We start from the raw sequence: 144,179 nt of genomic DNA on the forward strand, positions 1-144,179 counted from the left end.
TATTAAAGAGAAAGAGATATTTTCCCCTCCCCAAAGACTGAATATACAAACAAACAACATACGTTAGAAATAAAAAAAGAACTCTGACCCACAGTCTCTGCAGCAATCAGCACAAAATGGCTGTAAGTTGATAATTACTGTCAGCTTTCCTAATTTTTACCCCCGTTCCAACTCAGGACCAACCAGAGAAAGTTAACTATTCTCCCCAAACCAATCATATAAACTAGCTCCCTTCCAGTTAGTTCATTTCCAGCTTCCCCATGGCAACAACTTGCAATCACGGCATTCTTGAAGCCTTCCATTCATTTCACTATAAAGCTTTCCCACTCCCCTGCTTGCCCTAGAGTCGGCCAAACACAAGCACTGCTAGCTGACTCCACTGTTACAGCAGGCTCTGAAATGAATTGTCTCTGCTTGTTCTCAGTTGAGTGCTCCTCACTTCCGCACTCTCAAACATGTGCAAAGAATATGAACAGGCAATTAAAAACCAAGAAAGAAAAAAAAAAGAATAAAAGAAAAAGTCAGAAGTATATGTAAATACGTTTGATCTCACTAATATTCAGATAAATGCAAACCAAATTCATTTATCAGATTGGTAGAGTTAAATGAATGATAATGATTTGTGAAGAGTATGGAATAAGGGTCATTGTTGGTGAGTTTACCTTTATGTTGAAACTGGGATAGTTTGGCAATATGTATTGTGGGGCCGTTAGGGACTTTCCACCCCCTCACTTGTTCCCGTAAACCAATTCTTCTCCCTATCGTGCGCCACTCCTTCTCCCTATCGAAACCAATTCTTGGAGTTTTTCAGTTGACGGGGACTTGCCAGACAGCGGGTAATTTTCCAGTTGCCCGTAACAGGTATACGCCCTAACCGCCACAATGAACAGACAACTATAACGGCCAGAAGGTGGGACAAAAGTTCCTAAGCCAATGAATTCAAAAGTCACCACATTTACCCAATCATTGTGAGAATATACCCGCCCTATGAATAAATAAACCTATAAAAAGTATGTGATTCCGCTTTTAGGGGTTCCCCATCGGCCTCCTGCGTGAGGTTCAGGGAACCCCGGTGCATCGGCTCCTAATAAACCTCTTGCGTGTTGCAACGGCTCTCGACTCTTGGCGGTTCTTGGGCGAGTTGGAATCCCTCGTAGACCGCTTGGGTCTAACATTTGGGGGCTCGTCCGGGATCCCCACTCGCCCCCGGGTCACAAGAACATCGGGAGTCGGAGGTATCAGGTAGGCTCGAGCCCAATTGTCTGTTTGTTTGTCGTTTGTTTGTTGCTAGCCGCCATTAGGAAAAAGCCGTGTGAACCGGCTTGCTGTGGAATCTGTATTGGACTCCTGGCTAGGCAGACGTGCCGAAAGCTGGTGTCCACGGGCCCCGGGGGACGCCCTGGTGGTCCATCTGGAAGGAGAAACAAATTTTGTCTCCCCTTCATCTGGTTCTGGCAGGTTATATAAGCTGCCATCTGAATTTGAGTTGGTTTCGGGTTTAAGTTCGCGGCGGCTGGTTCTGGCAGGTTATATAAGCTGCCATCTGAATTTGAGTTGGTTTCGGGTTTAAGTTCGCGGCGGCTGGTTCTGGCAGGTTATATAAGCTGCCATCTGAATTTGAGTTGGTTTCGGGTTTAAGTTCGCGGCGGCAATATCAATGTGTGTCTTTTGAAATTTTATTGTTTTTCTGTACTATTATCTTTCTTTTGACGGACGACAATGGGACAAACTATGACGACTCCTCTTTCTCTTACCCTAAGCCACTGGACCGAAGTTAGGGCTAGGGCCCACAACCTTTCGGTAGAAGTAAGGAAAGGAAAATGGCAAACGCTGTGTACCTCTGAGTGGCCTACATTTCAGACAGGGTGGCCACCCGAAGGATCTTTTTTGTTAGATAAGGTTGGGCTAGTCAAGTCTAGGGTCTTTAACACAGGACCCCACGGACACCCAGACCAGATACCATATATCTTGGTCTGGGAAGATCTAGTTCTCTCCCCGCCTCCGTGGGTCCGGCCCTTTGTTTCCTCAACAGGCACGTCTGCATGCGCTCCAGCACAATCGGAGATATTGGCCCTGAAGAAAACCCCAGACACGGAAAAGTCATCTGCTGCCCCGGACCCGCCAAAGGCGATATATCCTGACCTGCAGTCTGATTTGCTTCTTCTAGATTCCCCACCTCCTTATCCTCCGGCCCTAAATCCCATGTCGCCCCTAGGACCCCCAGCTTCACAACCCTCCACACCAGTAGGGCCACCTGTTATGGCGGAAAGGGGGGGTCCCTCGGCGGGCACCAGAAGCCGGAGGGCTGTTTCCCCGGATTCTACTGCTTTACCCCTTAGAGAATATGGCCCCCCCGATAACCACGGGAATAGACCCCTTCAATACTGGCCCTTTTCCTCTGCAGATCTTTATAATTGGAAGATGCATAACCCTACTTTCTCTGAAAACCCACAGGCTCTTACTGCTCTAATAGAGTCTCTTGTCTTCTCCCACCAACCCACCTGGGATGATTGTCAACAGCTCCTCCAGACTCTCCTCACAACTGAGGAGAGGCAACGGGTTCTCCTGGAGGCTAGAAAGAATGTGTTAGGCGCCAATGGACAACCTACCCAGTTGCCTAATGAGATTGATGCCGGTTTTCCACTCGTCAGGCCGAATTGGGACTTTAATACCCTGGAAGGTAAGGAGCACCTGAAAATGTATCGCCAGGCTCTGGTGGCGGGTCTCCATGGAGCGGCCAGGCGCCCCACGAATTTGGCTAAGGTAAGAGAGGTAACTCAGGGGCCCCAGGAATCGCCAACCGTGTTCCTAGAACGCTTAATGGAGGCTTTTAGACGATTCACTCCTTATGATCCAACCTCTGAGGAACATAAGGCCACCATAGCAATGGCCTTTATTGACCAGGCGGCCCCTGATATTAGAAAGAAGTTACAAAGGCTGGATGGCCTACAAGGTTTCTCCCTTCAGGACTTAGTAAAAGAGGCAGATAAGGTATATAATAAGAGGGAGACAGAGGAAGAAAGGGAAGAAAGAAAGCAGAAGGAACAAGAGGCTCGTGAGGTAAGACGAGATAAGAGGCAAGAAAGACATTTGAGTAAGATACTGGCCACTGTAGTCAGAGGAGGAAACAGTAGAGACAGAAATAGACAGGAAGGGCGAACAACGGATAGAAGGCGGCCATTAGACAAGGACCAATGTGCCTACTGTAAAGAAAAAGGTCATTGGGCAAGAGAATGCCCTAAAAAAAGGAACGGGGGAAGGCCAACCAGAGATAAAATCTTAACATTGGAAGAGGAAGATTAGGGAAGTCAGGGCTCGGACCCTCTCCCCGAGCCCAGGGTAACTCTTAAAGTGGAGGGGGAACCCGTCCAGTTCTTGGTGGACACCGGAGCCCAGCACTCAGTCCTCCTTCATTCAAAGGGCCCCCTTTCAACTAAAAGGTCATGGGTCCAGGGGGCCACTGGAAATAAGCAGTACTCATGGACCACCCGAAGGACAGTAGATCTTGGGGTGGGACGAGTAACCCACTCATTCTTGGTCATACCTGAGTGCCCATACCCTCTGCTAGGTAGAGACTTACTCTCTAAGGTGGGGGCCCAAATCCACTTTCAACCAGAAGGGCCCACCATAACTGACAACCAAGGGAGATTACTCCAAATCTTGACCATGAAACTGGAAGATGAACACAGGATATATGAAACACCCTCGCCTCCACAAGCTGACATGCAGGATTGGATGACTAGGTTTCCACAGGCTTGGGCAGAAACTGCCGGTATGGGAATGGCAAAATATCGGCCCCCTGTGGTGGTAGAACTTAAAACAACCGCCACCCCAGTAACGGTCCGCCAATACCCCATGAGTAAAGAAGCCCGAGATGGCATCCGTCCTCAAATACAAAGGTTACTGGAATTAGGGATCCTGGTAAGGTGCCAATCTGCATGGAATACCCCTCTTTTGCCAGTTAAAAAGCCAGGAACTAATAATTACCGACCGGTACAAGACCTACGAGAGGTAAATAAGCGGGTGATGGACCTCCACCCCACGGTACCCAACCCCTACAATCTCTTAAGTACTCTTCCACCTCAGCACACTTGGTACACTGTTTTGGATCTTAAAGATGCTTTCTTCTGCCTGAGACTTTCTTCTCTCAGTCAGCCTTACTTTGCCTTCGAGTGGAAGGATCCAGCCTCTGGGATGTCAGGCCAGCTGACATGGACTCGCCTGCCACAAGGATTCAAGAACTCCCCCACCATTTTTGATGAGGCTCTCCACCAGGATTTGGCATCTTATAGAGAATCCAATCCCCAGGTAACTCTACTTCAATATGTCGATGATATTCTTTTAGCTGCTGAAACCCAAGAAGACTGCATCAAGGGAACCGAGAGGCTGTTAACAGAACTGGGAACATTGGGATATCGGGCTTCAGCAAAGAAAGCACAAATATGTCAACGACAGGTTAGTTACCTGGGGTACTTGTTAAAAGGAGGACAGAGATGGCTTTCGGAAAGCAGGAAAGACACTGTTGCCCGGATACCGGCCCCCAAGAGTCCCAAACAAGTTAGGGAATTTTTGGGGACGGCCGGATTTTGTAGGCTATGGATTCCGGGGTTTGCTGAATTAGCAGCCCCTTTATATCCCCTGACCAAAAATGGCATCCCTTTTGCTTGGGGTGATAAAGAACAACGGGCTTTTGACCGAATTAAACGAGCCCTACTATCAGCCCCGGCTCTGGGGCTACCAGATGTTACTAAGCCTTTTCATCTGTACGTGGCCGAGAATAAAGGCATCGCAAAGGGAGTACTAACTCAGAAACTGGGCCCCTGGAATCGCCCGGTTGCGTACCTATCAAAGAAATTGGATCCTGTGGCAGCAGGATGGCCCGCCTGTTTAAAAATAATCGCCGCGGTGGCCGCTTTGGTCAAAGATGCTGACAAACTGACTTTGGGGCAGAACCTAACGATAACAGCCCCCCATGCATTAGAAAATGTAATTCGCCAGCCACCCGACAGATGGCTAACAAATGCCAGGATGACTCATTACCAAGCCCTGCTGTTAAACTCAGATCGTATTAAGTTTACCTCAGCCACAGGACTCAACCCGGCCACCTTGCTACCCGACCCTGACCTGGAAAGCACTACCGTCATCCGTGATTGTCAGGAAGTACTGGCTGCAGCACACGGTAGCAGACCAGACTTGATGGATCAGCCCCTCCCCAACGCCGACGTTACCTGGTTTACTGACGGAAGCAGTTTCCTAGAGGAAGGTAAGCGTCGGGCGGGAGCTGCCGTGGTAGACGGGAAAGAGGTCATCTGGGCAGCCACATTACCGCAAGGGACATCGGCCCAACGGGCTGAACTAATCGCCATGACTAGAGCATTGGAACTAGCAGAAAACAAAAAGGTAAACATCTATACGGACAGTAGATACGCATTTGCTACCGCCCAGGTCCATGGGGCCATTTACCAACAAAGAGGGTTGCTCACCTCGGCGGGCAAAGAAATTAAAAACAAAGAAGAAATAGTGGCACTGCTAGCTGCCCTCATGCTCCCCACTAAAGTCAGCATCATTCATTGCCCCGGACACCAGAAGGACAATACCCCGGTGACAAGAGGCAACAACATGGCAGATAGGGTGGCACGAGAAGTGGCTCTACGGGAAATCATACTAGAACTATCAGATGAGAGTCCTGGGAAACCAAATGATAGGGGAACAATTACCCCAGCCATAACTAAAGGAACATTATCTCCTCAACAAGCAAAATCCATGCTACAACAAATTCACAGATGGACACACTTGGGAACCAAAAAGATGGTGTCCCTACTACACAAGACAGGTTATGATACCCCTGGACTAACTAAATTAGCTGAGCAGATTGCACGAGAGTGCATTCCATGCCAACAGGTAAACTCCCATAAAGGAAAACTTGAGGTCGGAAAAAGGCTCAGAGGAGACCGCCCAGGAGCCTATTGGGAGGTCGACTTCACTGAAATACGCCCTGGAAGGTACGGTAACAGGTATCTTCTAGTTTTTATAGATACCTTCTCAGGATGGGTAGAAGCTTTCCCGACGAAGAAAGAGACAGCTACTGTGGTGGCCAAAAAGATCTTAGAAGAAATTTTCCCCCGGTTCGGGGCACCAAAGGTAATAGGATCAGATAATGGTCCCGCCTTCGTCGCCCAGGTAAGTCAGGGTGTGGCCAAATACCTGGGGACTGATTGGAAATTACATTGTGCCTATAGACCCCAGAGTTCAGGACAGGTAGAGAGAATGAATAGAACTCTAAAAGAGACCCTAACTAAATTGTCCATAGAGACTGGCGGTACAGATTGGACGGTGCTCCTTCCCTTAGCCCTGTTCCGGGCTAGAAATACCCCCTCCCGCTATTATCTTACTCCATTTGAAATACTATACGGGGCCCCACCTCCTCTTTTTACGCTAAGGGAGAAATTAAGTCCTGACTGCCAGAATAACACTGACTTATATGCTAGGCTGTTGGGACTCCAGTTGGTCCAAAAGGAGGTGTGGTCCCAGCTGGCAGAGGCTTACCGACCAGGAACACCAGCAGAGGCTCATCCCTTCCAAGTCGGAGATTCCGTGTACGTCCGTCGGCACCGAACCCAGACTCTAGAGCCTCGGTGGAAAGGACCATACATCGTCCTGCTCACCACCCCCACGGCTATAAAGGTAGACGGCATCGCTGCGTGGATCCACGCTTCACACGTGAAGGCCGCACCAGCATCTGCAACATCGGAATGGCGAGCCCAAAAGACCAGCAACCCGCTCAAGCTCAAGCTTCTGCGATCATCAGATTTATAACTTTAACTTTGTTACCCCTACTGACTGTGAGTAATTTTAGTCCTCACCTGCCCCAGCGTTTAACCTGGCAGGTAATTTCCCAAACTGGAGATGTAATATGTCTGTTAGCAATATCGCTCCCCAATGGACCTGGTGGCCAAACCTTTTTCCTGATGTTTGTAAACTGGCCATAGGGGCTCCCGGTTGGGATTTAGAAGACTATTATGATCAACATAATGTTCCAAAAATTTTATCAACTAGAGCTGATTCCTCCGGAAAGGGTTGCAAAAACGGGATTCGGAGGACTGGGCTCAGAGCTCCTGCTTTCTACATATGCCCCGGGTTCCATCGCCACAGGTCCCTTAATTATAAATATGGAGGAACTGAAAACTTTTATTGCAAAAGCTGGGGATATGAAACCACAGGAGACACCTATTGGAAGCCCACCTCTGGCTGGGACTTTATTAAGGTGACAGCCAATTATACACACCCAACCAACCCCTTAACTTATAGGCCTGAATGTACTAAATGGTGCCATCCCCTTAAGATCTCTTTTAGTGAACCAGGAAAAAAAGATAAAAAACTGGATAAATGGCCATTCATGGGGAATCAGGTTTTATAAAGAAGGATATGATGATGGATTACTAATGACCATCAAACTAAAAATTGAAACCCCTACTCCAGTTCCTATAGGCCCCAACCCTGAGATAGGGCACTCTTTGCTACCTTTGGCCCCTCCCACAGCGTTACCAGAGATAAGAAACCAAACTTTTGAGCCAAAAGAAATGACAATCAAGCCCAAGACCCCCCGGGACCGAATGCTCTCATTGGTCCAGGCGGCTTTTGAGGTTTTAAATGCCACAAACCCGGAGGCTACCAAATCATGTTGGCTTTGCTATGCTGCTCCTCCCCCTTATTATGATGCTATAGGATATAATTCTAATTATAATAATGTTAACACTCCAGATCAATGTCGATGGAAACAAGAAGAAAATAGTAAATTGACCCTGGCCTCAGTATTAGGAAACGGTACATGTGTAGGAACGCCCCCCTCGTCCCACCGACATCTTTGTGCCAATTTAAGCCTCCCACAGGGCTCAGGGTATCTCCTCCCTCCTCCGGATGGATGGTGGGCATGTAACACAGGATTGACCCCCTGCATTTCTTTAGAGGTCCTTAAAGCTTCAACCGATTTTTGTGTGTTAGTTCAGCTAGTCCCCAGACTCATTTATCATTCAGATTCATCCTTTCTAGATGAATATGAGGGCAGAAGAAGGTTTAAGAGGAAACCCATAACACTCACCCTGGCTGTACTCCTAGGACTAGGAATGGCAGCCGGGGTAAGAACAGGTGCAACAGCCCTCATTCAACAACCCCACTATTATGATGCCTTAAGACAAGCTGTAGATGTTGACCTCCGGGCGTTAGAAAGTTCCATAACTCAGTTAAAAGAATCCCTCACCTCGCTTTCAGAGGTGGTAATGCAAAACAGGAGGGGATTAGATCTGCTGTTCCTTAAGGAGGGCGAACTATGTGCTGCACTAAAAGAAGAGTGCTGTTTTTATATTGATCATTCTGGGGCTATTACCAAAACTATGGACAAACTTAGGGAGCGCCTGGACAAAAGACAACAGGAAAGGAAAAATCAAAAAGGATGGTTTCAATCGTGGTTTGATAAATCTCCCTGGCTTACTACTTTAGTTTCCACCTTGTTAGAGCCCCTCATTATTTTATTGTTGCTCTTAACTTTTGGACCATGCATTCTGAATCGCCTGATAGCCTTTATTAGAGAACGCATTAGTACGGTACAAGTTTTAATGCTAAGGCAACAATACCAAAACTCGCAAAAAGAAACTGAAATTCCATGATTGAAATTAGTTACAAAAAAAAAGGGGGGGAATGTGGGGCCTTTAGGGACTTTCCACCCCCTCACTTGTTCCCGTAAACCAATTCTTCTCCCTATCGTGCGCCACTCCTTCTCCCTATCGAAACCAATTCTTCTCCCTATCGTGCGCCACTCCTTCTCCCTATCGAAACCAATTCTTGGAGTTTTTCAGTTGACGGGGACTTGCCAGACAGCGGGTAATTTTCCAGTTGCCCGTAACAGGTATACGCCCTAACCGCCACAATGAACAGACAACTATAACGGCCAGAAGGTGGGACAAAAGTTCCTAAGCCAATGAATTCAAAAGTCACCACATTTACCCAATCATTGTGAGAATATACCCGCCCTATGAATAAATAAACCTATAAAAAGTATGTGATTCCGCTTTTAGGGGTTCCCCATCGGCCTCCTGCGTGAGGTTCAGGGAACCCCGGTGCATCGGCTCCTAATAAACCTCTTGCGTGTTGCAACGGCTCTCGACTCTTGGCGGTTCTTGGGCGAGTTGGAATCCCTCGTAGACCGCTTGGGTCTAACAGTATCTAAATCTTTAAAAATGTTCACATTTTGACCCTGAAATCCCACTTTTATTAATTTAATCTGCCAAAACTGTCTGACCTGTGTAGATACCTGACAAAGATATCTTTTCATTGTTAATAAAAAGGAAACATGAGAAGCTATCGATGTATCAACATGGGGAATTAGCAGTATTGGAAAACAATTATAATAGGCTGTGATGCAGTCATGAAACAATGTTCATGTTTGCAATTGTGTAATTTTTTGAAAGATCATACAATGTATTTCCCTTCTTGGTAAAGTATACCTCCTGCCCCCTTGCCATGCAGTTTTTTTTGACATGAACACTTGGTCCTGAGTCTGAGGCTTCTGGCCCCAGGAGAGGGGAGGACTGATAAAGCTTAGAACATAGAAGTCATAGCTCAGCTTTGAGCATTTTAAAGTCCCTATCAAGAGAAAAAACATAAAAACAGGGCTTTAGGAAAGAAAAATAATAATTTTCTAGAAAATTCCAAAATTTTTCACAAATCAAGGATCAATCCTCGGACCATGAAAAAATGTAGGTTATGATAGAAGGAACATTCTTGTCACACAAGCACAAAAGCCCTTGTGGAGTCAGGGGTAGGAGAAGCTAAGAAAGAGATAGAAGGAGGGAAATATTTTAGTTTTAGTGTGGGTTTTGTGGCCTAGTTCTGTGTGCTGCTAGATCCTTGTTAGATCTCTGGGATTCCCTGACAGAGGTATGGGAATCCCAGAGCGAAGGGGAGTCATAGCATGCTTCCCATCCGAGCTTCTGGTTGAGCATCTCTGTGTCTGTCCCATGGCTATATGGGGTGGGCATAATAGAAATGCCAGCATGGTGGACTTAGGTGGAGAGAGGGTCTGAGACAGGGTCCCATGATTCCCCACAGCCTGGGCACGATGTTGAGGAGAGCTAGATATTCCAGTGGGCCCCAGTCTGGCGATGAGGGTGGTGGTGTGGAGTGGGGAATGCACAGCAGATAGCTGACTGTTGAGAGCCAGTGGACCTGTGAGGCTATCACCATGGCACAAGGCAATGAGTGACCAGTGAGGTACAATAAGATTTTGTAACAGAGGTAGTTGGATAGTCTCATAGCAGTTTATAGACAGGGCTTGAGCCTGAACTTCTAAAGTTACCTGGGAGCCTACTTTAAAGCATAACTTGAATTTTCTAGAATCTAAGCTGTAATGGGACAACAGTTACCAGTTAGATTAGGAGCAAAATATCACAGGGAGATATGCAGGATCGTAAAGGAGAGAACATGGGAGAAAATTGCACTGAAGCGGGGGCAGGTTTAGAATTGATAAACAGCCTCTGAAATGAGCCTTACAGTCACCAGTGCATGGGTATGGCTCAATTTTATGGAGAAGTGGGCATGGGTATATGAATGTTTGGAGCTGCCTGAAAGACAAGGTGTCAAATCACTTTCAAGGTTGATTGGCTCCTGACATAGAAATATCTGGGTCAAGCGAAAGAGATACCTTGGGACCTGTCACGGGATGGGAGGAGGGCTGGAGGAGTCCCAGATGAGAGTTACACATTCCAAGGTTGAGCACAGTTCTCTGCTGAGCAAATCTCTTCTGTGAGAAAAACTGATGAATTTGAAAGGATGGGGGCTGGAGAAAAGAAGGGGCGTTTTTAGGCTTTTATTTTTAAATTATATTTGCTAATCAAAACGTCTGTAGGCTGCAATTTAGCCCTGAGGAAAGTGCCCATTGAAAATTGTGTTGAATAGCAGACCTCAAATCTCATTATGTGAGTAATGGTCTAACAAAGCCTGCCTATTCTTTACCACCCACTTGAGCTTGCACGAGGGAAACAACCCCTAAGGCAAGAAGAGGAGTCTAATGCAAACGCTGTTTTTCTACAGATGCCTTATTGTTCCTTTGCCAAATATATCACTGAAGACTAGTTTGTTTGTGATGTAGGAAAATCATTTGGCTGCTGTGAGCTAGAAAATTGGTGTGGAAAGAGTTGTCATGGACAAATTAAGTGGCCTATGTTTTACTTTGACAGTGCTATTTGGAGTGAAAAGCAGGTTTCCATACTAAATTGGGATAATGCCTTCTTTATAAGGATTAATTATATAAGAGTTTAAAATTTTCATTATTAATAGATTGCTCTCTTGTGAGCAGTGACCGTATACCTTGTTTGAGGTACTAAAGGTTAACAGTGGGTCAAATATTCTGGATAGTAGTCGTTTTCTGGGGCAACTCATGAAAATTGTTCTGCTAAATATAAAGTGACCTTGCTGTTTATGATAAAGAGAAAAGAAAGGAAGGGAAGGGAAGGGAAGGGAAGGGAAGGGAAAGGAAGGGAAGGGAGGGGGAAGGGAAGGGAAGGGAGGGGGAAGGGAAGGGAAGGGAAGGAAAGGGAAGGGAAGGGAAGGGAAGGAAAGGGAAGGGAAGGGAAGGGAAGGGAAGGGAAGGAATCTGACATTTCTGAGTGTTGCTCAAACTGCCATGATAGGTCCTGGCAGGTCTGCCTGCTTCCTTTCGCTCCCCCTGAGTCAATAACCCACAAGATAGCCAGACTAATCTTCTTAGTATGTTTTGCATCCTGTCACTATCCTACTTCAAACCCTTTGATGGCTTTTCATTACATTCAAAACAAAATTCAGAAAGATCCTACCATGGCTCGAGACCCTTCTGACCTGGTCCCTGCTTCTCCCTCCTGGACTGGCTCCAACCTTACTTTCTCTCTGTCCCCTAAACAGCGCAAATTCATTCCCAGCCAAGGTGGTGTACTGGCTGTTGCCTCCCTGGAAACACTGCCTCAGGTGTTCATGATTACTTTGTTTTTATTTATTTATTTTGCTTGCTACCTTTTTCACACTTCATTGAGTTATAATTTACATACAGTTAAAGTGAACAATTTAATGGTTGTTAGTATATTCACAGAATTGTGCAACCATCACCATAATTTCAGAATATTTTCGTCACCCCAAAAGAAATTTTGTTCGCGTTGGCAGTCACTTTCATTCCCCTCCCCTGCCACCTCATTCTCCAGCTCTAGGCAACCACTAATCTACGTTCTGTCTCTATAGATTTGACAATTCTGGACATTTTATATATACAAGATCATATTGTAAAATATATGGTCTCTTGTGACTGGCTCCTTTCACTTAGCGTGATGTTTTGGAGGTTTATCCTTGTTGCAGCATGTATCAGTACTTCATTCTCATATTGTTTTATTGATTGATTACATAAATGCACTTATTTGAAATTTCATTGTTTCTGCATATTTGTTTTCTAGTCCACTGTCTATTTAAAGGGCACATACTCCCACTCAAGAAGTCCTTTCATTTGATGTATATAGATAAACATACTCAGCAATCCCAGGGGGGTGAGTAGGTGGAGAAGTGAAAATCTGACAAATAATTTATCTCTTTGGAGGACTCAGGCATATGTGAGCAAGCTCAGATGAGAATCCTTCCCCACCTCCTCCACTATTGTATCTAGGGAAAAAACCTGAAGGTTAGGGAAAAAAAAAACACTTGGATAGGGTGCCCCTTGTTTGTAGTTGTTAGGAGCTTCTTTGTCATGCAAGGGGGGGGGGGCGTTGCTCACCCAACCCAGGTGAGGGTCATTTGACTCTTTGGTAGAAAGTACATAGAAAGTATGTTTGTTGGACTTATATCGACTAGGGCCATGGGATTTAACAACTCTCTACAGTTAGATGTAAGTTTATCAGAATCTGATAAAATACGAATTATTTTATATCCAATAACAAATTCAAATAATATTTATCCAGTAGAGGGACTTCCCTGGTGGTCCAGTGGTTAAGACTTTGCCTTCCAATGCAGTGGGTGGAGGTTCAATCCCTGGTCGGGGAGCTAAGATCCCACATGCCTCGGGGCCAAAAAACCAAAACATAAAGCAGGAGCAATATTGTAAGAAATTCAATAAACACTTTAAAAATGGTCCACATCAAAAAAAAAATTTATCTAGTAGAGAAAATAACCCCCCCAAATATGATTTATTGCTCTGTAAGACATTACCAATCTTTTACTTAAAGTAGAAATTTTATCAAGTATTTATTTGTCTTACACTCATTATATAAACAAACCTTTCTCACGTTACTATTTATTGTTTTTTGTTTCTTTTGGCTGCACTGGGTGGCATGCGGGATCTTAGTTCCCGGACCAGGTATCGAACCCACACCCCCTGCAGTGGAAGCACGGATTCTTAACCACTGGACCACCAGGGAAATCCGCGTGTTATCCTTTAAATAAACTGTCATCTTCCTAGTTCCCTCCTTAATGAGTACAACAAAACATCAACAAATTTTCATTATGTATTTGAATGTAATGTCTTTTTTCTATAATCTTTTGGGAAATGACACACTTCACACAATTAACTTAAGACTAGTTTGTATGGATACATTTGATTGCACTAAGAGAAAATCAAGTTTGGCATACAGACCTGATTTTGTTCGTTGGAAGGACACTAACTGCTTTTTAAAGTACGGTTATTAAGGTATAATTTACATACAGTAAATTCACCATTGTATGGTGTGAAATTCTATAATTTTTGACAAATACATTGTCATATTCCGTCACTACAAGTCAAGATAATAGAACATTTCCATCACCCCCAAATTCCCCACTTAGCCCTTTTGGTAGTCAATGCCCAGCTTTCAATCTAGCCCCTGATAACCACTGGTCAGTTTTCTCTCCCTATAGTTTTGCCTTTTCTATAATGTTATATGACTGGAGTCATAAGAGTATATAACTTTTTCAGTCTGGCTTCTTTCAGAAGCATAATGTGTTTGAGATTCACTCATGTTCCTTTTTATCGCTGAGTGATATTCCATTGTATATATTTATAGTAATTTGCTTTTCCATTTACCGACTGATGGACATTTGGCTTTTTTTTTCTAGTTTTGAGAGATTATTAATAAAGCTGCTATAAACATTAATGTGTAGGCTTTTGTTTGTATATTTGTTTTCATTTCTCTTGGGTAAATACCTAAAAGTAGTAATTTCTGGGTTGTATCATAAGTGTATGTTCAAAAAACTGCTACACTGTTTTCAAAGTGGCTGTACTAGTTTGCATTCCCATCAGGAATGCGTGAGATTTTCAGTCGCTCTGCATCCTTTCCAGTACTTGGTAGAGTCAGTTTATTATTAGTATCATTGTTATTATTATTAACACCATCCTAATAGGTGTGTTGTAGTATGTCATGTGGTTTTAATTTTTTCATTGCAGTTTGAATTTGTCTTTCTTAATACTTTTTAAAATGTGCTTATTTGCATTCATGTTATTTTACTGAGGTATCTGTCTAAATATTACGTCTTTTTGAAAAATTAGGCTGTTTGTTTTCTTATTATTGAGTGATGACAGTGCTTTATATATTCTGGATGCCAGTTCTTTATCAGATATGTGTTTTCTAAGTATTTTCTCCCAGTCTATGGCATGTCTTTTCATTTTCTTTCTTTTTCTTCTTATTCCTCTTATTTTTATTTGTTTATTTTAAAATTTTATTCTGGTTGGGTGCTAGTATTATTCTTTTTTAAAAAATAAACTTTATTTTTAAGAAACATTTTAGATTTATAGAAAAATTGTGAAGATAGTACAGAAAGTTCCTATATGCCAGAACCCAGTTTCCCCTATTATTAACAGCTTACGTTAGCATGGTATATTTCTTAAAATTAATGAACCAATGTTGGTACATGATTATTAACTGAAGTCCATACTTTATTCAAATTTCCTTAATGTTTACCTGATGTTCCTTTTCTGTTCCAGCATCTCATCCAGTATATCATGTTTACACAGTCATCATATTTCCATAGGCTCCTTTTGGCTGTGATAGTTTCTGAGACTTTGTTTTGATATTCTTGACAGTTTTGAGAAACATACATACATTTTGTAGAATCTCCTTAAACTAGCATTTTTCTCATGTTTTCCTCATGATTAGATTGGGGTTATAGGTGGAAGGAAGACCACAGAAGTAAACTGTCATTTCCATCACATCATTTAAGGCTATACAATACCAACTTGCCTTATCACTGTTGAAGTTGATCTTGATCACTTGGCTGGGGCAGAGTTTGTCCGGTTTTTCCACTGTAGAGTTATGTATTTTCCCTCCTTTCTGTACTGTGCTATTTGGAAAGGTTTTATTATGCACAGTCCGTACTTGAGCATGGGGGAATTACAGTCCACTTCTTTGAGGATGGAGTATCTACAGACATTATTTGAAACTCTTCTACATGGGAGATTTGTCTCTTCTCCCCATGTACTTACATTTTAATCATCCACTTATATCAATGAGGACTCATGGAAATTAAGTTCATACCTTGAATAATAGTCCAAGATGACTTTATTTTGTTGCTTAAATCGTTCCATCTTTTGCCATTGAGAGCTCTTACACTTGGCTCCTGTGTCCCTTTGACATAATCCCTACTGGATTGTTTTTGAACTTCCTTTCTGGCATTACAAGTTAAGCTAGACTAAGCTTGTATATTTCCTACCCCAGTCCTAGAATCAGCCATTTTTCCAAGAAGTCCTATTTTCTTTTATTTGAGGGTGATGTTAGAAACTAAGGTCTAAGTGCTAGGTGTGATTGATGCTACTGCAGTGTCCTTACTTCTAAGTCTGTTCAGCTGATAGTGCAAGAAAATATGTATATTTTCATGTACATTTGTAAGGTATATTAATTGGTAGTTTTTCTTTTGCAATATCTTTTTAAAATTTTGATATCAGGTTATAAAGTCAATACATAAACATTAATAGCCTTCAATATATATAAACAAAAATAATTTTTCTCCCAAGCTCTGTCACAGGGAGACATTCCTGTCTCTCCTTGGGGTGAGGTGGGAGGTTCTCTCTCCTCAAATTTCAAGTTACTTGGTTGCCCTGTGATCTCAGCTGTATGATAGATTTACAAGAATTATGATTTTTATCTAGATTTCCTCATTGTTCATTAAGAGTACTCCAACTTTATACAGTCTAAGAAGAAAGGGATCTCTCAAAAGTTAATCTATAATGTAGTTAGTTATTTTTGAATTCAGACATTTCATAAGGAAAATGAGTTACAAGCCAGAGAATAAATTCCTCCACATCCCATTCTCTACTGCATCCACAAGACTAGAGCAGAGGTCTGCAGGATTTGGGGGAACACCAGGGTACAGGTCAAGACTGAATAATGCAGACTTGGAGGGGAGAGAGGATCCTTAGGTGATATCAACATCTGTAAGTAAGATATGTGATTTCTTGAAAAAAGGTACTGCAAATTCTCATGAAGAAGGTTTGAATGAGGCTCTGCGTGAGAAAAAATCAAAGCCTGTGGGCAGGTGGGCAAGGATACCACCTGGAAGGCATCCAATGAAGGGACCTTCTAAGAAGTGCCTAACTTATGAGGTGCTTCTCCTTTGGGCTAGAAGAAAAGTTAAATTCAGCATGCATGTTATAATTATTTTCCTACAAATATAATTCTCTATAGATTACTTATATTAGTAGTTCTCGACCCTGTGTACCTATTAAAATTACTTGAAGCACTTTTATAAAATTCCAGTGCCCAGGCCCCATCCTATACCAATTATATAAAAATTTTTGTGGGGACTTCTCTGGCAGTCCAGTGGTTAAGACTCTGCACTTCCACTGTAGGGGATGCATGTTCGATCCCTGGTCAGGGAACTAAGATCCCACATGCTGAGTGGTGTGACCAAAAAAAAAAAAAAAAAAAATTCTGTGTTTTTTCCTAGGCAATGGCAACTTTTTGAAAATTCTTAGGTTATTTTAATGGGCCTCCAGATTTGAGAATCACTGACCTAGATGATTTACTATAATCTGAAAATCTCATACAGGCATGGGATTCAAAAGTAAAGGAAACCTGTCCATACGAAATCCTGATTCATAGGAGGCCCTTGGGAGAAGTAGCTTTACAATAAGGTAATGAATTCCATGTGCTGGTGAAGCAAGCAGGGGCTTGGGGTGGAGGAGAAATCTTTGAGGGGGATTATATAATTTGGATCCAGGTTTGTGATTCTCCAACCAAGAGGCAACTCCTCTAATTTAAAAGGAGATGTAGCCCTGAAGTAAGAGGAAGAACACTGTACTTGGGTTGCATTAAAGACTTGCCTCGTTGTCCTAATATTTTTTTCTCAATTTCCCCGCTGTCTGGTACAAATGATGATCCCAGGCCCAGAAACCCTGCTGTTAATAGGGAATTTTTGAAAAGTATAAATAAATAACATAGACAGGTTGTTAGCTATATGTTTTTTCCTCCCCAAACCAAAAATTCCTTGATGGATTAGACCGTGTCTCATCTTTGTTTATCTAATGTTTATTAGTATTGATATATTGATTAGTTAATTAGCTAATCAACTTTCTTGTCTATTCACTCATCAACTTCTTTTATGAACTGATATCACGCCAGGCAGTGTTTTAGACCTGGAGATAGGATATGGAAAGGTGACAGACAAGTCTCTTCCTTATGAAGCTTACATTCTAATAAGGGAGATAGCCACTAAACAAATAAAGTAATAAAAATCCAGGTAATAAATGCCATGAAGAAAACAAAGAGGATAAGTGGATAGAGAATATACAGAGATGTGTGTAGGAAGCTCTATTTTGGATAGGGTTGTCATGGGAAACCTTTCTGTAGAGTTTGCATTTGAACAGAGATTTAAAAGAGAAGGCACCAGCCATATGAATATCTGGGGAAAGTGGACTAGCAAATGCAAAGGGGGAACAGCAAGGGAAATGCCCTTGAAGTGAGAATGACCTTAATGTGTTCAGGAATTAGCAAAAAGATCCATGAAGTTGGATCATAGTGAGAGAGGCAGAGAGTGGTATGAAATGAGGTCATAAAGGTCTGCAGGGCTGGGTCATGTAGAGCTTTGTATATATTGGTAAGGAGTTAGGGATTTAATTATAAATATACTGAAAGCTGTTGGAGATTCTTATGCAGAGAAGCAATCCATCTGATTTATGTTTTTAAAAGACAATTCTGGTTATTGGGTGGTAAGTGGATAACTTCAAGAAGGAATTAGATATTATTATGATGTTCCATTATGAGAAGAAATGTCTTGGTTAGGTGAGGTAAATTGAGTGTTCCAAGACCCAGAATGGAAAAATATTCCATTCAACTGTAGCTCTGGGATACCATCATGATCTAAAAGGACTCAATTAGTCTCTTTGAAAGGAAAAGTTCCTTTGAGAGACAATTCCTGTTGGATGATGTCCCATGTTATTGGCAAGAGTTTATAAAACATCTTTCCTTCAAACCATCTCAGACATGGTAATCCAGGAGGATTCAGGTACTGCATCTTAATTGATGTCATCATAAACAGTTGCATCTGGTTGCTGCAGAGGCAGACACATGAGTCTGTGTTCCGTACCTATGGTAACTGGAACATCATTTTCTATTATGTTCTATTTTGTTCTGACAGACAAATGATTAATTAGCACAATCAGCATCTCTCCTTGAAAAGGGCCATGGATCAGCGTGTTCCCCTCCATCATGTAATTGAATCAGGGCCCACACACCTGTTTCCACTTCCTTTAAACAAACACCTGTCCAATAACCAACACAAAGCAATATTAAATCTCAACCTGCCTTGTGTATAGGTACATCTTTCAACTTGACCTAATCAATGCTGAAAGCTAGGAAAACATGGGTCTCAGAGAAGACTGTTGCCTGATCCTCACATGTAACCAGAGCACCTGCAGCTCTGGCCCCACTCATAACTACTTTGCGGAGTGATTCTGGAATCAGACCAGCTTAGGATCATAGCTGCTTTTCCAGTTGTGTGACACTGAGCGATTCAGTTAACCCCTGTTAAGTCTCTATTTCCTCATCTTTAAAATGGGGTTAATGATGTTTATCACAAATGTTTGTCGTTTTTCTATACGTAAGTCATGCAAGTAAAAGGTTTAGCACAGTATTTAGCACATAGTAAGCAAGTGTTAGCATTTTTTACTATAATAAGATAATAGTAAAAGAAATTAGGTTGAAAATTTTCAGTTCTGGTTAAGATAGGGTAAATGCATGCCACCTTCTCTTTTCCACTGATTACAACTAAAAGTCCTGGACAGAATATATGAAGCAACTATCTGAGGACTCTGAAAAGTATACAACAGCAAGTTAACTGGGGAGGAGAAAAAAGCCACAAAGAGCAACAGCTATGAAGATGAGTTCCTGCTTTTTCTTTCCTCCCATACTTCCAGGCATAGATTCAAGGACTGCTTGAATCTTGAGACTGTACAACAGGTACTAACAGAAAAAGTTGCATGAAAAGTCCTCTCTCTTGGGCCAGAGGGCTGGGAATGGGGCCCATGGGAAAGAAAGATTTTTTACCTCTGTAAGCCCTACTTCAGTAATGAGGTGGCATTCCCATGGCAGTGGGAATTGCAGCAGCAGTGGAGGTGGCATCATGGGTAGCAGCTACAGCAGCAGGATTTCTGCAGGCTCCTTTCTCTTGCTACTTTGCCCTGAGGTAGATCCAGTTTCAGGAAGTTCATTATAGTACATGGATGCTAAAACCATGGTTTTCTAGGCAGAGCCATGAAAAGGAGTCCATAGGAGTCAGAGAATGTGGGGGGCATTCATAAGGAGGAGGTAGTAGGAGAAAGGAATCCTTTAAATCTGTGTATAACGTTTGGGCTCATCATGAGTTGTGCATGTATAGAACTTGATCATAAGCAACACAGCAAAGTCTTTGAGAACTGAACTACAGTGTAGACCACCACCCTGGTCTCAGACTGAACCTGGATGGTGCGTGCACGGGTAGGCCGGATAGTACAGAAAGGCTATGAAAACTGAATTCACAATAGAGCTACAGCCTGCAGGTGGATCAGGACTGTGGTCTGAACCTAACTTTAGAAGGTTAATTGCCTACTAAAGAAAACAAACAAAAAAATAACACTCCTCAGAAATTTTTTACCATATCCTATATTCTCATAGCATAATATTAAAATGTCCAGGATACAGTCCAAAATTATTTGACATACAAAGCACCAGGAAAATGTTAACAATCTTCAAGGGAAAAAGTGATCAACAAATGCAAACTCCAAAATGACCCAGATGTAGGAATTATTGAATATTTCAAAACACCTCTTATAGTGAAGGTTCATACAGTAAGGGTGAACATTCTCAAAATGAACAAAAAGAAATAGAAGGTATGCCAAAGAACCAAGTGGAAACTTTTGAACTGATAGATACAATAACAGAACTAGAAAGTCCACTGGAGCACCTCAAAAGCAGAACAGAGATGAGAAAAAAAAGAACCAATGAGCTTGAAGTTCGATCAAAAAAAATTATCCAATCTGGAAAACACAGAAGGAAAAAAAATGTTTGATAAAAAATGAACGGATCCTCAAAGAACTGTGGTACGATATCATAAGTTCTTATATACTGTGATTACAATCCTGGAAGGAGAGGAGAAATAAATTGGTGCAGAAACATATGTGAAGAAATAATGGCTAAAAAATTTCCAAATTTGGTAAAGGCCATATATTTGCAGATGCAAGTTCAGCAAACTTCAAAAAGAATAAACTCAAAGAAAACCTGCTCTTACTCGTCATAATCAAAGGGCAAAAAACCAAAACAAAGCAAGAAATCTTAAAAAGACCATAGAAAAACAATAATTAAAAAGGGATCAGTGACCCAAATGATGGCAGATTTCTCATCAGAAACCATGGAGGCAAAACAAAAAACAGTAACAAAACACCAGAGGAATAACATTTTTCAAGTGCTGAAAGAAAAATACTGTCAATGCAGATTTTCATGCCCAGTGCAAACAGCACTCAGTAATTTTGGTCTGAGAACAGGTCTGGTACTTAAAATAATTTTTTTTCACCAAATGTTCCTACTATGTTCTAGGTATAGTGCTCAGTACAAGTGATTCCAGAAAGATCAACACTCAGCTACGCCATCAAGAAACTTACTCTGAAGTCCAAGATAAGGTGGAAATGTGAGCAGTTAAGTGCCACGTAAACACTGGAGTTAAGGATGAAGTCCATATAAAGTACTCTGGTGACACAAAGGAGGAGGTAGTTGTTTCTATTCAGGTAAAAAGAAGGAAACAGGGGCTTCCCTGGTGGCGCAGTGGTTGAGAGTCCGCCTGCCGATGCAGGGGACACGGGTTCGTGCCCCGGTCCGGGAGGATCCCACATGCCGTGGAGCAGCTGGGCCCGTGAGCCATGGCCGCTGAGCCTGCGCATCCAGAGCCTGTGCTCCGCAGCGGGAGAGGCCATAACAGTGAGAGGCCCGCGTACCACACACACACACACACACACACACACACACACACACACAATAATAATAATAAAAAGAAGGAACCAGGCATAGTTTCCAGAGGAGATTATGTTTGACTTGAATATTCAAAGGTATATCCCAATGGGTAGAGAAATTAGCGCAGTATAGTAGGTGCTCTGTAACAGGGAGAAACATGAATACACCCGGCAGTGGTTTGTTGGTATATGTGGGCAACTTTAAGTTTTTTAGTTATTATAGCACATATACCTCTGAACACTTATTTTTCACTTTCACCGAATTTCCACCTTCCAGTTCCTACAGCACGTTGATTGAGGGCTGGATCCAATTCTTCTTGCACACAGAGCAATCTGATTATACTGGGGAATTAATTAATGCTCCAGGGGCAGCTTTCAACCAATGACTGATGGGAGTTGATGAATAAATACCCCAGCTCCCATATCCCTTGGACAGGATAACTCTGAAGTACTGGGGTCTCAGATTTCCCAGTGGAATTTAGTCCTGTTTGCCCACTCTTGTTAACTTGCTTGGCAATGCATACATTATTGATTTTCATCCATTCCCTCTCCTACTTCCCCACTTGCCTTAGTAGTGTTTTTAGGGATAACTTCTCAAAGAAACTCTTTGAACTTGTATCCTTGTTTCGGGATCTAACTCTGAGATAACTCAAAATAAAAGAGTTTCACAGATTAGGTTTCCAAGGAAGCAGATTCTGAAATGGAGATTTAGAATTTATTAAGAGGCACTCTTGTAATTAATATCTGTGAGATAAGAAAGCAGGATTGGACAGAGGGAGGAGTTGGGCTGTAGTTACAACAAAAGTCTCAAGTAACCCCATGGAGAGCTCTGAAGCTGGAGTGACTCTTGAGAGTTTTCCCAAGTTGAGGTGAGGGGGCTTGGCTTACATTCCTTCATTTCAACCGGTCATGAGATGCACGTTTAACCTTAATTACCTCCTGTAACATCCTATCTCCAAATACAGTCACACTGCAGGTTAGGGCTTCAAGATATGAATTTTGGGGGATACAATTCATCTTATAATGTGTGTCTTTATGAAGAGAGTGTTATATGATGTAGCGGACTGTGACTTTACATAGACATATGTATAAGTATGTCTCACCTTGAGCATAAGTGAAGAGAAATCCCTAAACCTTGTTTTATACAAAGCAAGGCAGTGTTCCTTAATTTATTTCAATAAGCATTTATAGAGAAGTGACTATGAGCAAGACACTGTTATCAGATGTGAAAGATACAAAAGTGAATAAGATTACGTTAGAAGTTCTTACTGTAATTTTAAATGACTTGAATATTTTACAAAAGGACACCAAAAATATTCTTGCAAACTAAAGCTTTTCAGAAAGCAGACCACTCAACCAGAAGAAAGGGAACCTATTACCTTTCTAAATTTCAAAGAGCATCCCTATTTAAATAAAGAGTTTTCAGGGGAAGCAAATGTATGATTCATTGCTCTACAGTTATTCAGATTAAATGAATAGTAGAGAGTTGTTTTCTGAAACAAAATACATACACATAAAGTGACCAAATGCCAGACAGGTATCCTACTCTACCACTTGTATACCCAGCTCTGGAGCCTCCACTGTGGACTGAAGAAGCAACAGAGGGGTTGGTGGAGGTTGAGGCTGTAGAGAACAGATAAGTGGTAAGATTGGGCAGGAATGAGAGTTGAACAGGGCAGGGAACCTCCCCCTGTAACGCATCAATGTTATGCACTCATTAAAGCAATGGGAAGTTCGTAAGATTCAACAGTTTTCAACAGTTCAAGAAAACTGTGTCAGTGGATAATAAAAAATAAAAGTAAATTTTATTTTATTCATAGGAATTGCTAACAGAGCAATGCAGTTGACAAATGCCTACCCATTTCCATAGAAGAATACAGATGGTCCAAAGCAGAAACATGTAACTTTTTTTGAATGGGTAAACACTTGGCTTTTGGGAAAGAAGATGCTGGACACCTATTATATTCCTTAAGTCTTAGAAATTATATACTTATAAAATATCCCAAAATATTTATTTTAAAAAAGAAAAATATAGGTGTTCTATGACTCTGGTACACTGTCATTAGCAAATAAGCAATTATTGAGTGATAATGGGAATGAAGAGAATGTAGTGCATGTATAGGAAGTAGGTGATTTCTTTCACTTCTATTTTCCTGGTGAATGAATTTGGAGAAGGACTGGCTCTGACTGTTAGAGTGGATTACCAACATCGGATAGCACTGAACTCTTGAAGTACCCAAATGGGAAAAGTCTTCAATTTGATTCTGATGATCAGAAATCATTCGCGACATGGAAGTCTCTTTCTTTACATAATTAGGTTGACTCAGAGAGGGAGCATCTCATACTAAACTTCTGGTCTACTAATGTTTGAAAATTAGACTATTAGAACCTGAGTCTTGGGTTAGAGAAAGGTGCTACCAATATTTTGGCTTCTGTTCACATTCTCTCATTTTCAAGAAAGACAATTTGACATCATTTCAAATAATCTACAGTCCCTACAAATTATGGCTGTTCTTTGTTGTTCAAATTAAAATTTGAAATTAGAGATGCAAGCCACCATCGCACAATTAAACATTTTGAAACTTTTCTTCTCAAAAAACTTTTATCCTTTAATCTCTGCACAAATGTCCTATTTTATGACCTCTGTTATACCACAGAAATTATTTCTCAACAAGAAGAAACAGTTATATTAGACCAGATTTTCAAGTCATTAGAACATATTGTGACTTTATTTCTTCTACTTTAGCAAAATTATTTTCTTTTGAAGAAAAGATGACTCTGGACCTGCAGACAAAAATGCATATATAAGGGAATAACTGTTAAACAAAATCTAATGGGATTTTGTGGAAATGTTTTCCCGTGGACTGAAAGATGGATATCCTTATATAAATCTACATAGCCTATGCATATGCTGTGGTTCAGAGCAACCTTCAAGGATTTATCCTTTTGTCTCCATCGTGAGTGAAACCTGGCTCTTCACTCACGCATAACGAAACCAAGGAAAATATATAACCCGAATTTCCAAGTGTTGTTTCTCAACTCAGTTTTCTCTATTCACACCTTTGGCTTTGAATATTGAAATGAAATCTGGATGGAACAAAATTAGCACAGGAAGGGACCCCTGCCCTTTGATGTAAAAGAGGTTAAATTGTTCCCTTGCCAACTTCTAAATTTGAAAATGATCAGGTGGTGTGATTTTTATTTTTTTTCTTCTTTTTCATTGAAATGGAATGACTCTTACCCCGAGCTGGGTTTCACAATTAAAAGGTTTTCTATGTTATTAACTTTGTACAAATATTTTTTGCAATGATCCCTGATTTCAGATATGTAGTCTGGATTTTCCTGAATAAAGTCAACTTGGATAGGTTAACTTTGAAAAAAAGAGAATGCAGGATCTTGGAACTTGAAGATAGAACTGTGAGATTCCCCAGAAAATCATTCAGGGACTGCAGAGGAACTCTTGCCATTATTCTTGGGCAATGGGACAAGCAGGAGTAAGCTAAGAGTTGCTAGGATGGTAGGTTCCTGAGGACTCTTTGCGGAAGAAGTCATCTCTTTACATGAAAGCGACTCAGAACCTGCCTTCGACTGCAAGAGTCATTTGTCATTAACATAGTACACTGCTTTCCAAACTTTTATATAGAGTGAGATTTTTTTAAAGGAAAATCTCTGCTAAAGCTAAATAGATAATGCAGACAGAAGCAGGGTTACTTTGGTTGATTCGGACCTACCAGTGGGCTCCACATAAGCCCCAAGGCTTGGCAGAGCCATAATGGTGAACCACTGGCAAAACGTGGAATCAGAGAGTCAACTCAATCCCTTGCTAGTTGTTGGAACTTAGACAATTTATAGTCTTTTTGAGCATGTGTGTGCACATGCATGTGTGCGTGTGTGTGTACTGATTTTTGCCTCTCAGGATTGTTGTGAAGATAAGTGATAATACACACAAAGTGCTTAGCCCAGTACCTTGCATGTAAGTAGATATTCAAAAATTGCCACTACTCTTATTACCATCGTTATCTTAATCATAATGAGCTGTACTCCATATGGAATCATACAGGAACCACGTTCCAGGCTTGCTCTAAAGGGCTATATATGCATGAACCCTTGTAATGTACAGATGATGACACTGAGGCTTAGAAAGGTCAAGTAGTTTATCCAACACAGATGGTGGAGTTGGATTTAAGCTTCTGGATTTAACTCTAGAGCTTGAGTCCTTAACTCCACTGTACAGTTGCTTCTCATTAATAATACAGCACAGGACTCAGTGTCTACCTGTGGAGATCATTCTCTCCATCTTAGCTTCCTCCTTTTCAAATGGGGAATACTTCCCTTAGCACTGAGAGGCTCAAATGAGGGAAAGTCTGTCATGTCACACGCAAAAGACTTCTATTTTTATATGGCAACTTATATGGTCAGTTCTTTTTATGCAGTTTGATTATATGAAATAACAACCATCAAATCTTCATTTGCATCTGTTTTGTGTGGAAGCAACTCAGGTCAAAAACAGGTCTGAACTTTATCAACACTCCAAACTCCAAAATGGAACTTATTTGGCTTTAAGCTAGGTTCTCAGGGAAAAAAAAGTTTTCCATGTCTAATGAACAGTTTTGCTGTGGGCTGCTTTTGAGAATAAGAGATTGTCATGTAAGTACTTGGCATGCGGCATTGCGTATCACACAGAAATAAAAAGATAGATACTGAGTGAGATTTGGAAGCAAGTCTTCCAGCTGAAACTATCTTGTGGAGAGTAGAAAATGCTGGACGGGAATTCTGGAGAGAGCTGGGAACTGGGCTTCTAGAGTGAGTGTGTATATTGAGAAAGATGGTGTGGAGAGAGAAAAAGAAGAGAATTGAGGACAGAAGAGGGATGTCCACACTCCAAGGAAGTATAGTCAACAGAGGGAACTGCAGGGTGGTCTGAAGGGTAGGAGGGCTCCCATGAAGCCAAAGGGTTTCCGAAAAGCAAGGAGGATGAAGAACGGAAATAGGCTATGAGATGGGTTCTAGTAATGGGTAGCTTCAAAAGAAATAGCTTCTTAGTTTCCTTGCTGGAAAGTAACCACCACTGGCCCATCTTACATAAATTATGCACTTTCCTCAAGGAGTTACTTTTCCATGAAGTTTTTCTGACTGTTCCATTCTTCATGCATCCCCCGCTCCTGAGAATTCCTGTAGCACTTAGAGACCGCCAGTGCACTCAGCCCTGGTGTACACCACCCTGCATTTCACTGGCAAAGCGGGGTGGAGGGCTCACAAGCCTCCCCAGCTGGATGGAAGCAACTTGACAGTATTGCTTCTCCCTTCAGGGATTACACCAGCTGCCTTCTAACGGGAGCTCCTGCACAGCTGTCAGTCCCCAGTGGTACCTTTTCCACAAGGCAGTCAGCATGACTTTTAAATGTAAAGCAGATCACAGGACAACCCTGCTTAAAACCTACAATGGCTTTCCATCACACTTGGGAAAAACTCAGACTCTCAGACTCCAGCCTACAGTTATCCCGAAGCCCCACCTCTCAGACTTCCACTCCCTCCACTCCCCTATCACTCACCCACTCAGCAATGCTGGCTGTTTCTGTCTCAGAGCCTTTAAACTTCCCATTCCTTCTGCTTTATTTTCATTTTATTTAATTTTCTTTTAGAGAAGGGCTCTTTTTAAAAAATAATTAATTAATTAATTAATTTTTGGCTGTGTTGGGTCTTCGTTACTGTGTGCAGGCTTTCTTTAGTTACGGTGAGCAGGGTCTGCTCTTCGTTGCAGTGCGCAGGCTTCTCATTGTCGTGGCTTCTCTTGTTGTGGAGCACGGACTCTAGGCATGCAGGCTTCAGTAGTTGTGGCACGTGGGCTCAGTAGTTGTGGCTTGCGGGCTCTAGAGTGCAGGCTCGGTAGTTGTGGCGCACAGGCTTAGTTGCTCCGTGGCATGTGGGATCTTCCCAGGCCAGGGCTCAAACCCGTGTCCCTTGCGTTGGCAGGCGGGTTCTTAACCACTGCACCACCAGGGAAGCCCCCTTCTGCTTTAAATGGCCACGGTGAGGAACTGACGTGATCTTATATACTTGTTTGTTGGTGCGGTGGTTGTTTCTCACTCTTCGTCCGATGCTTTGTTGAGTAGGAGCTCTGTCTCATTCACAGCTCTGTCTCCAGCACGAGTGGAGCTGCTGACACCTAGTGAGTGCTTCTTCAATAAGTCTGGCTTGCTGACCAACTCAAGGCTTTTGGACAGTCTGCTACCTCTCAGGCCTGGATCTTCCTTCCTCCTTCTGTTACTCCTTCAACCAGGCCCTTCTGGTACCCTGACCTAAATCAGCCTCCCTGTTATTCTCTCTTTCATAAAACCCTGTTATTTCCTTCAAAGCCCTTTCACAGTTTTCAAATTCATACCTATTTATGTGTTTACATTCTGTCTCCCCCAACAGACTGTAAGTTTCAGCAGGGCAAAGACTGTACACCATATATACCTTGAGGGATATATATTATATACATCTTGGCCACTGCACCCTATGCCTGGCACATAGTAGGTGCTCACTTATTCTGTATCAAATGAGTATTAAACTATTCCTCCCAGGTTTAACCATAGCGTAGAATATTAAAAAAACAGCTGAGGAAGGATTGATACACACTTCTCCTTGGGGAAAATTTAGATATTCTTGTTTTTTTTTTTTTTTTTTTTTTTTTGCTGTACTCACGGTTGTGGCCTCTCCCATTGTGGAGCACAGGCTCCGGACGCGCAGGCTCAGCGGTCATGGCTCACGGGCCCAGCCGCTCCGCAGCATGTGGGATCCTCCCGGACCGGGGCACGAACCCGTGTCCCCTGCATCGGCAGGTGGACTCTCAACCACTGTGCCACCAGGGAAGTCCTAGATAGTCTTGCTCTGGCTAGAATGTGCTTTTACATTTTGTAGAAAGGTCAACAAACCTCCCCTGATCTAGAGGAAGACATCTGTATCCTTTTCTCCAACAGGACAATTTGACAGAGAGGCCGGATCTGATTCTGCCAAAACTGGAGGAGACGTCCTGGTGCTTCTCCCCAAGGTGGATGGAGGAAAGGCAGCTAAATGGGTCACACTGCAGCATGGAGCCCGCTGGCCATCACTGGGAGGAAAGGCAGCCCCAGGGGCCATGGAGGGGTGGATCTTAGCACATGAAGTCTGGCCATTCTTTTCTTCGGTCCACTTATACTGATGCAGTAGTGTTCAGGTGGTTTCCCTGTGAGAAGCTCAAGCTACTAAAAGGAAAACAGGAACAAAAAGTGTGGACAACTTTCCATATTTACGCCAAGCAGCTAACTCAGACTGGTGGGAAAGACACTGATGGGTGTGAATTATCCAGACTGGGCTCTGTGCGATGGCAACAGATCCTGGCAGTGCCTTAGCCCATATTAGGTCAAAAGCCATATTTCTTGTCCTCATTTGGAAAATGGGCTACTAATACTTATCTCTTGTTTACAGGGCAGAGGAAAAGATTGGCATGAGGGTGAGGTGACCCAAGTTCTAGTCCTGAATCACCATCAGCTAGCTGTGTAGCCTTGAGCAAACCAATGTGCTTTTCTGGGCTTCAATTTCTTTATACTTAAAATGAACGTGTTGGCACCTAATCTTAGAATCTGGAATGACTGTACAATCAGGTTTCTCACTTAACGCACCCCTGCTATGATGGGCAGGATCTAGTGAAACCCCATACCCCATCGCCAGTACCGATTGCATCCCTTCTTGAATTTGCTGAGCCTGGTCTCCCAGTTGAAACTCTAGCTCCTCCAACTACTGCTGCGGGGCTTCGAGTAAAGTTTGCAGTTGTTCAGCCTCCTCCCTGCAGGTAAATAATAGAAAACAACCAAATTTCACAAGCACCTCCAGGTGCAATCTTCCATTGTCCCTCTCAAAATGTAGGTCACTCCTTTGACAGGTCTTAAAAGAGACAGTCACCATCTTTATTTGTATCAGTTGCAGGCCTACGTTTATTAGGAGGGCAGGTTTCCTTTTTTCTTTTTTTTAAACAACTCTGTTGCAGAATAATTTACATACCATAAAGTTTACCTATTCTAAGAGTACAATTCAATGATTGTTAGTAAATCTGCCAAGTGTGTAACTACCACCACCATTCAATTTTGGAACACTTCCATCTCACCAGTAAGAAACCTTGTACTCCTTTAGAAATTAATCCCTATTCCTACTCCCAGCCCCAGGCAATGACTAATCCACTTTTGGGACAAATACTTTTAATCTATGTGAAAATAGTGCAGATTTCCAAAACTCTAACAACCGCCAATATTCGTATTTGCGTGAGCCCCGTTCACGTTGATTAAAGATGCCCTGCTGGCTAGCCCCCTCTTCCCAGCTGCTGCCTATTTTCTGACCTCAAATAGCCCTGGCCTTGAAGAGTTAAAGTGTTGCTATCCTGCAAATGGCTCTCACAGACTCCCACTGAGAAAGTAAGAATGGGAACAGGAAAGCAAAGGGAAAGCTGGTCAATTTCTCGTTAGCCCTGCTCGGTGGTGCTCGTCTGTCCTGCCCTGAATACCTTTTCTTGCTCCAGATGTGTGGGCTGGTACTTACTTTATGGCTCCCTTAGATAATTATCTTTTCTCCTCTGACATGCCCCTGGAAAAGAGTGCCTGTTGTTCTCTAAGTTGCTGCTCAATTTCTTCTAAATGCTTCCGGAAACTCTGGCACACCGTCCTCATTGTTTCCATCTCAGGGACTGTGCACTGAGAACAATTAGAAAGAGCTGAGAAGGAAGGTCTTTCTGAATCACTGCAAGAGTTCACCACAGTGGCACCTGCCTTCCCACCTGGGCTTACCTGTTCGCGACGAAGCCCTGCTGCTAATGTGTCAGAAAGAGACTAGGGAAAGCCCAGCCTTTGGCTTCGTCAAGCAAGTAGAGGCAGTATGTGGCTGGGACAGGAGGGCAGCCATTGTTGGATGGCCCTTGGAGACATTATGTCCCAGAGACAAGAAGGCGCTCTGGAAGACTAGCGGGAGGTAGGGTGCAAGGATGTAGACAGGAGAGGAGGAGGGAAGGGCCAGAATAGTGCGAGCCTGTGCTTAGAATTGTTGAGTTTTGTTTAATCTTGTTTCACTTTGGTGCTGAGTACTGCCTCACTCTGAATCTCAGTAACACTGAACATGTTTGTTCGGATGGTACGTATTTGATTAGAGAAAGTCTGCTTAGAATAAGTTTTATTAGCCTTAGCTTTGCTTAACCACAGTCTCTGGTGGTTGAAATCTGTAGGATCAGCCCCACCCAGCCGACAAGCCCATTCAGAGTGAGGTAGGCATAGATTAGGCATCCCATCCTCCATGGACTGGAGTCGAAAATTGAACTCTGTCCTTCCAATCCTGCGCCCCATTGTTCCTGATGTGAATCCATCTTTAAATCTTACTTTCTCTGTATGATGATGCTGTTGCCTTGGTTTCCTTATTTAAATATCTTCTTGCAGCCACCAACTCTGCTGATTTGCTGAGTTCTTACCAGCTATCCTCTTTGTTTTCTAGCCCTGGTTGGATCATGCTTTGAATAGATCCATGATCCAGAACCCCAGAATCTCTACCCATCTGACTTTGAGTAATATTAATGCTAGCTGGACCCTAATGCTAGATCTACCAGGTCCTCCATTTTAAACTCCTCCCTGATTAGTGTGTAGTGTCTGGTCGTTGCCTACTCACCATCTCTCCCTCCTGTATTCATAATTACGGAATTCTAATATCTTAGGGGCACTGAGCATCTAACTAAAAACCTACATTTTCCAGTATCCCTTGCAGATAGGATGGCAATGAGATGGAAGTGGAGATGGTGGAGTGGGGCTTCTGGGAAACTCTTTTTTTTAAGGAAAAATTTCAATGGCAGGCCGCTTTTAACCTTTTCTTCTTCTTCCTCCTTCAGTGGAGACCAGCCTTTCAGCTATGTTAATTCCTCCCACCCCTTTTTCTAGGAAGTCCCAGATTTCTTACCTTTCACCCCCAAACCACATGGCCATGCTCTTGGCAACCAGGTGGCTATTTTTACTGGTATTGTCATAATGGAAATACTGTCCTGAGTGATATTTTGATATTGAAACTCTCCATCATTTTGCTTTGAGAGTTCGGTTTTGATTCTATCCTCATTTTTATACATGAACAACATTTTACAGAGCAAAACTCTCCAATTATTGTTGCTTTGGTGTGAGTGCATTTGAGCCCGTTAGAGGAGTATTTGAAGGTTATTGATGTCGGCAAGAGTGCTTGAAAGGTGACTACAGTTATGGTTCTTAAAACTAGAAAAGGGCTTCCCTGGTGGCGCAGTGGTTGAGAATCCTCCTGCCGATGCAGGGGACGTGGGTTCGTGCCCTGGTCCGGGAAGATCCCACATGCCGCGGAGCGGCTGGGCCCGTGAGCCATGGCCGCTGAGCCTGCGCGTCCGGAGCCTGTGCTCCGCAACGGGAGAGGCCACAGCAGTGAGAGGCCCGCGTACCGCAAAAAAAAAAAAAAAAAAAACTAGAAAAGATCATACAGACCATGGAGGACTTCTTTTAATAGATAAGCGTTCTGACACAAAGAGTTAACTAACTTGTCCCAGGTCAAAACATGGTAGATTTCAAACCCAACTCTCCTGATTCATTTCTTTTCTTCTCAAGGTCTAGCTGAGTCACAGCAGGGACTACAGTGTAGCTAGTCATACGGAGAAGTTATTTGTCCCTAAGGAATGAGCCGATTGGTCTTAGTAGATTCTTACAAGGTGACCAAGTTCTAGGGACTGTGAGGCCAGGGCCATGGAAATATGGTGCTCAAGTAGGCTGAACGTTATAAACGTTGAAATTTATGCTTCATCTAGCTATTTTGGGATAACCCTTTGTGATTGGAAGGCATGAGGGCTGGGATTTAGGAATAACTGACGGTGTATAGCTCCCTGTGAAGGGAGCGATGTGGAAGATTCTGAAATGCTGCCATCTCCCGGTCACTTGGAAACACTGAAACTATCAATACATTTCTGCTTTAGAACAGATACAGAAGTTTCAGAAAAAAGGAGACCTTAGGCAAGCAAACAAAAAAAGAGGCTGTTTTGAACTCTTTTTTTTCCAATATAAGGGCTAGGTTATAACTCAAATACAATGCAAGGTCTACTCTACTGACCCAACCTGGGCCTTAAAACAAACTTTATCTTCAATAGTAAGAGCAACAATATTGACCCTTCACTTTTTTTTTTTTTTTTTTGTGGTACATGGGCCTCTAACTGTTGTGGCCTCTCCCATTGTGGAGCACAGGCTCCGGACACGCAGGCTCAGCGGTCATGGCTCACGGGCCCAGCCGCTCCGCAGCATGTGGGATCCTCCCGGACCGGGGCACGAACCCGTGTCCCCTGCGTCGACAGGCGGACTCTCAACCACTGCGCCACCAGGGAAGCCCGGCTCATATTACTTTTTAAAATTTGTATGATTTTCTTTTTCTTTAAATCTAAATAATAAACATTATAGATGGATCTTCTAATATCCAAAACTCTTATTTCATATACAACTCATTTTCTTTTCTGGAAAGATTTTATTTCGAATTAACAAATTATTGTGAAGAAATCACTTATTTATAAGAAATTAATCATATCAGCAAACCATTATCATAGATAACCCACGAGAGCACACCCTCTCTGTGACTTTCTTCTGAAGTTTTAAACACAGTTTTGGTTTTTTATATTTTATTATTTTAAACAAAATATAAAACCAACTATGGTTTAATTTATATTTCCTTATGAAATTTATCTTAAAAATGTAAATTAGAAAAATAATATTTTTCCAGGATATGTTAGATCAATAATCTGGTTTTCATCATGGAAACTGGAGTACCTAACTGTAGGATTTAATATTTTTCCCCTTATAGCCTCTTAAGATGTCACCTTCTCCAGCTGTCTTTCATCCCTAACATTTGCCTTCATGAACTATATGGTCAAGTAGATGTTTATTCCCTTAGAGCTGAGTTTTTCAACGTTGACATTGTTGACATTTTAGGTCAGATAATCCTTTGTTGTGAGGGATGTCCTATGTATTGTAGGATGTTTAGCACCATCCCTGACGTCCACCCACTAAATGCCAATAGCACCTACCCCAGTTATGAGAACCGAACATGTCTCCAAACATTGCCAAATGTCGCCATGGCTGGGGTAAAATTACCCCCAATTGAAAACCACTGCATTTACAATCTCTCAACTAACATCAATGATGATGATGACTCCTACCATTCTCCAGGATTTGAACCTCGGTCTTTTTACTCCAAAGGACCCCAGCTATATGTTAGCTTTTATTCTTTTCTCTCACTGAAACTTAGCATAATATTATACCTAGAATTGATCTCAACACCTTCTTTTACTAGTTCAACCCTTATTTTATCTTTCATATAATCACTTTCTATATTTATATTACATTTGTATAGATTTCTATATCTTGAAGGACCATGCAGTAATTTGCCTTATCTTTCAAATAATCACTTTCTCATGTTACTATTACACTTACATAGATTTAGATATCTTAAAGTTGGACACATCTTTGGAGTGGATTGGCCAAGGATTTGGTGTCAGCTAAGCTTGAATGTGACTCTGGACTTAGGAGTTGTGAGAAGTTGGAAAATTAAACTCTCTCAGTTCTTGTTTCCTCATCTGTGAAAGAGGGAGGACTTGGCACATTTATGGCATGGATGAAAATGGGGGTTATTTGACACAGCATAAATAAAGTGCTTGGTATAGCACTCAGTAAATATTTGTGGAATTAACAGAATGGGAAGGTAACACAGAAGGCACCAAATAGTAGGCACCCAGGAGATCGTAGTTGCCTTTCATTCTCCTTTGAACAGCTATAGTCCTACGTTATATGTGCTACCTTGTTTTTCCACCCTGTCTATACACGTAGTTTCATGTTTGATACTCTTTAATTTTTTAAATCAATGGCTAGCCTTGATAGCCTAGATTATTTCTGACCTTGAGAACTGCTGAAGAGGGTTCATTGGAAGGACTCACTAAATGCTTGTTGATTTACCAGGAGCTGAACAGGGTTGGGGGTCCTTCAGTCCTCAGTAACCTCAATGTTCACTTTTAAACAAGCTCAGCAAAGGAAGACCAAATGTTCCTCTATTTGACATGAGAAGTTCTATATTTAAGACCTGAACAATAATAAAATAGTAACAAAAATCGGTAACCACCGATTCTCTCATTTAATCCGAAAACGATCCTGCATCGATGACATGAATAGTCTCCCTATTTTACAAAGCAGGAACTAGGCTCAGAGAGATGAAATGGCTTGTGCAAGATATACAGCTAAGTGAATATGAGACAGAATTTTCAGTTAGACTGAACTGAAGGGAGGTACAGACGCATTGATGCTTAGAACCTTACATATGAATGTACTGTTCTATACCCCTCTGTAAAATGGGGGTGGATAATAAAATTTGCCTTCCTTCCTTCATAAGGTGATTGGAAGTATCAAATACGAAGAAATTTGTGAGAATGTATTTTAAATAATAAAACAGTCTACAAATATTAGTCATGATTTGAAATGGAAAGGTACGTCCCGAGAGCTCACATTCGGAAGGGAAGGCTGAACTTTATCCCTGAGGTATTTATCGTTGCTGCGTCTGCTTCTCCATCTTTGCAGAGGTAAATACTGACAGAATACAGCTCCCTCACTGTGGTGTCCTGAAGGACGTTCAAAGCCTTCCTGAACTGGACTTCCAGATGGTTATGTGAGTATGAACAGGGCCTACAGGCTGAAGACACAAAGCTGGGGCTTTGCCTCGCCACGTGGCAGGGGAGATGGCAGTGACAGCAGCCAACACAGTGGGCAGGCACAGCTTGGCAGGTGCCCCCTGGGTAGATACCAGGGAAACATGTGTCTGCAGAGACAGATTTGGTGAGGGGCTGGGCCTTGTTACTTGGAGCTGAACAGCAATGCCAGGGCCTAGGCTCAGGTGTGTTAAGTCTGAACAGAAACATCATTGAACTGTCTTGCTTCTGTTCCCAGTCCTGGTTCTGCTGTGGTAATAGGGTCACACGTAGTGCATTCTAAAGTTGCTTCTCTAGAATCCATTCCCAAGACCACAGCACTCTGAGCAGCTGATGCCAGTTTGCAGAACATCTGGATGGTCACAGACTTGGAGCATTTACGTTAGCATCTGGAGGAAGGTTTCCCATCTCAGATTCTGCCCTAGGTGGTATTTGACCCGAAGCACTACACCTTGGCCCCACTTGGGAGTATCGCCAGCCACGTAATCTAGATGGGGAATGGACCTTCCAGATGTTTGGACAAGGTCGCCTGTATAGGGCATGGCTTCACTGGGCTTGGGGACGTGCTGTGGGACACTTTTTTTGCATCAGTAAGGCGTTGTTAATATCAGGACAGTTTACCGCCTTCTGTTCCTATTGGGAACAGCCCCAGCTCGCTCAGGCCTCAGGAACCCATCCTTCACTTCTGTGATGTGCATCACCATAAGACCCAGAGGGCAATCAGTGTAAAATTGAGTCACTGGTTTCCTGTTACAAGGAGTAAAATTGAGTCACTGGTTTCCTGTTACAAGGAGTAAAATTGAGTCACTGGTTTCCTGTTACAAGGAGTAAAATTGAGTCACTGGTTTCCTGTTACAAGGAATAAAACATGAAACAAAGGAAGGGGAATGAACATCTCTTAAAACGAAATAACAATCTGATTGTGAGATGCATCTTCACTAAGGGGAAGAAAATCCAGAAGGGAATGCATATGCCTTAAATGCCACACTAAGAAAACAATAAACACCACAATTTATACATCTGTGTATATGTACTGCAATGGACAGAATGTTACATTCCCCTTCCACCATGCTATGTAAACATTAGGAGACCCAAAGATTCAACAGAAGGGTTGAAACTCGCTGAAGATGGACAAAACAGACTTCGCAACCTCTCACTTTTTCTATATTTGTTTTGGTGCAAGATTTGTGTCACAAGCTGTGAAGGACTCCCAGTACATCATTATTCTTTACAATTTCCAGATAATGTCTAAGCAATTACTATTCTGGAATGTAAGCTTCATATAAAATGGTTGCTATTCCCTTTCTTATAACTCTGGAATGAAATTATACATTAGAGCACTAGAACAAAATTATCAGTTAAAGCCCATTTATTCGTATGCTGGTAGGTTCAAGTCAGTCTGGTCCAAATGAAAATAAAAAACCACCAACATAAAGGGTCCCTAAAAAGTAGAGAGAGTGATTTCCTCTAAAAGGGATATAGTTATATTATAACTGTTACCTTTAGTTAACTGTACTTTGTAAAGCACAAAGAAACCAAAAATAAACAAAAATAACCTCTGAAACTCATTTAAGTGAATTTGTGAAGAAACCAGATTATGAAAACTTCTCTTTGATGGTGAGATCAAATGGTGGAATTGGGCATATTTCTCTCAGGAGTAGAGCCTTATTTATCTTGTGTTTTAGAAGCCAAATACATGCATCGGAATCATTTTGAGCAAGTCGCCAGGAAAATGTGGTTCAATTTACAGATGGTTTCATTTCTTCAGGAGGCTAAAAATCTTTCCTGCCTATAAACCACCTTTTTGACAACTCGATAATAAACTCTCAAAATTGAGTTTGCAAATTCTCTTTTTAAAATAATTAATTAATTTTGGGCTGTGCTGGGTCTTCGTTACTGTGCGCAGGCTTTCTCTAGTTGCGGTGAGCAGGGGCTGCTTTTCTTTGCGGTGCACAGACTTATTGTGGTGGCTTCTCTTGTTTCGGAGCACGGGCTCTAGAGCTCAGGCTCAGTAGTTGTGGCACACGGGCTTAGTTGCTCCGTAGTATGTGGGATCTTCCCAGACCAGGGCTCGAATCCGTGTCCCCTGCATTGGCAGGCAGATTCTTAATCACTGCGCCACCAGGGAAGTCCCGGGTTTGCAAATTCTAACCATTCTCTTAGGGTTGTAGGAATTACATGATACAAAGGATGAGAAATTGCCTAGTCCAGGATGGCTATGATAGATGATTAAGCAAATAGACAAATACAAATGTGCATCGTTTAGCACTCCCACACCCTCACACCTAATATGTAATATGAAGGTTGGCATGACTTAGGGGAAGATGATATGGCCTCTGGCAAGAGTAATGGACTTAGTACCTGCACCCCCAGGCCAACCCAACCCAGTTCCTGAAACTATTGGGGCCAAGACAGGTAGAACTTCAGAAGCCTCGTCACCTCCAATGGGATTTTCCCTATGCACTTAATATGCACAAGGAGCCATAGCTCTTCCTTACTCCACTAGATTGGGGCCTTGGCTTACCCCTACCTTACCCCTTACCCCTACCAGTCCCTTTCCCCTAGCTATATCTTATTATTCAAACCCTTGCCTACTGGGTGGATCCTGGACCAAACCACCACGAATCCCCTCGTGAGTTTGTCATGACCCTTAGACTGCTGATTCCCTCATTCTGCCAATCCTGTAGCTCGGGGTGGGGGGTTAATCTCTCTATAATGTATGCTACTAAGATCCAGTTTGCTCCCATAGCTGAGTCATCTAGAAAATCTGGAGCCAAGTCTACTGGGTTAAGATTCTGACGCTCCTACTTTTTTTTTTTTTTTTTTTTTTTTTGCGGTACGCGGGCCTCTCACTGTTGTGGCCTCTCCCTTTGCGGAGCACAGGCTCCGGACGCGCAGGCTCAGCGGCCATGGCTCACGGGCCCAGCCGCTCCGCGGCATGTGGGATCCTCCCGGACCGGGGCACGAACCCATGTCCCCTGCATCAGCAGGCGGACTCTCAACCACTGCGCCACCAGGGAAGCCCCCTGATGCTCCTACTTACTAGTTGTGTGGTCTTGGGCATGCCACTTACACTCTCTGTATCTGTTTCCTCATGGGGAAAAGAATAAATATGCCGATGATATTGTTTGTGGGGTTGCGAAGAGGATAATATCCAATAATACATACGTGAAGAATTTATGTACGTGGAAAAGATGATGTAATTGTATATACATTTTTACTGCAGAACATCATCTTAATATTATATTATCTTTCAGAATTCAATCATTACTAATGTTATTAAATATCATTAATGAGTGTCATTATTAATATTAATATTTACTAGAAATTACCTTTCCTAGCACAGGACTGTCCTCACAGAGTTAAGATTTTACCCTCCCAATTAGGTAGACCCTGCCCCGGGAAGGTTTGCTTCACCATCTCACGGGTGTGAAACATTTCTGCCTGGGAGGAGTGATGCTGCAGGCACTTCGTCCAAACAGTCACCAGGTGGCAGCATTACACCAACCACAGCACAGAGGAGGCAGGGCTCTGACAAGTCTCTGGAATGGCTGAAAGCAGTAAGAGAAGTCAACCTGAAGGGTTGCTCTTCTGAGCTGAGTTAGTGATAAAAGCTCTGAATCCTAAGTGGAAAGTTTTTACTTAATGTAGTCTGAGTTCCTAGAGGCTCAGGAAAAAAAAAAAGCCTGTGGAATGGAAACGTAAATGAGGGGAGGGAGAAAAAGAAAAGGAACCTTTAAGGGTGTGATGTATGCTGGAGTTGCGCAGAACAAAAGAAATGGTTCAACCTTAGGCTGTTTGGGGTTCCCATCTTCCCTGAGCTATTCTACTCTACCTCTTTGCCAAGTTCTTCTCTCTTCCATCCTCCAATGGCAGAAAATTCTGTGACAGCTCCGTGGTGAAGTTACATCTCAGGGGCAAATTATCTTCGAATTGGACTGGACATTACAGATTATGCCAACTCGAATGCCTTTAGGAGCTGGGCAGGCCGCATAGATATGTGAAGCAGCGAGATTCAAGACGATAGGGAGCCATGTGAATAGTTTGGACTCCAGAGTGTGTGTTCCCCTAAAGGCATTTAAAAAAAATTCATTTGTAGGGCTTCCCTGGTGGCTCAGTGGTTCAGAGTCTGTCTGCCGATGCAGGGGACACGGCGGGTTCGTGCCCCGGTCAGGGAAGATCCCACATGCCGTGGAGCGGCCGGGCCCGTGTGCCGTGGCCGCTGAGGCTGTGCGTCCGGAGCCTGTGCTCCGCAACGGGAGAGGCCACAACAGTGAGAGGCCCGCGTACTGCAAAAAAAAAAAAAAAAAAAAAAATCATTTGTAGAACAAATAAAACCTCTCTATGGGCCAGTCAGTCCCCCATGTTGGAAGCCTGCATGGTGCATCCTACCATCCAGTGCAGGAGTACCTTCTAGAACATTCCTTATAGATGGTCATCTAGCTGGTGCTTGCCCCCTTGTGGTGACAGAGACCTACTCTTGTGTACTCAGAGGGTATCATACCTTTTAGAAAATGCCTTTTCATATTGAGCCAAATCTACTTCAGTACTTTCCATCTGTTGCTCACACTTCACTCCGTGGAGTAATACTGGATGTGTCTAACCCATTTTCCCCCGGAAAGCTCTCTTGTACTCTCCAGGCCTTTTCTCCTCACCTTAAATCTCCCCAGATCCCCTTAAATCAGCCCTCAGAGGGCAGGGTCTCCAGGCCGTTTGTGTTTTATATTTTGGAATAAGCACTTAATAATGTTTACTGTAAAACTGGGCGCCCAGAATTTGATTCCGTGACTGGGACATGGTCTGACCAGCATGGAGTGGAGCAGGACTGCCTTCTTCCTTCTTCTCTGTATTTCTCTTCTGTACACACAGCCTAAGTTTAGTCTAGTCAGAGGCTGTGTTTGCAGTGTTGGGTTGTACTGAGATCAGTCTCTATTTTGTATTCTCACAAGATTGACCTAGCTAGCTTGGGACCATGTTTTCATCCAGTCAGGGATGATTTTGACCTCCATTCTGAAAGCTATTTGTGTTATCTATGGCTTTGAAACACATTCTTGCTGTGGGCCAAGTCACAGTTCATATTCTGAAGAGAACAGGCCATGAGACAGAGCTGGGCAGGGTGCTCTACTGCAAACCCCCCTTCTTCCATTGAACGCATGTTCACTGGCCTTGCAGGGCCCTGCACTGCTCCAGAAACTCCATGGACACAGCAACAAAAGTACCTGGGCTCACACAGCTTATATTTTATCTTGACTGGATTCTAGAACTCAAGAAAGGCTGACAATATTCGTGATTGTGGCGGGTACACCTGAAGAGATTTAATTTTTCCTTCTATGCCAGCAGGCTGGAAGCAGAGGAGTTTCTATCCCATAAAGATTTCTACATAAGAATTTGATAACTTCCATTAGCACCCTGCTGACATTTTTGTTCAATCTCTTTCTTACAACCTGGGAATCCTTACTTTTCCTTTTTCCTCCTACTCCCCTCCCTCTCCCTCACCCCCTCCCTCTTTTTTTTTTGTTTTTTAGTCCAGGTTTAGCAATTTCTCCTTTGTTCTTTAGTCAGAATAATCTTCCTTCATCATTACAAAAAAAATAGCTGCATCTCTAAAATCAGCTTCTTTTTGGCTTAATACCATTAGTTATTTTTTAGCATTATAGAAGTAATACATAGCAGTGAAAAAAATTTGCAAAGTGAAAAAACATAAAAAAGAAAATAAAAATTACGTATAATCTAACCATACAGGAAAGTTACTATAATATATATCTACTTCAATCCAGTACATTTTCTTTGTGCACATGTATATGTATGTTTTATAAAATAATCATCCTAACATACACAATATATATTCTGCTTCTTTTCACAAAATATATTGTGAATTTTTCTCTATCAAAAATTCCTTATAATTTGTGTGTGTGTTCATATGTGTGTATTTGTAAGCACATGAATTTCTTTTTCAGATTTTGATATAATGATCGTGCTACTTGTATAGAAAAATAAGTAGATAGGTTTCTCTTTTTTTTCCTATGCTCTCAAGCAGTGTAGAAAACTTAGCTAGTATCACGTCCTTAAACTTTTTTTTTTTAAGAAGATGTTGGAAGTAGGAGTTTGTTAATTAATTTATTTATTTTGCTGTGTTGAGTCTTCGTTTTTGTGCGAGGGCTTTCTCTAGTTGTGGCAAGTGGGGGCCACTCTTCATCACGGTGCGCGGGCCTGTCACTATCGCGGCCTCTCTTGTTGCAGAGCACAGGCTCCAGACGCGCAGGCTCAGCAGCTGTGGCTCACGGGCCCAGTTGTTCCGCGGCCTGTGGTATCCTCCCAGACCAGGGCTCGAACCCGTGTCCCCTGCATTAGCAGGCAGACTCTCAACCACTGCGCCACCAGGGAAGCCTGTCCTTGAACTTTTTAAAGTGCTCAGCCATAAAACCACTGATTGTGGTGCATCTTAAAAGATGAAATTCTTTGACAACTTTTAATTTCTACAATAGTTATTGACATTTTTGGATTCCTACTTCTTGAATTAATGGGAATACTTTCTTTTTCTTACTTATTTTCTAATGTTGTCAGTCAAATAAATCATTTTTTTTTTTCATTCTATAGTCTCTAAAAAGAACAAAGACTAAGTTTCTGCCTCTTGTCATAGCTTTGGCTTGATTTCATAAATTTTTTTTTTTTTTTTTGCGGTACGCGGGCCTCTCACTGTTGTGGCCTCCCGCTATTGTGGCCTCTCGCGTTGCGGAGGACAGGCTCCGGACGCGCAGGCTCAGCGGCCATGGCCCACGGGCCCACGGGCCCAGCCGCTCCGCGGCATGTGGGATCATCCCAGACCGGGGCACGAACCCGCGTCCCCTGCACGGCAGGCGGACTCCCAATCACTGCGCCACCAGGGAAGCCCCATAAATTTTTGTATGTACTTTTTTTTCTTGAATTCTACTCTATCTAATAATAATAACATTGGAATTCCTGTTTTCTTTTTGTTTACTTTAGCATACTTTTTGGTATATTTTGCCCGTTCATTTTTCTTTTAACTTTTCTGTGATTCTTTATTTTAAATATTTTAAAATATTTTAAAAGGTTTTATTTAAAACCTTTGAGTCTTTTACTTTGTTAGATCCATTTATTATATCTATAACCATTTTCATAAAATATGATCTTGGTCTTATTGTTCGTAATTTTATGTTATCTACTTTTATAATTGTGATTGATGTAGTAAGCATATGGCATACTTGATGCAAATCTTCTCTCTCTCTTTTTTTTTTTTTCACGGTACGCGGGCCTCTCCCTGATGTGGCCTCTCCCGTTGCGGAGCACAGGCTCTGGACGTGCAGGCTCAGTGGCCATGGCTCACGGGCCCAGCCGCTTTGTGGCACGTGGGATCTTCCCAGACCGGGGCATGAACCAGTGTCCCCTGCATCGGCAGGTGGACTCCCAACCACTGTGCCACCAGGGAAGCCCTCTTTTTTAAAAAATAGGCATCACTAATAGTCCATGCTGGTCTTTTCTGCTGAGCTGGGATTCAGCCTCAGAATATTTATCAGTTCAACATTACCAAAGGCTAATACTAATCAGTGAGAATTGGGACATAAGTTATAATCTATTTGCTATTCTTATTGTATTAATAAAGACCATAACTTCACAGTTAAGCTGACCTGATTTCGGACTGCATCATAAATAACTATCTCAGACTTAATCGAGGATTAAAGGAGATAATGTAAAACACTTAGCCTAGTGCCTGGCACTCAATATTTGTTAGTATCATTAGTATGATTAATTTTCAATGATTATTCTTTTGCCAGGTGGACTCTATTTTCTTAGGTTGCTTTTTTCCTCTGGTAATTCATAAGGCATATAGTGTGTTTTTAAATTTAATTAGTGGTAACTTAAAAGTTCAAACATATTTTCGCACTGCGATTTTCAACATCAAGAATTATACATGTCTATTGACTGCCCAATTAATCAGTATTTGTTGATAATTTTATTTTCTTCTGCATTCAGCTTTCTTTGATATGATCTAGGATTTTAGATCTAGAATGTTGTTGTTAAATTATTTTTTTCATGTGCCTTCTTTTTAAGAATTTTCATGACATTTGGATTATGTCTGTATAATTTACACTTCCTTCTACTTTGCCTTGCTCATCCTCTTAAACAGGATTTCCTCATTCAGTAGACTGGTGTACATCTTTGAGAAAGAAAATGTGAGTGCTCTACTTCCTGAGAGTTTGCTTATCTGAAATGTTGCTTCACAATTATATGACAACCTAAAAAGGTATAAAATTCTTGAGTTGCAAAATATCTACTTTAAAATGAAACTGATGTGCTCTTATCCTCTGGTTTCTGCTGAGAGGTGAGTGTGAAAAACCTTCTCTATTGGTCTCATGGTCTGACCATATTTTAAAATACACATAATTCACATGGCTTTTTCTGGCATCTTTTCATACCATTTTTTTTTTAGAAGCTGTCATGTAACACACTACCTAAACAATAGTTGAAAAGGACATTTTAGAGTAATCAGAGGGAGTGACTTATGTTTCTGTGCTCCCTCTTCCCCCCACAAGCTATGTTTCTACCCATAAGGAGAAGAGGCCAGTGTGCCTGGAGCTAAGTGGCATAAAGTAATCAGGGGATTGATCATGAAGAATCTTGGAATGAAACAAGGTAATTTTAATCAATTAAATTATTTCTGAAACAGAACACTTATATGAATCTATAAAGATTATATTGTTTCAATACACATATCTTCTTTGTCTACACAGATACTTGTTTATTAGATATTCTTGAGAAAAAAAGAGGGGGCACAGAGCCAATTTTGAATTGTAAACCTGCATTCATCATTCGGCAAGAATGTAATGAAAATTTTTCATTCGGAACCGGTGCTTTTCTCATATTTGAAAATAGGAGAATAGAAGTTTCCAGGGCTAAATGAACAACGTCGCCATGACCATTTGAGGCAATAGGTGGATTACAAATTCTGTGATACCAATTTATATGAAGCTTTTAATTTCTGTACTGATTCAACTACCATAGTTGTGAAGACCACCGGTCCAAATGTTTTTTCTCTTGCGAAGCTGTCTGGGAGCAACATTATCCTTGCTTGATTTAACCAGCTGATGGGCAGCTGATGATGCCAACTGCTCAGACAGCAAGAGGCAACAGTCCGTTTACACGGTAGCCTACTTCATCAAAAGTAACAATTTAAGTATCCAAACTGCATCTATTTTTCTTACAATTATATGTAAAAACTGTTTATTAAAAATACAATTCTTAAAAATGTAATAATCCAGGATGAAAAAGGAAAAAAAGTTTGGAGACACCAAGCTGGAGAACTAAAATTTTCATCAAGAATCAGGCTTATGATTTTCATCTACTTACATCCTAGGGGACAGATGTAGGAGTGGTGGCTACATCGGGGGCAAAGGGGAAGCTCTCTGGGAAGCCACTTGTGTGTTGGTTAGTCTCCATTTGCCCTTCCTTACTTTCACTGCCGCTACTCCAGTCATTTTTTGCCCTGTCTTTCCTCCAGGTTTTCACTTGTGTTCAGTCAATGGGAGGAACCGGTAGAGATTGAAGGGCAGGAGAAAGAACACTGAGTACTTACTTACCGCCACCTCCTTCGGGGTACTATTTGAAAATAGCTGCACTCCTTTACGGAGAGATCTCCAGGTAAAGTGTTTTCCTTCTAAAGCTTCCACTTTTACCAGGCTCCATTAACATGATTCTTTCCCACTGTTTTTTCAGACCTAGGAGTGGTAATGGCTTTCTGCTCTTCCTAGCCTAGGGGTGCTTCCCCATCTCTTATTGGTTCCTTGAATTCGGCCCACCTCAGTAAATAGTTCCTTTTCAAACGTCTCTTCAGTTAAACATTTTTGAATATGCTATTGCTTTTCTGAGTGAAACATCCAGGACAATCACCCAGATAACTAAAAATGCTTTGCCATGGCTAATCTAGTATTCTCATAGCATTGCATCTTTTTATTTTATTTAAAATTTAAAAAAAATTATTTATATATTTATCTGGCCATACTGTGTGTGCGATCTTAGTTCCCTGACCAGATATCAAACCTGGGCCCTCGGCAGTGAGAGCACAGAGCTCTAACCACTGGGCCACCAGGGAATTCCCAGTATCTTTAAATTTTAATCCTAATTAATCTTTTTTTTTTTTTTTTTTTTTTTTTTAAAAAGAAGGTTTGGGTTTTTAGGGACCTTAACCCACTGAAGCTTGTTGGAAAGATGGACAGAGGATTGAGACCCTGCCCTCCGTATCTGTCACATTTAATCCCTTTCACCTCTTTGCCTTGCTCATTTTGATTTTTCTCTAAAGAATGTCTTTCACGTCGCTCTTTTTTTTTTGCACTACCAATGTTATTTTTTACTACTTCAAAATCATTTTAAATTCTGGTAAAAATTATTTTATATATTCTCATTCATTTACTTGACAACTGTATTACTAGTTGGCTACTCTGTGCCAGGCATTGGATGAATAATGGAGAGACCTGAAAGACACAGACCAGGCTTTGAGGAACTTGTCTAGTCGACAAGGCACAGATTATGGGCAAAATAGATGGTAAAGAAAAATGCTAAAAGTGCCTTTTAATTTAATTTGATAGCAATAAAAAATACCCCCAGAAGATCTTTTTCAACATATGTTTCAGAAACACATAATTTATAAGACGTGCCTCCTAAGCAATGAAATAAAATAATTTTTTTTTTTTTTTTTTTTTTTGCGATACGCGGGCCTCTCACTGCTGCAGCCTCTCCCGTTGTGGAGCACAGGCTCCGGACGCGCAGGCCCAGCGGCCACGGCTCACGAGCCCAGCCGCTCCGCGGCACGCGGGATCCTCCCGGACCAGGGAACGAACCCGTGTCCCCTGCATCGGCAGGCAGACTCCCAACCACTGTGCCACCAGGGAAGCCCTAAATAAAATAATTTTAAAGCTGATGACTAGCCACCGTCTAGAAAAAAGCTTGCTATATTTATTTATTCATTTCCAGAAATATTTATCTATTGAGTGCTCACTGTGAGTTAGGCAGTGTTCTAGATTCAGGGGATACAGTGGTGAATAAGACTGTGTCTCTCCTCGGCAGAAGTTCAGTCAAATGTTCTGAGAATGAACTCTGAGGCTGTTGGTAGCCCTTACGAAGAGTAAAATAGCCTTATAACAGAGTCTTTGTACACTTTAAAAACTAGGTCCTTTTATCTGGGGCTCCAGCAGCACTGGCTCCTCTTTAAAGCATGGTTTCACTGACATAGGTAAATTATTTGGATTCAAATGCTAAAAACTATTCAGAAGAGAAATCCTGAATACCTACTACAGGGGGAAAAATCAAGTGAAGATGCTGTATGCAGTTTTCTGATATTCATGATAGCAAAGGGAAGCATGATAACAAATGGGAAATATAATCACGGATCTATAAATAGTGAAATGCAAACACAAGTATATTAGAAAAACTTATTTCTACCTAGTAGCACCAGATAAGTGATGGCAACTGAAGTATGATTAATGGTAGTGCTCAGAACGAGGTTACAGACCCAAACTTAAAGCGTGATTGTGGTCACAAGGTGGCCTATTTCAAATTCACTTTTCAAAAGGAATTATATATCTGGCTTAATTTCAAACAAGCAATTTTAATATCTTTTGTCACACAAAGTATATTCCACTGCTTTATGTGATGTTATCATTCTTTTTTCTGGTCTTTGCTCTTACAAAAGGAAAACCAGAAGACGCACAGCAGTAACAGATTTTGAGGCTGAATTCTTTTTTTCTTAGAAGGACATGTTTTTGCCAAGTTTGCAACCCACTTGAACTTCTGTTTGTTCTCTGATTTTAGAATAAACTTGGGTTCCTTTTAACACTGGGAAAATTACAGATTTTGCCATAGATAAAGAAGTCTAACAAAGTTTACTCAAGATTTTTATCATCACCAAGTATCTGTAAGTAAAGAACCTTCTTAATATAATCATTGTAGCTGAATCTGAAATACAGTGTCTTAATTTAAGGTGAAACCATTTTATTTTCAATTAAGCATTCATAAAATAACTTTGTAAAGGAAATATTTTTTTAAAAGACATTCTAAGAAAAGCTTACTCTAATTTTTAACTGTTTGAAGAAGAGCTTGCTTTATTTAAAAAACTACTTGATCATTTGTTTCCCCAGCAAACATGAGTGTTTGCTCTGTGCTAGGCACTGAGGTAAATTCTGGGGATTGAAAAGAAATCAGACATTATTCATGCCATCAAAATGCTATTACCTGAAAAAAAAAAATGCTATTACCTGCTTAAATTTACCTTTACACATATCGTTTAAAAAAAGAATAATTTGGGAACATGTTACACAGAGAACTGGTTAATCATAAAATAATCAGAATTGAAGATTCAGAACTGAGAGTCTTGGGTCTGGATTTGTCACTAGTCATCACTGGCATCGGAACAAGTCACTAACCTGTGGGCCTTTCTTTCCTCATATGTAAAGTATGAGGGTTGGCCTAGAAATGGAGTCATTAAGCCTTCCATTTTATAATGAAAACAATTTGATTGCCTGAAATAACCATAACCTCATGCCCACCCCTAAATGTCTGAGCATGCATATTGGCTCAATACGGTCCACCAAAGCCTACCAAGACATGGAGAGGGTAACTTGCATGTATTTATAGACAAAGAAAAGGAGGGAAGACTAAATCTATTTTTAAAAATAAATAAGTTATTATGGTTAATATATACAGATTACAGGTAACATGGGCATATTTTAGAAATTATAAGACGAAGGTGAACAGGGAGTCAGAGAGGAGAGCAGAGAGGATTTCCTGTCTCAGACATACTACAAGGTGGTGAGCAATCAGGTTTCACAGAGTGAATCCTGAAAGGCTTTGTGTTACCCACTCCCTTATGACACATGTGATAAAACATTTTATCTGCTTTGGCTTCTAATGAAATGCAATCTGCACCAGCAAAACTCATTTTATAATAAAGTTACATCCCAATAGGTTATTTGCAGCACAGAATTTGGGCAGGGCATTCCAACTGGAGTCAGAGAAATCTGGGTTTCGTCCTGATGCCAACACTTGCCAGTTGGGTGAACTTGAGCAAGTTACTTAACTTTTATGGGTCTTGGTTTCCTCATTCACAAATTAGAAATAATTGTAGGTAAGTCTTTATACTCAACTATAATTATGGGGTACTACGTTGTAACCAAATTAAGGAAGGGAAGTTTCTGAAATCTGCCTTTGGCCTTTCTTGATTCCCTTTTACTTTCTTGCCTCAAAGCCTTTTCTAACATCATCTCTACCATCTCCAAGGAAAAAGGAGGACCCCACTTAGAAGCATTTTGTCTTGGAATTAGGCTATGGATCAGCGAAGAAACAAATATTCGTGAAACTTGGGTACCAAGAGTTGGCAAGACCCAGATGCCTCTAGCAGTGCTGTGCATCAGAAGCAAAGGGCATGAGAGGGATCCCCCATAGAATAATGTAAACTTGCCTTCTTTCCATTTCCCCATAAACGGCCCTATTATTTGTTATGGGATACTGGTCATACTGGGGAGAGGGGCAAATTGGGTGGTGATTGGAGAGACACACATAAAACAGAAAAGTTCTTACGTTTGAGGAAATGGTTACACCTTTGGTCTGGATACAGACTTCAGAGTCCTTGCTCCCATAACACTAATGGGTACCAAAAAGGCGTATGAGTCCTAAGGGTCTGCGAGCCGGATGTCTTCTGTCTTCTCCAGGCTTCCTTAGGATCCCAGGGAGGCCACAAGTACCAGGAACTGTCAGAAGAGCGTGTACAATTTCTCTAACAACAGTAAATATGGTGTTTCTGAAATTATTTCCCCACCATTTCCCTTGCTACAAATAGAAAAGGAACTTTATTTTCTTTGCCTACAGTGGTTTGTGTTAGAAATAAATGTAAGCACCTTTCTTCTGAAGTTAAATATTCTTTTCTGAAATTCAAATATTTTATCTTCACTCTGTCAACCAAGTTTACTGAATTTATTTTAAGTCCCTAAAGTACTGTGGGAGCAGGAATAGGGCACAAACATAAACCAGAAAATTACAAGAGAATATGGTGATTGTTTTCCTTAGAAGATGGGACATTGAATTATTTGTAAGGTAAGGGACTTGTCTAAAGAGTGACTGTTAATGGAGACCAATCAGAATGTTTCCTCTGAAATAAGTTTGTCTAAACTCTGTTCTTTCCACTTACAGTGAAGTTTTCTTCACAAAAGCAAGACGATTTTGACTTTATACTGATACACATCTTCTTTTAAGTAAACTGTTGGAGATATTTGGTTATATCTCAATGCCCCTCTTGTGTAACTTAGAAATGCTTAATATTGCATGGAGGTATGATACCTTGGCACGCTGAAACTTAAGGCTAATTTTATTATAGGTTATCAATGAAATACTTGCTATTGAGAAACTCCGTTACGTAAATCATCCTCTCTGCACAGGTCTGTCACTTTTTAATTGTTAGTGTTGTCTCCATTCTAATTAGAGCAGTGCTTCAAATCTACTGAGGTTATAGGAGTAATAATAGGATTTTCCCTTCTCTAGGTTCTTCTTCCTGAGGATGCCAAGTGCTTTAAAAATTGAATAAGTTGATAGACAAATTATACTGGGATGAGCACACCTACCAAGGATGTGCAACCATCTCCAGGGTAGCTCCCTGTAGCTGTTTACTACCTCACAGGGGTGCCTAGGAGCAGTTGATTAAAAAGGAAAGAAGAATGCCACTTGGAATATAAGCAACAGGGGGTTTGAGGGAGAGCAAATTTAATTATCCAGATTGGAATGTGACCAGGACAACCACACCATATATGCAAACTACTAAGATTAAAATAATTCCTTTTATTGATGGAGTAATCAGATTTGGAAAGGCAAAAAGTAGGCAGGAGAGGTCTGGGAGTCCGACAGTTGTTTGAAAGACAAGCTAGTGTTTTTACACTGCCAACATATGCATTTTAGAAACCTTTTTGGTCTTGTGTTTTTTGTCTTATTCACTTGTACTAATCCTCATGCTGTTTCTTGCTTTGGGCACAGAGGAAATCAGAAAAAAAATCCATTGAAAACTACTCTCCCAGCTATCTAGGGAATCTACTATGTGATTTAAGGCACTAGCTATTTTCAAAGCTAAAATAACAGATAGTGCCTGTGGAATCAGAGAAGCTGAAAAATTGGACCTTTGTCAGTGTGTGGAAGGGGTATGTTAAAAAGTGTATTACCTCCTTCAGTTCCTAGACCCACTCCACATTCCCCTGCTGTTTTTCCTTGGAACACTTCCTAATAAATCACTTTAACACGAACCTTTTACCAAGGACTGTTTTCTGGGGAACACAGTCTAAGATAAATGGTAGGGATGATTCATAAATGAACTCTAGAACATAATGTTAAAAAAATCTAATTATTGAAAGTCCAATATATGTAAATATTCATCACAGGCCCTGAAGGGCTTATCATAAATAGAATAAATGAAAAAGAAGTAAATTAACAATAATTTACATTAAAAAACCCAAGAAAGAGCCACAATTGAAAACCATGATCGATTCAAGGTAATGTTACTAATATGTTGATAACAGACCATAATTCTTGAAAATTATAAAAATTCCAAAAATTTACATGTTTGTATGTACAGTAGGCATCTTATAACGTTGTCAAAGCATTGTGTAGCATCCAGGCCTCTTTCTAGAAAACTGAATTAGAATTCTCAGTAAACTCTAATGTACCACTTGTATGAGCCCTTAATTAGTCACTTAGTATGTTACTAGTAATAGTCTGGATCATATCTGAAAATGAAAGTCTGTGTAATTACACAGACTTTCCTTTTAAGAATCAAAGAAAAGACTTCCATTTTTTAATCAGTTAATGTCTCATTTTTCTTAAGAGAGTACTAAGGACTATCTATTGATAATCACTTATCATGTCTTCATATCTTTCCATAGAAATGACAGAAGAGGATTGAGAAATGACTTTCAAGATGAATCCACAGTAATAACTACAGTACTAATAGCCACTATTTATTGCTCACCACTACTGTCTGTGATATTCTGTACACATTATTTCTGATCCTTACAACTGCCCAGTTGGGTAGATTTCATCAGGCCCATCATAAAAATGGAAACATTGGGGTTTGCGGGCCTCAAATAACTTACCATAGGTCACACAAACAATGTGACCTGACCTTATGGTCATGCTTTTTCCATTAAAGCACACATATCAAATCTTTGGTATTTCACCAGTCAGTCCTGTATCCATGTCCAAAGAAGAAAGGAGAAAATATTGGCATTTATTTTCTAAGGGCTAAATTCTGGATTATGGTGATTTCTAGAGTTTTGCTAATCAATATATACTTTCCAGAAGCCACTCTTATGCTCCTTAAGGAAATTAATATAAAATTAAGCTGAACTAAGTAACATTCTCAAGCTTACAGCTTAGAGTTTAAAAAGAAATAGCTGTTTAGTCTCTTGGCTGATGGTGATACAAAACGTCAGCAGTGGACCTGAAGTGAGGTCCAGTGTTTATTCCTGCCATTCTACTTCAGGGAATAAGAAACGACATTCCAGGGTTCCTTGTGATTTGAAAGTATAGATGGAATTTCTGAGTCAGGAGTTTTCTCAGTGGTTGTTTCTGAAATAGGTTTCAAAAAAAATGAGCAATGAATATTCTAAAATCAGATGACAAGGGTGTCCAATCCCTTCTCCTCAGAGAATATTTCCTAACCATCTAATAAAATATAACTCCCTGTGCCAGGACGTTTTATACTCCATTACTCCATTTTATTTTTTCATAACCTTTAAAAACATCTAAGATTACCTTATTAGTTAATTAATTAATTATATAAATGTATATTTATTGAACACCCATTATGTATCAGGATCTGGGTATGTCCTAAGGAACTGGGCATACAGTATTGTACAAAACAGAGAAAATAACTCTATCCATGAGATGTGTACACCTATTAATTGTATGTCATCTCTTCCTTTTGTGGAGACTTTGTTACTTATAGCTCTGGACACACAATAGGTACTCAATAAATATTTGTTAAATTACTAGAAAAAGTATAAATCTGCAAACTTGCATGCAGTTATTTTTTAAAATAAGCTATTGAGCTAAAGTTGAGTCTCTCTTCCCTTCCATACCCTGCTCCCCACCAAAAACAAAGATAACTAGCCCTGATCGTCTCTTATAAAGCATAATTTTATTGGAAATATTTTTGAACTGACCTCTCCATCCCCCTTACTTTAGATGCTTAAGAAAATATTGGAGGTTATGTAGGTATTTTAAGCATTGGATGGTTTGGACTAAATAACAATCTGAAAGTCCGTGGTACCTGGAGTCGAGGACACTGGATGGTTATAACGAAGAGGTCTCTAAATTTTAATACAGATGACCTGAATTCAACTTCCAACCTTGGTGCATACTAATTGGTTGTTTTGTGGCAAATCACTTAACTCCTCTGAGCCAAAGTTTAGCATCTGAAAAATGGGGATAAGCCTGACTGCTTAAACTACTATACTGGTGACTGTAAGGAAAAAACTTATGAGCTAGAAAAATATGAAGCTCTTATTAATGGCAAGAATAACACAAATGTAACTTAATGTCATGAGAAGCCATCTCTCGAGTTCAGGAAGGTTGAGAATGCTGTCGGGTGTACAACATAAATATAAACATAACCACTGAATCTAGCTTTACACGGAAACAAAACAGACTGCTGATCATATGGGGATTTAAAAGAAGGATGGTCTTAACCAAGAATATCTTTCCTTCTGGTGTGTCTTACTACCTGATATTCTACTGGTAGAAATGTTTCAATCCATTGTTACTGAATAATAAAACAAAGGTAGACTCTGGACTAAAATGGTAGAATGAACACATATAATTTTTTTCTTTGCAAATATCTTGCTAAAACTGTAGTGAAGAAATTTGTTCATATAGTAGCATCTTGGACATGGAATTGTTAAACCATCTTTGAGAAATGTACACCAGGACTTGTTCATTAGGTTGGCAGCAGAGGGGCAGAAGGAAGTATAAAAGGGAGGGAAGTATGTGGATGTGTTCCTATTTATAAATATATATATATATTTTTAAATGTTGAGCCTTCTTTTAATTTATTTATTTTATTTTTGTCTGTGTTGGGTCTTTGTTTCTGTGCGAGGGTTTTCTCTAGTTGTGGCAAGCGGGGGCCACTCTTCATCACGGTGTGCGGGCCTCTCACTGTCGCGGCCTCTCTTGTTGCCGAGCACAGGCTCCAGACACGCAGGTTCAGTAGTTGTGGCTCACGGGCCTAGTTGCTCTGCGCCATGTTGGGATCCTCCCAGACCAGGGCTCGAACCCGTGTCCCCTGCATTAGCAGGCAGATTCTCAACCACTGTGCCACCAGGGAAGCCCCCTATTTATATTTCGATGATAACCATTGATGTGTGTGCATCTCTTAGCTGTACTATAGGAATATATTGTTAAGTAATTCAAGGGAAACATACCTCCTTGCTAATACTTTAATAGTTTAGATCAGATAATGAATCCTCTTAAAAAAAAAGAAATCTGTTTTATTACAAAGACATAAAAGGAGAGAAGTACTTCTGGAATAATGGAAAAATAGCCTGCCAAACCCCATTTCTACATAAAAGCAACAAGAACACTGGCAAAAATTGTCAATATTAACTTTTTCAGAACTCTAGAAATTAACTCAAGGCTTGCAACAACCTAAGGAGCATTTATTCAAGGAAAAAAAAAAAGCTGGATATAAATAAGAACAGTGAACTTCGTGGCATTTTAACTTACCCTAATCCCATCATCCTTTCCCCAGCTCTGCATAAGCCTTGAAACCCAGCAGCCTTGGAACAACAATAGCTGTGAAAATCAGAAGACTTAGCGGTGAGTGGTGGAAGCAGAAAAAGGGTGAACCTCCCAGAAAAGCCCATCCCTGGAGAACTGTCACTAGTTGACCTGGCTGGCAGCTCTCTGACAAAACCCCATTCACTAAGCTTGTCTTTATTTGATTTGACTCACAGGTCCTTAAGTGAGGAAAGCCACATCTGACAGGGCATTTGTCAAAAACAACCAAAGATAATTGTTTAACCTTGCAGCTACCTGAGATGGCGATACCACTTGGGGCAAACATGAAGCTGACTAATGCCCACAGAAGACTTTGAAAAGCTCCAATATATTCCTATGGATCTAGAAGGTTGTACACATGTGCAAGGTTGTGTGCATGACAGGAAAGATCTGAGGAGACCCCAGTCTTTCACCTCAGGCTGACCTTCAGGCTCTGAACAAGGAGGAAGTGAAGACTAGGCTGAGTTGTATATAGTTGGAGCATTGAAGCTGTGCTCCCAACATACGCACAGAAACCATCAGCAGTGTGTGGGAGATTTATTTGTTCAAGGCACTTAAAAAAAAATCTGCCCAATCATTAACTGACCACCAAGCTATCTGGGTAGAGACTTCAGTGACTGCACATGACAAAGAAGACAGACTTCACAGAATTAATCCAGGGAAGTCACTTTAAAACAAACCAACCAACCAGAAACAACAACAAACTATCATAACAATAAACCATAGGGAAACTCAATAAGATTAACAGTTAACTTCCCATCAGAGACCATGAAGACCAGAGGCTGTGGGATGACATTGCAAAACACTGAAAGAGAAAAGAATGCCAACCGAGAAATTCTATATTCAGCAAAACTGTCCTTCAAAAATAAAAGACAGTTTAAGACATTCCCAGATAAACAAAATTGAGAGAATTTATCACTAGCAGACTGCCCAATGAAAAAAACTAATGGAAGTCCTTCAAGTTGAAGTGAAAAGACACTAGAGGGTTGGTGATGCTAAGATATCCTAAAGTGACAACTGTGCATCAGGCATTAAGCACCACCATCTTGTTGATTAGAAAGGCACACTAAGAACAGAGTTTTGTTTTCTGATTATATATCTTTTTAATCTAATGAAATCACTGGAGGATGTTCTCTGAAGAAAAAAGGGGGTACCCAAAGAAATAAATGAGTTCTAGGAAAAGGATAATCCAACCCAAAAAGATGTAGGAAAAAGAAGGTGAAGGAAAATCCCTGAGGATGACAGTTTCATAGCAGGCTTAGAAATCATTCTATCTAGAGAAAAAAAAAGGATGGAAATTACCATAAGAGTAGATGCCAAGAGTAAATTTAAATTATTAGATTTGTTAGTTTACCTGGCGTAAAAATTTATTTTATGAAAAAATATATTGAGAAGGTATTGGAAAGTGTAGGAAGAGCTGGTAATGTACATAAAAGAAAATAAACAAAAATGCCTTGCCCAAAATATCTTGGTCCATTCTTCTATTCAATATCTCCATGTAAACTTTCAATTTCTCTGATAAAATCCCAGTTGATATATTATTTGATATTAATACTTGAAAATAATAGTCTGATGGGCATAAAATTTTTTTATTCTTCTAAATTCAAAGCTTTTTATCATTATCAAGTCAACAGAAGTCCAAAAATTCATTTAAGTGACATTGATTTTATTTAAGCCTTTAGAGCCTGGCCATGATAAGTTTCTCCATCTTTCTCTGTCTCTAGCTCTCTCTTTCTCTCTCATATCATTGCTCCATGAAAACATTTAGATAGGGGCTTGATTTTGCCTTTTTATCAAAGGCAGGGATACAGCTCCTGAGAAATCTTTGTTGTCTCATTCATCCATTGAAGAAATACTTTCTGAGCTTCGAATAGGTGTCAGATCCCCCACTAGATTACCAAGGTATGCATGTCAGTGTCTTTGGACTGCTAGGAAATCACAATTTATTCACGTTATCATTAACAAAGAGCAAATACTGGTTTTTGAAATAGTCATATTTTTCAGGAGGCAAGAATTTATACTAATAATATTGCCTATTAATACAATAGGAACAATAATGATAGAAACAGAACTTTGAATTTCCCTGTAGACTGCATATTTTTAAAAGAAAGTCATTTAATGAAAACAGAATATTTACAAGTTCATATCATGTTATACTTTATTAAATAAATTTTAAATCCTATTGGTTAGTGCATCAGACCATGACCAAGGTGAAACCTGTGCAATTGTCATGCAGGTGGGCAAACTGCACCTGCTGAAGGAAACAGACCAAGTCAGATATCATCCTTGAAGTCTGTGTGGGCACCAGAAGCAGACTACAGTTGGCAGCAGAAGAAACCAATCAAATTCTCAGCTGCTCTAGCTCTGAGCCACTCTCTAACCTCTCTTCCCAGGGAGAAGCACCAGCCTCACCTCTGGTTTCAACTTTCCCAGGGAAGACTAAGAGGGGGAGATGCCAACTCTCTTTCCAAAGTGAGGAGAGCAGCCAGAATAAGATCAGATATGGAAGGAAAAGCCCTAATATTCAAAGCCTCTTCTAGTAACAGTTTCCTTCTCATTTGCTCAAACTTTTCTAGAGCCTTGTGCTTACCACACAGGATAATGTTTGCTACACAAGACAAGTACTGGGATCTTTCTTCCAACAGATTCCTGAAAAGAAGGTGGGAAGCTATGATTTTCCCCTTGCACTCCCCTAAGCCATCGATCTTCACATCGATTTCATACTACCTGGGACTTTTGGCAAAACACAAACTCCCTTATGAATGGCCTAGTTTATTGATGCAATATTCACCTTGAATGGTTTTATACTAGCACTTGGCCAGTAATTAAAGGAACCTAGAAAGGAGTGGGGGAAAAGTGGTGGGGCTGAGCTGGGGCAAGAATAGGGGATAAACCGTATGATAAAAAACATCTGAAACACGTCCTCTTTACCTTCCCTTTCTTCCTCTTTTTTTTTTCTTTTTTTGCGGTACGCTGGCCTCTCACTGTTGTGGCCTCTCCCGTTGTGGAGCACAGGCTCTGGACGCGCAGGCTCAGCGGCCATGGCTCATGGGCCCAGCCGCTCCGTGACAGGTGGGATCTTTCCAGACCAGGGCACGAACCCGTGTTCCCTGCATCGGCAGGCGGACTCTCAACCACTGCGCCACCAGGGAAGACCCCCTTTCTTTCTCTTTGGTGGCTTCTATCAACCACCCTTGGCTACACCCTTCATTCCTTCCATAATCAACTCTCCAGGCTCAAAAAAGGGCCTGTGAGAGACTGATTTTCTAATCCTCTTCCAAAACAACCTGTTAGGCTAAAACAAAATAAAGGATTCCTGATTTCATATCTGATATAAGCTATCCTCTGAACAAACCCTGAAACGCATCTCGTTAAACAAAATATTAATTTTTATAAGGGGCATAGAAGAGCATGCTCTTATTTTCATCTAGCATAGTTCTGTGGGGATTTATATAATAATAATAATAGCTGTTATTATTATTAAGCCTGAATTTAAATAAACTGAGCCCCTAGTTAAATCATAAACTTTGGTTTGCTCTCCTTTTTTTGGTGTGGTTCATTTCAACCATATTAATATACTTTGATTTTAATATTCCCTTAGAAGTACAACAGTGTTTTCTCTGTTGAATTATAAATCTAATTCTACCTACATTTTAACATTAGGGTGGTATCTTGACTATTCTAACATAACATTAAAATTTTTGTAAGGGAAATAGAGGAATGTTTTGGCAAGAATAAAAGTTTTTGCATCAGAGAGATCTGTGAATCCTAACTCAGTCACTCAATAGCTGGGTTACCTGGATCCAATTAGTTATCCTCTCTCAGCCTCAGTTTCCTCTTCTGTAAAATGGGGGTAAAATCCACTAATTCCTGGGGTTGTTTTAAGGATGAGTTAAGAATGTAAAGTGCTGTGTGTGATGCCTGGCCTACAGAATACTCAGTACAGGTTTATCCCCATTCTTTAAGCCCATTTTCCATGCTAAGTGCTCCACGGATGTGATGCCAACCCCTAATCAAGACATGGCTACAAAGACGTATGCAAAAAATCTGTAAAAGAAATACCAATTTAGTTAGAGACATATGTTTTGCACCAGCTAATTATAATTCAAGGCAAACTGTGTTCAGGCCTATAGTAAAGGCATATCAAAATTTATGGGAGCACTGAAGAAAGGGTACTCCAGGGAAGAGGGTTCTTGGAGGAGATGATAGAAGAGGCAATAGCTGAACTGAGACCTTGAGGATGGATGACTTTTGGCATGTAGAAAAAGAAATTGGAAGTGGATTCCATGAAAAGGCAGCAAGGCAACTACAAAGATGTAAAAGTGGGAAGTGCTGAGGGATGCAAAGCAACCCAAATACATGCAGTTTGGGCTGTGGGAAAGGAAGTGAGACCAGAACGGGAAAGACCTTGAATTCAATCCTAAGGATATATCCAAGTATAGACAATTAGGAGAAATGAAATTCAGAAAACAATCATGAACGAACAGTAGAGCATTCTTATGGAAGTAAAAGCTCCCAAACAAGTGTAGGGTTGTAGCTATAGAACTTAGCATCAAGCAACTGCCCCTTTTATTCGATAGTGGATAATACCAGCCTTCATGCTATTGGAACATACTCAGTCAATTAAGAAAAGTACTGATTGCCGGCTGCAAAATATCCCCATGGTGCCAAAATGTCTGTGGAGTGGGTGGGGAGGGGGAGGGAAGGTGTGATAATTAAAAGAATTGTTACTTGCAATGTCACAGGAGCCAATGTGTTAACTCTGCATGCTGGAAGCTAGACTGCTCCCAGCTGCCACGGGGAGGGAGGATGGGGTTTGATCCCTGGCACCACTCCTTGGGACAAGATGAATCACAAATGTGTTAATAGTGAGGTTCCATGTCATAATGTGCCAGATGGAGGCGGTTACATCTCTGATTGATTGCCTCCTGGCCAAGACAGGGGTTCTCCAGAAGGTGAACGTCTCCAAATTGGTGTTGGAGCTCTAGGGATCAGCAGGTCTTTATTTTGGTCAACGTGGACCTGACATTCTTGACTTTATGAAGTGTGGCTTCCCCAAGACACAGGCAGCCAGAAACAGTACGTGGATGAGGAAAGATGTGATGAGGGTGTGATATATGGAAGAAAGTTTTGCGCTGGACTAAGCGTGGCTGTTAGTGAATCTATGTATGCACTGGAAATAAGGGGGTGGCGTGGGGGTGAGGAGATGCACTAGACACCCCTCCCGTGAACGAATTAAATAACTAGAGAGAGGAAAGGAAAGAAAAAGAAGAGAAAGAACAGGGAGGAAATGCTTCCCAGCCCCAGACACCAAATCCCCACAGCAGATGAACCCGGATGCCAGGCTGAGGCCACCAGGCCGAACTACAGAGCAGAGCAATGCTGGGTGACCTTCCCGCCTGTTCCGTTCCTTTCCATTCACCCCAACTATAACCACCCGGCCCTTTGTTGTTGTTGATTTTTCTCCCCAACGCAAGCTTCCGACTATAAACAGCCAACTACAAGGGCAGTAACTGTGGCATCCTACTGGGAGCTAACGCAGCCTCTCGTGCAGGCGCTGGGTCCTAATACAGGACAGTGAATAAAGCTTCATTACAGAACAATGGAGTGAGCTGCCAGGGCCTACAGATTTGAATAAACAACAAATAAGCAACATCTGCTCCAGCATATGTGTATGGTAAAAAAAAAAGTCACAAAATAAAAGAATTTGTAAATGCCAAAAGCAACATGAAACTGGCAGTGCTACTGTAGAGTGAATTTTTAATTGCACGTGCAAAGAGGCAGGCTGTGGGTATTAGTCTCACATATGTCTTGTTGCTGCCAACCTGGGAGTATAGATGAATTTAATTAAATAAGGATTATCCCTTCTCCCCAGTACAATTACTTATTTATAACAATGATAAAATTGCCTAATAAAAATTGTAATATTTCAAAAACAAGCCTGGAAAACACCCTGCTTTCTGTAAGTCGTTCAGGGCTGTTTGAGTTTGAGTGTGTCTTTTAAAATGAAGTCTTGGCCTACTGCCAACGAAGAAAACAACAAACAGTAACCCTTATCATAAAGCCCGCTGCAGTTGAACAGCCAGAGATGGTATTATGGAGAAATATAAAGAAGACGCAGAGCAGCATGGGAATTGGCTTTCGTGGGGTGTGCAGAAAATTAAGCAATTGGACCCAGATTGAGGCCAGGCGACTGAGCCAAGGGACAGGGCCACTGAGACTTGTGCTCCACCAGTGTACTGGTCCTAATCTGTCTTGTGAACAGGCAGTCTCAAGTGATCAGTTCCCTTCATTCTGGCTATCCTTTTCCCTGTGCTCTAATTCCCCCCAAACAAGTAACACTACCTAGGCCGAGCAAACAACCAAAGAGGTGGGCACTTCTGCCCCTCTTCTCATTGCCAATGGAGTCCATTTTTACCTTCAAGTTAGCAAATCACACCATCGGGGAGGTCAGTGGTAATAATCCAGGTATGAAGCCATAAACACCAAAGTAGATTCATGTGTAGGAGGTTATTATAGAAATCAGTATCTTCTGAGTCTCATGATCTAAGTTTGTTTTATATTTGAGCAATGTTGTTTCAATAGATTTTCTGCACTAGGGTTTAAGGCAAGCGCTAAGAGCTCGTCACCACAGGGATTCTGTCAATGCCAATTTAGAAGGCAACCAGAAACAAAAGACAGTCAGGGGCTCCGAGATGTGTGGCCATGGGCAACCACACAATCTCTGTACATCAGTTTCCTCATCTGTGCACTGGGAATGATAATGATAGAATCCACCTCCAAGGGAGGATTCAATGAATTAATAGATGGAAAGTGTCTGGAAGTGTGCCTGACACAGAGTGAGCACTCAGATGTTGCCAGGAAGTTAAAATGATGCTTTATCAAGGCACTTAAATCTGTACTTGGCTCTTTCCGGGATGTTAGCAGCTTTCAATTCATCTTTTGCTTTTTCCTCTTGACACTTATCACAATTGTACATTAATAATTAATTAGTTTCTCCTAAATCTTGTAAGTTCCATGAGACTAGGCTCTGTTTGGCTTCCATCTGTAACCCCAGCACCTAGAACAGGTTCTTGTATGTATAAGTGCTCATTGAATATTTGTTGAATGAATTAATTCGGTATGGAAGGAGGACAAGATCCTGGCTTGAATCTTGGTCCTTCCTTTGGCCAGCTGTGTAAACTTAGTCAAGTTAATTTATTGATGTCTTATCTCTAAAGAGGAAAGAATAGTGTGATCATTACATTAAGTAATATAATTAAAACTGCTTGGGACACTACAGATCTGTGTATTGATGTAAATTGTTAATTGACAAGGAAATGCTCCTTCATAATAATTGTAATTGATTGGAGTATAAAGTTCAGCAACAGATTTCACATATATTCTGATAAACCAGCTTTCTGAGAGATGTTGCTGAAATGTGTATAAAAGTGAAGTAAATTGTTTACATTACTTAGTACTAAATGCAACATGAATAAAATGAAGGAGCAATTCACAGATTTGAAAGGTATGTACAAATTGGATAAATTCCTAATTTACAAATATTGAAATCTATGACAGTAAAACCGTTAAAAAAAAACATGCACTACTTTTTAAGCTAGTCATTATACTCTGCCCATAATGCACTGTTGCAACATTAAATCACTACTGATGAATTAGAATTGGGAACTCTTTTGGTTAAGACAAGAGAAGCCCAGAAGGCGACATGACCAATGTGGGGAGGCAACATGTATGTATGGGATTGCCTGATGGGTCAGGCACTGTGCTAGGCTTACTGGGTAAATAGGACAAGATTCCTACCCCTAAAAGGAGCACTGTTTGGCACAAGAGAGAGCCAGGTTACAGTTTCTCCAGTAAGTCCTGTGGAGGTGTCATTCACCAAGGGCAATAATAGCAAAAGGAAGCGGGTATAGGTAGAGAAAATAAAGGAGGAAGAATAGCAGGGACTACGGAATTTGTCTGCCTAACAAAGGAAATCGGCCATTTTTGGTGTTTTCTAAATTCGAATACCAGCCTCTTTGAAATAACAAAGAAAGAAGAAGAGAGAGGAAGAGGGAGAGGGAGAGGGAGAGAAAGAGAAGGGGAGGGGAGGGGAGGGAAGAGAAAGGAAGGGAAGGGAAAAATTGAGAGAGAATAAACGATTCTAGTTTAGTGGTAACTGATGAGGAAGAAGACCAACCAGGAGACAGGATATAAAAGTTATCTCTTCAAAGTTCTCTAGGTCCCCAAATTGTAAAAATTAACATTTAGGATTATCTTCATTGAATGATTATTCTGTGTAGACAAATTAGAAAATACAGATAAGCAAAAGGAGGAAAAACCAGACGTAATTCTATCATCTGGAGATTGCCATTGTTAATACTGTGATCTCTCCCTCTTTCTCTCTCTTGATTGATTGATCAAAGGATTGATTTTTGTTGTTGTTGTTGAAAATGTTTGAAACTTGTTTCAAACATTTTCATTTGTACTGTATAAAATGTAAGGAGGGGAAAGACAAAATATTACCTGAAACTCATCACCATGAGATGGTCACCAAACTATTACCTGTAGTTTATCTCATATGTAATTTTTATGTGTATTATATAGATTAAATATGTAATTTTATATAAGCAAATTGAGATATTTTTCTGTAGGAACATGAGTTTTATTTTGACTTGTTTTTATCTCTTAACTCTAAGTCTTTAACCACTGTGGCGTAAAATACCAGTTGTGCTCTCATTAATCACTGCATGATATGCAGCATTATTTATTTAAACAACTTTTACGTTGGATATCTAGGCTGGTTCTGGTTTTTTTTAATTTAATTTTTTTTGATTTTAGTTTTCACACCTCTTTTATAACTGTTTTAGGATAACTTTCTAGAGGGTGCGCACAGCTCAGAAGGTAAACCATTTGCAATATTTCTGATACATGTTGTTATATTGCCTTTGGAAAACAATGTGTATACTTGACAACATTAGATTATATGATTTCCTAACCCTCCATCAGTTTAGTAACTCATTTGTCTATTTTAGTGTAATTTAAATTTATATTTCTTAGATTACTACTGAGGTTAAAATTTGCTTCATTTACATTATTTTGAATTTATAATGTTAACTTCGCATTTTCTGCACTTTTCTATAAGGTGGAGGACTAAGTCCCTAAGTCTTGAATTTGGTATTTTGCTTTGTTTGGAGGAGGAAAGTGTCACTTATACTTATACTTTTTTATTGAATTCAAACATTACTGCATTTATATCTATGGCAAAGTAGCCTATACATTATGTGTGAGTGTGTGTGTGTGTATAAGATATAAATGAAATAATCTTTGCATTACAGTTTGTTAGATATTTTAATAAATGTTCCAAGAACACCAGCAAGGAATACTTATTTCAATATTCTTCTATTAAAGGCATATTATCAATTATAATATTAATATCTTTTCTATCATATTTTATTATTTCATGTTTGACCTGTAAAAGATTAGAGGAATAATAAAATCTCTAAATTTGAGTGGAGATGTTGGTCAAAGGGTACAAAGTTGCAGTTATTCAGGCTGAGTAAGTCTAGAGATCTAAGGTACTGCATGATGACTACAGTTGGTAATACTGTATTGAATATTAGAAATTTGCTGAGAGATTTCGGGTTCATTCATTACACACACACAAAAAGTTAACTATGTGAAGAGATGACATGTTAATTAGCTTGAGTAGTCATCATCATAGTAATTATTTCACTGTGTATATGTACATCAAATTATCACATTGTACACCTTAACATACATAATTTTTATTAAAACAAGATCTCCCACTTTCGTTGTGTCAATTTCCTATAGTATCACAGAGTTTATTTTGTTAAGTAGTGTTATGAAAATAACATATACACATGGTAACATAATAAAAAGATGCCAATTAATTTAAAACATGTGAGTTTCCCTTCTGTTAAGGTACTGCCATTAACAGTCCCTTATACATTCTTTCAGAAGCATCCTGCACATACTTTCCTCTCTCAATAGAAATATACTCTTTCAACACAAAGAGGTATGTATATAGACTCTTTTGCACGTATCTTTTCCCCCCTCCTTTAGCAGGTGTATATCTTAGAGACCTTTCCATATCAACATATAAATATCTGCCTCATTTAAAAAAATAGACTTTAATGTCAGAATAGATTAATAGATTTTAATGCCAGAATGTACAATAATTATTTGAAGCAAACATATTTTTGGCACTTAGGCTGCCTCTAGTTGCTTGTTATTATAAACATTTTTATAGTAAAAAATCCTTGCGTGTACATTTGAGTCTATTGGTAGGTCAAGTTTCAGAACTATAATAGTTGCACTAAAGTTACATACATTTAAAATTGTGCAACATCAACAGATTATACTCCAAATAATTATGACAATTTAGCTTCCAACCAACATTGGGTGTTTGTTTTAAATTTTTATTATCACTGGGTATTATATAAATCTTTAAATATTTGCTAATATGGTAGGTGAAACACATGTTATCATTATTGTTTAAGTTTGTATTTGTTTAGTTACAGGAGACATTGATCATGTTTTACCATTTTTATGGAGCTTGTATATTTGTTCCCTGGACTTTGTATCTATTTCCTTTCCTCATTAATCTAATAAGGTTTTGTTGTTGTTCTAATTGATTTCTAGAGGCTTTTTACAAATTCATAAAATCAGTCTTTATATATTAGATGTTAATTGTTTGGTATGTAATGATTCATAATTTTTAAATCTTAAATGTGGTTTATAATTGTGATTAAATTTTTAAAGTCTTCTTTTTAATTTTTTTACCTTGAAGTATATTTTATTAGATTTTAATATGATAAACCCTAATTAGTTTCTGTCTTTATTTCTCTTTTATCCTATTTCCAATCTTTCACAGTAGTTTGTTATAATAAAATAGAATCTAAACAAATTATTATTGTAAATTTTATTTTTATCCCAAGTTACTTTGTAATATTTTGTTTCAGAAAATTTGACAATAATTAATTAACTTTGTATGTTTAGTTGGTTTTTACTTGAGTTCACTTTTTCCATACCCTAGTTGAATTATTCTAGAGTACTTTTTTTTTTTTTTTTTTTTTTGCCGTACGTGGGCCTCTCACTGTTGTGGCCTCTCCCGTTGCGGAGCACAGGCTCCGGACGCGCAGGCTCAGCAGCCATGGCTTGCGGACTCAGTCGCTCCGCGGCATGTGGGATCTTCCCGGACCGGGGCACGAACCCGTGTCCCCTGCATTGGCAGGCGGACTCTCAACCACTGCGCCACCAGGGAAGCCCCTAGAGTACTTTTTTTTTTTTTTTTTCTTGCAGGATCTTAGTTCCCTGACCAGGGATTGAACCTAGGCAGTGACAGCTTGGAGTCCTACCACTGGACTGCCAGGGAATTCCCAGGACTATGTTATTTTGAGTAACATCTTAATCAGTCAGGACATTGTCCTAGAAGGGTAGTGAAGGGAATACTTCATGAATCTTCCTTTGAGAATGACTTTAAGCTGCCCTTGCATATAGAAAAAATATGAATGGGTATAAAATCATTGGTTCACATTTTCCCACTTCTAAATTATGTGGACATCAGTTTACTCCCACCTGCCATTTAGTGTTCCTAATGACATGTTGGAACGTTTTCACTTGTAAGTAATCTGTACTTTTCTGTCTGGAAATTTGTGGATTACCCCTTTCCCCACCTTATCATTGTATCTCATACATTTTACTGTGATATTTAGGTGTTCTCATTTCCTTCATGTACTTAGACTTAATAAAAACTATTTTTGTTCCAATATTTATTTATCAAAGGTAAGATTTAGCTAATTTACACTGCTACTGTACTCCCTTTGTCCTTGTATTTCTATCATCTATCTATCTATCTATCATTATCTATCATCTATCTGAACATTTCTTACTTTCGCAGTCTATCAGCTTTAATCATTATCTTGCCAACCTTCTATCTAAGGTAAAGACATTAGTGTACTGTACTGAATGTTTTCTGTTTGCTCCTCCAGATCTAGTCTCCTTTCTTCTCTACTCTATGTGTCCCTTATTGACCATATCAATGAGCTTCCTTGATCTCTGGCATCATCTTGGTTTTGGCCACTGGAGATTGGAGGATAGCGAGAGAGGGAGTTTGGAGTATTTATTTTCCCACCTGCCTCCTTGCTGGGTCATCCACAGCTTGGCTGCCTCACTCTACAAAAAGCCACAGCTTTCCGTACAGCTGTTCACCCCCTGGTTTCAGCCACTACTCCTTCCCCTGCCCCTGCAGTCCTAAGAGTGGTAATTTCTCCCTAATATTTCCAAACCTAGGATTTGGCACCATTCATTGCTCGGTTTAAGCTTGTTCATACGTTTATGGAAACTACTTCTCAGTCGCCCAGGTCAGGTGCCATCTGTTTTCTTCTTGGATGAAAGTCCCTGTTCTTTCCTCCACCTTTCTTCCAACGTTTCATCTACCACTTCCCAACAGCTATAATTCTACCTTCAAAATGTTTATGTGACCAGAATTAAGTCTCTGTGTTTGCCTATTTGTTGATTCTCGAAACTGAAAACCAATCAACAGCGTTCACATTGTTATAGCTGTGTAAATACGATTCAATGCAGAGTCTGTAGTTTGGTCAGGTGGCATTCCCTTTTCTTTATGCCCGTTGCCATCAAATGGTATTAGATACCATTAATTTTAAGATTTCTATTATTTATGTACCACTAAAAAAGGAAGAAACCCTCTGCCAATTAAATTATGACCTGCCATCAATTGTAAGATGTATCTTGATTTCAAGGAAAAACTGTTCATCTTATAATTGATGAAATACAGTGGTCAACTCTTCCCTTGCCCTCTTGACTTGTCCTTGAGCACTTCTCAGCCTGGAGTCACAATCCATTTCACAGCCTGCATTATTTTTCTCATTCACCAACCACATGTCTTCCAACTGCAGAGGAGTCATTTCAAAGTTGTATGGTGTAGTATTTAAGAGTACAGACTCCGGTGCTAGATGACCTGAATTTGAAACCTGGAACCACTTTCTACTATCTGTGAGGCCATGGAAAGTTACTTAACCTCTCTGTGCTTCAGTTTCTTCATCTAACAATTAGAAATAATAATAGTGCCTAACTCAATGGTTTATTTTGAGGATTAAAAGGTGTAATGCATGTGAAGTACCCAGAACATGTGAAGTACCGGTTACACTGTGACTGTCCTTGTTAAATATAATGAAATTGCTCTGTGAGTGGTCTCCTTTAAATGCCCCTTACTGCTTGGGTCTCAAAGTAGCATCCCCAGTCCTCCTCCAAATGGTAGATGGGCACACAACAGGGCATTACTTTTCCCCAATTAAATATCTTCACCAGTCTTTTCTTTCTCTCTGCAACTTGTCCCCTCTTTAAATACACAATGAGCTCAAGAGTTGTGGAATTGAGTCCTACAGTTTCCTTAGAAAAGTTGCATATACGGATTTGTCACATGTTGACTTTGTATCTGATATCTTTTTTAGAACCTCAGTCAAAACTAAGACGGGAAGAGTCCAACTCTAACCACCTGTTAGGACTATACTCCTTGGATCTGTCTTCCTTGACATTTTGTTTATTATATCCATTTCATTTTTCTACTTGATTCTTAAATAATTTCTCACACATGTCTCCTACTTTTTAAATTCAGTTATTTTTCTGCAGTATTCAATCTGTCACTTACTGCCTTCATTGTACTTTTTAAAATTATAATTTAATTTTTCTATCAGCTTTTTGCTATACCTCTGTGATTTTAACTTTTTTTTTATACAGCACGTTCTTATTAGTTATCTATTTTATACACATCAGTGTATACATGTCAATCCCTATCTCCCAAGTCATCCCACCCCCCCACCCCCCCTGCTTTCCCCCCTTGGTGTCCATACGTTTGTTTTCTACATCTATGTATCTATTCCTACCTTGCAAACTGGTTCATCTGTACTATTTTTCTAGATTCCACATATATGCATTAATATCTGATTTTTATTTTTCTCTTTCTGACTTACTTCACTGAGTATGACAGTCTCTAGATCCATCCACATCTCTACAAATGACCCAGTTTCATTCCTTTTTATGGCTGAGTAATATTCCATTGTATATATGTACCACATCTTCTTTATCCATTTGTCTGTCGATGGGCATTGAGGTTACTTCCATGACCTGGCTATTGTAAACAGTGCTGCAGTGAACATTGGGGTGCATGTGTCTTTTTGAATTATGGTTTTCTCTGGATATATGCCCAGTAGTGGGATTATTGGATCATATGTAATTCTATTTTCAGTTTTTTAAGGAACCTCCATACTGTTCTCCATAGTGGCTGTATCAATTTACATTCCCACCAACAGTGCAAGAGGGTTCCCTTTTCTCCACACCCTCTCCAGCATTTGTTGTTTGTAGATTTTCTAATGATGCCCATCCTAATCGGTGTGAGGCGATACCTCATTGTAGTTTTGATTTGCATTTCTCTACTAATTAATGATGTTGAGCAGCTTTTCATGTGCCTCTTGGCCATCTGTATGTCTTCTTTGGAGAAATGTCTATTTAGGTCTTCTGCCCATTTTTTTTTTAACATCTTTATTGGAGTATAATTGCTTTACAATTGTGTGTTAGTTTCTGCTTTATAACAAAGTGAATTAGCTATACATATACATATATCCCCATATCTCCTCCCTCTTGCATGTCCCTCCCACCCTCCCTATCCCACCTCTCTAGGTGGTCACAAAGCACTGAGCTGATCTCCCTGTGCTATGCGGCTGCTTCCCACTAGCTATCTATTGATTTGTTAATGGTTGCTTTAAATCCTCAAAATTTCACAGTGTACTTTATTTTCTTTTTTTAAATTTTCTTTATTTATTTTTATTTTTTGGCTGCATTGGGTCTTCGTTGCTGCACATGGGCTTTCTCTAGTTGTGGTGAGCAGGGGCTTCTCTTGTTGTGGAGCACGGGCTCTAGGTGCGCGGGCTTTAGTAGTTATGGCACGCATGCTAGTAGTTGTGGCTGCGGGCTCTAGAGCGCAAGCTCAGTAGTTGTGGCTCACGGGCTTAGTTGCTCCGCGCATGTGGGATCTTCCTGGACCAGGGATCGAACCTGTGTCCCCTGCATTGGCAGGTGGATTTTTAACCACTGTGCCACCAGGGAAGTCCCTTGTGGTGTACTTTAATATTGTACCATTTCACATAAGATGTAAAAACTTTGAGCTCTATTGATCCATTTACCAACCTCCCCTTCCTCCATGCTGAAAATGTCATATGTATTACATTTATGTATGGTATAAACATCACAGTTCACTGTCCATCATTAGTCTGAAGAGCTTCCTTTAGCATTGTAAGTGCACTGTAGAACTATGACCAACGAGTTATGGTCATAATTTCCAAATGAAGCTAAGTTAGCGCTCAGATGAGTCAAGGCATACCTTTCCTGTCACTGTAATATCAGCAAACACAGAAAAATTACCACAGTATCTAGCAGTTCACAATTAGAGGCTATTCCAAAAATGCCCACCAATAAAAGAATGACTACAAAGAATCATTTGGAATCCTCAGAAATGAATATTTTCAGTGAGATGAGAATTGTTACATGTTTCCTTCTTATATTTATATTCCCTTGTCATTCCAGTGATCATTTTTCAGTGATAAAGGGAGGATGGTACATTTGTGGCCTTGGGTCCCCATCTTTCATAAGAAGAAATTTTGCTCAAATTCATTTAGGGAAATGCTTAAATACACTTTTTCTGCTAATATTCAGAGTATTGCGCTTGAGTAGATGAAATAGTCTTTAAAATATCTTCAAGTTTTAAAGGTATTTGAAGTGTTCATCACATGCCTTCATCTATTTGTATGTATATATGTGGCTTAAAACTACAATTCATTATTACTTCCATGGTTCTGTGGATTGATTCAGCTTAGCTATGTGGTTGTCGCTTGGATTCTCTCAGGCAGTTGCAGTCTGATGGCATCTGGGCTGGAGTCATTTGAAAGTTTGACCGAACTGGGTAACTAAGATGGTTTATTCACAGGTGAGCTCATTCAAGGCTGTCCCACCAGAGTGATCACATGTGGCATACCCACATGTTGCACTTCTCACACAGAATGAGCTAGGGCTAGGTTCCCAGAAGGAATGTTCCAAGAGCAGGTATCTCAAGAAACAGGAAGCAGCCAGGTGGGTTAAAGGATAAGCTTGAAAGTGGCACAACATCATTTCTGCCATATCCTATTGGTCAAGCAGTCCATGTGCTTTCCTCTTTTGAGTAAAGTCATCTTTTGAACTTTGTGTAAACATTCATTCATTCATATGTGTATATATTTAATATGTACATATATAATTCATATATATGTAATCCATTCATATATATCAATCAAAGTAATAATTTTCCCTTTCCCTATTAATCAAACTAGTTTTACTTATTTTTTCTCAGTCCTAGTTTTTCTTGGGTTAACAACACTGTTTTTGAAAGTAATAAAATCACATTTGCTTTACTATAATTCAGATTTTCTCCATTAGGCCAACCTTTACCCATCTTAATTTGTTCTATGAATTCGAGACTAAATGTAAATTAGTGCTTTTGCCTAACTTCCCAAATCATTTTTTGGAATGACTGGGGAGACTTACATGGTATCAGCAGACCTCTTAATTGAATGTCAAGGAAGGCAATTCCTATTGGCAAGGGGACCTCCAGCTTCACTGAGAAGCGTTCAATTAGATGGAAAACAGATGCTTATTTTTGTCTTATAAACCTCAGTGCAGGTTAGTGGTAATTACTTCGAAGAGCAGGATAACAATTTATGTAATCAGCAGGACCCTATAATTACTAATGCATAATTTCTAAACAGCGTTTAGCAAAATGAGGCCCATACATACACTTTGTAATGAAAAAAATGTGTTTGACACCACACTAAATTAAATTTTAAATTTGCATACTTTCTTCTAGGAAACACGCGAGCTTCATCTGTTTTATTTTGCTTCACTAACCCCTGTCTACTTTTAGCTCTTTTATAGCATCATGGAAATGCTGAATCACAATGATGGCTGAATGGCAGCCTAAGAACCAGTAGTGGAGAAAGACTTCCTTCTCTGTTTTCTAGGGTAATATTAACACCAGTGTAGGAGATGATTTGGAATGTTACATCTAAGCAACTTGTTTCCACTGTGAGATTAATATGATGGTCATAGAATCACTTAATGTAGACTATAAGTGCCAGCAGAGAACTTAAAAATTATCTGTACTTATCTTTTTATTACAGACGGAAAAACTGAGGTCCAGTAAAATATGACTTGTGAAACAGCAAGCAGTTGGCAGTAGGAGTAAGAAAGTATTCACTCAGTTAGTCCCAGGTCTGTGTAAAATCCATTTCATTAGCCTATTTGGGCCATATAGAGTTGTTTGGGTTTTTTTTGCGGTACGCAGGCCTCTCACTGTTGTGGCCTCTCCCGTTGCGGAGCAACAGGCTCCGGACGCGCAGGCTCAGCGGCCATGGCTCACAGGCCCAGCCGCTCTGCGGCATGTGGGATCTTCCCGGACCGGGGCACGAACCCGTGTCGCCTGCATCGGCAGGCGGACTCTCAACCACTGCGCCACCAGGGAAGCCCCATATAGAGTTTTTGTTAGGCAATAACACATACTACATTAGCCCCAGGGATACTGGACATTTCTGTAGTAAGTATTTTGAAATTTACATGTACATATGCATTGCTAGCAGGTGTTTAATAACAGTAGGTCGAAGTAGTAGTAATAGTAGGTATAGCATCTCTTGAAGATAATTTAAGTTCTACATATTAAGAAAATTGAGCACTAGTTATTGACATTTTCTTTGTGAAAGACCATTGATGAAATTGTACACCTTGATGAATTCTTACCTACAGTTCCTGAGGTCATGTCAAGAGGATTACCAGCCTCTTCAAAGCTCTGGACCTGAGACACCAAAGTGCATCAGTCTCATTAGAAACGCTTTCATAATAAATTCACTTCATTTATTTAATCAACATATAATGAATACCTACTGGCTACTGCCAAGAGGATTAAACACGATTTCTGAACTCAGAGAGCTAACAGTCTGTGGCAGGCAGGAGGTATGTACAAGGCACTCATAACAAAGATTCAAAGAACTAAGGGAGTTAAGAAGAGGGAAAGGGAAAGATCACTTCTGGGTGGAAGGAATAGAGGCCCTGCCTAGAAAATGTGGCATTTGAACTAAACTTAAATAATATTATTACTATTAACCTAGAAATATTTCTTTTGTTCCTAAAGAGCTTTAACTATATTTGGAGCAAGCAAGTTATTTCCCATATTTAATTTTAGCTCTCTAAGGGATTTATTTACAACTTGGTAAATTTGTGGAGAGCAATTCAGGAAATTTCTTAACTCAGTTGCTATATAAAGCTTAGAAAGCTCAAAGAACATTTGATTTTCAAATTGAGAGAGTAGAGTTTATTTAAAAAATTCTTTTAAGAAATTAATGAATATTACCCTATTAATGAGAATAAAATTATTGTTAAAACAAAATAATAATTATTTCTTTAAAAATAATAACAGCTTTCTATAGAAACTTGATAAATATAAAAAGTTAAATAAGGTAGGAAAATGGTTACTGTTATTATTTTGGAGCATGTCTTTGCAGGTTTTCTTTTAATACATTAATTCTGGATATAGTAACGTAGTCAAATTTTCATCTCAAAATTTGGAGGGACCTTTTTTCCCCATATCATAAAATTTCTTGGAAAACGCCATCTTCAATGAGTGCACAATAGGCCATATTTTTTTTTTTTTTTTTTTTTTTTTGCGGTACGCGGGCCTCTCACTGCCGCGGCCTCTCCCGTTGCAGAGCACAGGCTCTAGACGCGCAGGCCCAGCGGCCATGGCTCACGGGTGCAACCGCTCCGCAGCATGTGGGATCTTCCCGGACCGGGGCACGAACCCGTGTCCTCCGCATTGGCAGGCAGACTCTCAACCACTGCACCACCAGGGAAGCCCTAGGCCATATTTTGAAGGTACATTAATTTACTTAATGATTCTCCTAATGTTGGAAAGTTTTCTAAATTTTGCAAATAGAAATGATGCTGAGATGAGTATCTTTGTACATAAATCTATTTCTACATGTCATATTATTTATTTGGGATTCATGTCTGAATATTGAAGGCTGAATCAAAGGATGAAAACATTTTAAGCATTGTGGTACATACGGCCAAAAATTACCTTTAACCCAGGAATAAACAGAGGACTATGAGGATATAGCTCAGCAATGTAAGAAGAAATATTTATTCCCTCTTTTTAATCCTTCATCTCTTTTTTCACAGAAGGTACTTTATACTTGTAATTGATTAGACATACTTCTTAACATTATTTTTACTGGTTTTGTAACTCAAACCAGTGTGCACCATATAAATTTTTCAGTATAATAAGTAAATTTTTTCTCTGTGACTGTTATCCTGGAGAAAAATCCACTTAGTGCAATGTAAAGTACCTATTCATCTATTAAAAAAAAGAAAAACAAAAAACTCCCAATAATGTAAAATGGAAACCAGGTGTATTCCTGGGTTATTCCACCTGGGCCCAAGTTATTAAAAAAAAAAAAAAGAAATAATTATAACGTTTGAAACATTTCTCACCCAAACAAGATGCTGACTGGCATTGTTTAATACTATGGGTAACATTCTTACATAGGAGTTCCAGAGAGCAGGGGCCTTGTATGTAAGCCAGAGGGAAGGTTAAAGATGTTATATTGTAGATACAAAGAAGCACCCTAAGAGAGTCTACAGTTACAGAAGTTTCATAAGTATTAAATTCTCATAATATATTTGGGAATTAAAGAAAGAAAGGAACAGACTCAGTTTAACTCAGTAAAATTAAACACAAAAATGTTGATTTTTGCATTAAAAATCTATGTACAACTTGGTTGGAATCATAATTTTGAGAAGTGAGCCAAATATTACCATATTCAGCCTTTAGTAGGACTTTAGGGAAAACATCATAGAGTGATCTGGAGGCAGAATTTGGCCAATCAGAGTTGAAATTCTGATAGGTAGATATTTAAGTACATTGGTTTATGTTTTAACTGCCATGAAAATCTGCCAATTTCACACATAGTTTTCATTTCTTATATTTTTAAATTTGCCATTAAAAAATGACTATTAAATCTGGCATTAGCTCTTGTTTAAGCTACAACCTACCCAAGTTTCATTTACTCATACATTGGTATTGAGTGAAAGAAATATTTTTCTCCCAGTCTGCGTGATGAAGATTTAATATTTTAAATATGCATTTTTAAGAAAACAAAGTTCGGGACTTCCCTGGTGGTGCAGTGGTTAAGAATTTAACGAGATCTCGTCTGGGAAGATCCCACATGCCGCGGAGCAACTAAGCCCGTGCGCCACAACTTCTGAAGCCCCCGCTCCCAGAGCCCGTGCTCCGCAACAAGAGAAGCCACCACAATGAGAAGCCCGCGCCCACAATGAAGAGCAGCCCCCGCTCGCTACAATTAGAGAAAGCCCACGCGCAGCAACAAAGACCCAATGCAGCCAAAAAATAAATACATAAGTAAATAAATTTATTAAAAAAAAGAAAACAAAATTCAAATAGTGAGTTTTAAAATATCATTTTGAAGGCTCTCTCTGCCTTATATATACATATAGCCTCTTACACAAATCTGGGCAAATATTAAAGAAACACCACAAAGAAAGTTGGCTTCAAAGTTCAACAGAATATTTTGTTTTTATATGGAAGCCACTCACAGATTAAATTATCAAATACTTCTAATATTAATTTACTCTTTTATGAATATTTACCAAGTTCCCACTATGTGCCACAAAACGTGAGGTTTTTACTTTTTTTTTTTTTTTTTTTGTGGTACGCGGGCCTCTCACTGTTGTAGCCTCTCCCGTTGCGGAGCACAGGCTCCGGATGCGCAGGCTCAGCGGCCATGGCTCACGGGCCCAGCCGCTCCGCGGCATGTGGGATCTTCCCGGACCGGGGCTCGAACTTGCGTCCCCTGCATCGGCAGGCGGACTCTCAGCCACTGTGCCACCAGGGAAGCCCGAGGTTTTTACTTTTATTTTAATTTTTGGTGTCTGAGTGTGTTCTCCCTTACCACACCTATATATACTAATACGTATTGCTTTTCCTTGAATAATTGTCATGTAAGAATATTTGAAAGTTTGCCATGCAAGGACTAACATTCTTTTCTTAGCTCTTTATGTTGAATATGATGATATTTATCTCTCCCTGTACTCTCACATATAGATGACATACAAGGAACTTTGTTCTCCTCTAAGTCAGTATAGTTTGATGCAGAAGAAGCTTAGTAAGGGGACCGTGGAGTCTAATGAGGCTTGTCAACAGGCTGGAGTTTGGTGAATTTCCTGTTTGGATCCTAGGAAATAGCAGACTGAATAATGACTTGCAGATTGTCTTTATAGTCTTTATAGTAATTTAACTATTAGTTTGGTAATTAATTTTTACAAGATTAAATAAAAGAAAATACGCTTTTTTAGTGCCACCTGCGATTGTATTCAAATCACGGCACTTGACCAAAGCTCTGTTTTTTCTCCATTTATAATTTTTATTCATTTTTATGCTACTGTTTTAAGTCAGATTAATATTTTAAGGTTCTTAAAATAATCTTTGACATAATACATATGCATACAAAAACATATACACATAGATATTAGGATCATTAACCGCTATATATTTTGAGGCAGTTTTTATCTCTTTGTGGGATGGGGAGACCTACCAATAGGCATTCTTAGACTTCTTTTAAAGTTATTGTTAAGCTTTAACATCCTACGATTTCCTTGACTGTCTCAGCCCCCTGGCTGATTAAGAGCCCCTTTTCTTACTCCCCAGATATCCAAACTTGTCTCTTTAGTGACATGAAAGTTTATCAGCATAGCTGTCACTCTCCCTACCATGTTATTGGTTTTTGTGCTTATCCCTGCCACTACACTGTGGTTACCTTGAGGGCAGAGTCTGTGTCCCAGAGCCTCACATGTAGTGGGCTCACATGTAGAGTATCTCACATGTAGTGGGCTGACATGTAGAGTGTCTCACCTGTAGAGGGCTCGAAAGAGAGTGGCCTGACCTTGGGATTGGCATATACATATCCTACCCGACTTCTAAACAATTTACATGAAAAGGGGGAAAAAGCCTTGCTCTTCTATACTTTCTCTGTAATTAAAGAATAAAAGAGATGAGTGAAAATGTGTATATTGAAGTACAGTTGGGTGTGCCATCTAAATGACAATGAAAATTAGCATGTGTGAATGAAGGTGGGATGAAGAGGCAAAGAATATGTGTGAAATGGAGGTCAAGCTATGTGAGTATCACTAAATACCAAAGCAAGCAAGCAAATAAAATGCTATCAAACCCAAGTCCCTACTTTTTTTGTCCAAGGCCCTGCATTAGGTGTTGCAAGGGAAATATTCCCAAGACATATTCCCTTGAGGATAAAATCTAATCCTCAAGGAGCTGACAGTCCAGCGGGGGAGGTGCTGTCAACACACACACACACACACACGCAATCTTTACTGTAACAAGCTCTCCATGCCAAGGCTACGAGAATACAGAGGAAGAGTGGTGCGCTAGCTTCACTTAGTGGGAAGTAGTTGAACTGACCCTCAAAGAAGGTGAAACATGAAAAGTTAGAGAGTAGATGAAAGTATACTGAGATGCATAATAAAACACTGAGGAAAAGCAAAGTGAAAAATAACCTGTGGATTCAGTTGTGAGCAAAAAAAGGAAAAGAAATGGGAGAAAGCAAAGGCTGGCTTCATACTAGTTTAGTTCTGACTGAAGTAACTAGAATGACCTTAAATGTCCTAGATTAAACAGAAGTTTGGAATAAGATGTAATGCTGAAGGGCTGAAAGATGAAGGGGTTAAATGAGGGGTAGAAGGCAAAAGATGCCTTGGTGGGAGATACTTCCCTTAGAAGTTGAGTACACTGACCTCTTCCATTTCGAAGGAGTCTGGTGCTTTGCCTGCAAGACAAGACAAGCTCTTGAGTTTGTTAGTCTGAAGTGAGTTCTCCTTTGGAGTTCTGTCCTTGACTAACCCCTCAGACACACAGGAAGGAGGAGCCTGCTTGGCCAGCATGGATGAGTGAGGACACTGCTTGCTCAGAAGAGCTTGGGGAGGATCACAAGGTGTCAAGTCATCACAGGCCTGAAGAGACCAGTGCTCTGCTGAAAGAGACAAATGACTGTGGTCGTGTGTGTTTGTCATGGCAACTCTGCTCCACACCCTGCTTCTGCAGAGACGATGGAAAATTTGCTTCTCATCTTCAATGACTGTGATGCTCCCAGGCTATAATCCCTTCTAGTGTTCTGCTTTGAACCTATCCTAAAAAAGTTCACCCATTCTTCTTCGATGCTCTTTGGCTTCACTCACTGAGGTTCTTTGCACACTTTTTCCTTCATCTTCCTCTTTAGCTTTGTTCTGCAGGATGTTGACATCATTCAGCAAAGATGAGAAAGCACTGGCCACATGATCCAATATTTCCAGCTGTTAGAAACAGCCTGAACAATACAAGCAACACACAATTTTTAGCTTCAACGAAACTGCATTCATGTGGTAAAAACTGAAGAGATTTGTTAACTCATGTGATTTTCAAGATGGGAAGGACTTTAAGTTTCTGAAACTCAAGTTTTCCTTAGTGTGTGCCGTTGATTATTATGGAGGAGATTCCCCTACATAACAAGGTATCACTGTATTATAGGGAAAGAGAATGCCTTTTATAGTTAGTTGAATATGCATGACTATATAGACTCATATAGTCTTTATGTGTTAATCTATAAAAACTATAGGCAAGGCTGAATCTTGAGATTAATGTCATGTGTTAAAGTAAATGTCAAAGAGTGAGCCCAGCTCTTTCATATGAAGTGAGCTTGGAGATTCTTCCATTCTTCCATAGCTTGAGGCAGTCATCATCCTCATCATCACCTCCATCATATCCATCTATACCCTTCACCTGAGAGTGTGGAAAGATCATGACATATGGAATCAGCAGGCCTGGATCCAAATCCCAGATCAACCAGTCACTGAAAGTGTGACCACAAAGTAAACGAATTAACAGATTCACGGTGCCTAGCACACAGTAAATGGCCCGTTTCTTCATCTGGAGAATGAGATAATAATACCAGTCTCACATATCTCTCACATCTGTTGTGAAAAACACAATGCTACATACATATCAGTTAAAATAAGTGTGCGTGACTCAGGAAGGGAATGTATTGTCTTCAGTCTTCCAAGAGAAGATAGTCATTAACGTGAAAACCCATTTACCTTTCCAAACAAACCAGCTCCTCAACTTGTCTTTCTGAACCACCTCGCCTCACTCATTCGGGCAATATGCAAGAATTGGCTTAATTAGTATGTGGGAGAGATCTAATGTAGCAAGGGCTATTTTGGGGATGCATTGCCACTTTGAAAAAATTGTAAAAAAATATTTTTGGTATCTCCAGACAGTAAAACCACAGTAATGGAAACAGAACATTTTGTTTTTATTACACAGCCTTCTCTCACTCCCAGGGATAGCATGAAGGGTTGCATAGCTCATCAACGGCCAAAGGCCCATTGGTGTGGAAGGATGCTGTCCTCTGTCCTGTTGTTGGCATCATCACAGCAATGCTACAGACTCCTCCATGAGCAAATCATTATGCCTAACTGTTTTCTTCACCTGAAAGTGGAAGATATTGACCATTCATAATTCTACTCCAAAAAAATGTGATGGGTGTCTTATGGAGGACTGTGATATTCTGTCAAGACCTAGAGGAACTCTTGGGTTCCAGATGTTTTCAGAAATATTCCGACTACGCTTCCCCCTTAAATTTAGTTGTAAGCTCAAGAGCATGACTGAATCACAGTTCCACTTTTACGATTGTCTTAGTATCCTTTCTATAGCAGATTTTTATACTTAGACTAACATAAAACCTATCAATTTAATTGGTTCAGGCAATTCAGAGAACATAATAGTGTGAAGTGTTGGATGGGGGGTTTTGTTTGTTTGTTTTGCTTTGAGGTACACTGAACAATGAACCAACTGATTCTCATCCCTTCAAGTTGGAACGTTTTGTACTGACTTTGAAGGAGACATACTTTTCCATTCTGTCTATGGGACAACCAACTAATTTTACTATTGCTTGTTTTACACTTGACTCTCTCAGTTGTCTTGAGTTGAAAGTGTAAGTGTTGAGTCAGAATAGTTACCGTGCTCTATTAGCACAGGTCTAAGTGGTGGAAATAAGAGGGGGCCAGCAGCCACAGGATCAGGGGCCAACTCCTGGTTTCCCTAAAACCCATGTATCAATTTCATCTGTGAAATGTTTACTTCACAGATCTGCTCAATCACTCCTCAGATATTGGTGTTATTATTCTCCCCAAATAAATAACTGATCAAAGATTTTGCACCTCTGTGGGGCTTGGAGGAGACAACAAAGAACGGTATTAATTTCTTCTAAAGGTAAAGAAACATCACACTGCAACACCTTCAGTTTTGCATATACTCTTTTTAAACAATGTCACTGCTGAGATTTCTGAGACCCATTTCACCCATAGGAAAGCAGGGGAAACAGAAACTGAAATGAAAAATCTATGTAAAACCTCTGTTCCTGATATTCGTTTGAGAGAAACACTTCATCTCACTTGACTTTCCTTTCAGGGAATCTATTTATTTAGAAGAATCTATTTAACAGAATTTTGGCATGTTCCACAGTCCAGAATTCTGCAAACTCTATTCCACGGAGGAGATGTTCTTTAATGCTCCTCTAAGAGAGGTTCTGTACTGAAATGGTTTTGAAAACGCTGCACTGCATCCCCTCTAGAAGACTGAGAGTGCACCTCGGCGTATTAAACAAATCCTGCAGTAAATAAACCTGTTTAACGGTAAGCCATCTTTCTCTCAAATTATTTGAGCACAGTACACATACTCCAAGAATATCCTCAGTAGTGTCCTAGAGAAAAGTATTCCATTGACCATCAGTTGGAGAAAAACTGCGGCATGCATGATAACTGTAAGATTTAAGCACAGTTACTCCACAAATCTGAAGATATGACAGATTCATAACTACCAATTACAGCTTGGGGTGGAAATAAGCAGTGTTCTAAGCCTCACAGATGAGAAAATTAAGGTGTCACTTAGTGACTCATGATTTCTCTGATCCTGGTTTCTCTGACCTCTGGGTATGTGGCTATGGTACGCATTAGTGCTGTTCACCAGTATTGCCTTCCTTCTGGGCATGCTGTATGATTGCACATTGTCACCCCTTTGGAGTTAAGTGTGGCCACATGACTTATTTTGGACAATGAAATGAGCACACTTGATATGTGTAAGTTCTGAGCAGGAGGCTTTAAGACCCAAGTATGGTTCTCTATTTCCACCTTTTCCCTGTCATTTACAACCAGTGATGTTCCAGAGAGCTGAGCCAAGTCCATGGGTAGGGAAAACATCATGGAACAGATCTTGCTTCCTCCCAAAATATACACCAATCTGCAGTGGGCATGGAGAGTGATCATGACATAAACTTGTTTCTGTTTGAAGCCACTGAGATACTGGGGTTGACTGCTACTGCACAGATCTCCTGGCCCATCCCTCCTAATACCGTGGCTCATCTGACTGCTCATTGCCATTGCTGAGGTTCTGACGCCACGTGGTCCTCACTTACTGCACGAGTTAGGGTTCTCAATGTCCATTCGCTGCTTTTGAGCTTCGAGGAAAACACGGATGTTGATTCCTCTGGCTGCTGAGTCACAACCCAGGAATCTGGCTGGGACTCGTGTGTAGATGTCTGGCTCGTCAGCACCAAACCCCAGATCCAAGAGAATCTCCACTGGATCTTTTTCCCAAAATTCCAGCCATTCAGGAATGCTGCAGTAAAAATATGATGAATATCTTTATCCAGTAACAGTTCACTTAACCAAAAGCCATTTTTTTTCCTAGTCACCTCACCCACCCAATCTTCCAGAAATTGAGTAAAGGAGGAATCTGAATAGACAAACAGATGGTGCATTTCCTAGAGCTCATATATACTTCCTAAAAGGACAGTCCTTCACCCCCGCTCAGGGACTGCTTGTCTGTACTTTAAAATGAGTTTACTTAACAGGTTTTCCATTTCACAACAGGCAGGTGTTAAATTAGATATGGCAGGGAGACTGTGGGACAAAAACCAGAGGCAGTGAAGTGATAACCACAAAAAATGGTAGTTGATGGCAATATGAAACAGAAGAAAAAAAAAAAAACAACCCTGAAAACAGTAGACTAAAAAAAAGAATATTTAAAAAGAGTATCAGTCTGGGGCATCCCCAGTCACGCAGATTTGTTGAGGATATCACTAAACGGAGACTACAGGACTAATGTTCACATATAATGACTTTAAGTGCCTAGGTGAGGTTAAAATATGTTCTGTAGTTTTTTGGACTTGGCTGAGAAACAAGAAGTACTGTTTTCAACTTGTTTTATTCAGTGCTGGCACTTAAAATGATACCCTGCAGTTATGTGGAAATTATATTTATATATACCAGCTCACTTCCCCCTCACTGACTACCCATTTACACAAATATTTATTGAACGTCTGTCATGTTCTAGGCTCTCTGGTAGGCACCTAAGGCACAAAAAAGAACAAAAATAATATAGTCCTGCTTTCTAATGGCTCACATTCTCATGGCCAAGAATATAATTATTGATTGATCTGTCACTAAAAATACTTTCAATATTATTTACTTCTTTAAATCTATATTTAATCAGGTAAGAAAGACATAAAATACACTCACTTTGTTAAAAATTGTAATGTCCCACATAAGGGTCTCTCTCCCCTTGGCCATTACCCCTGCAAATCCTGACTGCCTTCCTACTGAATTTATGTGTATCCTTCCAGACATTTTTTTTTAATGTAGTTACATATATGCTTTAGTTTTCACTTATTGGCTTCATAAGCAGTAACATATTCTATGTATCTTTCTGCATCTTGATCTTTTTCCTCTTAAAATATGACTTAAAGATCATTGTAAGTTAGTATAGCTATCTCTACCTATTCCTTTTATCACTGTATAGAATTCCATAAAGTGGGTGGGCCAATAGTTTAACTGGCCATTTCCCCATTGACAGATATTTAGTCCACCTTCACTGAGTCTTTTACATCGTTGTTGCAAGTTGGGGTTCTGAAATCCTTTATTCATTCTCTCATCCATCCATTCAACAAGTATTTCTCAAGTGCCTATTTGTAATTTCATGAAATCCATCGCTGAAGAGAATGATTTTTCTGGATGAAAAGTGCCCGGAAATCACGTACCTTTGTGGTATACTTGCAGCAGAATGGCCAGAGTTGAAACTGGTCCCTCTGGAGAGAGTGGGAGTTTCTAAACACTGATGCAGAGATCTGCAGTCGGGGGAGGGGGGAAATACCAACGATGAGATGTGTTGATTTAGATAGTGCCCCGGGAGGTCACTGTGACTCTTTCCCTTCCAGAGCAAACATTTGCATTTCCTCTTTATTTCTAATAATCTCGTAATGGCCACACCTTTGAAGAAGAGAGTGTGTGCAGCAGAGGAACTGCTCCTCTCTTCAAGAGCGTTGTGTTACAGAAGGCGTAGGAATTTAAGTGTTAGGTGCCCACAAGTGCTCATTATAAAGGTGACAGAATGTCTCACTTTGGACAGATGGCAAATCATCGGGGAACCTTTCAGGAATACAGCTTTGCTAGGCACCAACTTTCAGGAAAAAGTTAAAATTATGTGATGAAAGAGGTAGAGCAAGCAACCACTGAAGCAACTGCATGAATTCTCGGAGTGGTGGAGGGTTTCACACTGCATGGTTAACACTCTCTAAGTGCTGTCTCCTGTGGTCATCCATATGCAACACTAACAAACTCCTTTCTTATGGCAAAGGCAAAAAAAACGAGCATCTCTCTCTGCAGATAGGCCTGCAATGCAAGTCATTTGAAAGGGTTTCCAAACAGAATGGAACCCTGTTATAATATAGTTCACTTTTATGTGGCTCAGATATACCATAACATATCTAGCCTCATCAAATATAACAGCAAGTGGGCACAAAATTGGAATTTGTCAAAGAATACAATGTTGATATCAATTCTCCCAAGGAGACCAAGTTATTTTGGTCCACATTTGGTAAGAAGAGCTGGGCCCCACCTCTTCTTTGTTTAATTGCTTCTCTGTATTAAGGCCGAGAAAATGCACGTTTCTCAATAATAAAGATTCTGTTTTAGCAGATGACTGAGCTGGCTGAGAGCCTTGGAAGGCGGGAAGAAGATACCTTTCACTTACTGCCTCCCCTCAGTTTGCATTAGGTTTGCCATAATTTTTGTTTCACTCTGTGTTTGAGATTCACACTTTATTTTATAATGTTCAGCAGAGCTACCTAGAAACTGCCCTGACCTTGGATCCAGGATAGTCCACGTACAGTCACAATTCCAATCAAGCTGTAGGAGCATGGGTGAGTCACTGACCTTAACTTGTCATTTTCCTCTTCAACAAAACGAGTTGCCTGAGAGATTTCTGTGGTCCCCACGCCTCTATGATTCTGTGAGTAGCAAAAACATCTAATCTTCTAAGAGGGAAAAACTATGCCAAAGTAGCATTTTAGGTGTGAATCGGTAGGAGGTAGAGGGATACAGTGTTGAACGTTTGGTTTTCGACAAGTTCGAATTATCCGGAGAAGGCAAGAGTGAATAGAGCGTGGGAAGCAGAGTTCCCAAGCCCCCAAAGCACACTGTCTGTTCCGGTGGTTCTTATACTAGAGTGGGCCTCAGAATATTTGAAGGGCTTGCAAAAACACAGATTTCTGATCCCTACGTCCAGATTTTCTGATGTGATGTGACTGGGGTGAGGCTTGGAAACTTGCAGTTCTACTAAGTTGCCAGGTGATGTTCCTGCTGCTGTTGAGACCCCTTTGGGACCTAGTCTCTCTCCTCATATTAGGGACACTCAAAATGCTTTCTACCTAACAGTGGAAACCGTAGGCATTCTTGTCCAGCAAATATCATGATAATAATGGACAATATGGAAACACGGATGTAACTACTTTATGAACAGGTCCTCATGAATAGCTGGATTTTAGTAGAATACCATTTACACAGATGCTTTAATTAAACTCCTAACATTGGAAACTGTTGGCATTCTTGTCCAGCAAATAGCGTGATAATAACGGACAATATGAAAATAATGAATGTAACTACTTTATGCACAGGTCCTCATGAATAGCTGAATTTTAGTAGAATACCATTTACGTGGATGCTGTAATTAAACTCCCCCCAAGCCAGCATTTGCTGAGTTAACCTGCACACTCCTTTATGACAATTAAAGAACCTCTATCTCTCTCGAGGCTGGTACAAATGGTTTAGGCACTCTGGCTAAACCAGTGACAAGATCCCAAGATCCATGGCATTATAAAGAGACCTCCTCACTTCCACTTCATTTATGAAAGACGTGGCTGTAAAATCCTGCAGTGAAATAACAGTGACTGTCACCTACCTCGTGTAGTCTTTCACAGTCATTTGAACCATTCCTTGCTCATGAAAAGGAACTGCAACAAAAAAGAGGAGATGAGCTTAATTTCCTTTTTTTCTAAAGGAAGGTTTTCTCACCTTCAAACAAACCAACATGGCATTGATTTCCATATCCAAGACTGTATCAGCCTGAGATAAAAGGCATCTCTGTAGTGAACAAGACAGAATGTAATTAATGGCTAAATTGTGTGACAAGCACTTGAAGAAATGTGGTACTTACTCAGTGAAGGGGGAAGTCAGTGGCAAATGAAGTAGTCAGCAAAGATTTCATGGAGGAAACAGTACTTGTCTTGGATTTTTAAGAATGGGGAGAATTTGATAAATGGAAAAGAGGTGTCATTATGAAAGAAGAGTGTCTATAGCAAGTGCCAAGCACAGTGATAGGGCTAGGCTGATTAGATCACAAGGCATTTTGGAATACTCTCTCCTGGTACAAAAGGTTGAGGAGCAAGGATGGGGACAGGCAAAAGAATACATGAAGAACCCAGCATGCACAGAGCAGTTTCCATTCATTTGTATCACCTAATCCTTACAACAGTCTTATAATTTAGGACCTATTCTTATTTTTCAGGTAAGGAAACTGAGACTCACAGAAGTTGAGTAATGAGCCCATGACCACACAGTCAGAAGTAGCAGATCCAAGAATTTATCATTACATTTATTATTGATTATAACAATAATAGTTACCATTTATTTAACATTAAGTTTGTGTGAGGCTATGTGCTAAGCACGTTACATGCACAATCTGTTTATCCGTGAAATAGGTATCATTCATGCCCACTTAAGAGAAATAAATTGAGGCTCAGAGTAAATAAATTTCCCATGGCCAGTAGGATGCCACAGCTTATTTTTATTTGTTGCTGTTGTTTCAAGACACTACGCTGTCAAAAGATTGTCTTGTTGCTTATTCGAAAGCTGGAAAGCAGAGTTTATTATGTACGTGTTAGGACATGGAAAACAATAAAAAGTTTTTGAGCAAACAAGTAAATGTGAGAAGGACGATGCTGAAAGTCCATTTGCCTGGTTAGTGGTGCTGAGGACAGAATAGAAGAGCTACATATTGGATGTCAGAGAGGCCTATTCAGGGGCGGAAGCGGTACTCAGAACCTGTGTTGTGAAGTAACGCTGCAGTAGACATCTGCAGAAGGAAGTGTTCAGAAGACAGGCAGTTCCTCAGAAGTCCCCCACTCCATCCCCAGGGCTTCCAATTTCCTCTCACTGTGGCTCTCCTGGGCGCAAATGTGGGACATGTATCAAACTGGAAGTATTACCACCCAGCACTTCTATGAGAATGTAAAGTTCTTCACCATAAGAAATATAACACAGGTTGGGAGAGATTTTGGAAAAACAAGCTTAAATGATTGAAACATATATAAAAAAGGAAAATAATAAAGGGCTCTTCAGTCTGGAGCCAGAGTTCCTCTCTGGGTAAGGGGTCTCTGAAGAGATCTCAAGGTGTCTGGGAACTTGTCTCTGAATACCAAATTTTGAGGGTGAAGATAAGAATACTCATAGTTTTCAGCTGTTTTTTTTTAAGGTTCAGTGACCCTGCCGAATGGAAAAGGGCAACTGGTCTAGAAAGATAAAGACTAGAGGTATATTACTGAGGTGTGAGCAAATAGTGGATTCTTAATTAAGTCCGAAATACATAACTACAATTTTAAAAGGTAATGAGAAAACAGATACAGTAAGTTCTGCCCTACAAAACAAATGGAATTCTGTCACCACAAGAGCTATATAGGGTGAAAAATATATTAATCTATGATAAAGGTTTAAAAATAAAGTATATATATCACCATGCTACCACTCTCAATCTCACTCTCATAGCAGACATCATTAATCAATTACACCACTTTCTCATACAGCCTAGATAGGCTCTCAAAATTGTCAGGAATTGAATGAGATGAAGCTTTTATGCCATTCTTTGTGTAGAGTAAACTTCATGAGTGGTTCTTTTTTTTCTGAATAAACAAACTTCACCCTTTGTTTAGAATAAACTATGAGTTTAGAATAAACTGCTTCATAGAACATTATAGGGAGCCACTACCAAGGATGGAATATCAAGGTGAATGACCATTATTATGATACAAATGTGACATTTATTAAATGTGCTATGTGATATCTGGTGACAGTTACTCATGTAAGTTAAAATATCTGACTCAAACTTATGCACCAATTTAGAAATTAGCTTAGAATCCAAACTCCAGTCTTTTGCCCATTACCTCAGTAGTTTTAAAACTATGGGTTTTAGTGAAGAATTCTTTTGCAAATTTCTAGTAATTTAAATAGATAAAAGGAGTGCTGTTCTGGGCAGAGTGGTCTCCCATTTAGCTCTTCCTTTACTCTGTCAGTCACCTCCACAATCCAGAGTTTGAAAAACTCATCTATTCAACACCAAATCGCTCACCTAGGCAGGCATTGCTAATCCACTGCAGCACTCTTGCTCACTGAACTCAGTCTCAAACCTCAAATCATAAAGCCAATGCCAATTGATTAAAGTTGTCACATGGGAGAAAGCCTATTTGCCACTTTATTAATCATGTTATAGATGCCAGCACAGTATAATATTTTGGCAGTCATGTTGTAATGACTTGATGAATTAAATAATAGGTTGCCCAAAATGGAAGGTTAAAATAAATATTTATCATTTTCAGCAATTTTTTGTCTATTTCTCCCTGCCCCCACCATCTCCATCTATTGCTCTGCATGTACCTCACAAAGGCAGGCTCCATTTGTGCCTAGTTAGCTCATCCAGAGAATTCTGGAATTTCTGAGCAGCTCTTGCATAAAATACTCTGGGGTTCTAGGACATTTGGCTTCATATTCTGCCAGTACCGCCACTCTTGCCACTGCCTCAGTCTTTTCTGGTTGTCTGCTATTGCTCTGGATTTCCTAGAACATGTGAACGGATGTATACGTCCAGCCCAGGGGTCTGGCATTATGGCCACAGTGAATTGCTCAAACTGTCAGACAGGAAATGAACCATTTTTCAGATACTGATGAAAAGAGTTAGCTCAGCCTTGTTGAGTTTTCAAAGACCCTAGCCCCACAGAACATCCAAGTCATCCATAAAAATTCCACATCCCTTCACTCAGGGCTTCTTCATGAGATTCTAGTGCTCACACAGATCTAGTAGCCACATTCCACGGACCACACACGCTGCAGCTCTGCAGTCCAGGCTCAGGAGCAATCTGGTTGCCAAGAAACCAAGGGCAGCCCCAAAGGGGAAAAGAAGCCCCTGAAAGAAACATATTTTCTAAGGAACGTGCAAAGTGGACCTGGCTAGTTCACCGAAGCGCTGTTTTCTGGTCTGATGACACACATGAAAGCCTTACACAGTTTTAGCATCAGCGGGCCCTGTAAGGCCCAGCCGTCGCTGACAGCTAGGGGCTGGGCAGGATGTTTGACCCCCCTCACCTGAATCTCGCACTTACTGATATACAGATATAGCTTTTACATCTTTTGTTAGACTCTTTATACTCTTTCTTTTTGATCTTGTTTAAAATGACACAAATATCTATCTCTATCCAATATATTCAGACACATAGCCTTCTCTGCTGCCAAGCTTAGATTCTGGAGAAAATGAAGCCAGGGAAAATCGATATAATTTTTGAAACTCACAAGACAAGCCTGATTTTTAAAATTGTAATATAATTATCAAAAATCAATTAGCTTCACTGCTTCATTTCCATTTTTCACTCCCTGGACACCCTGAGTCCTGGGAGACCAAGGGGCATTTTTAGCATTACTACGTGTTTACTTCCTGATGACTGTGGAAACAGGAACTGGCCTTCCCAGTGTTGGACGCTGACAGTTGAGTCCTGCACAGGACAGTGTGAAACTATTATTCCTTGCCTGTTGGAGTTTTCTTTGGTTTTACTTTAGCTTTTTTTTTTTTTTTCCACTTTGTTAATTTGTAAGGTAAACTTCCTGGAACCTGAGGACAACCTGGTCAGGGTCAGGCCCTTGCTTCTTTGCCTGTTTTCAATAATGAACCTGAAGCTGGTAGCCCAGTTCTCAGCAGCATTGGTATTCCCAGGCTTTTGTTAAAACCCAGAAGATCCAGCAGCCCTGGCTCAGGTCTCTTCAGGGCAACATCTGCTGGAGGTGATGCTCCCTGCAATTCTCTGCAGTCTCCCCGCCTGCCTGGTTCATTAGCACTCACCTGCCTGGCTCACAGAAGCATTTAAGTCTGTGACCTCTGATCAGAGCACAAATTTGACACCTAGAGAATGCCATCATGGGACAAACAAACTGCTCCTGTTACCCCAGATTTCCCCAAGCTTCTTCAGGTAGAAGGTGGGACCCTTACAGATGCACCTGTGTTCACCACATAAGCCTGCCTGCTAAGCCTGCTCAAATCCACACTGGCCTTTCTGGGTGCTTGGCTCTGATATTTTCTCCATTTCTTTGTCCTCCCAAGATAGCACTCTTATTAGGTTTTTAAAGCCAGATTTTACTCTCTAAAAGCATTGAGGGAACAAAGAAAGAAAGAAAAAATTCAAGTTCTCCTATCCTCAAGTTTCCTAAGGGTTGGTCTGAAGGAAAATTAAAGTGAGAAAAAAAAAAAATTCCCTGCTCTACTCAATACATCCCATTGCATGGGTTAAAACGCCAGTTCTGATTCCCTTTTAGATACTTGAGTCTCCAGCCACCCTCCCTACTGTTAGGTGGACTTCTGCCATCTGAAGCAGCAGACACTGCACTTAACCCTGCAAAATGTATTACTGGAGAAGATGTAGTGAGATATGCAGAAGGCACTAATTAGCACCTTTATTGGCTTGGAAAGCATTTTTTATTTTGGTTTTCCTAAGCATTTCTGACTGATTCATGGAAGACATTTGGTTCTTTGGAATATCGTCCAATAGACTAATCAAATTGCATTTTCACAGGCCTCTAAAATAATAGCATTCTGCAGCTTTCTGTGTATTTAACTCCTGCATGACCAAGACACTTAGTAGAGGCAGTCATCAGGGTTTGTTTGTCTCAGTTGGCAACTTATTAAACTATATTCTTACAAAAAAAAGAGACTCTGACATTCTCCCTGACCCTCACGCTCAGAACTTTAAAGCCAGTTGCGATGCTTTGCTCTTCTTAACCCAGATAGCTGTTTATTTTCCAGATGCTGTGGACTCTTCTTCTCTATTCCTCTGCTGACACCCAGCCCAAGCTCTCATCACCCCAAGCCTGAGGTCACAATAGCTTCTTCCCAAAGGGTGCACCTTCTTCCCATTGCCAGGATAAACACTGGAATCTGTCATCTCTCTTCTTAGAAACCATTCATAACTCATTACAATAGAGATGGCAAATGTGAAACACACCTGCTTCAATTCCCCAACGCTGCACCTGTGGAGTTATTACTTATTATTCATGACCCTCTATTCAGGTGAACAAAGATATGGCTTCACAGTTCTACTCAACACAGACCCCAGCTGTAACTACCCATCCTTTGGCTGGAACTTGAGATGACACTTCTTTGCCATCCCTGTCCTAAGACGTCAAGCGTGATTCCCTCTTTCTGGATTTTAAGGCATTTATAACCTGACCACACCCTATTTAACAGAAACATGTCTCCCTTTGCTCCTTAGTGTGAAACCTTTTCTCTAGTCTTATCACCCTATATGCTTTCCTGCACACATTCAGTTTGCTTCTCACTCTGTGCCTTTGTTCAAGCTCCTATTGCTTCCAGGAAATGACATCGACTTGCTTTGTCTCTTTGTTTTTTCAAAACCATATCTCTCTTTGATTGACTAGCTCAGGTCTCACCTTTTTTTGAAGATTGCCCAATCTGACTAAATCATGTTTATTATGGACCAGTTTTACTAAGATCTTTTTGTTGACTAGCTTTAGGGAAACCAGATGTGTGAGAGATAATTCTTGCCTCAGTGGCCTTTACAATTTTGTTAATGAGGCCGATCATATGCTAATAATTTGAGGCAGCACAGACCAAGTGTCTTATGGGTAGAACCCATCAGTGACCTGATGTTCAGAAGAGAGACTGAGTCTCTTAGTGCAGATGTCAGGAAGGGCCTTACAGAGAATATGGGACTTGGGTAAAGTCTCAAAAGAAGGGCAAGAGGTAAACGGAACAGGAAAGACTTTAAGACAGTAGGAACTGGATGAAGAAAGAGAAAGAACTAGGTATAATGAGAGGAGATAAGACTAGACAGTCTTGTAGAAAATTGGAACAGGTTATATTCACATTGTAATGGTCCTGGAAAGTCAGAGTGACGTGCTTGAGAGCAGGAGTCATATATTCTACATCTTTGCATCCTCCACCTTGCATAGTTCTCTGCTTTGAATGTTTTCATTTGATAAACATTAGGCTTTCATATTATAAACATTCTTATAATATAGACAAATTTAAAACTTGATCTTGTAAGTTATTATTTAATAATTAAAAAAATTAATTTATTGGTTGATTGATTTTTGGCTGCGTTGGGTCTTCGCTGTGCACGGGCTTTCTCTAATTGTGGCGAGCGGGGGCTACTCTTGGTTGCGGTACTCAGGCTTCTCATTGCGGTGGCTTCTCTTGTTGTGGAGCACGGGCTCTAGGTGTGCGGGCTTCAGTAGTTGTGGCATGTGGGCTAAGTAGTTGTGGCTCGCGGGCTCTAGAGCGCAGGCTCAGTAGTTGTGACGCACTGGCTTAGTTGCTCCGTGGCATGTGGGATCTTCCCGGACCAGGACTTGAACCTATGTCCCCTGCATTGGCAGGCACTTTCAGTCTGTATGTGTCCCTAGGTCTGAAGTGGGTCTCTTGTAGACAGCATATATATGGGTCTTGTTTTAGTATCCATTCAGCAAGCCTGTGTCTTTTGTTTGGAGCATTTAATCCATTCATGTTTAAGGTAATTATTGATATGTATGTTCCTATGACCATTTTCTTAATTGTTTTGGGTTTATCATTGTAGGTCCCTTTCCTCTCTTGTGTTTCCTGCCTAGAGAAGTTCCTTTAGCATTTGTTGTAGAGCTGGTTTGGTGGTGCTGAATTCTCTTAGCTTTTGCTTGTCTGTAAAGCTTTTGACTTCTCCATTGAATCTGAATGAGATCCTTGCTGGGTAGAGTAATCTTGGTTGTAGGTTCTTCCCTTTCATCACTTTAAGTATATCATGCCACTCCCTTCTGGCTTGTAGAGTTTCTGCTGAGAAATCAGCTGTTCCCTTGTATGCTATTTGTCGTTTTTCCCTTTCAATAATTTTTCTTTGTCTTTAATTTTTGCCAATTTGATTACTATGTGTCTTGGTGTGTTTCTCCTTGGGTTTATCCTGTATGGGACTCTCTGCGCTTCCTGGACTTGGGTGGCTATTTCCTTTTCCATGTTAGGGAAGTTTTTGACTATAATTTCTTCAAATATTTTCTTGGGTCCTTTCTCTCTCTCTTCTTGTTCTGGGACCCCTATAACGTGAATGTTGTTGCATTTTATGTTGTCCCAGAGGTCTCTTAGGCTGTCTTCCTTTCTTTTCGTTCTTTTTTCTTTATCCTGTTCTGCAGCAGTAAATTCCATCATTCTGTCTTCCAGTTCACTTATCCGTTCTTCTGCCTCAGTTATTCTGCTATTGATTCCTTCTAGTGTATTTTTCATTTCAGTTATTGTATTGTTCATCTCTGTTTGTTTGTTCTTTAATTCTTGTAGATCTTTGTTAAACATTTCTTGCATCGTCTCAATCTTTGCCTCCATTCTTTTTCTGAGGTCCTGGAGAATCTTCCCTATTGTTGTTCTGAATTCTCTTTCTGGAAGATTGCTCATCTCCATTTCATTTAGTCGTTTTTCAGGGGTTTTATCTTGTTCTTTCATCTGGTACGTAGCCCTTTGCCTTTTCATCTTGTCTATCTTTCTGTGAATGTGGTTTTTGTTCCATAGGCTGCAGGATTGTAGTACTTCTTGCTTCTGCTTTCTGCCCTCTCTACAATTATTTTTAATTAATAATATTTAAATCTTCTTTATGTACCTCACGTGTAAATGAAATAAGGTTTTTTCAATACAAAAAAACCCTTAAATGGAAGTGTACCTTTTTGCTATCCAAGCTTGGCTCACAGAAATAAGGAAAAGCTAGGGATAAAATTAATGGCCACGGATTTACACCAGTATGCAGTATATTGGTTTCTGGTAAAAAGAGCATGAACTTTGAAATCAAACAGAATTCAAATCATGTGTCCACCTCTTTGGCTTTATGTGGTTTTAGGTACATCTCTTAACTTTACCGAGTCTCTGTTTCTTCAATATTTAATGAGGTTAATCAATAACCTTGTTTGAGAAATACTTCACAGTATTTTTAAAATATGCAACAGGCACTCAATATATGATAATTACTAATTATTACTAATTATAAGTTTGATACTGAAATGTATAGGGATCAGAAACCTCAGGAAAAACCTGAGTGAACCTCAGGAAAAAAAACAATAACCATGGAATTTTCCAACTCTTAAGGGCTAGTACCTCACTCATGTCGATTTTCCAAGAGTTTAGTTTCTTATAATTTAAAATTTCTGGAGTTAAGGTAGAATGGGCTTCTTATGACTTTCTAGAAAACTAATTTGATGCATCTTTTTTATTTTAAGATCCAGATGTGGCCATTTTTCATTCCTACGGATACTTGACTGACATTTAAAAAATTAGCATTGTCTTACTTCAAAACATTTAAATTCAAGAGGACTGAGTTGTGGCCGTAAAAGCTGGTGCACAAGAGTCAGAAGACCTGGAGGGAGAAGTAGATGCCAGTGAACAGACCCACATTGTTCATGCTTTGACTTTTCTAGCAGGGACACTGATGCAGAGCTTTCCTCCCAGGATACTTCCAGGAGTGTCCATGCATAACACGGATAGTAAATTATACTATAGTACTCTAGAGAGGAAACGTGGCTGCAGAGTCAGACAGACCCATGTTCAAATCTCAACTCACTTATTTACTAACTGGGTTACTCTGGGCAAGTTACTTAACGTTTTTGAGTCTCATTTTCCTCTTTGCAAAAGTTACTAATGATAATATCCACCACAGAAGATGGTTCTGGTAAATGAGATAATATACACAAAAAGTACCTAGACTGTGTGCCCTCCACATGTACTAATTTCATTCCCCTCTGGGAGCTCTACCTAGCATAATGGTGGTGAACAAGATAGCCAACCAGATTCCAGTTAAATAAAAATTAGACTTTAAAAAAAATTAGACTTTAGGTAGCTGCAGAGCAGCATGAAAGGCAAAAAGTCACCATTAGAAGCCAAGACCTGACCTTGGCCATCTCAGGACATAGGAGGAAATCAGCAATAGGGCCACTGAAGCCTTATTCCACCTCTTCATTTTATTTGAGGTCCACTAGAATGCTTTCCATGGGAGGTACTGGGTCACCTGGAAGATGAGCAGGCACTTGGATATTGTTACACTTTAATGTATAAAGCCTCAGAATGATCACTGAGGGAAACCAGCCTTAGAGTGGTTTCTACTTGTAGTCAGTTGAATAGTATCCCCCTCAAATTTCATTTCAGTATCTGAAATTTCATATCAGAATGTATCCTTTATCTGGAAAGAGGGTCTCTGCAGATATAATTAGTAAAGGTGAGGTCATACTGGATAAGAGTGAGCCATAAATCCTAAAGCCAGTGACTGGAGTCCTTAAGAGAATAGAGAAGACTCACAGGGAAAAGACAGCCATGTGAAAACAGAAGCAGAGCATGCAATGATGTAGCTACCAGTCAAGGAATGCCAGGGTTTGATGGGAACCACAAGAAAGAGGCCAGGAAAGGTTCTTCCCTTAGAACTTTCAGAGAGAGAATAACCTTGCTGACACTTTTTTTTTGTTCTTTTAAGGTTTTATTCTCTCCATTTTCCCCTTTACTTATACTACAGACAGCATTTAAAATCTTGTTGCCATAGTTACTGATATTAAAGCACATACAAGAGAATCAAACTTGAAACTCTAAGAAAATATACTTGAAATAAAAGAAAAATCACTACAGTGAAACGTACTTATATATAATAATTTCCCACCTGACATTGTATTATTTTTCTTTCCTTAGAAGATATAATGATTGAACTATATAGTGCCCCCAAAAGGTTGCAGGTTTAAAGAACTTTAAAATGTTTCCTTAAAAGAGAACCTTGCTGACACTTTGATTTCAGACTTTCAGCTTCCACAACCGTGAGAAAACAAATTTCTGTTTTAAGTCACCAAGTTTGTGGTAATTGGTTATGGCTTACCTAGGAACGGATGCACCACTCTACATCATACTGAGATTGTGGGAGCTTTTACAGGATTTTCCCTCCAGCAGAGACTACTTTGCTTTCTCTTCTTCGGTTCCTTTTTGTTTCACCACAGTTTTCTCTCTGACACACCCCTCATGACCTTCAGGTCTCCAGTTTCTGCTACTACTGTTATAGTTTCCACTTCCTGGTGCGGTCCTTGGCTTCCCTAAACTCAGGGTGCCTTGAGCTCATTGCAGCAAAACCAGCACACAGAGGGGCTGAGAGAATGCCCAGCCACAGGTCCCTCCACCCACCTCCAACCAGCTGTAACTAAAAATCGTGGCACTTGACCACCCAGATTCTCCACCTGCAAACACAGATGAACACCAGCCTTGCTACCACACAGGTTACTGAGTTTAAAATATGATAGATGAGGAAGGGCCTTGTAAAAGTGAAGGCTCAATTAAACTTGTAAGAAGCTATTCCATTATTATTAAAAACTTCGCTAAAGACAAAGGACCTGGCAAGTAGAAACTGCGCATGTCTGATCTCAGAGTCATCTTGTTACCCTTCTTTCCTCCAACTCTTCACCTCATGCTTTTACTTCATTGACTTGATTCAAAGGAGGAAGGGCCATGATTTGTCTTAATTTCTGGGAAGTGAAGCTTTTAATATAGTTACTGACAACCCCAGAACTGGTGCCAGGCCTCCTACTATAATCTGGGCAAGATGAAGTATCAGAGGGATATGAAATGTTGGCTATATTTCTTAACTTCCTGCCTTTTCATAAGAATAAACTGTCAGGAACAAAGGTACTTAAATTCAATTTATTGGCAAACATCTTCAGAGATTTTTGGCATCATGGAACTTATATATTTAAAAAAAATAAAGAAGCTTGGCAAAGGAGGAAATTTGAACAATATACCTAGATTTTTAAAGTAAAAATTCCTAAATTTAAACTGGTTTGTAGCCAATGGTCAATCTTAATTTAAGTGGCAGTGAAGGAAGTGAAATAATTAAAACCAGCCAAGTAAGTAGCAATTAGACTAATAATTTTCCCTCTAATCATTAAACTCCTTATTTATGTCATTTTTTACATGCATTATTTAGGGCATTACATCAATTTTAAAACACACTGTTTTCACATTTTAACATCTATGAAATCAGGATGTGTCTAGTAGTCAATGTTGCCTACTATAATGCCTAGTTATAATTGACAGGGATGACAAGGATGATTGTTTTATTTTCCTATTGGAGTGGTACTTAAAATGTGGGTGCATTTTATGATTGAGGAGTCTTACATTCTATGAAATACCGTATTTGACTTAATGAAGACGTGAACTGTGAGACCTGTAGTTAAATTTCTTTTTCTTCTTGTAATGTTCTTATCAAATCTCAATGTAACAAGTATGATACATTTTCTGCCTCGGAAATACATACTTGTACTGTTTGCTATAGAATTCAGTCATTTGTTGTTTTTGAGAATAAATGCATCATTAGAAAGAGAGGATATAATTTTAAGACTGAAGAATAGAAAGAAACTAGATTTAGAAATAAAAGTACAATACAGTGTCAGGAAAAATTAAACAATTTCATTTTCATTTCCATAATTACATCCTTGCAAAATGTCTTCACAGACCCAGTGAGTTTTCTGTTAGAGTCTGAGCTAACGATATGGCAAGAGTCCTTGTTTCTAGCCCCCAACCTGCTGCTGGATAACACCTATCCGTTCTGAGCTTGCCTTAAATATTAAAGAAACTGACTGCGCTGAATGGTTTCTGAGATTTTTTTTCCATTTCTAGGAACCTCTGATAATTCTCATTTTTAGATTTATTCACACAAACATTTTAATACATCTCCTACTCAGGTCCACAAAGCATAACTGCTTCTGGGTTCTCTGGTCTTACCAATGTGGTTGATGGTTGGCTGAAGGTTTTCATTTACAGAGACACTAGAAAGAAACAAAAGTATTGTGAGTCAAACAATGTGTGTAAATAAAGTATGCTAAATTGCTCCTTAATTAAACAGAGTTATGCAGTTAGGCTTTATTATAAGAGGACCTTTGGAAACCAATGAACAGCTGGGGGCTGAAATAATATTATTCTATTTTGTACCTTTTTTTTTTTTTTTTTTTTTTTTTTTGCGGTACGCAGGTCTCTCACCGCTGCGGAGCACAGGCTCCGGATGCGCAGGCCCAGCGGCCATGGCTCACGGGCCCAGCCGCTCCGTGGCATGTGGGATTCTCTCCGACCGGGGCACGAACCTGCGTCCCCCGCATCGGCAGGCGGACTCCCAACCACTGTGCCACCAGGGAAGCCCCTCTATTTTGTACTTTTAAACCGATATATAACTTTTGCAATAACAGAGTAATCCTTCAAATACCCAGTTAAAATGAAAATCCCTACATGTCACACCTGTCCCAGAAGGATTACCCATACTGCTTTCATGGATCTTTGCAAGAAGGATGTGTAAGGGCATAAAGAAACACTTACAAGAATCCAGAGTCCAGCCAGTGCTGAATACTTTCTTGTTTGGAATCTTCTACTAATGAGAAACAGACCAGTTAGTCAAAGCATAACCAGCTAAAGTGATCCCACCCTGTTATTCAGCCACCACCTAATAGGTCTGGTTCCTAGTATTTAGTCACATGTTTCTATAAGCATATTCATTTTTTCCCCAAGGCAAAACTTCCGGTTTTCCATAATCAACTTTTCCTGAAAATGAAGTGTAAACTTGCCAAAGGACTAACTTAAAAAAAAGAGAGAAAGAAAAAAATGTGAAAAGGAAAAAAAAAAAATCACCAAAGAGCAAGAGATGTTAGAATAATTTTTAAATTACCTGGTGTGAATACAAAGAGTGAAAAAGCATAGGAGACTTTTGCCTTTCTCTAGTTGGATATAAATCACATGGAGCCTCTCCTTACTGAATCACATTTACATAAGGCAGCTAGCCAGTGATGTTCATTTGCAAGGAGTTCTCTGCCAGGTTAGAAACCAAATTTGCATTCATTCCAGGGGCAAATTGCACTACAGTCCCAGAATTGCCAAAGGCACCCTGTGTTAAAAAGGCATCCAGTCTTTTAAGGTGGATCTTTACCACTGGCTCAACAAATAGTCAACAGGCAAAAAGGAAAGGATATAAAAGTAGTTTTCCTGTAAATATTTGTTTCCATTCTGGTTGGTTACAGGTTACTCTGGGCTTATTTTCTTTGACTTTATCCTATGAAGCAGTGAGGTTCCTGAATTACCCCCTCACAAGGTGTCTGGTGAACCAAAAAGGCCAAGTGGACATGGGAGGTGCTTAGTTTTCAACTGAGATACTGTGAAGGGATAGAATAAATTGGTGGTGGGCAAAGAAGAAAAGCCATCAGTTACATCATAAAAAATCAAACAGACAAAAAATCCCAGTGAAGGGAGAAGTGTTTTCTTACTTATTACTCTTTAAACAATTAAAATTATTATCAACACCTTGTGCAAGACCCAGCAAATAAAACCCTTTCAATAAAATGTTTGATGTCCTACGAAGCTTCATGTCTCTGGCATGGACTCCACATAGCTTTATGATCCTGGGGACTTAGGATGAGGGGATCTTGGAGTGGAAAGGAAGCAGAGTTCATTCGTTAGTTGGTCTGTTTCCATCAAGAAGGTCTGTGTCTTAGGTGTCTGTAGGGGAAGTCAGATGTGCCCATTTCACAGAAGTTTCTGGTATCATGCCAGGAATACTGGTATCTTCAAAGTCAAGTCTTTGTTCCAAAATCATTTGCCCCCAGCCCAAAACCCCCATATCCCTCACCACTCACAGTAGGTTGGATTCAAATAGCCCTGAGGGCCCGTTCTCACCCAGCATGGGGGCGGTGAGACTGTGGCTCGCCTCCTCAGAGCCAGGGGGCAGCTGCTCATCCAGGGGAGCCCATGTCCTCTTGGTGGACCTCAGGATGTCTCTCCTGCTCTTTTCCTGGTCTCCTTGAGACTTCTCCGCCATCTTTAAGAGAGTAATTCAACAAGCTAATTAAAAACACACACACAAACAGATTAGACACAAAGAGCTCAGCTTTCAGGCTTGGCTCAGTGAAAGGGAGAGGACGACAGGATTCACAATTCAATGAGTGGACCCAGCTTTACAATTTTTGGGAGCCTGGCTCACCTACCCAAGCAAGGTCCCTGTCTCAATGAGATAACTGTTTCTTTCTCAATGGAGAGGCAGCTGGAGACTAAGGACTAATGTGGTCTCACCCTTCACCAGGCCACATCCACACTCTGGAGGATTCAATCTGGTGGTCTGGGATGTGGATGGCAAGCAAAGAAACTGGACTGGAGGACCTATCCAGCCAAGGAGAAAGTTTAAAAGCATTGATTAACATAATATAAGTATCCTTCAAATTCATCCAACAGTTACATCTATAACAATATGTTTAGAGACCCAAAATGTAAAAAATAAGGGCTTTGGCTGAGTCTCATCTCTGCAATTTATTGTGTGGCCTTGAATAAATTATATAACCTCTCTGCATTCCCTTATTTTTAATTGGGGATCAATTGCACTGAATTTTAATAACTGTTAACCTCAGCAGAATACTTATTATGTGCTAGATTCTATGCTGAATTCTGTAATCCGTTATTTAATTTAATTGTCAATGAAGGAAGTAATCTAATTGCTTTTTAAAATGAATTTATTTATTTTTGGCTGCATTGGGTCTTTGCTGCTGTGCGCAGGCTTTCTCTAGTTGCCGCGAGCAGGGGCTACTCTTCGTTGCGGTGCGCGGGCTTCTCATTGTGGTGGCTTCTCTTGTTGTGGAGCACGGGCTCTAGGTGTGCAGACTTCAGTAGTTGCGGCGCGTGGGCTCAGTAGTTGTGGCTCACGGGCTTAGTTGTGCTGCAGCATGTGGGATCTTCCCGGACCAGTGCTCAAACCCGTGTCCCCTGCATTGGCAGGCGGATTCTTAACCACTGCACCACCAGGGAAGTCCAGAAGTAATCTAATTGTCACAATTTTGTAGTAAATCTAAGAGCAGTGGGGTTAAATTGCTTACCCAAAGTCACACAACAACCAGGATTCAAACCCAGGCTCTGGACTCTAAGCATGTTCCCATGACTTAAGCGGCACTACCTGCCCTGTAAGATGGTTGGGACAATTGGGATGTTAATAAATACGTTATTTACATGGCACAAGAAATACAGGCTGTCCCCGTCATCTCATTTGACATTTATTAATATAGTTGTGAGGCTCACAGAGTAGGAAAGGAGACAGAAGTTTAGAGAAGCTGTGTAAATTGTGTAAACTTCCCAGACTCTCAGCACATAGAGAACAAAGGCCTCCTTCTTACTGGTTGATGTGTCAGTATTTGATTGAATTCTCAGCATAGAGTAGGTGCTAAATAAATATGTACAAAACGAAAGTAGCAAAGCTAGAGTTCAAAACCACTAAACCGTGACTGAATTCCTTCCATGGCATCTACTTGAAATTGCGTTAGTTTATTCTTCAAGTTTAGAGAAATGACCTACTTCAGCAGCATGTCTTGCATCCCTAAACTTATGGAAGATCACTGATCGCATGACGTGCAGACAATCATTTCTAATCAGCATTTTAACAAGTCAAGTTGTTCAGATTTATTGTAAACATTTGAATATTTTCATTTAATTACAGATGAGAATTCCAGGTGCAATTGTCAGTAAGGGTCTTCCTATATGATTTATATATTAAAATTCTGTCGTCCAGTTGAAGTATAAATATACAATTACTGTTGCAATAATAAATTACTGCAAAAATTAATTGTAATGACTGTTAATTTTATGTTTAAAACAGCAATTATTAAGAAATCTCAATTAATTAAAATTTAAGGCAAAGGGTGGATAGTTAATATCTATACTAATGGTAGGTCTTTTAGCCAGCTAACTTTAGAAAGTTAACTTTAGGAATATCTTCTGGGAGCAAATAAATGTTTATAAAAATTTCTATGATAACATAAGACAAAAATCGTACAGAGATGATTATATTTCTAAAATTTACAGAATTATTTCATATGCCAGAATTCATAACATGGCAAAATAAAGTTTAGAAACTACATTTAATTTTTAGTTGTTTAATTTTTGAGTAAAAAAATAGTCTCTTTGGTAATGCCTTGTATCTTGTATGTGTGAATTATATAATAAAAGCATCAACTCTGACAGTACAAAATCTCACAAGGAGGAAACCTCCAAAATGCTCAACAACATTCATGAAATATCAGACTCCATAAAGGATCAGGGCTTGAAGGAAAGAATAATGTATTACAAAAAAATAAGATTCCCCCAGTAATCCTGCTCCTCCACTGACCTCAGCTGAAAGTCAGTTTCTGTTTAGCACAAAGATTTTGCTTTGTAGTGGCAGCAAGGACTGTCAAGCGGTTCAGTCCTCAAATTGCTGCTTCTCTACTATAATGCTGAATTTTCACCTAGCTACCACTTTCTCAAACACAACACTGTAAAAGTCATCCAGGGTTTAGATAATGGTGCTGCTTTATTCATATATCCCCAAACTTCCATTCTACAATGGCATGTGTGACCTCAGCCACCAGCTTTGCACAGCCAGTGAGGATACGCTCCCTGCCTGCTCAGCTGTACTTGGCTTTAGAGCAGGAAAAAGCTTGCCAAGGAAAGTGGGAACCCTTGCTAAAAGCAAGGGTCAGGGACAGGTTTGTAAAGAAAAACTCGTTTGTTCCCTCTGTTATAGTGGATGCCTTCCCAGTTAGTAAACAAATCTGCTTCTGGAAATGTATTCTCTGATGCTTGAATGACCTTGCTTTGGCATGCACTGGCTTGACCCACAGAGAGTCCTTTGGAAAGGGACACAAATCAGGTGGCAGGCCCAAATAGTCCAGTGGACTGACAGGGCAGAAGTTATGTCATGTGGCCTCTGCTGACTCATCTAGTTAACCCCTCCCCAGGACCGCTTGGAACCTAAGTCTTGCCAACTCTGACTTGGCCCAAAGTGAATCCTCATTCTGGATTGCGTTGCCTCCTGTGCCTGAGAGGCCCTCCTCTCTCTTCAGTTCCCTTGTATTATGATTACTATGTCATTAATCGTTATGTGTATAAAGAACTGCCATTAACACGGGAAATTTCTTATATTATCTAGCTTAACTGAAAAAAAGCAAGAGGATGTGAAACTATATACGCATCAAGAACTCAATTTTGCAAGAACAAAACAAAACAAGACCGAAACCAATGTATTAAAGAGACAAAAAGTAACGTACTGAAATGTTATCAGAGTTTCAAAATTTTTTAAATAGTCAAAATGAGAAAAAATTGGCTTTGTTACATTAATATTACATCACATTTTCTTTCACTTGAGCAAATTCAACCATACATTATACTCAGAGCAGTGGTAATGATTCCACCTTTGTCCTCTGGAATTATTTAACTTTTTGCACCTTTACGCAAACAGGTTGTCTTGCCAAATTGGTAGTTCATACTGTGGAATAGAGATTGTGCTTTATTTACCTCTGTGTTTCTCATAGATCCCAGCACAGCATTTTACACAGAGTAAATAATCTTTAACTATTAGTTGCTTGCTTGGTTATTTGGGAAAGGAACGTGCAGTTGGCTTAGCTAGTATTCTTGGTTGGTATGTGGTTAAAAGAGCAAGTGTTTTCAGATAACTCCAGGTTTTAATCAGCTCTGCTGCTTTTCTGACATCTCCTTGGGGAAAATTTCAAATTCCTCTGATAATCTGTTTCCTCATCTCTGTAAAGAGTATGAAATAGTAACTTCATAGGGTTGTTGGGAAAATTTAATGGAAAATGTATATAGAACAATCAATACCCATATTGGTCAGTTTTTTTTTTTTTTTCTTTTTTCTTCTCTTCTTTATGTTGCCTCTTATTGTTCTGGCAAGAACTGTCAAGTAAAGAAGATGAATCAACAACCAATGCAATAGCTTTTCTCATAGGAGATAAATTTGACACTTATTTTGTAGATAACCCATGTCATCTTGAGATTACTTAGTTTGGATAATTGAGAAGTAGAAATATTTGGGGAGTATGAGAATAAAATAATTCTGTGACCATGAGAATGCAGATTTCCCTGAGACTAGTTAGAGGTTCATATCGGAGTTTGGAAATTCCCTTAACTATGGACTTAATTTCAAGGTTATAACTACAGGCTGTAGTTCTAGCCTTGGCTACCACTTCTGAATGAGCCCTGTGGTCAAGAAGAGAACTTCATAATGAAAGAACAGCTCCAAGGCATTCTGGGTCCACAAGGGATCTCACGATCTCTATGTCTCCCTCTGGATTCTTGTTATCACAGCCTTTGTTCAAGCCTTCGTAAGATCTCACATAGTATCCAGGCTTGCCTTTCTCCCCTCCATCTTCCATATGTAATGCCTTCCCTAGTAGCAGGATTTAAGAGAAGTCTACATAGAGCCATGGGCTCCAGGAAGACCTGTCCCTTTTCCAGCTGTAAAGCCATTCATAGACGTTTGAAAAGGAAGCCCCCAGAGCTCCTTATATTCTCAAAAAGATAATTACCATGAGCCTCAGTACCACTCACCTCTCTTCACAAACTAAGAGATCGGTACTGAGAGGCTGACACTCAAAGAGAACTGATTTACACTTCTTGCCCTAGGAGACCACAGGATTAATCCCATCATGCCCTAGAGCCATGTTCATATGGCAGTGAATGTTGCCTCATCTGGCCCAATCTCCCACCCTTTCAGGACTCTCCTAACCCTTGTGCCCTCTGGAATTCATGGATTAGAACCCACCAAATCCCCTTTATCTGAAGCTCTTCACTGAATGTCCCTTCAATTCTTTCTCTAATTGAAACCTGGACACAGCTTCCTTTCTCACTGTCTCAAGTTGTGGCTTTTTCTTTTTTGCCCATTGAATTAGGAACATAGTCTTGAAGATGGTGTAAATTTCCTTCATGTTCTTCATTGCTGCTTTCAGATCTTGTTTCCTCTGTCCTTTGAAGAGCATGCTATCAGACTATGTAGGACATCAACATCTAGGACATTTGTCCCATTTACTGAAACTTTTAAGATGGTATTTCTGTCATCTTTCTGGAAGATTTCATTATCAATCTAGATGACTTATCAACAACTGAGCACTCAGTTTAATAATCTGTCCACTTTTCATATCTGGAGAAAACCACAATTTGAAAAAAGAATGCACCCCAATGTTCACTGCAGCACTATTTACAATAGCCAAGACATGGAAGCAACCTAAATGTTCATTGACAGATGAATGGATAAAGAAGATGTGGTGTATATACTTACAATGGAATACTACTCAGCCATAAAAAAGAATGAAGTAATACCATTTGCAGCAACATGGATGGACCTAGGGATTATCATACTAAGTGAAGTAAGACAGACAAAGACAAATATCATATGATATCACTTATATGTGGAATCCAAAAAAAAGATAAAAGTAAACTTATACGCGAAACAGAAATAGACCCACAGACACAGAAAACAAACTTATGGTTACCAAAGGGGAAAGGAGGGGAGGGATAAATTAGGAGTTTGGGATTAAACATATACACTACTATATATAGAATAGATAACCAACAAGGACCTACCGTAGAGCATAGGGAACTATACTCATTATTTTATAATAACCTATAAGGGAAAAGAATCTGAAAAAAGTACATATATATATTATATATATATGCATGTATAACAATCACTTTGCAGTACACCTGAAACTAACAATACTGTAAATCAACTATACTCCAATTAAAAAAAATCTGCCCACTCTCAACAATCCTTCACTCTACTTGATTCTCATACTTCAACATTGTAAATGAACATCCTTTTAAATCCCAGTTTCAAGCATCCCCTGTCACCACTATTCTGCTCACATCTTTGCCTGGGCACAATTACCGGGTCATTCCCTTCAGCTTACAACATGGTATAATGTTTCCCATCTTAAAATAATCCTCCATTGACCTTTTCAATTCAACCGATGATGATTTCCAAATTCACGTTTCCAAATCTGGTCCACAGCTTCAGAATAAGGTCCCTGAGACTCAGAATGGGGTATTCCCAGTTACGTGACATCTCCACTTAGATACTTATAGATAGCTTTAATTTAATATGTACCGCACTGAATTCTTCGTTCTTTCCTTGACTTCTACATGGCCCTCCCACGTACCTGCATCTATTAAAGTGTCCGTCTCAATAAATAGCACCGCTATTCAAGTAGTTGCTCAGGCCAAGAACTTGTGAGTCTTCCTTGATTCCTCTGTTCCTTTCACATCGCACATCAAGCCATTAAATTGAGAGACAGAGGCAGACAGACAGACAAAGGAGCCCTTGCAATATATCTCAGACCAACCACCTTCACTGGTATCAACCTGATGTGAATCAGAACTTGTAGTTTCACCTGGATCATAGCAAAGATTCCCATCCACACCTCCCATTCTCTTTGTAACCCACTCAAATCACCATAATAATGGTCAACTATCAGTTCTTATCATTTTAGAATTTTCAGCAGCATTTGATATAGCTGACCCCTTCCTCTTAATGGAAACAGTCTTTTCATTTGTTTCTTAATACCACAATTTCCCAGGTTTCCTCCTATCTCACTCAAAGCTTTTTTTTTTTCAAGCTCTTTTGCTGGTTTTCACCTTTCCAACCTCTGAATTATGAATGGTCTATACCACAGTCCTCAGCCCTCTCTTATCCTCTCTATCTACATGCTCTCCCTACATGAATGCGGCTTTAACTGCTACTCTCTAATTCCATAGTTCAGTGTAAATCACTATTAAAGTATTTTTACATTGTTTTATAAGTCTACTTAATGTCTGTTTAACAACTCTGCTTAACCATCTCTGTTCTTCAGGACAGAGATCTTAGCTCTCATATCATAATTATGTGGAAAAGATAATGTATGTTTGTTGACTGAATGAATGAATGCCAACAAGGGATTGAGAATGTCAAAGAAAATCTGGTTATGAAATCATTAAGAATGGTTTGGTATTTAGCAGTTAAACAACTTATCAGAAGGTGCAACTTGCCAGGAATAGGTATACAGAATCAGGGAATAGTGCACTGTGGATCTGAGTTTTAAAAGTGGTAAGATTTTATATATATATTCATATATACACACACACATGCATATATATATATATATATATATAACATCACCATTTTGAAGCAGAATTTTCTGTCATCACTTGATGCCCATTTCTGCCATTTTGACCAAAACTATCTAAGTAGATACCTTTTTCTACTCTTCTCTTATGGGCCTTCCAACAGCTAACAAGTAGATGAAAGATATTAATTCATCACCAGGGAAATTAATCAACAAATAGTTAATTGGTATATGACATTGGGCATGTAGTTTCAAGTTGTCTTGGGATATAATTTCTTCTTGCATGATATGAGAGAATTGGATGAGATGAGATAGTTCCATAAGTTGATTATTCAATTTCTAGTCTCCACACAGACTGTTTAATATTTGACCAATGGAGCTCATATTTTTAAAATATTTTAAAGCTATATTCATCAAAACTATAAAAGTGAGAAGAATAAAACATTGTTCCTATTACTCACAAGTTTGGAAGACCACTCAAAAGCTCAAGCAACAAACCCAAGCCAGGAATGCCCTTCTGCTCTTCCTACCTATCCAAGTATCAAAGTCCCACAAATACTTGTAAATGTTCCCAAATGATTCAGTGAAGTAGAGGCAGAGCCTGGGGAATAGAGTGTTCTGTCATCACTCTGCTGGGAGGAACAAGCAGTCTGTGATGACTTGTTCTGTGGGTGGTTTCCTCCCACCAGGAAATATGTGAAGGGTGCTCACTCCTGCCATTTAGGAGCAAGCTGGATCTAAAGACAAGGCAGTTGTGTCCAAGTTGGAACCCAAAGTCAGTTCTCTTAGACTTGGAGTTTTCCTCTTTTGCTGGGGAAAATAAGCAAAAGATTATTATTTCAAGAACCTTATATACAGCTTCCTGGAAACTTGAAATGACTCTGAGGCTGGTAAAGTTGGATCGAATGATCCATCTACTGCTAGCTCTGTTCCAATCCCTTTCCAGCTTTAAAGAGATTTTTATTTCTCAATGATCCCCTCCTTTGTCATCATTTCTACTCTTGTCTTCTAAACATTTGCTTTGCTTCATGCTGGGGGGGGAGGATGAAAGGATGTGGGGGCATCTATGCACTACTTCTGGTCTCCCATTTCAACATAATTGCAGCCTAGGTTCCTTCATGTACATCATATTCTGGATACACAGAACTACTTGTTCCCAAATGTGCCCTCCTCTCTTATCCCACTGGGTACAGATCCTTCTATAGTGCTGCCCCTTCTCCTTACTGGATACCATCTCATTGAGTTCAAACAGAACTTATTCTGTAGAACTTTTTCTCCTTATCACTCTCCACTCCTGCCCCAGCCTCCTTCTGGAACTCACAGCAAACTGTGTGACCCCTTATTGTAGCACTCTTCACACTCAAGTTAAGTAGTTTTTTTACACTTCTGCCTTTCTCACTCATCTAAATGGACTTGTTGGGGACAAGGACCATGACTTCCTCATTTTTGTATCCATGACATTTAGTCTAGGACATGGATAATGATAGGTGATTAGCAATAACTGCTTAATGAATGTATAATTACTTCTGACCCTGGACTCTGTCTTTGCTCAAAATTGTGGGAATTGTGAGTTACTCATCTCTGTAGTTTTCATCATTTTAGGCAAGGTACTGTACACCTGTAGTTGCTCATAAAAGCACATGGTATAAATGAACTATAAGTTAAATAAATTCAATAATGATATCTACTAATTCAATTCAGTTCAGTATTTTACTGTCTACTGTGTACAGAGAAACTCTGAGGAGCTTACAGTATAAGAAAGAGCATTTATTAACTCATACTGTGAAGCAGAATACGCATTTTAAAAGAAGTACAATTCAACTGTTCTCAAAAATTAAAAGAGGAAAAAGTTCTCTTAGGGGCATAAGAAAAGGCTTCTTGGAAGCGAAGGTATTCGTTCTGGCTCCTGAAGATGGGATAATGGGTAGGCAAGCATTCTAGACAAGGGGTTCAAAATACATGTAAGCAATGATAGCATAAGTTTTACCAAAGGGCTATTAACCGGTGACTTTGCAACAATTAAACAGATGTTCTTCAGTGTTGACTTACTGAAATCTTGTGTCATCTTATATGATGGTGTGATGATTAATTTTATGTGTTCACTTCACTGGGCCACAGGGTGCCCAACAGCTGGCATTTGACTCAGTAGATTGAGTAACGCAGATTGTTCTCCCCACTGTGGATGAGTATCATTCAATCTGCTGAGGGCCTGAATAGAAGAAAAAGGTGAAGGGAAAGTTCTTCTTCTCTGTCTGATCGATTGAGTTGGGACATGAGTCTCCTCCTGCTTGGCAGTCGGATTTATACTATTGACGCTCCTGGTTCTCAAGTTGTGGACTCAGATGGGAACCTGACCACCAGCTTTCCTGGGTCTCCAGCTGGCAGATGACATATCATGGAACTTCTCAAGTTCCGTTATTGTGTGAGGCAATTCCTTATAATAAATCTCTCAACAAATAGATAGACAGACACATAGATAGGTAGGTAGAGATATTTCTTTCTCTGCATATATCTATGTCTGTATCTATCTACATATCTATGTATCTATGTTCTGTTTCATTTCTCAGGAGAAAGCTGACCAATGCAGATGTTTATTTCTCTCTCTTTTTAAAAAAATCTTTTATTTATTAAAAAAGATTTTTTAATAGATCTTTATTGGAGTATAATTGCTTCACAATACTGTGTTAGTTTTTGTTGTACAACAGAGTGAATCAGCCATATAGTTGGGCTCTATCACACTTTCCTTCCATCTACCTTTCCTAATAGCCTTTGCAAATGACTGGTCCAGCCATTTGCTTTAAGATCTTTAGGTGCTTACATCTCAAGTTTAAAAGTATACTGTTACACAATAAAAACTGCATCATATTTCAGTTCAATAGGAAACTAACACGATGGTTAAAGATCTTAATTATATAAGTGAGAAAGTATTCACAAAGAAATAGCTGATAGTGAAGAGAAGAGATCAAGATTTAAGCCAACTCTTGTGCCTAAACACGCTTTCCTCCTAGACCTCTTACAGAGGCAAATTCTAGCAGCATTCTTTACTCCTCTGGTATCAGAGATGCCATCATTGTTCCCTTCCCACTGTGATCATAACCATAAAATCTCAGAGAATGTAGCAAAGGGAACAGATCTTATTCATTATAAATGATCTTAAGAAACTGTCATGATATTACAGCTTCGTACCCACTGACTGTGTTGGGAAGACAAACTCTTCCCGGATAAAATCTGCATATGCAGAAATAAGTTATATATGCATTGTGAAAAAGATTCCTGCATTAAGGCAGAAAGACTTTGTGCTATTTCTTACAACCAACAGTATGTGAATTTACAATTATTTCTAAATTAAATATTAATTAAAAAACAAAAAATAAAACAAAAGAAAAAGAGTCCTAAACAATTCATCAAAATAAATTTCAATAGTGTTAATGATTTAATGTGTAAAAATGAAATACAAATAGTCCTAGAATAAAATATTGTGAGTATTTTTTCTAATCTTGAGGTGGTAAAAGCCTGCAGAGAAATGACACCAAAGGCAATGAAGGGAAATCATGATGGATTTAACCAGATAAAATTTTTAAATTTACTGTGGCAAAAATAGTAAACATGTCAAAATGTTTTAAAAAATGTAAAAATATTTGCAGTATATGTGACATTAAAAGTTTTCATATCCTTAGTGTATGACATGCAATTACAAATCAAAAAGAAAAAGATACATGGAAGTAGAAGCAGTGTAATGATCAGGCAATCCAAAAATAGAAAATCTATGAATGACTAAAAAATGTAAATGTAATGTCTTATTATTATTTAAGAAAAGGAAAACTGAAAAGAGAATGAGTTACCATATTAGATTTTCAGATAGAAATTCATTAGCGTGAGAATAGCTGACTCATTATGATTATTTTTGACCATTGCTTCCTCCTTTTAAGGTTTGAGTCCCACTATTAAATCATTTCCTAACATATTATAATAAGACTGATAATTAGGTGATCTTTTGACGGAACTTTATAATGAAAGGTTGTTTTTTATTTTAATTAATTAATTAATTAATTTATGGCTGTGTTGGGTCTTTGTTTCTGTGCGAGGGCTTTCTCTAGTTGTGGCAAGCGGGGGCCACTCTTCCTCGCGGCGCGCGGGCCTCTCACTATCGCGGCCTCTCTTGTTTCGGAGCACAGGCTCCAGATGCACAGGCTCAGTAGTTGTGGCTCACGGGCCCAGTTGCTCTGCGGCATGTGGGATCTTCCCAGACCAGGGCTCGAACCCATGTACCCTGCATTGGCAGGCAGATTCTCAACCACTGCGCCACCAGGGAAGCCCCGTAAAGGTTTATATTGAGAAAAATGCATACTCTTTCTTTTTTTTTTTCTTACAATTCTTCAATTTTCATCCCTGAATCAAATTGCCTGGCTTGTCAACTAAAAAATACAGGGTGTTCTGTTACATTTAAATTTCAGGTAAAAAATAAATAGTTTAGCATAAGTATGGGTCATACATTATTTGGGACCTATTCATACCAAAAAATTTTGCTGTCTATTTAAAATTCAAATGTAACTGGGTGTCTTGTATTTATCTGGCAAGCCTATCCTTGAATCAGCTTTCTCTACTCTTGCAAAAGAAGTTTTCATTTCTACAGCAGTTTCCACCTGTACCGGAAAGCCCACATGGCCCGAGCACATCAAGCTCAGTTTTCATATTTAGTGAATTAACTGATTAGTTAAAAGCCAAAGAGTGTAACTCTTTTACTTCATCTTAATGAATTAGACTTCCTTCAGATAGTAAGGGAAAAGTGACACAAATGATCCAAGATACAAACAATAGATACAAAAGGATGGAAATATAATTTCTGCATCTTAGAAACATTGCTTGAAATAATATTCACAACATAGAAGAAATAAGCTAACCATTTTGAGCCTAGAGCATTCCCATCCCCTGTGTTTTAGACCTTTCTGTGTTAATGGCAGCCACCCAGACAGTCACAGGGATGCTGAAATCATCCAGGCCCGAACCCATGACGATTAGATTTCTTACCTTATTGCTAATAGTCTCTCTTCCTAGGAATCACTCCGTCACACAGCTGCAGGTAAAAAAAAAAGTTTCAGAACATGCCACAGCTGCCCTTTCATTCCAACTGAGAGAAAATGAGAACAGAGAACTAATATCCCCTCCCCCACAACAAACAAACAAACAAATGATAAAAGTTACTCTACCAGAAGAAAGGAATCTCAGCAGAGAAGTGGCCCTTGTAGTTAGTTTGCTGTAGTTGTTCTCAAAAAGTGTTTGTAGTGGTCTTGGATGCTTTCCTGTCTCCTTGAGCATCACAGCTGCTAACATTAAAAAGCCTTTGTGACAGAACTGTGATCTAGGTTTTTATTTGTGCCTATTTAAAAGTTAGTCATAGAAAGCCAGGACAGCCTGCTTGCAAAGATCCGTGGTCAAGTTGGGGATAAAGATATGTAGTGATTCCCTTTACCCTCCCTTTTAAGGAAAGAAAGCAGCAAGAAAGTACTAGTTAGAAATAGCAGAAGTTATTAGTAAGAAGTCCTGGACTCAGAGGAATGCGTAGAGAATGGATACAACGGTTCCAGTTGTGTTTTTATTTCTATGAATCCTCTTGCTGTCCCTTTAATGCCCTCTGACCTGTTGGCAGTACCATCAGGTCTGAATGCAAGACTGGAAAGCACTTCACTGAGGAAGTAAAGCAAACTTTTCTTCATTTGGTTACCATGGTTATGGTACTGTGTGTTACCAACCTGATGATTTGCATTGCAAACCATCACTGGAAATGAGGACAGTGGAACTTGATATTCCAGGTGGAGAGGTTCAATTCACAGGAACTTCTACTGGAAAGTTCAGAGCAAACAGAACATAAATATACACACATACTCCCAAACCCATGAAGAAGAGGACCAAACTGTAAGGGCTAACAGTCAGTCTTATCCTCCATGGAATTTCAGTATCTATGAAGTATTTTAGTTGAAAGATCAGACAATTTCATTTTAGAAAGGTAAATAAGCACATTATTGGCCTCATTTAAAACAATTAAATTTCACAGTCACATTCAGCGTGCATTCTCGTGAAAGACATAATGCTAAAGCACTCCCTAAAAATTATTCTATCCTGAGTCACGCATGCCAACAAATAGCCTTCATTTTGAAAAGCGTCATTAGCAGAGTTTGAAATGATGGAAAAGACCGTGTGCATTGCAACTTATATTTAACTTCGAACAAACAGGAACCCCAATATATAAAAGGAGAGTGCTGAGGTTGTCTTCAAGAGGAATGAGTGGAAAGGGCCTCATCAAATCTTCCCTCTCCCTCTATGACAGCTAGTGAGGTTCCTCGGCAGAGCTCCTAATATTAGTGGGTAGAATCCTAATGGCCCTGTAAACTGGCCTGAAACCTATCCTGGGAGAAACTCTTGTCTTTTAGGCTTCTTTCACCTCTTCACCACCAGGTTCTAAGACCCTTACTCTCGGAAGCCCAGGAGTCTCTCGAGGCCTGAGATAACACCACAGCCACCTTTTCCTCCTGTGGCATCCACAACCCACTCAGCCTTAGGAAGAGCAGAACTTTTGTCTTGGACAAAGGCTAACTGGCAAAGCATACTTTAACTGAAGTATCACGTGCAGAACTACACTTGGAAAATGGAGTCCATAGTTTAACAGTTTTCATTTTAATAAAAGTGATTTTTTTAAATGCAAATAGACATTCAATTGCACCCACAAAGAAATCCTCAACTAGCCATATTTTAGTTGCCTATTAGTTATATATGTATTATTTATGTAGATCATTTATTGGGAAGTTGCAGTACACGATGGATTGAAATCTGCATTAGAAATTAGGAGAATAGGACCCTATCTTAACCCAGTTCCTACTAGAATGGTCTTGGGAAAATCAATTCCTCTTCAGAGACATAGCTAATTTGGAAAAATAATGTGTACATTGCTGAATTTTAAAAAAGCTCTCTGCATGAAAATTAAAGATATCATATTGTATCAAAGTCTGTGAAACAAGGGAAATTGATAGCCAATACGTTGTTATTCTATGAACAGTCTTCCAAATAAAACACCTTCCTTCTAGTTCTGTTCCCTAGCATGCAGAATAATTTCTTCCTTAGTAATAAAGAAATACTTAAAGTTGAATGAGTTCACTGCCTAAGGGAGAGGTAATAAAGTAAATCAAAGTGACAATAGAGTTGCTAAGTTTTGGGGGACAAAAGGAGGGGGTTCTATGGAATCTCATGGTTAGAGTCCTCAGCCCAGGTTTGAGGGTTTGGAAAAAGCATCCTGGAAAACATGGAGTCTAAGCTTGATCCTAAGGGAGATCAGAAGTTAGTCAAGGAGGTGAAGAAGAAGGGAAATAAGCTAAAGGGGGTGCTCCAATTAGTAGGGAGATGAGGGTAGGGCAAAAATGAGACTGGAAAAGTGAACCCATATATTTTCCATATTTTCAATAAGTGTATCATTCTCATAACCTTGATCTCTTTGGAAATTCTGTAATACAATGGCAGGGATAAGGAAAGTGAGACCCAGAAAAGCTAAGTGATTTGAGAATATCACAAAATGAATTTTTGGTACATTAGGCCCTGGAATTAAGGTCTCAGGAATCCCTTTCCGAATACTTCTACCATTAATGGGTCGTCCCGGGAAAACAGGCTAAAAGAAGAGGCACAAGTTTAATGTCTTTCCAATTAACTGAGTTTACCTGTGGTTCCATTTGTCTGGGGTAGCCTTCTTAAGAATGCCAGTAAGTAAACATAAGCTCCTATCCTCTGCATGGGGTGGGGAGAAGGAGGGCGATCCAGGCAGAGGGAACAGCATGTGCAAAGGTCTGGGGGCCAGAGAGAGAATGGTCACTTGAAGAATTGCAAGAGTCTAAGTGTGGCTACTGCATAATATATGAAGAGTCAATGTCAAGTGATATAGCTGGTGAGAAAAGGAGTAAGCAGATCATAAAGGCTTTGCATTCCATTAAGAGATTTGAACTTTATTCTGAGGGTAGTGAGAAGTGACATTATCAGATTTATATGCTAAAAAAGATCCTCTTGCTTTAATATGGAGAATTCAATGAGTGGAAGGAACATGACTAAAGACAGGAGGCTGGGGACCAGGTGAGATGCAATAGTGACTGCAGCCATAGCCCCACAGTTAAAGACATGAGTTACTTTAGAACCATGTGTGAGAAAATATCAGCAGGTCTTATTAACTGATCCACTCTGTGGGGAAAGACAGTGGTCAAAGATTTTTCTCAAGTCTAGGTTTATAAAGGGATCTAGTGTGTTTTGTTTGCAAATATAGACTTTGGGGTTCCCATGGAAACACCAAGGGGAAGTATCAGTATGCAGTTTGGATACATGAGTCTAGTGTTCAGTAATGAAGTCTGGGTTTACATGCATGTCCAGTAACAAAATAGCTTCTAATTGAAGCCAAGGTGACAGGTGAGTTCACTACAGGAAGAACTGTGGAGTGAAAGTAGGTCCTAGACCAAGATGGAGAACAAGATGAAGGGAAGAATTAAGAGTGCCAAAATCAGAAGCGGGCTTGTAAGCTCTGGAGAACTGAAACCTTTGATCTACATGAGAAGCCAAGTTACAATCATCAGGCAGCTTGATGAATCTACAATAGAGTCAACTGTATTGTTGAAATGTCTAATGGGTTCAAACTATCAGAAGGAGACACAACAGACAGTTGAAACTTTTGATTCAAAGTTTCTCAAACCTAAATGTGCATGGAAGTCCCTAGTGCTAGAGATTTTAGTCAGTAGGTCTGGGGTGGGATGAGAAAATATGCATTGTTATTGATAAATTCTCTAAAGCAACTCCGATGTAGCGTGTCCCAAGGGAAGAATTTCAGAATCATTGTTTCTGGTTAGTGCATCCTTTCTCCTGATTGGCCAGTTTTGCTTCTTGACATTGTTCTTCTACACACAAATACTCACCTTCTACTCTTAAGCATTTAAAAGATATATTGATTGTTGAGCTATACGTGGAGCTTGTGGTTTCTAGTACATTTCCAGCTCATTGGGAATGTTCCCACTTTTACTCTTCTCACTTTTACCCTGTGAAAACTTCACTTACAGAGAACATGTGAATGATGATGGTGGTGGTGGTTTTTAATGATCAGAGGCAAAGCCTGGGGGAGGGAGACAGACCTTCAGCCTCCCTAGAATCGCATCAGACCCACATTCTTTAGTAAGATCAATTGAAGTGTTTTCCAAATAGCTCTTAATGTCCAGTAGATGGACATTAAGATGGTGTTTCACTTTAGTAAGTCCTTTAATGATGCTTTTTTACCCCTTTGAGTTAGATTTGTCATATCATGCATGCTATTGGGTATTCATTCTTATCACAATAAGTCCTGCTAGGTCAGTTTAATCTTTCTACAGTAAAGATCCAAATCAAATGCTGCCTCCACCGGGAATGGGACTCCCCTATTTTACTCTCATTTTCCTTATGCTTGTCACGGAGCACTTACCACACTGTGCCTGCTATTAGACCACTGATTCTTAAATGGAATTTATTTTGCCCCCAAGGGGACCTTTGCCAATGTCTGAAGACATTTTTGGTTGTCACAGTGGGATGGGTGATGCTACTAGTGTCTTATGGGTAGAGGCCAAGGATAGTGTTAAGCATGCTATAATACACAGAGCACTCCCCCCGTCACAAAGAACTTTTCAGTCCCGAATATCAAGAGCATTGAGATTGAGAAAAACCTCTGTATTAGACAAAGGAAAGACATAAACTGCTTAGGACTTAGAGCCACAGGTGCTTAGTTCCAGCTCTGGCTCCAATGTTTACTACCTGTGAGACAATGAGCAGGTCTCAATTTCTGAATCTGAGTATTCTCATCAGTAAAATGTAGATACTTATTTTACAGATGCTCCTCTCACAGAAATATTGTAGGGTTCATGGCAATAATGCATAAAAGTGGCCTGTAAACTTAATACAATCATCATTGGATGCTTTGAGATTGTATGTATAACGATGACTATAATGATAATAATTATGCAGGGAGCTTGGATATATAGGTCTAGAGCTCAGTAATGAAATCTAGGCCGGATTTCAAATTTAACGAGAATCTTACTCATTTTAATTTCATCTCAATGAGTATTTATTGAGCAGGCTCTCTGGGCTGGCATTCTTCTAGGTACTATAGATATAAAAATGAGACATTCTCCTTGAATTAAGGGCTCTTTTTTAGGATGGGGATAGAGATATAAACAAAAATTAAAACATCATGTAAAATAGCCTAAGATAACAGAGAATAGATGAAGTTTTTTTAGAAAAATAGCAATTCAAGATATATTTAAAAAGTTTATGGGTTGCATTATTACTGGCAACAAAAAAACTTTCTTTACTACCTCTCTTTACTGATCCCCACGGGGAAAAATATACATTTTAATGACTTAGATTACCCACTCTACAGAGTAGATGAAAGTCAGTAAGGAACTGAAATTGCTTTTTAACAATGAATATGTTAAATCTGACCATATAGAAAAGTAACAAAATGGAGGCAGCTCTCTAGTCTTTAATCCTAAAATGGGACCACTAGCCATGACTCAAAACAGTGGCACATGCTGTGCATTGCTCATTGCTCTAACTGAGGCATAAAATGCCCTCAGAATGCAAACTAATGGTATTTGGGGAATGCAAACTAATGGTATACTTGAAGTTTTCGAGACCACACCAGGCAGCTGGACACTATTCCCAGTTATCTTGCTCATAGGAAATAAATAACTGCTCAGTAAATGTCCGATAAACTGAACAGGATTACTTGACAGTAATAGAGGAAGTGGGCACTGATTTTGCCCCTTTCTCTACAAAGCCCCACAATGTTTGGTTGTAAGGGAGAGTACCAAATACCCAGGGATATCTCATTGAAAAGAGTGAGTAGACTCATCTTGTCTCTACACTGTCTTGGGTACTCAACAGTTTCAGCATAACTGAATAGTTGATATATTACTAACATGTACTTCCTACACTGTCCATTGTCATATTCCCTTCGTGGATCTCCTAGCCTAGAACGTACTCAGTATTGCTTAGGCTAATAGCTCCAAGCCATTTTAATCCAAAGGGCTACTCAGTGGCTCGAGAAGAACCAACACCCTTACAACTACCATTTACATCAACAAACCTTATAGAGTTAGTAAGTAAAAAACCCTACTATTCCACACCATGAGCACAGTGACTATGGCACAGTTGGACAGCACCTAAGATCTCTAAAGGATGCGGTCCAAGAGAATCTCTCCCATTTTTGTGAACTTTACCTTCAGGAAACCCAACAGGTTCTCACAGTGAGGATGCAAGAAAGAGACTCTCATGGCTCTGGGAGCAGTAGGGGAAGAGTAATCATTGTGAAATATGCTCAGATCCTTCTCCATAACAAAGGCCTGTTCTCCAAGAGAAAATATTTTGCCAGAACCTCACCCCAGTTGTGGAAAAGCATTCCTCCTACTCTAGACCACTTTAGATTTCTTGTCTCACCTAAGAAAAAACATAGTCAATAGGGGTCAGGGCTTCAAGGAAATAGATTGGGAATGCTGCTGCCAGGTATGGCAATAGGGGCAGAAAGGAAGAAGCTATATACTATTGGAGAAACACTTGTGAAAGTCTCAGCCCCAACACAGAGACCCACTAAAACACCGAGATCTAATCAGAAGATTGCAGAATGCATCCTCTCCCCCACATTCTACTAACATACCAACAGAGTTCTGATATAATCATAGTGGATTACAACTTAAAAATCTACAATCTCTCTCTCTCTTTCTCCCTCTCCTCTCTCTCTCTCTGAGGAGTACTTGGGGAAAATCAAAGTCAAGATGCGAGACAAAAAACCAAGACACTAGAGGAATTTGAAAGCCTCTGGCATCTATAGCCATAGCTAACATTAAATACAGCCCAATCTCTGGTCAAATAACATAAATTCTTACACTAAAGGCTATTTACTTCAGTTCTTATTACCTGATACAACATGTATTACTTTCAACAAAACATTACAAGGGAAGAAAAAACACAGTCTAAAGAGGTAAAACAATTATCAGAACCAAAATCAATGATACAAATGTTGGAATTATCAGATAAGAAATGTAAAATAACTACGATTAATATGTTAAGGGTCTAATGGAAAAAATATATAGCATGCAAGGAAAGATGGGTAATATAAGCAGAGAGATGGAAACTCTAAGAAAAAAATCTAAAGGCAAGTCTAGAAATCAAAAATGCTATAACAAAAATGAAGAAGACTCACACAGCCATGAAAAGAATCAGTGACCTTAAAAATAGGTCAGTAGTGGGGCTTCCCTGGTGGCGCAGTGGTTGAGAGTCTGCCTGCTGATGCAGGGGACACGGGTTCGTGCCCCGGTCTGGGAAGATCCCAGATGCCGCGGAGCGGCTGGGCCTGTGAGCCATGGCCACTGGGCCTGCGTGTCTGGGGCCTGTGCTCCGCAACGGGAGAGGCCACAACAGTGAGACGCCCGTGTACCACAAAAAAAAAAAAAAAAAAAAAAAAAGGTCAGCAGAAACTTCCCAAACTGAAAATCAAATGAAATAATGACAGACTCCACAGATTTACAACATTTAGAAAGCACTAAGTAGGATAAATACTAGAGAACCGTAACTAGGCATATTATTTTCAAATTATAGAAAACCAAAAACAAAGAGAAAAGTTTGCAAGAAGCTGGGGGGCTTGGGGAGATGTACTTATAAAGAAACAAGGGTAAGAATTACAGTGGACTTCTCACCAGCCATAAAAGCAAGAAGAGAGTGAAGTAAAATATTTCAAATATTGAATGAAAACCTCACATCAAATTAGAATTTTATAACCAATGAAATTATCCTTCAAATGTGAAGAAGAAATAAACGTATTCTCAGAAACACAAAAATTAAGAGAATCACTAGCAGGACTACCCTACAAGATATGTTAAAAATTTTTCTTCAGGTAGAAGGAAAATGCAACAGGTCAGAAATTTAGATCTACAAAAGAAAGGAGAAACATTGAAGAAGGAATATATACATGTAAAATAAAATTTTTTATTTTTCCTATTATTAATTTATGTAAACTATAACTGCTTGCAGTAATAGTAGTAGCAATGTATTGGATGATTAAAGTATATGAATAAGTGAAATAAAATATAATATCAAAGGATGGGAGAGAGGAAGTGGGAATACCCCATTATAAGTTACCTGCATTGCATGAGAGGTGGCATAATGTTATTTAAAGGTGACTTTAGATTAGTTAAACATGAGTAGTGTAAACTCTAAGGAAACCACTAAGTATGTTTTAAAATAAGTATACAACATGCTAAAAGAGAAAATAGAATAGTCATATAAAATGCTCAATAAAACCGGAGGAAACAGAAAAAAAGAGGGGAAAAAAGAAACAAAGAACAAATGCAACAAACAGAAAACAATTACAGACATAGTAGGCATAACATAGAGACATTATGCCAATTATATCAATAATCACTTTACATGTGAATGCTCAAAATACAGCAATTAAAAGACAGATTGTCAGAGTGGGTTAAAAAACAACAACCCCCAATTTGATGTTATCAACAAGAAATCCATTTTAAATATAAACACTCAGATAGATTAAAAGTAAAAGGGATGGAGAAAGATACACCACACTAATCAAAAGAAAGCTGGATTAGCTATATTCACTTCAAACAAAGCACACTTTAGAACAAGGAAGATTATCAGGGGTAAATATCGGCATCATGTAATGATAAAGGTATAAATTCTCCAGAAGACATAACAATTCTAAATGTGTATGTGTAACAGAGAACAAATCTGACTCCATATTGGCTCAATTCCTTTAGTTCTAACCTTTGTGCTCTGTTGCCTGTGCTTAGTCATGATGGCTCTGCACCTTTCTCTCTTCAAACAGTAAAATAATGTTGCCTATAGCCTGGAATATACATAATTACCCTTTCTCAAGGCTCTGCCTCCCAGGCTTGACCTTTAAAGGCATAACACTTTTCATTCATATAGAGATAAAAAGTTGCAGAACAGAAAATAACATTTGTCTTTTTGAAGGTTTTTAGGAACATTGTGATCAGACCTATGTGGACAGCTGTAAGAACAAAGAATTATCACATCCCCTCCAGAGTCTGGCTGGCACCAAGATGTCTGAAACAACCAGCCACACCCTCTCCTCTTTTAGTATAAAAGAAGCCTCACTTCTAACTCAGGTGAGATGGTTCACTAGTCCACCACCTTCTTGGTCTGCTGCCATCCTAAATAAAATCGCTATCCTTTGCCCCAACAACTTGTCTCTTGATCTATTGGCCTGTCATGCAGTGAGCAGTAGAGCTTGGACCAGGTAACATATGCCCTTAACACAAGAGCATAAACATACACGAGGTGAAAATTGATATAACTGAAAGGAGAAATAGGCAAATCCACCATTATAGTTGGAGATTTCACCACTCCTCTTTCAGTAATTGATACACAAAGCAGGCAGAAGATCAGTGAGGGTACTGATGACCTGAACAGCACTATTAACCAACTTGATCCTGTTGAAATGTACAGAAAATTTCATTCAACTATAGGAGAATACATATTCTTCTCAAGCTCGCATAGAACATTCAACAAAGTTGACCACATTCCGGGTCATAAAATGTACCTTAATAAATTTGTAAGACTAGAAATCACATAAAGTGTGTTTTCACGCCACAATAGAATCAAGCTAGAAATCAGTAACAGAAACATAACTATAAAATCTCAAAATATTTGAAGATTAAACAACACAATTCTAAATAACACCTGGGTTATAGAAGAAATCTTAGGTTTAAAAATATTTTGAACTAAATGAAAATACAACTTACCACAATTATCAAAATTTGTAAGACGTAGCAAAAGCAGTGCTTAGAAGGAAATTTATAGTATTAAATACATATTTTAGAAAATAATAGAGATCTATAATCTAAGCAATGTAAGCTTAAAGCAAGCAGAAGAAAAGAAATAATAAAAATAAGAGCAAAAATCAATGAAATTGAAAAACAGGAAAACAATAGAGAAAAATCAATGAAACCAAAAACTGGTTATTTGAAAAGATCAATAAAAGGGATAACTCTTTAGCCAGGCTAAGTGAAAATAAAAGGGAAAAGAAACAAACAATGTGAGAGCCAGGTTTCTCACAGTCGGAGTGGAAATTTACAAATAAACAAGGGGAAGAGGCTAGAACAACCCAGGTGGTAATGGATTAGAGTTGAGAACAACAGTATTAACTCATGGTTAGCTTAATATACATACAGATAGTTACATATGGAAATATTTATACATATGTTTATATAGATGAGTTAGTATACACATATATATTTTCTCCCTCTGTCAGCTGAGAGGGCCTAGAAGCAAAACACCCAGTAGTAATAAGCATGTATAGTTCCCAGATCTTGGTTTCTAATATATCATTCTCCTGTAAAAGGAACCAATGCACCTTGAGAGATTGTTGAACTATAAATGATAAACTCGTAACATCTTAAAGTAATGAAGTGCTAAACACGCACACACACACACACACGCGCACACACACACACACAATGATGTGGTATGTCAAAGAGACAAAAGCCAGCTGAAAAAGCTCCTAACGGCCCAAGCTGGTACAATTTGAGCACACGATACATAAAGCAGTATTAAAGCAGTATTGGATTATAACCCAAAATTTAAAATAAATATCCACGAGTCCATACTCATATAAATACGTGATTTATATAAATAAATAACTGTGGGAGAATAGACAAATCTCCTGTGCAGAAGAATTCCAAATAATTTATTTAGATACTACACTTTTCTAACTTCTTACTCCTTGAGTGTGGGCTTAGCATAGTGACTCTCTTCCAAATAATAAAGTATGGAAAGGTGGGAGGGAGTAACTTCACAGATAAGAAACCTGACAAACAATAGCTGAACCAGGTGATCAAGGTTAACATCAACAGTCATGTCATGTTGATAGTTCGCACCCTTGATACAATGCGATGAGAATGCTATTTTACCTCTGTGACCTTCCTCCCTCACGCCCATAACTCCAGTCTGATTATAAGAAAAATACCAGACAAATCGCAGCTGAAGGACACTCTACAAAATTTTTGATCAATATTCTTCAAAAATGTCAAGGTTACCAAACACAAGGAAATTCTCAGAAACTGTAACAGTTAAGAGGAACCTAAGACGATGTGAAAACTAAATGTAATGTGGTATCTTGGATGGGATCATGGAACAGAAAAAGAACAGCAGGCAAAAACTAAGGAAACAAAGGTACAGACTAGTTAATAAGGTAGTTAATAATGATGTATCAATATTGATTTATTAATTGTAATAAATTACCATACTAATGTAAGATGTTAATAATAGAGGAAAGTGGATATGGGGAACTCTGTACTATCTTTGCAATTTTTCTGTAAATCTTAAACTATTCAAAAATTTGTAAAAATTATTTATTTGGCAGTTGGACAAGATGGTATTTAGTATATTTATTCTAACTCTGATATTCAGTGATTTTAAAATAAGATATTTGTGGTTTGCTAAGTGACAAATAGCAGCAGCATGCATATATATATATATACATTAAAATTATACATATATTGAGAGAGACTAGAAATATATACATATATGCATGATTGTGTGTATATATCTATGTAGATGTAATATTACTATATTAGGATATATAAGACAATGTTAAGAATAGTTATCTCTGGATGATATGATTATGGACAATTTTTACTTTCTTCATTTTATTGACAGTATTTTAAAAACAACTGACTAAGGACACAATTATTTTTGTAAAATAAAAACAAGTCAGTAAAAGGTTTTGTTTTACAAATCAATGAGTATCCATGATGCGTGCTGCCCGTCTGGACTATGTGCCCCTCCTCCAAGCCTAACCAATTCTTCATGCTTACTTCTATCATTGTATTTACAAAATAAATTATATATGTACGTTATTTGTCTGTCTTCCTTCCTAGATTATAAAATTCTTAAGGACAAAAAAATCTGTCACTTCTGCATCACTACTGTCTAGTACAGAGCCCAGTATGTTGTGCATTTAGGGGCACAGGCAGAGGGCAATGCAATGTGAAATCTTGGGCAAGCAACTGAAGTAACTAATCCAGTTTTCTCATACATAAAATGAGAAATCTGGGCTACTTCCATCTCTGGGGTTCCTTCCAGATTTAAGATTCAACATTCTCTGCCTGTCTCAATGAATTAGGCATAATTTCACAAAATAAGAACTCCAGGGAAATTATGTGACTTGCCCAACTTCTTCTTTTGCATCTTCTGGAAGGTGATGGAAGATTGAGATTCAGGAAATGTCTGCTCCGTGGGAATTGGTTCAGAAAGCCTTTTTCTGTAGGTTTTAAATAATTTATTATTTGCAGTTAAATTTGTCCTTGAAAATTTACAAAGGTTTGAGCAAATCAGAGTGGTTAAAATACGGAAGGATTAAATACAAGGATAATTATTTCATTAAGGCCTTACTGAAATTATTCTTTAAAAAATTTCTGCAATATGCAGAAAATACTCTGTGTGATAAAGTGAACATATTGCTACATGTGTGTCATTCTGATTACACTGCTTTTTCCTTGGGCCTGAGATTAAGGAAGAATGATGAAAAAGGACAAGTCACCATCCATACATCTTGAAGTCAAACTCTGAGACCCTTCCACCATCAGTGGTTCTGCCATCTCTTAATCAGCAACATTTTCCAGTTTTCCTACTCCTATCCCCCACTGACACTGATCCCTTGAAACATCAAGTTCACCTAGAAGAGCCTATTACAATTCGTTTTAGTTTTCTATCAAGCTGCAACAAAGTTACTACAAATTTAGTAGCTTAAGACAACACAAACTATATTATAGTTCTAGAGGTCAGAAATCCAAAATTCGTCTCACTGGACTAAATTAAGGGGTTAGCAAGTCTGCACTCCTTTCTGAGGGCTCTTGGGAAGAATCCATTTCCTGCCTTTTCCAGCTTCTAGAGGCTGCCCACATTCTTCAGATCCTGGCCCCTCCTCCAGCTTCAATACCAGCAGTACAGCATAGTCCAATCTCTTGGACATTGATATTCTACTCCTGTTATCACATCACTTTTTCCGACTCTGATTCTCCTCCCTCTCTCCAATAAGGACACTTACAGTCACGTTGGGCCCACCCAGATAATCCAGGATAGTCTCCCCATCTCAAGATCCTTAATTTATTCATATCTACAAAGTCCCTTTTGATATGTAAGGTAGCATATCGACATCTTTGGTATGGGGGCCATGTTTCTGTCTACCATGTATCTGTCTTTCTCTCAATATCCAACAGAGTGGACACCTCTATTTTCGTGGCAATCTCTGAGTTAGGCACTTTTTGATACCAGTCACATCTTGTCACAGAGAAGTCACTACTTTGTCAGTTCTATAAGATGACCCTTTTAGAAAGTGTAAATGGATATGTGAGGCTCTAATTAAAGCATGCAATACTTTTCTATTCAGACAAAATTTGTTTTTTCTTAAGAGTATAGCTTTGGTGAGATAGACTCAGATTTAAATCTGGGCTATATCATCAATTATCTGTGTCACTTAGAATAAACTGCTTTCTTTTTCTGAGTTTGCCATCTCTAATTCAGCCACATTTTCTACCACCCAATTAAAGACCCCACCATCCCTGAGATTTTTTTCTTTGATGTGAGATTTGAAGGATATACAGGGTGTCTTAAATTATACAGTAACAGTCATAATTGAGCTTCATAGACTTATTAGAAATAAATGAGTAGAAAATAAGTAAGATCTTATAATTTGGGTGGGCTTTTTACTTGAAACATCTAAGGTTTGATATTTCATTCTCTTCTCTGAAAATATTTTCAATATCTATTCTCTAGAACCTATAAACACATGCCAAAAAATCTTAGAAAAACCACCTAAGTGTCTAACAAGACACCCAGGTGATGAAGTATTATGCAGATTATAAGATATGATATTTATAAAAAGAGTTTTATTTTTAATCTCCTGGTCCTTTCCTCTCCTAGCCCAACCCTTGTGTCTCTGTGATTCTCTGAAACTTGTCCAAGTTTCTCTGCATGCCCTATGGTTCTGGGAGTCCAGCTCTTTTTTCCTTTTTAAAAAATTAAACTAAGTTCCCAAATGTACCCTCCTTCCTTCCCCAGTGCCCCTCTTTAATAAAATTATATTAAACCTGCCAGAAGTTCAACGTTTAACTAGAAACCTAGTATATTATTAGCAACATAACTTATTCAGGATGACTCAAAATATATAGACTATTTATTTCCCTAGCACAATATCAATGGCATCTTCAAACATGACAGAGAAAATCATTAGTCCTACCTGTAAAGAGTGTCACACCTTGATCATATTCTTGGGATCTGTGTCCTGCTTCCTTCATTCTCTTTTCTCATTCTCTCATTTACATTCCCACCTTCAGTCATTCTTTCTTTAAAAATGTATCAGTCTGGCTCATTGCAAACATTTTAAACAATACATATTAAACAATATAATGTGTATAAAATGAAGTGAGAAATGTTTCCCACCTTCTCAATCTTGTGAGGTAATTATTATAAAAAGTGTTGCCAATCATTGTCCTCCATAATTTTTCACTTATGAACACCTGCTGGACATCACACCACGTCCAAGCGCATAGATCTGACTTATTTTTGGTGGCCACATAGCAGTCATTGAATGGACATACCATGATTTGTTTCTCTCTAATGCTCTCTTTATTGTTGCTGCAGAAAGTAGGATGTGTCCCTTGTTGCATTTATCACTCCATGTAATTTTCAGTGGAGAAATACCAAAAAATAATGAAAAAAGCCGTCCTTAAAAATATCTTTCCCCCTGAAATTTCTCACTTCTGGATCTTTGGCCTTGGAGGAGTTTGGGGAGTGGTCCGGTAAAGTTATTATTTAGCTGCACATTATTAAACATGAATAGACAATTACTAGAGCCCAATTCCCCCTCTCTTGCCAGTTCCTTAGTGATAGTGATTGACATGGGCCATTCTCATGTCAGAACCAGAAGTGAGAGGGAGTCCTGTGCTGACTTAATAAACGTATCTGCCGAAAATAAAATTGTTTTTATTCTACAGGGGGGCAGACAGACAGACACATATATGCGTGTGTATATACAAACATAGATATAGCAATTGTATTTATATATGTTGATATATATATCTTTAAATATGTTCTACTGTCTGATTGGAACATTCAATTTCATCAGTATTTAGTATGTTTCATTAATTAACAACTTATATTAAAGATGAGGTACTAAAATACCATTCTGATTATGGCATTTTGAACATCCTTCTGAATGACATCCTCACACAGAAATATCACTGTCCGGAAACCAGAAATGGAACATCATGCTTATAAGCAGTTCTTACCTCCTGGACTTCCTCCTTCTCTCTCTCTCTCTCCCGCGCTCTCTCTCTCTCTCTCTCTCTCTCTCTCTCTCTCTCTCTCTCCCCCCCCGCCCCACCGCCTCCGCCACACACACCCCTCTCCGTCCCTGGAATTAGCTATCTCTCATGACCACACATTTATTTGTCAATTCTCAGCTGCAACTCTAGATTATCATTTTGATTTACACCCATCCACAGAGAATTACTTCTTCTTCTGTCTCTTTCCCAGTGAACTCTTCAATCCCCTCATCACCAATGGCATTTAACATCATTCTATTTGTTTCTAACAGCCGAAGTCCCCTCAATTTCACCTGCATTCAACTCAAGTCTGTTCGCTTCGTTTCAGTCAAAAGATTCTTACAAATAGGAAGGAGAAAGGAAGCTGATTTCCTGTGTCTCTCCTTTTAACGATCAGGGAGAGCAATGGCACAAAGAAAAGGTCCTGATAAACAGTCTTACCTCCTCCAGTTGGAGTGAAGCTCAGGGACAAGCAAAGTTCATCCCCTAAAGAAGCTGACTGTCATAGTCCCATCCACCAGCCCCATCCACCTGCAACAAAAGCTTCACTGCTGAACTGTCTGAAAGTTGTATACGTGGACAGTTCCTGCAGGAAACAGCGTAGCATTTGCCTAATATTGCATAACATTTTCATAATCCATGCCCATTTGTCTTAAGAAAAAACCTGTTTTCCTGATATTTTATATCAGGAAGCATTTGAAACAGGGGACTGAGACAGTGAGGCTCCTTCACGCAAATGAACCAGACTAGAGGAGACTTCTTGCATTCCTTGGTCCCACAAGATTTTTGGAGGTCTACTTTGTGCCAGACCACGGGCTAGGAAAAGGAAATGTGAACATGAACAAATCATTCTTCTCTCCCCCAAGAAGCTTGTAGCCATTTGAGGGCCACAGCCAGTAACTCCCAGGGAGGAACAGTGAGGGCAGAGAGGGAGAGGGCATGGACTATCTAATGGAAATTTGGGAAGGCTTCACCAAGGACATAATGCACGCCATGAGTTTTGAAGCATGAGTAGGAGCTTCCCTGATGAACAAAGATTGAACTAGGCTTGAAGCTGTGGGGAGGATGCATATACAAAGGCACAGAATTATTGAACGGATGATACCTTTGGGGAACTGCAAATTGTCTGCATGGCTGAAACACAGAGTATGTGGTGACAAAGGGGAGAAATGAGGCTGAAGAAGAAGGAAGCCTCACCTGGAGGGCTGACTTATGACTTAGAAAACTGTGAATTTAGCTAATTATAATGATTCTACACCTTAGTGCCTGAACTTAGCATATTATTTGTAATTGTGAGAGAGAAGCATTGAAGGCAAGAGTTCAATATATATTTAGTTACTCAGTATACTCAGAAAATGAGTGATTTGTTTGGGCAAATGATCTAGTTTGAATTAGGGCTCTGAATACCAACTTCCAATTAATTAGAATAATTAAAGTACATTAAATATTAAAGCTGTCATTAGTTCATAGGAATATTCCTTTGACATTTCAGAAGGTTCTTCAAGGCTTTAGAAAGGGTCGGGCCTGTGATCAGGATGAATACCACTCTGTGCGAGGGCCAAGGTGATCGCCCCCAAGATCTGCTGGGGAGGAGGTGAGCTTAGTGTTCTCCTATTCTAAAAATCACTTGCATTTTGAGTATTTTCACACTTTTGTGTTCTGGGAGGCCTCCTGACAGATTGAATTTGGGTCAGCACAATACATGAAGCACTGCACTGATAATGTTAATACAAACAAACAACCAGAATAAACCACATTTACCTACGTGATCTAACAAACATATAGCCCTGTGGTTGAAACTTGGCAAGTTAATTGTCATAAGAACCCCGAAAGGAAGGTGGAATGAACTGGCAATTTAATCCCTAGGTCAGACCTCCGTTCTTGATATTTCCCTGTTCCCACTGAACGGCAAACCCTTGAAATAGCAAGCACATTCTATTGTTAACATTTCTTCCTCTGTGAAATCGAATTAATGATTATAATTTGCTCCATTAATATTGGCTTTACAGCTTCATTAAGTGCTTTCACATGCATTATTTTACTTTGTTTCTAAAGATTTGTTGGATACCCAGGGCAGGAAAGTTGTTGTTTTTTATTGGTTTTTTTTTTTTCCCCTCCTACATTTAACATGTAAGAAGCTAAGACTCAGAAAGGTGACTTGCTTTGTCCAAGGTCACATGACCTGAACCACAATGCTTCTATCTCCAAGTCTGAATACCCTTTTGCAATCATACTGCCTCGAGGACATTTCCTTAAAAGGGAGTTGCACACGGTTAGTAACTTGTACTGTTTGGATGGTCTCCAGGACTCCTGACCATTTTCCAGAGCTCCCAAGTGATTTTGGATGGCACAGTGTCCATCTTCCCTAGCCGCCTTCAATGTCCTGACCAGGACATCGCCTCATAAAAATTCGCTTGTTTCCTTCCACCTTGTCTTTGACCTCTCTTGTACTCACATGGTTTTCCCAGGTTCTGTCTCCTGCCTCTACTTGGACTCTCTCTCTCTGTCTAGCATCTTAGAGTTTCACATCTCTTTTGAATACCTGACTGTCCTCAATTTATTTCTTTTATCAATACTGCTCTTTTATTGTTTCTATGAGGATGCAGGACTGCAGATGATAAAACAAGTACTGTCTCAATTTTATGTCTGTCCCAGTTCCATGCTCAGCATCTCAGACTTCCAATTACCTGTCAGGGAGGATGAGTCACTGAGGGGTATAGGCACGAAACTAACTGCCCCCAGAGAACAAGGGCAGGGTGAAAGCCTCCTCCATTCCTCAGCGGAGCCAAAATAGGCGTTCTGGGACAGGTCAGTCCAAAAGGGTTACTTACTCAAGATAGATTGGGTGGATGGCATAAGAATATAAATTTGGTCAAGAGGAAACCAAGGCCATATCTAGAAATATAATGCAGAAGTTCAAGTCTGAGGATCAATGAGTTTTCAAGACTAAGATTCTGAGGAATGACGGAGTCCTATGGTAGAGGTGAGATTTGCTACTACAAGGTATGTTGGATAGGAGATGTTTAAGCAACAAGGATTAACTTGATTTTGCCTTTGGGATTAGTTACAGGATGCAGGCATGAATACAGAGGGGCAAAGTCTTAACAAAATACACAGATCCATGAATAGCCGTCTGCAAGATAAAGACAGCAAGCAGAACAAAGAAAGGACTTGCAAGAGAGAAAAGGTGATAGGCAGTGGAAAGAAGGATGACAAAGAGTAACTGAGTCTGATTTAATAAACCAGAGCTTCATAGGGCTCCAGTCCCTTTCCAGCACTGTCTACCTCTAATACGAGACATAAATAGAAACCTCCAGCTACATGGAGCTAGTCAAATCTCCCCAGACCCTCAACTTTATCTTGCCTCCATGACTTTGCATATGCTTTCCCTTCTCCCTGACATCCTCCTGGTTAGTCCCCTTGAAAAACACCTAAGCACTTATCAGGGCTTGACTTACAGATGATGTCCTTTATAAACCTCTCCTGATGCCTTACTCACCAATTTATTTAAGCACTGTTTGTGTTCCCAACACTGTTCTAATGAAAACCTCACATTAACCCTATGGCATAGGTGCTAACGTTATTCCCATTTTGCAGATGAGAAACCTGACATGAAAAGGTTAAGGAACACATTATCTCAAAGGAAGAATCAGGAGTCAAACCCTGGTGGTAGTGGGTTCCAGAGTCTGTACTGTTAACTACTATTGATACGCCTCTCTCCTTTCTGATGCCATTACTGTACCTTGAATATATTACTATAATATCACTTGTCTATGTGGCTTTCTTACCCACTAAACTTGAAGATTCTGTACAGCTGAGCCAATGACTTATCTTTGTTCATAGCCTTGCACTTGTTAACTCCAGAAAATATTCCTCTGTATTTTTTTTTTTTTAAATAGATCTTTATTGGAGTATAATTGCTTCACAATACTGTGTTAGTTTCTGTTGCACAACAGTGAATCAGCCATATGCACACACATGTCCCCACATCCCCTCCCTCTTGAGCCTCCCTCCCATCCTCCCTAGCCCACCCCTCTAGGTCATCGCAAAGCACCGAGCTGGAGCTGATCTCCCTGTGCTATGCAGCTGCTTCCCACCAGCCAGCTATTTTACATTTGGTAGTGTATATATGCTGATGCTACTCTCACTTCGCTCCAGCTTAGCCCCCCCACCCCATGTCCTCAAGTCCATTATCTATGTCTACCTCTTAATTCCTGCCCTGCAACTGGCTCATCAGTACCTTTTTTTTTTTTTTTAGATTCCATATATATGTGTTAGCATATGGTATTTCCTCTTTATGACTTACTTCACTCTATGTGACAGACTCTAGGTCCATCCACCTCACTACAAATAGCTCAGACCCAAGTAGATGCTGCTTCCTCTTTTGGCATAAACTTCCCCTACTTCTTTGCCTATACAGTTCCTACTCATCATATAAGACACAACACAATCAATTTATTTTACTTATCCATTCCACCATTGATAGAACCTCAATTGAGCTCCAATGCTACCTAATCACCTACAATTAAATTATGTGCTTTCTTATGGAAAACAAAAATAAGCAAATGGGACCTAATTAAACTCAAAAGCTTTTGCACAGCAAAGGAAACCATAAACAAAATGAAAAGACAGCCCACAGAATGGGAGAAAATATTTGCAAGTGATGCAACTGACAAAGGATTAGTGTCCAAAATTTACAAACAGCTCATGTGGCTCAATACCATAAAAACAAAAAAACAATAAAAAAAAAGGGCAGAAAACCTAAATAGACATTTCTCCAAAGAAGACATACACATGGTCAAGAGGCTCATGAAAAGATGTTCAACATCACTAATTATTAAAGAACTGAAAATCAAAACTATAATGAGATATCAACTCACACCAGTCAGAATGGCCATCATCAAAAAACTTTACAAACAATAAAAGCTGGAGAGGGTATGGAAAAAAGGGCATTCTCTTATACTGTTGGTGGGAATGTAAATTGGTACAGCCACTGTGGAGAACAGGGAGGTTCCTTTAAAAACTGAAAATAGAGCTACCATATGATCCAGCAATCCCACTCCTGGGCATATATCCAGAGAAAAACTTGGTTTGAAAGTATACAGGCACCCTAATGTTCATTGCAGCACTCTTTACAATGGCCAAGACATGGAAGCAACCTAAATGCCCATTGACAGAGGAATGGATAAAGAAGATGTGGTACATATACACAATGGAATATTACTCAGCCACTAAAAAGAATGAAATAATGCCACTTGCAGCAAAATGGATGGACATGGACATTATCATACTAAGTGAAGTAAGTCAGGCTGAGAAAGACAAATATCACATGATATTGCTTATATGCAGAATCTAAAAAAAAAATGATACAAATGAACTTATTTACAAAACAGAAACAGACTCTTTTACAATAGCTCTTTCACTCATTTGTCATCACCTAACCAACCTCTTGGGGTGGGGGAGCTTGGTTATTAAGGAATAAAAGTCCAATTACTGAATGATCCAGTTGTCATGTATCTGTTGGTACTGGCTCTGACTGTGGTCTCCTCCAGCCCTGCCCTGACTAGGTATCCCCTAGCCTCCCTGGGCTGGCTGCTGATCTTGACTTTCAGAAATAATAGGGTGGGTAGCAGTCTGCTCAGGGTAATGCGGGGAGAAAAAAAGAGCACGTGTAAAATCCCTTCTCTACCCAGTCACTCATCTGTGGCGCTTGTCCTTCTGTCGTCTAGGAATGTCTTGTGTTTTATGTAGGTTGGTTGGGGCTATCTTTGTTTTCCTTTATCATCTGTGGTAGATCCAGGGTTGGACCTCAGAAAGGGGGCCACAGGCCATGTTAGCTTTTCATCTTGTCTAGTGTTTTTATGAGGATTAAATGAAATAACTATACAAAAGCATCAGGAGGACAGTACGTCACGGGTAAATGTCACCATACTAGGATTATTATATGATTATTATTATTGTTATCATTAATTATCACTTTTTCATTTCTCATCATAATAAATATTCTCATAAGTATATATTAAGCCTCTTCTACACCTTAGACTCCGTTCTGGATGAAAAGCTATAAAATGTATTCCACACAGACCTTGCTCTGTAGGTGACACAAACTACTGAGTATTTTCAATGTGGAGAGCAAGGGGGGCCCTTGTCCACATGGGAGAGAGAGGGTGTTCATAAAGCCTCAGAAAGGAAAGAGCTTATAAAATCCCTGTGAGTTTTCCAATAGCTCTTACTACGTTTGGCAGAGACACAGTCATGGACATCAGTCTCAAGGAAATGCAGGGCCAGAGGGCCCGATGGACACTCAAAGCTTCACTGATGTTGGGCCTGAGGATAACACATTGTGATATGTTGGGAAGAGCGCTGTAAAAAGAGGCTGTTCCAGGGCTTTCATTATCACAGAATTTTACTTGTGAAAGGTTTTCCCGTACGCAACAGGCTTTCTTTCTCTCCTTTCCTGCTCCTACCAAACTGGAATGAATTTGCAACCTTTGCACAGAACAGTGGTGTTGAGTAAAATATTTCTTTACAACTTAAGAAATGTAAACCACTCTGCAAATATCCTCCTGGGTCTGTTGACATAGCAGGAGTGGCAGTAAACCTCCTAGCTAAAACGTATTAAGACATTTCTGGATTCCCTTCTCCCTTCTAATTGTTTTAGGAACAAAACTTTTGGCAACCTAACGCTTTCATGGAAGTAGAGCTGGAGGCACAGAGCTGATTATGAAGATCATGTATTCAGGATTAGGGAAATGAAGGCTTTCTGACCTTCAGCCCCAGGAAATACGACCTCATAGTACTCTCCCTCTCCACTCTCCAAATTTTTTTTCCACGACTATGGCTATGGGAACATCAACTCTCCCTAGCACAATACGTAACCTAATTTTATGACAATGTTTCCCATGACCAAACAAGTGATACATGGTGAAGCTGGAGTGCAAACCTAGGTCTTTATTACTCCAAAGCTGAGAGACTTTCCATGATGTGCTAGCTGTTTAACATGTGTTGCTTCACACAGGTCCACACCAGGCCCACAGCTTATCTTCCTTTATCTGAAGCCCAGACTAAAGGGACCATATTTCTTCAATCAATAATCAAGGCAAAATTACACCTCTATGCATAATGAGATAGAATGTTTAAAACAAAGAAGGTTCTGGAAAAATCTAGTAAGCATGGTCACTACACTCCTTGCTCTTGGGCTCCAACATTTTCTGTAAATATTTACTAAATGTCTGCTGTCTTCCTTAGTCTCTGTTAGAAGATAAGTAAGTTCAAAACATGAGCAATTAGAGCCAGCCATAGGCCAAAATTGTGGTTTTCACTTCCTGCTTTAGGAGTTCTAGCACCCATCTTACCAAGTGCTAGCATAGGGGCCCAGAAACAGGACCTGCACTATAATTCAAACCCAACTTAAGGTATTCTTTTTCACTCTATGAGTCACTAAGTATTACGGTTCAACAAAGCCAAATCTCTAGAACTTTCAAGAGCAGGGATGTATCAGCATTGTGTTCAAGAGAAGTTTGAGAATCAAATACATTTTTCTGTTTTGAAAAACTCAGTGGAATTATTCCCTTTAGGCTTCTAAAGCTATGGAGCAACATACCAAGACCACAGCACAAAGCTGATGGACACCTGAGCCATGGAAGGAAGCAAAGTCATCCCAAACCAGTGGGCCTGAGCACAGCAAAGTGGTCCTCAGTGGCACTGTCAGGTCCCACAGGCCTGTGACCCACGTGGCTGGCATCTCCACTGTGCAGGGCTTGGAGAAAAGTCAGGAATCAGGGCCTGAACTTCTGGGGAAATTCTACAGTCTTCATAGGACTGGTTTTTCAAATAAAGCAAAGAACAATAAATAATTCAGATAAGCTTGTTAAAGGTAGGCCAAGGAGGGGGAACAAAGGAGACTGGTGATATGTACTTCCCTTATTAGTGAAGGCTCACCCTCTGGGGGCAGGCGGAATGTTCATAAGAGGGGTGGTAGGTGACGGAGCACATATACAACCTGGCAAATATTTTCTGTTTCTCTCATTCTCTATGGGACACCTTAGGCTTGTTTGGAGTCAAATTTCCTCTCAGGTTTGTAAAATAGTTTACATTTCTTACAAAAGCAATTTGATCTGAAGGGTGAGGTACCACTTGGTAATAAAAGCTACTAAGAAAAAAATTCAATCTTCTTTAAATTTCATAACTGACCTTTCCTTAAGCTGGTAATATGACATCCTCTTTAATACCTATCCATATCTGACACTAAAACAAACAAAAATGGTCATCTTCCAAAGACTTCCAACATTTAGCACTTTAGCTGGAAGCTAAAATCCAAAAACTCAACCTGGTTTATTTGGAAATTTTGCTCTTAATTTGTTAATGCTTTCATAGGTTAACCATTTGTTATTAAATTCTAGTACTGCATTAGGCCAGAGATCAAGACATTGCGGCCTGTACTACTGCTTTTTTGGAATTTTTGATGCTGTCTATATGAATTAGCTCATATAGATTGATTTGTGTACATGTTGTATGGGCACTGATATTTTAGATCCTCAGATTTGTAAGAATGTAAGTGTGAGATTATATATACATATAAAATCATCTTATTAATTATATTATCCACTTCATATATAATCTTGCTTATCATTTTTTATATATAAAGTATTAAATTATATATCTACAATACATAAAATATTTTGCATGTCAGTTCTACTCTCTTCCAGTGTAAACTTTAATGGTACTATTGTCTTTTTTTGTTTTTATTTATTTATTTTTTTGTGGTACGCGGGCCTCTCACTGCTGTGGTCCCTCCCGTTGTGGAGCACAGGCTCCGGATGCGCAGGTCCAGCGGCCATGGCTCACGAGCCCAGCTGCTCCAAGGCATGTGGGATCTTCCCGAACCAGGGCACGAACCCGTGTCCCCTGCATCGGCAGGCGGACTCTCAACCACTGTGCCACCAGGGAAGCCCCTATTGTCTTTTAAGATTCCTTGGAATGCTATAGTATCTCAGTTAAGTATATAAATATATATAATATATACATACATATATGTATATTGTGCATTTGTTCTGACAAAGAATTGTGTAAACAGGCCAGCAAGTACTCAGAATCACTCCTTTTATATTATGACTTCTTCATTCCTGAGCTCTTGAGCTCTGAAGTTTGCTTTACTTCCTGGCTAATTGGAGTGGATCTGCAAATAATTTTATTAGGTAGAGTAGGTACGTCATTGGTATATTTTATGAGCTTCTGTTTATCAGAAAATACATTTATATTGCCTTCTCACAATTGTCTGAGTCTAAAATTCTTGGGTCTAAAAACTCTTCATTGAGAGAGAAAAAACATTGCTTTATTGTATACTGACATTTAAGGTTATAAATGAGGAACTGAGCTAAATTAATGTTTGTTTCTTTGCAGAAAATCTGTTTTTCTTATTTGGATCACAATTGATTTTTATCTTTATCCTAGTTGTTTGTCTTTATCCAAATGTCTAGATGTATGTGTCATTTCTTTGACTTCACATGGAATTTGCAGAAAATGTTCTATTATTATAAATTTATGTCTTTTCTACTTTGTCTAAGGTTTCATTCAGAAACAATACTTATTTGCAAGTTGGCCACCTACGTTTGCCCTTAGCATTTATAATCTTTTTCCCCAGCACTGTACGCTTCTTTTTGTACACGGTCTCTTCATTCTGGAAGAATTTTACAAACTTGTCATTCATATCACCGATAATTCTTCTACACATCAGTTCTGCTCTCTTCCAATGTAAGCTTTAATGCTGCTATTGTCTTTTAAGATTCCTTGAAATTCTATATCATTTCATTTAAGTCTATTTTCATCCCACACTCCAGACTTTTAATCTCAATCTGCTCTCTTAATGGCTGCATCTGCTCATGTTTCACATAGTATATGTCTTTTTGTTCTGTACTGAATATTCCAAATCTCTTCTCCCAATTTTCTTTGGGATCATGAATAGATGATTTGTAGAAATACCTTCCTTTTCTTGTTTTCTCCAGCAGTACACCAAATGTCCTATTTGGAGGTTATTTTCTATCATAGTCCCCATGTTGTTTCCTTACTATTATTGTCTATCCTTAAAGTAAGGTGAGATCTAGTAATTCCCCATATTTATTTTCAGACAGGATGAAAGGATAGGCTTTTTCTTGTTCGGATTTCCCTTCTCAAATCTAAAATGTGAGGGCAGGTTAATGGGCACATCTTCCAGACCCATGACCAGTCTCTAGGAAGCTTTTAACTAGTGTCTAATTTTCCTGCCTTGGGTCTCTCATGCTATGAACCCAAACAATAGGTGAAAATTGACCATGCCAAGCTTGCTGTGCTCTGTAAGTTTTTCCTTCCTCAGCCTTGGGCTTCACTGTTTTCTTCATAGGATGGAATTTTCCAGAATGCACTCTACCTAACCCTGCCCTCTACATCTCCTAGTTGAGTTCTAAGATTTATAGTCTCTGCTTGAGATTTTAAAAAGTGGGAGGGACGGACTGGGGGATAAACACATTCCCAATCTGGTGGGTACAGGTCCTGGTTCTTAAGTCTACAGGAGATGATATAGAAGGAAGACAACATCTATTATTTCTTTAATGATACTGTTTCATGACGTCGAACCAGGTCGTGACACAAACTGATAGTTTTTTTCCTAATATAATTGCATTTGTGTTTTATTGACAAGGCATTCCAAATCCTGATACGTTGTCTATAAATTTCAGTTTCTAATGCTTTGGATTTCCTCTTATTCTACTTCTTCATGAGTACTTTAGAAGACTCTTGGAGAGCCTATACTGGGGGCTACTTGCCAAACAGCATTCTGAGCAAGAATGCCATAATGATCAATCTTTAGTAACGCTTATGTAAAGATGGTTAAAATTGTCAAGTCGTGGGGCATTACTCTGTTAGCAACCTTAAATATCATCCAGTATAGTCTTATCTACCTGAGATATGGAACCGTGGTAGAAGAACTTACACCCAAGCAGACTCTTCAAAGTCTGCAATTCCATCAGAGGAGATCCTAAAATATTCCTATCAGCCTCTCTCTCTACCTGTAGGTCAGGGGTATATATGCAGTGGCTCAGAGAAGCTGGGCCCTAATTGCCCTGCCAACTTTCCTAAGAGAAGCTGGTACATTCTGTCATATCCCAGACTTTAGCATTATCTGTCCACACCAGGAAATGGATTCATCTTTACCTTCCTTTCTTCCTCCCACCTTTGCCTATTCCCACCACTCCCAGCAAAACATGCTAATCCCTGACAAAATTACTTCCCATTAAATTCCCATTTGCAATATGCATATGGCAATGGGTAAGAAGAAAATTTGGGGCAATCGTTGAGCCTACTTGTAGGGAAAAGCAACTGAAGTGACAGAACTTATCTGTATTCCCCTGCTCCCTCTTCCCAATTAGGCATGGTGATAGGACTCAGGCTCTCTCTCTCTGGTTCTCTTATGCACACACACACACATACAACACACACACGAGTGCAACACACATACACACACATATACACACAAAGAGAGTATTAATGATTGTCTGTCCCTACCATGACTTTGATTTCATCCTAAGAGCAGAATAAACCAGGGTTTCACAAATTATAATCCAAGGTCCATGGAATGTTAACATATATTACATGGAAACAAAGAAAACCACCTGAACAGCAACAACAATGAATGGTGGTAGGGAGAGGCTTGGCGGTCAAATACCTTTGGGAAATGCTGATTGGGCACAAACAGTCCTCGTAGCAGGAATTCTTGGGATCTCTACTGAGTTCATGTGCACGCTGAGAATATCCAAATTCAGTGTGGAATAAGCAGTGCTTCCCACCTTATCGAATCATGATATCTCACGGGGATCAAAGCTTTTACCCAGAGAAAGTTTTAGAAGTAATAAGCTAAATACCTTCCCCAGTCTTCCCCAAACCTTCCAGATATGGGGGCTCTGGAATTACAAAGACCTGTATTTAAAACCAGATTCTAGGACTTCCCTGGTGGTGCAGTGGTTAAGAATCTGCCTGCCAGTACAGGGGACACGGGTTCAAGCCCTGGTCCGGGAAGATCCCATATGACGCAGGGCAACTAAGCCCCTGTGCCACAACTACTGAGCCTGCGTGCCACAACTACCGAAGCCCACGCACTTACAGCCCATGCTCCGCAACAAGAGAAGCCACCGCAATGAGAAGCCTGAGCACTGCAACGAAGAGTAGCCCCCTCTCGCCACTACTAGAGAAAGCCTGTGTGCAGCAAGGAAGACCCAACGCAGCCAAAAATAAATAAAGTAAATATATAAAACAAACAAACAAAAAAACCCAAAACATATTCTGCTACTTGCTATGTGGCCTCTGTTAAGTTGGTAAACCACTCTGAGCTTTGGTTTCATCTTCTATAGGAATTTAAATAATAATATGTGTTTCACTGCATCATTTAGAGGATTAAATAATAATTCCACTCAAATGCCTAGCAGAGGGTCTGTCTCCTTTTTCCTGAAGATGCATTGCTCATAGAACATTTTCAAGTATGGTAATGAACATGGTTAGACCCTACCCAAAATGCATAGCTCTCCAACAAGTGGCTAGTCACTGAGGAAAATCTCCCATGCTCCCTCAAACCTCTATGAGGTTGCCAAGGTGCGCAAACACTTCACATACTATACGTTTGTGTTAAAGCGCTGAAGACACTGCTAGAATATAGCGGCCCCTGGGAAGCCAGTAATAGCATTTAGAACTACTGTGTGAGTCAGCTTCTCAGATTAACATTTACTAACCAACTAGGCCCCTAAAAAGAGCAGTGGCTGAGAGATACTATGTGCAAGGACCAACATTAGGGGGACAGGTTTTGAATACCTGATCTACAACTCACTGGGTGGGGATAAGACTGAATGATGTGTGAATCTCTTAGCATAATACCTAGTACATTGCAGGAACTTGATTGGAAAAGCATGCATGTATGTATGTATTATTATTACTCACTCATTAATTGAGCAGTTTCTCTGTGCCAGGCACTGGGGATACAATTCTTGCTCTCATTATATGGATGTGTTCACTGAGAAGCCCATGCACAGTTTAAATAACATTAAATCATCCAAGCCACTTTAATCCACTCCCTACCATCCAGTGGTTAAATCCACTCCAAATATTCACCTAACAGTCACCTGGGTTCTGCTGGACACGTGAATGGAAATGGGGAGCTCTCTGTTTTCCAAGGCAGCTGATTCCAATTTCAGAGTCTCTGGTAGTGGCTCACCTCTCTCAGTGAATCCAGGTCTCCCACACTGCCCATTTTACTTCACAAGAATAACTTCCATGCACATTTCAAATAACCTTGACCCACATTAAAATCATAGCCAGCATCTTTTCCCCCTTTCTTTTAGAAACAGTAAGCCATAGCTAAAACATTCCTCTTTACCTGCCATTCCTTTTACCTGGTACTGCTAGTGACCCCTGCCCTTCTTTTGTTTCAAATAGAGCTGATGCTACAATATCTGACATGATTAACTATGATGTCTCCTCGAAGGCTCGATTAACTGCAAAGTCCACTTGCCCTCCTGAGCAGCAAGGACTCCCTTTCCATTGTCACCACGGGATGCAGCCCTGGCAGACCGGGCAGTTTATGCTCACATCAGCGGTGAGGTCCACCTCCCCTGGGGACAGGTGGCTGTTTATTGCTGTTGAGCAGAAGGAGAGCTGTTTGTCCTTGGCTTCATCTGGGTCCCCATGGCCTACATCTACAGGAGCCACAGAATTTCTATTTCCCGCTTAGTGAGAGCACTGGAAAGTGAAGGTAGGGGAGATGATCCCATGCTAAAGATATTGGATTATTCTTTTTTTATACTTGGAAGGGACAGACTCAAGTCCTCACTTATTCAAGATAAATTTTATGTCAAGACAAATGTGAGTCAATGCTCTGCTTCAGCTCCTATCTTCTTTCTTAAATTTATTTTTTATTTTTGGCTGCGTTGGGTCTTTGTTGCGGTGCGCAGGCTTTAGGCACGTGGGCTCAGTAGTTGTGGCGTGCAGGCTCTAGAGCGCAGGCTCAGTAGCTGTGGCGCACGGGCTTAGTTGCTCCGTGGCATGTGGGATCCTCCCGGACCAGGGCCCGAACCCGTGTCCCCTGCATTGGCAGGCGGATTCCCAACCACTGAGCCACCAAGGAAGTCACCCAGCTCCTATCTTCTGCTTCTCTACTCTCAGACTCAATGCCTGCTGAAAGTCAAGGACTCACTTCATCAAGTCCCTTTTCCCCCCTCATTCCTCTTCATTTTTTTCTAACAATGAGAGGGCAAACCACTGGGGTTGGCTGAGTGAGCAAATGAGATTTAGGAGGATTGAAGAATTTCCGGTCTCATTTTCAATGTTATTATCTCACAGGGCAAACTCTAGCGTTAGTGACTGGGCTCAAATTCTGGTTTTGCCCTGTGCTAATGGTGCGATTTGGGGCAAGTTAGTTCTCAAACGACTCTAGAAGACGTGTTAAATAAATTATTTAGGAGAAGGGAAAACTGTGACTCAGAGTGAAGTGACTTAACCTAAGACAATGTCTTAAACTTAAGGCTGGGTCCAAGATCCATGTCCTTGTTACTTGCTCGAGTTCCCTGATCAACTAAAAGATGCTGAACGAATCCATGCCAGTTGCTAGATAAAGACTATTCCAGATTTCGCATTCATGGATTTCCCTTGACAGGGACAGGTTTTGCCTGTAGAGTTGTTTGTTCTTTTCAGTGATACTGATATAGGAAACAGCTCCCAAGGGGACTGAGTTTGAGACAAACCTCCATCTTGCCTCAACTCAGTTAAACTCTTTGAGCCTCAACCTTCTTATTAAAGAAACAAGAAAGTAGTACCTGTCTTATGTGTTAAGTGTCACGATTAAAAGATGATGACTATTAAAGTACTTTTCAATCCCTAAAGCACTTTATATAAGTGTAAGGGATTTCTAGCATTGTTGTCATTGCCATGACACATCCAGGACTCTGGGGGCAGGGGTTTCTGTGCAACAGCATGAGCTCCCCTTTTGCCAAAATGATAAGGAATGCGTAGAGGAAATGGTAGAGTCCCCACTTCCAGAAGTGAATAGAAAATGAGTGGTCTTGGTTCTTCCTGACACTTTGTCGTGTAAAAGCTATTTCTGTTGCAATGTGCAAAGAACAATGAGGGGGCAAAGAATCTTTGAGGCAATGTCATTAATGAACGTTCCCCAACCCCTGGCAGGAGTGGGCAGCCTGAGTTCTTCAGAAGGGGAAAATTTGACTAGCAATTCGGCCAGAGGTCAGGAGCAAAGATATTTCTGCCAATAGAGTTAAAGCTCAGGCATTCTTTTGATGGCATCTTTAATCATATCACCTCTTCCGCAATTACCCTACCATCATTATTCATTCTGCAGGTATTAAACAATGATTTATTATGCTCTAAGCCCTCGAGATAGAGCAGTGGACAAAACCAACAAGGACCTTCACCTCATGGAACGGACCTTCCAGTAGGGGGAAGAGGAACAATAAATAACCAAGCAAATAAATGGTAAGATGATTCTAGGTGGTGATAAGTGTTATAAAGAAAATGCAAGGTGATGGAGTTAAAAAGGATGGGTGAAAGTTCCTTTAGACTGGGTGGTAAGGAAAGCCATTCTGAGGGGATGGAAATGACATAACAAGAAGCCAGGTAAACTGGTGGTTCTCCATTTGCCCCCATCCATGCTCTGCTTTTCTCTATTCTGACTCCCTTCCCAGCTTATTTCCAATGGGATTTAGCCAATGAGACAGCAGAGGGCAGGAGGAAGGAGAGTAAGTAAATCTTTCCTTGCTTAGAGCCTGAGCCTTATCAGACAGGTGGAGACTGTGGTCCTCTACAATGGCAGCTCTCCTGGGGTGGCCCCCTCCCCGGTTCCAGCTCCAGCAGGGCCCCAGTAACATGGTTCCTCCCCCCCCCAGCCCCAGTTCTTCTGGCCTTAGAAGTAGCAATGACTTCTCAGTACTGGTACTGTCTAGGTTTCCCACCTTTCCTGGCTGTCTCCTTAACCCAACCCACAGTACAGTCCCTCAACCAAAAAATTTGGGATGGACTCTGTTTCTTGCTGGAATCTGAAACAACACACCTTGCGAAGATGCAAGGACAGAGCATTCCAGGCAGAGGGAACGCCATTATTTTATGGACAGAATGAAGGGGATGTTATCAATAATTAACCTTTCTGTGATTTTTTTTATAGATTAGGAAGTGTTTTCACATGTATAATCTCATTTAAATCCCATGACGACGTAGACAGTTTGGGCACCTATTACTCCCATTTTACAAACAAGGAACGGTAAGAAGTAAATGACTTGCCAAAGGGAGACACGAATGGTCATTACTAGAGCCTAACCTCAAACGAGGTTTCTGGCTCCAAGTCTAGGCTTCTCCACTTCCACCCCTGTCACCTAGCAGGCAGGTGGAAAAGAGAATCCAGGGACATTTCCCAGGGACCAGTTTACCAGCTTCAGTAGCAGCTCACAAAATCCGTCACACTCAGCAAACAGCCAACTAGAATCTTTAATTCAGCCATAGAGTCCCATGAAGTGCAAAAATCCCCCCAAGATAAAAAGTGACAAAGATAACCATCAAATCTTATTAAAGGGAAAGCCATGTGATTAAATCTTCCAAGTTGATACTTTTGTTTCAGAGAACATATATTCTCCACCTTACTCAAAGCATTACTTTCCCCTAAATATATGTAAGTAGTCACAAATAATCTATCTTAAAGGAACTGAAGAAGATGGTTTATTAGAATCATTCGATGGAAAAATGTATTAATAGAATTATTTTGAAGATCAATAATAACTAGTGTATACCTAATGTGCCTTGGAGTTGAGAATTTTGTATAAATGGTTCTCAAAATGGGCACATTCATAGTCATAACACCCCCCGTATGAGCAATATAGTATAGATCTAGGATTAACAGCAGAATTTATTCTTAAAAGTAGAGCAAGCCACAGAAAAATCCAATGTCCAGCAGTAGATCATTTGTTCCAAGACTCCTACAAGCCACCTTCCTCATTAACTTATCATTTGCAGTTGAAAATATCTACAGGCACCTCTGTGACACACCAATAGTTAGTCCTCTGGGGGTTTCTAAGCCAGATTGAACATCTGGAGTTGCAGCGAATCCTAAAGATCACCAGATTCAGTGTGGTGGAAGGAGATGGATAGATGGGCACATGACAATAGGCAGCCACCAAGACAAACTGCTCCTGCTGGCCCAGGCCAGCTCGGAAAGCTTAGACACATTAAGACCACATGGATATCTGCTGAAGGATGAATTGTTATATGGCTTTGGAAAAAGTCAGTGTTTCCATTTCTTTCTCTCCCACTTGGCATTTTGGAGCCTGCTGTCAGGATTCACACCGATTTTTGGCTTGGTTTTAGAGGCTTTTTTTCCTCTTACTACAGTTGAGCTTAAAGAAAAACAGCACAAAGAAATTGTTAAGAAGAAAGGAAATCATGCTCCAGATGGTTCTGAAGAGCTCTAAACTGACCCAGAGCCCAAGAAAAGGCCTTTCATTTATAGAACATTGAGGAAAATGATATTCCTTTTATTTGGTCATAAAAGCAACAACTGAAAATGCCCTGAGCATCCATAGGAATGCACTCCAGCATGTGTGCCTTTGTGTGTCTGTGTGTGCATCTGTGTGCATATCTATGAGGATACGGTATGTATATGTCCAAACTAGAGACTCATAGAAGCTATGGGGAATATTCACTTATGAACTTCCAATTCTCTAACAGCTGCTATGATAAAGGACATCTCCAAAAAAATTAAGAAATGGTCAAATTCAGTTTCCCAATGGTAGGAAGTTTCTGACAAACCCACTTTGGGAAACATGGACTTTCCCTCACTGTATTTAACACATGTGAAGGGAGCTGAAGTCCTGCGCAAGGTGGGAGTGTGGAAAGGGACGGGCCCTGGAGGAGGTCAAGAGTCTGGGAGGCTGCAGTTGTAACATCTTTTTAGTTACAGGTCACAGAGACTGTACTCAAACAAGCTTAGGCAAAACAATAAGTAAAA

The 144,179-nt window shown here is 39.9% G+C and overlaps 1 protein-coding gene across 1 annotated transcript; it reads right to left on the minus strand.

Annotated features, from left to right (window-relative positions):
* Nucleotides 1–28,378: 28,378 nt before the first annotated feature.
* Nucleotides 28,379–111,088, minus strand: ITPRID1 (ITPR interacting domain containing 1). The gene is given in 21 exon segments (XM_032642575.1): nucleotides 28,379–28,638; nucleotides 28,641–28,677; nucleotides 29,147–29,258; nucleotides 30,005–30,156; nucleotides 35,073–35,346; nucleotides 35,381–35,538; nucleotides 35,624–35,762; nucleotides 35,808–35,933; nucleotides 39,022–39,124; nucleotides 71,850–71,904; nucleotides 76,932–77,212; nucleotides 77,215–77,329; nucleotides 77,331–77,500; nucleotides 80,645–80,847; nucleotides 82,268–82,354; nucleotides 84,466–84,517; nucleotides 96,586–96,629; nucleotides 97,171–97,219; nucleotides 98,518–98,659; nucleotides 110,781–110,826; nucleotides 110,960–111,088. Coding segments are annotated over 19 exon segments (2,559 nt in total). The 5' UTR covers nucleotides 110,781–110,826; nucleotides 110,960–111,088.
* Between the last annotated feature and the right edge of the window lie 33,091 nt (nucleotides 111,089–144,179).

This window comes from Phocoena sinus, chromosome 9, assembly GCF_008692025.1.
Source record: "Phocoena sinus isolate mPhoSin1 chromosome 9, mPhoSin1.pri, whole genome shotgun sequence".
NCBI classification, from domain to species: domain Eukaryota; kingdom Metazoa; phylum Chordata; class Mammalia; order Artiodactyla; family Phocoenidae; genus Phocoena; species Phocoena sinus.